General features: G+C 41.5%; 2 protein-coding genes and 1 non-coding gene across 3 annotated transcripts; 1 reads left to right on the plus strand and 2 right to left on the minus strand.

Moving 5' to 3' along the window:
* Positions 1-4,293: 4,293 nt before the first annotated feature.
* Positions 4,294-50,051, minus strand: LOC124550685. The gene is made up of 6 exons (XM_047125410.1): positions 49,959-50,051; positions 41,948-42,057; positions 31,837-31,924; positions 26,382-26,467; positions 25,909-26,053; positions 4,294-4,370 (listed from the first exon to the last, which is right to left on the minus strand). Exons 2-6 carry the CDS (start codon positions 42,020-42,022, stop codon positions 4,294-4,296), a joined length of 471 nt encoding a protein of 156 aa, XP_046981366.1. The 5' UTR covers positions 42,023-42,057; positions 49,959-50,051.
* Positions 50,052-94,321: 44,270 nt separating this feature from the next.
* Positions 94,322-94,461, plus strand: LOC124551533. The gene has a single exon (XR_006967895.1). It is a non-coding gene; the product is annotated as a U4 spliceosomal RNA (small nuclear RNA).
* Positions 94,462-103,224: 8,763 nt separating this feature from the next.
* LOC124550915 lies at positions 103,225-131,071 on the minus strand. Its single transcript, XM_047125709.1, has 6 exons — positions 130,934-131,071; positions 112,145-112,258; positions 110,223-110,451; positions 107,827-107,912; positions 107,408-107,564; positions 103,225-104,913 (listed from the first exon to the last, which is right to left on the minus strand). Exons 2-6 carry the CDS (start codon positions 112,217-112,219, stop codon positions 104,837-104,839), a joined length of 624 nt encoding a protein of 207 aa, XP_046981665.1. The 5' UTR covers positions 112,220-112,258; positions 130,934-131,071; the 3' UTR covers positions 103,225-104,836.
* Between the last annotated feature and the right edge of the window lie 13,108 nt (positions 131,072-144,179).

The raw sequence follows: 144,179 nt of genomic DNA on the forward strand, positions 1-144,179 counted from the left end.
GACTTACAAACAAATTACATGTGTCTCGTTTGATCTTTGTTCCAGGTGAGTTCCAAAGCTGCCACTCCGTTGCTATCCCCCGTGCTGTGTATGAGTTCTACAGATTGGTAAGCTACAATAGTTTTACTGTTATCTGAAATCTTTGAATTTACTCCCGTCTAAGATGTGGAATGTTGTTGTTGTTGTTGTTGTTGTGGTCTTCAGTCCTGAGACTGGTTGGATGCAGCTCTCCATGCCACTCTATCCTGTGCTAGATTCATCATCTCCCAGTACCTACTGCAACCTACATCCTTCTGAATCTGCTTAGTGTATTCATCTCTTGGTCTCTCTCTACGATTTTTACCCTCCACGCTGCCCTCCAATACTAAATTGGTGATCCCTTCATGCCTCAACGCATGTCCTACCAACCGATCCCTTCTTCTAGTCAATTTGTGCCACAAACTTCTCTTCTCCCCAATCCTATTCAATACTTCCTCATTAGTTATGTGATCTACCCATCTAATCTTCAGCATTCTTCTGTAGCACCACATTTCAAAAGCTTCTATTCTCTTCTTGTCCAAACTATCTATCGTCCATGTTTCACTTCCATACATAGCTACACTCCATACAAATACTTCCAGAAACGACTTCCTGACACTTAAATCTATACTCGATGTTAACAAATTTCTCTTCTTCAGAAACGCTTTCCTTCCCATTACCAGTCTACATTTTATATCCTCTCTACGTCGACCATCATCAGTTATTTTGCTCCCAAAATAGCAAAATTCCTTTATTACTTTAAGTGTCTCATTTCCTAATCGAATTCCTTCAGCATCACCCGACTTAATTCGACTACATTCCATTATCCTCGTTTTGCTTTTGTTGATGTTCATCTTATACCCTCCTTTCAAGACACTATCCATTCCATTCAACTGCTCTTCCAAGTCCTTTGCTGTCTCTGACAGTATTACAATGTCATCGGCGAACCTCAAAGTTTTTATTTCTTCTCCACGGATTTTAATACCTACTCCGAATTTTTTTTTTTTGTTTCCTTCACTGCTTGCTCAATATACAGATTGAATAACATCGGGGAGAGACTACAACCCTATCTCACTTCCTTTCCAACCACTGCTTCCCTTTCATGTCCATCGACTCATATAACTGCCATTTGGTTTCTGTACAAATCGTAAATAGCCTTTCACTCCCTGTATTTTATCCCTGACACCTTCAGAATTGGAAAGAGAGTATTCCAGTCAACATTGTCAAAAGCTTTCTCTAAGTCTACAAATGCTAGAAACGTTGGTTCGCCTTTCCTTAATCTAGCTTCTAAGATAAGTCGTAAGGTTAGTATTGCCTCACGTGTTCCAGCATTTCTACAGAATCCAAACTGATCTTCCCCGAGGTCGGCTTCTACTAGTTTTTCCATTCGTCTGTAAAGAATCCGCGTTAGTATTTTGCAGCCGTGACTTATTAAACTGATAGTTCGGTAATTTTCACATTTGTCAACGCCTGCTATCTTTTGGATTGGAATTATTATATTCTTCTTGAAGTCTGTGGGTATTTCTCCTGTTTCATACATCTTGCTCACCAGATGGTAGAGTTTCGTCAGGACTGGCTCTCCCAAGGCCATCAGTAGTTCTAATGGAATGTTGTCTACTCCCGGGGCCTTGTTTCGACTCAGGTCTTTCAGTGCTCTGTCAAACTCTTCACGCAGTATTATATCTCCCATTTCATCTTCATCTACATCCTCTTCCATTTCCATAATATTGTCCTCAAGTACATAGCCCCTGCATAGACCCTCTATATACTCCTTCCATCTTTCTGCTTTTCCTTCTTTGCTTAGAACTGGGTTTCCATCTGAGCTCTTGATATTCATGCAAGTGGTTCTCTTTTCTCCAAAGGTCTCTTTAATTTTCCTGTAGGCAGTATCTATCTTACCCCTCGTGAGATAAGCCTCTACATCCTTACATTTGTCCTGTAGCCATCCCTGCTTAGCCATTTTACACTTCCTGTCGATCTCATTTTTGAGACGTTTGTATTCCTTTTTGCCTGCTTCATTTACTGCATTTTTATATTTTCTCCTTTCATCAATTAAATTCAATATTTCTTCTGTTACCCAAGGATTTCTACTAGCCCTCGTCTTTTTACCTACTTGATCCTCTGCTGCCTTCAGTACTTAATCCCTCAAAGCTACCCATTCTTCTTCTACTGTATTTCTTTCCCCCATTCCTGTGGAATGTAATGTAAATAATTTAACAAATAGGGCAGAAGATAACATTGCCTCAAGGCTCACGGAAAATGTATTCATGCTTAATTTCAACGAAACCATTGTAGACGTGAACTGTTGGGTGTCGCAAAGCGATCGCATAACCAATGAGGTGAAATATTTTACATTCTTAGGATTGAAGATGGATAAATAGCTCTCGTACAAGTAGCATGCAGGATCTTCTGCAGACACTAAATGCTGCTATCTGTATTATAAGAATAATATCCACTGTCTCAACACTGAAACTTGGAATGTTGTTTATTTTTCAAACTTTAAATATAATGTACTCTTTGGTATCACTTTTTGGGAAAGTTTGCGCACTCGAAAACCACACCCTCCAGCGAAAACGTGTCGCAGTACAAAATTGAACTATATTAAATTTCCTAGAAAAAAGGTCCTATTCATTTTTTTCCTCTAGAACTAATGGGTTGTTCGAATAGAGCGCGAGAATGTTGAAAAACTCGCTCGACGCGCATGCACTGCAGCTTACGTAGTTTTTGTAGGCCAGTTTGAGGTAGTTCCTCGACTTGATAGACCACCAGTGTCCCGTATCAAACTGTTCGTCTCAACTTGCTACCTCAGTATGCTACCTCAAATTGGTGCACAAAAACTACGTAAGCTACAGCGCATGCGCTCTCTCCGCACAAACCATCCGTCCTAGGGAAAAAAATGAATAGGACCCTTTTTGTAGGAAACTTAATATAGTTTAATTTTGTACTGCGACGCGTTTACGCTGGAGGGCGCGGTTTTAGAGTTATTCAAGAAAAATGTACAAAAGTGATATTAAATGTGTTGTGTCTCGGGTAGCATTCGGAAAAGAGCGTACGTCCATATGAAGTTTTTGTTTAGAATGACTATCACCCCTGAAACCATATACCTTTGTTCCTGACCCACCCTGTATATCAGAAATAACCACCTGCGTCGTGGGTTGGATTCCACTTCAAACTTTGGATCCTCATATCGCTGTCTGGCTAAATCACTTAAAGGGCCAGAATTGGTTTTGGGCATGCTACCTCTGTATAGTGGTGGTCGGACCAACTTTTTGACTGAGGACAGCTTTACCTTTATTGTACAAAAATCGTCATGTTTCTGTTAACAGACGTTCGCAACTGCAACGCTCAGCGTTTCAGTTAATCATTTTTTGATGTTTGAGACGAAGCAATCGTTGCATATTTCTTGGCTTTTGTGCCACAGACCATTTTTTCTTAATCCTGTTTAACTCATTGCACTTCTCTCCCCAGAATAGGTTATCTGTATAAAAACGTATGTACATGTAACATAAAACTCACATGCATCTGAATGTTTAGCAATGAACACTAACAAGAAAATGGAAGCTATAGCAAAAAAGGAGCGAAAAATCATTAGAAGAGTACTTGGGCCGAGGTTTGAGAATGGGACTTGGAAGCTTAGAAGTAATAGAGAAGTGTATGACAAAATTGAGAAAGTGGGAGATACTATGAGGAAGAGAAGAGTAAGCTTTTACGCCCATTTGAAAAGAATGAATGATGAAAGGCTGACCAAGAAAATATTCATGTTTTTTGACGAGAACCCCAGAACCCAGATTACCTGGTTCAAAGAAGTCAAAGCAGACTTAGAGGAGATGGGTATAGGAGAAGATGATATAACCAACAGAGACTTAATGAGAGACAAAATTCAGCATTTTGAAGGATTTGAAGTGAAGAAGAGAAGAACTGGAGGAACAGTGTGGACAGAAGACCGAAGGGAGCAGCACAGAGAGAGGATGAAGACATATTGGCAGAAGAGAAAAGAGGAGGAGCGCAATAGGAGAAATGTACATTGAAAAATAGTTGTTTAACGCGGTCCCTAGACGGCCAAAATCGGAATAAAAACAAAAAAAACCTCACAAACATGTTTATGGGGCTCCATAAAATGTAACACTCAATTATTTAAGCTAACTTTGAATTATATGGTAGAGTTCGATCTTATTTCTTTGATTCTTAATGTATAAAAGAATTTGAGTGAAGTAATCCAAAAGAAATAAATAAAAGGTGACCATTCACGTATAATGTCTCGTTTACATAAATAACTTACGAAGATGTTGCTCCAGTAACCACATTTACATTGCTGAGGGCTCCAAGTACAATAACGTTGAGCTTGCTAGGCACTTTAAAAGTTTAGCACTGACAGTTAACTTTTCTGTAAATATTCTATGATAAGCCCAGAGTATAGCCGGCCGCGGTGGAGGAGCGGTTCTAGGCGCTTCAGTCCGGAACCGCGCGACTGCTACGGTCGCAGGTTCGAATCCTGCCTCGGGCATGGATGTGTGTGATGTGCTAGGGTTAGTTACGTTTAAGTAGTTCTAAGTTCTAGGGGACTGATGACCTCAGATGTTAAGTCCCACAGTGCTCAGAGCCATTTTTAAGCCCAGAGTATGTTTTTGTGAAGGCATGTTACAAACCTTCCAGTTTCATCTTGTGCTTCCACGTACACTGTTTTTGGGTGAAGCATTATACACTGTCTATTAATTACCATTGCCGAGACTCTTGTCACTTCACTCTTAGTACTATTAATTTTATTGTGTGAAAGGTGAGAGACTTCCCAAGCTGACCTTTCTTGATTTTTTTTATTGTATTCATGGCTGCAGTTTTCAGAAACTGTATTACTACTTTTTGGGGATGAAATTCAGTAATCAGTTGTAAATTTTTATAATGCTTTACTGGTTTTGACAAATTAATTTGTCATCTTCAGACGTTTACAAATATAGAGATATTATAATTCTTTTGATCTTTGTTGTACATTTATATGAAGTATAAAAAGTATATTACAAAAACTTACTTAGTATTGCTTTAGCAGATGTGAAAATCTTCTTCACAGAAGCTTAATGCCATGGTATGCCCTGAAATGTATATATTGTATATGATTATTTTAAACACTGATTGACAGTTTACAGTAACTGAATCACATCTATGTATCTGTTGTGCTAGCAGCAAAGAACATATATAATAGCGTGTGTATAAATAATATGACTTAGGTATATAAAGAAATTATATAGAATACATTTGAAAAAAACATGACATATAATTTTAAACGGCTGCATATCATCTCTTATAGCGTTTGCAAATTAGCCCATTCCTTTTATACAGAGTGAAGCGAAATTCGCGCACTCGGGCTTCGCAGCGGGACCACTCACATGCCAGCGATAAAAAAAATGTCTCTCGCAAAATTTCGTACGGCGAGTGCATCCGGCAGAATAAGGACGTTAAAGAGTGGCAATCTGGCAACACTGTAACCACATGTATGGTAACTAGCTTTGTTAGCACATGTCAGTTATGTTGCACAGTTGGTGCAGAGGATAGAGTTTTGATTAGCATTCAGGAGGTCGTGGGTTCGATCCTGGGTTGGGGAGCATTTTTTCTTTATTTGCTAATTTCATTCCGACATTTCATATTGTAATATAAGCCGTTTCTTACGTCACAAGTATCCTAAATTAACAACATTTTGTAACTCTGAATGTAACAAATACGTGATTAGACAAATAAGAAATAGACAGTTGAAGCAAATGAGCTGTCATAGGACAGAGTAACTACAAAAAGAATGTCAGTTTCGAAATGTTAAAGACGCCCCTGTTCCATGTAATGCGCTTTACCTCTGTGACAGATATTGTTGTGCACGATTCATACCGACATCGCTAATTGCGAAATGTTCTGTTTCGAATTACACTGTGTCCTTGACGGTAATAGACCTGATGTTTCCACAATCGCATCGATAGGGTAATAATAATAATAATAATAATAATAATAATAATAATAATAATAATAATGTTAAACAGCATGCGGTTACCAGATTGTGTTGAAAGGCATGGGACCATGGTGATAACACATTCAAATAGTACCTGAGTTTGTACATTATATGCAAAGCACATTGGTAGTCGTATTGGTAACGTAAAGCCCTAACGAAATGTATGGACCTGAACGAAGCAAGAATAATAGGTGCTACTAATCTCTGGGACCATCGGAGGAGGATAGAAGGAAGACAGGTTTCGCACCTAATGGATGAGGTAATTTTGAAATTCCATGACATGAAAAGGGCTTCTTTCAAGGCTGACCAGTCTTCCATTTCTAAGATTGTAGTAAGTGCAAATGTTTTCTAGAGGTCCCGCTGCAATCGCTGTTGATTAAGACGCCAGATACCATACCACCTGCACTGCGTTTATCAAATAAAAAACTTAGGCTTCAACCCAGGATCGAACTATCGACCTGCTGCATGCTAACCCAAAAATCTATCCACTGCACCAACTTTTTTTTGTTTTGCTTTTTGTACGTTATTGATCGTTCTTTGGTCGTTGCGGACGTCACATGACATCCGGCCAAGTTCGTTTGTTGTTCCTTCCACTCAGTTTTTTTTTTATTACAGAGCCAACCAACTCTCTGACCGAACACGCTGAGCTACAGTGCCGGCATAAAATAGATAAAGTATCACTAACTGAACAGTGCAATTACTGTGTGCTGACAGAGGTAGTTACCATGCATGTGGTTACAGTGTTGCCAGATTGCCACCCTTTAACATCCTTTTTCTGCCGGATGTACTCGCCGGACGAAATTTTGCGAGAGACTTTTTTTTTATCGCTGGCATGTGAAGAGTCGCACTGCGAAGTGTAACACATCGCTTCAATTTACCGTGATAAAAGCTATAGAAAGAATAATTTAAAATTAAGAATAGAATTTTTGGTGGGGAAAATAATGTAGAATCAGAGTTCGGTAATTACAGATCAAAATTATAGTATATCAGGAAGTACTCGTAGTTTAACGTTTAAGTACAGCAAAGCCACGGAATCTCCGTCATGGAGGAGGCATTAACGTAAAACTCTTGTGATGAAAAACCTATAAAAAGACCTGATCGTCATTATTACCGCCTTTTTCCTTGATTGTTTCGTTAAAGGGCGGGGAACCCGTGTCAGTCAGCGAGACAATAATTAGATTGGACTTTATCGTGTTAAGATTCACGATAAACTGTTAGAATATTATGGAGATTAAAAGCGATGTAGTGTACGATCTCTGACTGTTGGTAGTGTGGTGTCACCGCCAGACACCACACTTGCTAGGTGGTAGCCTTTAAATCGGCCGCGGTCCATTAGTATACGTCGGACCTGCGTGTCGCCACTGTCAGTGATTGCAGACCGAGCGCCACCACACGGCAGGTCTAGAGAGACTTCCTAGCACTCGCCCCAGTTGTACAGCCGACTTTGCTAGCGATGCTACACTGACAAATACGCTCTCATTTGCCGAGACGATAGTTAGCATAGCCTTCAGCTACGTCATTTGCTACGACCTAGCAAGGCGCCATTACCAGTTAATATTGAGATTGTAAAACATGTACCGTCAAGAGCGATGTACACCAATTATGGATTAAAGTTAAGTATTCCAGAAGCTATGTACTATTTTTGGCTACTATAATTCCTTGTCATTTTCTAGACCTCACGCCAGCCTGCGTGAGCTTAAACGCGTGCCTTTCGGCTTCCTCCAAACTCTGTGTATTGGCTCCTGCCAATTCACAACAGGTAGCATCGGAGTATTAAGGGGATTTTAAGACTTTGGTGCTAGCTCGGAACTTTACGGACATATAGACGACAGAAACTCAAATTATCTGCTGATACTAGTGAATTCAGAGGTACCGGTATTCAGATAGAACGTGTGGACTTTTGAAAGTGTCATGTGCCGTTAGTTGCGAATCTGGACGTAGAGCGCGTGCATATCGGCATTTGCGGACTATTTAGGTTCCTCCAGGTTAGGAACCTTTTAAATAGACCATCATCCATCACCATCTTAATCCTCGAATATAGAGTGAAAGTGAAATACAAGAGTGTTGTACTTATTTCATTTGCCTAGTACTAATCAGTGAAGGTTTTACGCAACCAAAGCTATTCAGCAGTACGTCAGCACCATCTAGCGGAAAGCGTAGGCATTAACTAACACGCTAACTGAAGCGAACGTTTACGTGTTTTACGGACTGCTTAGTATGAACTTTTGTGGCGCTTTGACGTCTCCACTCCCTCCGAAAGGTGGCGCAGGCTGTCTTAATCATAAAAGGGGAGAGTCTTAGCCGGGCAAATTACTAAATAAAAGCGATATTTGCAAGACTCGCAGTAATAGCAGAACACAAGGCTCGTATCCCAACGGAGAGTCGCCGCTGTCACGTCGGGAAGTAAAGCCGGAAAAACGTATCTACGAGCAGACGTCGACGTGGAGTACCTAAAAATGGAACCACAAGAGAGTTGGGGATGCTTCAGAAGCCTGAGTGCCCGAATTTCGCTTCACCCTGTATATTAGAACTGTGTATCATATTTTTTTCGAATGCATGTCTGGCGTTGTAACAGGCCAGATCAGTCAATCATCCAGACTCCTGCCACTTCAACAACTGGAAACGCTACTGCCCGTCTTAAGGAACCACGTTTGTCTGCCCTGCTAACAGATACTCCTCCATTGTGGTTGCACCTATGGTACAGCTGTCTGAGTCACTGAGGCACACAAGTCACCAAAGCAATGTAGGCCCATTGTGCATGGGGGAGGGGGCGGAAAGGATTCACTTGTAATACAAAATTAATTCTACAACATAAACTATATAAATCTCCATCCAAATATTTTCTGCTCTCTGTCAAATAAATGATCTCCAACAGTAGATTATTAAACAGTGTTTTCCATGTATCCTATACTTAGGGTGACCATATTTTCTTCGGACAAAAGTGGGACTTTCATACATTTTCTTGGCCAAAAAGTGGGACAATTTTTATTTCTCGTTCAATATCACTTTTAATGCTAACATTTCTTCTTCCTCTGCAAATATAGCCTTCACTGATATGTGTGTGTGTGTGTGTGTGTGTGTGTGTGTGTGTGTGTGTGTGTGTACAAAACCAAGCAAAGAATGGAAAGACTGGAAAGAAGTACATTTCAAGTTTTCAGAAATTTACTTATAAATAAATGTAACATTTCTAACACAGAATGTAGAAAGACATACAGTAACAATCACTACAAAAAAAGTTCTTAGTGAACACAAGGAATTTATGGTTCTGTGGATTCCAGACTGCAATAATATTTCTTCGAAGATGAAATTTCATTCAGCAACTCAGGTTTGCCTAATAGGTGTGAATAGAAGTCAGTGCAACTGTATTTAGTGAAGTTTAAACAGGTCAGTAAAATACACTTAACGCTCCTCACCATAAATCTATTCCTCTCATCTGTCCACTGTGACGATAGTAAGCTGACAACTCTTTCAACATTTGCATTGTGGGCAGGGAGAGAAAAGAAGTACTGCGCTATATTAAGCAATTCTCTGAACTGTTCATTACACTGGCAAGATCTGAAAAACGTACACCATTTTTCATGTGCCATCAACTGATTCCATTGATCACTGTCTGTTTCCACTTGTTGTTTTACAAATGACTGTATATGAACTATTTCATCAAATAAGAATTTCATCAAATAAGAATTTACTAGAATGCCCTTTTCATTTAGCCACATTAAAGTATTTTCAACTACTGACCATGCTGGTGGTTCTGTGAGCATCATCCATGAGAATACAGAAAACTCAGCAATTCCCTGTAACCATGAGGATAAATAGTCTACTGAAGCATCATAAAACTGCTATGTCAAATTTCGTAACAGACTGGTCATCACAATCGTTCAGCAGTTTTTTTACACTTATTGGTACAAAATGCTCATTTTTCCTTGAATTTAGACTTGTCAAAGCTTTATTTAAGACTGCTAATACTTCACATATGGATTTATTCTGTTTCTCAATGCTTAGAATGGATTGTTGGAAAACACCCATTTGTGAATGTACAAAAAGTAAATAACTTTCATTTATAGGATCACTGAAAAAACTCTTTAAGATTGCAGGGCACTTTGAGTTAGTCTATGACAAAAATTAAGATTTAAAGGTTCATACATTTTCAAGATCCTTTCTATGGCTGGCAACAATGAAAGCCACCTTATTTTGGAAAAGGTAGTAAATTTTTGAAAGTGACACCAACAAATTCATAGAATTCAGTGAGTTCTGCAACACGAATAGAAAAAATATGGAAATGGTTGTACAACTTCATGACAATGCAGTCAATGTCAACAGGTAAAACATCACAAGCGCTTTGAAGTGTGTTATGAACAACATGTGCTGGACAACCTATGCCAACAACGTTAGAGTTTTTAATTTTTGTTTCAGATGTGTGAAAACATTATTACCCTCTTTCTTCATTAACCCCCCAAAATTACAGTTAGTATTGTCTGCACCAAATGCAACACACTTTGAGATGATACTCAATGACTGTATAACATAAGAAATAAAATTGGAAATTGTTTCGGACTTTCCGTTCTGCAATTCATCAAGATCAAGCAATTTCGCCTGCAGTCCACCCTCACTTACAGAAAAATAGTGAACTATCACAGGAAGAATTTTATGATGCCCATGGTTGCTAGCATCAGTAGACAATTGAAAAGTATTTCGCACTGTTTACAGCAGCTAATACCTGTTTCTGGGAATGCGGAGCTATAACATTGTTGATAATTGCTTCACACTTTGTTCTTCCACACGAAACATTTTCTGCAATCTTAGAATCAGGAAAAAATTTTGTGTTTAGTTGAACACTGCAGTCATTAGAACGATAGCTTTGGTGATGTGTAACATCATGGAATGACAGGGTTCCTTCTGCTGCAGCTACGTTTTTATGTTCCTGTGTATTTGAAGTTACAAAATATCTCGTCATTTTTTGCGAGGAACCTGCCGATCGAAGATTTTTCCTGTGTTTCTCTGATTCTGTATGATGCTTGAGATGAGCAGCACCACCACGAGACACGGCTACAGCACAGTTACATACGTTACATTTTGCTGAACAGTCATTGTCTGTAGCAGTGAAGCAAGGACATTTCCTCTGACGCTCTTCCGAAAACTTTGATTTTCGTTTCGGCATTTCCACGACGTGCTAGCACTTCACGAAACTGGTACTCAGTGCTGACAACAATGGCAAGCAAAAGCAAAGAAAATAAGAGTACGCAATAATTATAGTGCTTAAGCTGTACATCATCAGGGGGTACCAACGTACGGAATGTCAGTTTCAATTGATAGTTTGTAAAATCGACACTCAGAAAATAGTTTAACCACTTTGTAAATGTCTGAAAATAATCCTTGAAAATCGGGACAAATTGCTTGTTTAAGTCGGGTCAAATTTTTGAGCCTCAAAAAGCGGGACAATCCCGATTAATCGGGACGTATGGTCACCCTACCTATACTCCTTTACGTGATGAAGTTAAAGATTGGCCTCAAGCAAGTGTGTTGGGGATCTTGCTACCCTCCCTGTTTACCTTTCCCTGTTGCTTCATAGCCTGGGTTGTGAGTAACTGAATCCACTTTCCCTTCTTCCCTTTTTTCCCCTCTCTCCTCCCTGATGAAGGAACAAAGTTCCGAAAGCTAGGAATGTAAATTTTCAGTTCTGTTTTGTGTGTATCTATCGGCTGTACTGAGCTGAGGTAAGTACTGGCCAGCCCATCTATCTCTTTGTTAGTATTTGTTTCACATCTTATATGAGATTTTCCATTAATCATTAAAATACATTGTACCATTCTACAGAGTGGTGAGTGAGTCAGGTCTCATCACAAGGGAGTAACTTCAGGAACATACTAACAAAAGAAAAATAAATTGTAGAAATTTATTTCGTATGCTGTATTAATAGGGTACTACATAACACTGTTCATGTTTATGCCAGAAAATTTTAATTGCATAAAGTATTAAGAAACTGTAGTAAATGACTACTTCTTGTCTCCTACTGCCAGATGACAATGTTAAGCATATATTCCAGTTTTCCATTTAATGTGTGTAGTGTTGGGGAGCGAAATAACTGATGATGGTCGAAGTAGAGAGGATATAAAATGTAGACTGGCAATGGCAAGGAAAGCGTTTCTGAAGAAGAGAAATTTGTTAACATCGAGTATAGATTTAAGTGTCAGGAAGTCGTTTCTGAAAGTATTTGTATGGAGTGCAGCCATGTATGCAAGTGAAACATGGACGATAAATAGTTTGGACAAGAAGAGAATAGAAGCTTTTGAAATGTGGTGCTGCAGAAGAATGCTGAACATTAGATGGGTAGATCACATAACTAATGAGGAAGTATTGAATAGGATTGGGGAGAAGAAAAGTTTGTGGCACAAATTGACAAGAAGAAGAGACCGGTTGGTAGGACATGTTCTGAGGCATCAGGGGATCACAATTTTTTGCATTGGAGGGCAGCGTGGAGGGTAAAAGTTGTAGAGGGAGACCAAGAGATGAATACACTATGCAGATTCAGAAGGATGTAGGTTAGAGTAATGAAACACGTATGTAACATAGCAGCGATGGCGAGGCATTGTAGCATCTGTGACCAGAGAGTATGCGCTTGACCGCGCGAGTGTTGCGAGCGGTTCTCAGTCAGTAGTCAGTCAGTTGTCGTTGCGAGTCCGTCAGTAGTAGTCGTTGCGAGTCTGTAGCTCGGTTTAGTCGTCATGCAGAGCGGTCGGTCAATAGTAGCAGCCCAGTGCGGTGGTGTGATGTAGGCGGTCGGCAACACTGGTCAAGATGGTGAATAAGGTATACCATTAATTAATATAATCATTAGATAATGTAAAAATTTATTTATTGTAATTATTCTCCAACAAGTTCCCCAATAATAATTTTTATTTCAAAAGCATTTTTTCAAAAATTTAATTTTTTATTGAACTAAAGATCTCGTTGCACTTCCCATTTCATTCCACTTCTTTTGAAGAAAAATTTCACTAGAATCAAAAAAAAAAACAGAATATTATTATTTGCAATGCAGTTCCTCCAAGCGGTGCGCAACAACAAGAGCAGATATGTGACATCCATTTATTCCGAGGTAAGACTTTAATTCTGATTGTTTTACACAGGGCCAAAGACCGATATTTCGGTTTAATTAAATTTTCTTATCACTGAATGGACTTTAATTTTTCATGAGGAATTTATATTTGAGTCAGATTGCGAATTTCACATTTTTGTTGCCATTTTCAATACCTCTCATTGTGGGCGAGGTTACAATTTGCGCAATGTCCATTAGCATTCATAATTAAATATTGTCATATCTCTTTCTTTCAAATTTTTGTGGGGAGGTTACACTCGGCTCCCATTTCTATTAAGTATTGTCCATTTTCTTTCTTTTAAAATTACGGTGGGGAGGTTACACTTGGCGACACCCAGTCCAGGATCGTATTTCGTTGAGAGTCTTTTGAACAACAGTCAGATATCTGCTCTTGTTTGCTTAGATATAATTAGGATTTGGCGCAACGCTTTTATTAACTTGTAATTTTTTTTTTCTACAGGTCAACGGCAATTCGTTGCTCTATTGTATTTGTATGTTGCTTTTGCATTTGTGCTTATTGTTTTGTGAATATTTGTGACTGTTGCAAAAATGCCGCGAAAGACTGTGAATAGTGTATCGCGAGGTATTTTGAATGAAATTACCGACTTAAACAGCGTGACCGATAGTAATTATGACACGCAGTGTGATGATGACAATCCTGCGTCCACTAACAATCAGTGCATTATAACCACTAGTGATGACTTTTATATTAATGATAAACAAGCGAACTCAATTGTCTCGTCTGTTAATTTGACGACAATTGATGACGCGGGACGCTCTACGGTAATGAGCGCTGCCGAGCTTAACACACCCGATTTGGAAAATTTAAGTGACGAACAGACGAATTTGTCTAATGAAAATGAACAGGATACACAAAGTAAGACGGATTTATTTAATTCCGAAATAGTGAGTGACAGTGTACATCGGACTGATAATCCTTTTTGTAAGTTGCAAAATGACCAAATGGTCACACAAAGTGCGACAACTGCAGGTACATCATTAAACAGTACAGAGAATGGAGTAGATAATGTTACATTGGGTCAAATTATGGCAATATTGCTGCAAAATAAGGAAGATAACAAACAAGTTAAGGAAAGTTTGAAACAACTTAATAAAATTAATGAAAAACTAGACAACAATGATGAAAACGTCAAGCAACTTAGTGAACAGGTCAGACAACAAAATGAAAAATTTGACGACAATTCGAGGCAGCTTAGTGAACAAATTAAAGCTGTTGCCCCGCAGTGTCATGACACTAAGGAACAGTTGCGCGCGGAAATTGAGGCGTGTTCACAAAAAAATAGCGAAGAAATTAAATCTGTTGCGCAAGAATTAAGAGAAATGCAAACAGTCGCAACAGAAACACTCAGAGACGAAATTAGCGGAGTCGCTAAACAATGCTCTGAAAAAGCTGCACAATTACGGGACGAGTTTAAAGCAATGACGGTAGAACTTTCGCGCACTATGGACGCAAAGATAGACGCGAAATTCGAACAGCAGAACACTCAGATTAACGAGCGCTTTAGTCAGCACATACAGAACAGTGATACGCGTTTCCGCAGATTTATTCAAGATCAAAACAAAGTAAAACGACAAGTCATGGAAACAATCACTGCACAAAGACAAGAGGACAAACGTAAAATATTCGCGAAAGCGAAGACGTATGTAGACAATAATATTACTACAGTGTCCGACAAAATTAATACCATAGAACAATTGAACGCGGAATTGCGGGATGAAATTTCTGACCTTAAATCAAAAACAGATACACACACAGTAAATATTCAAACAGTGACAGATAGATTCGAACAATTAGATCTAACACAGGATTGTGATGTTATCAAAGGTGATGTTAAAAAACTGAGCGAAACTACGCGCAAGTTGCAAAAACAGATTAATGCGTCTGATTCTAAAACCGATGATCAGGTTAAAATACTGACTGAAAAATGTGATGAATTGGCCAGTCGTATTGATGCTATCGAAAACACTAATGACAATAAATTAGACGATACTGCACCGGTTTCATTTATCCAAACGCCTGAATTTCAAAATTTACAGCAGACAATTAATGAGATCGATTCATCTAACAACACGTTACGTAGGAAGTTATCAAATTTACAACAAGAAGTAACAGAGTTGAAAACTATTTCAGTCACCAATACGTCACAGAATCCGCCACTTTGCGAACATTTGTCAGACTTACGCAGCGTGTATAATGTGAACAATTTACAGCAACTACGCGACTTAAAATCCGAAAAGCCACGCGACTTAAAATCTGAAAAGCTACGCAACTTGAAATCCGAAATGACACAGACGAACAGATACACACACAAACCTGAACGTGTTATCAAACTGAGTGACGAGAACGTAGATTTCGAGCAATTTGCATTTGTAAGAAAATCTAAAGAATTTAATAATGACAGAACACAGATACACGCTTTGCACTGTATACGACAATTTATCTTTGTACATTCACCGCTATTACCTGTAATGGAGAAACTAGCTTTGAACTTGGGACAATTTGCTATTGTATTTTCATCAGCATTACGTATTATGCAGAAACTAGAGTTAACATGGTTACAACAATTTGGTTTTGGAATTTTACCGCCATTGCCTGTAACACAAAAGCTAAAATTTATTTGCAGTGCGTAATAGACCTCAGGGGATTCATTACGCTTTAATGAATATGTGCCGTAGCGAGCATAGGGCCCCGAGCTGTAGTAGTGCTGTTTCATCTTTAGTTTTCTGCACTGCTGCCTTCTCTTCTACTATCCTTTATATCTATCCAAACTGCTCTTTAACTATTGCTCTACCTAGTATTAAGAAACATGTAATGAAAACCGGATATGACAAATATTTTACCGAATGTGACAATTTTCAGTAGGCACTCCCGTAATGACAACTACCGCCGTAATTTTAATTACAGATAAAATCGTAATCATCAGTATGTGTAAAATTATTAGTAACAGGAACCACATTTTTGGTAACAATACACGTTTTTCACCACAACAGCATGAAAGTCAACCGCTTAGCATACCTAACCAACAATGCAGTCTACAAGGTCAACCAAACTTTAATGTTTCGCCGCGTGCACGTATAGTCCCAGCTCCAACAAATGGTAACGCATGGCAGCAAAGAAATAACTACGTACAGACAACACTGTATTTCAATTCCCATCGCAATACACCGTATAGGAATGACTATTACGACAGACGTAAAAAAAATGATGAGCACAATTTTCAGCGTACATTTAATAACAGTCGATCTTATGAGCAGCAACAACATCAGCAACAACAAATAATCATGAATGGAACAGACAATAGGTGTCATCCATAGCGTAACACGTCAATAAGAAATAACAGAGCAGTTCATATAGTGGATATGCCACAGCATCCTCCCGTAAAATAAATAATAGCACGTACGACAGAATTTTACCAGACACAGTACAGATTGCATATTGCAGTAACGCAAACATTACTTTTGTCACGCAGAATTTTGTTCACGAGAATGTTATTTGAAACATGCTTTGTTGAATGCTCCACTGTTATCGTATCCAGATCTTACTAGAAATTTTTCCATTGCCACTGACAGTTCCAATACCGCTTTAGGCGTACACATTTTCCAGGAAATTGAAGAAGACGGTTCTACAGTAATTAAAAACATCGCATTTGCAAGTCGCATTCTGTCACCTGCTGAACGAAATTACTCTGTTACAGAATTGGAAACATTATGTGTTGTATGGGCTTTCACGAGATTTAGGCACTTTCTTTATGGCAGACATACCACCGTTTACACAGACCACAGAGCGATACAATTTTTACTCTCGGCTAAATTTACTCACGACAGGTTAAGTAGATGGAAACTATATTTACAAGAATTTAATTTTACGATTGTTCACATTCCCGGCACGCAAAATGTTATAGCAGACGCACTATCGCGTTCTCTCGGCAACAATCAGCAAGACGTAGCAACCAACTTCTGCAAAACAAATTTCAGTGTCATGTACATTCAGCAAGTTGCATTTGAAAACTTTATTTCATCGTCATTACAGGACATAGCGCAAGAGCAAAATAAGGACAATGTGTGGAAAGAAATTAAACACCTTTGGCAAGATAGGAATAATGTTACGATTAGAAACCACTACACTGTACGCAATAACATTCTGTTTCGCCGCTCTCATCCTGACAGCAACATTTGGTTATTATGCATTCCTGACGAACTGGTTAACAAACTAATTTGGTACACTCATTTAAGTTACGCACATTACGGAGCACGAAAATGTTTTCTTGTATTGAGACAGAACTGTTATTTTACTAACATGGAAAAACGTATACGACGAGTTTTAGCGTCTTGTAAAATTTGCCAGAAAGCTAAATCAGACACCACTTCACATATTCCTCCATTATATCCCATTATACCTGTTAAGTTAAGACACATGGCCGCAGTAGATATTTTTGGTCCAATTCCGAGAACTAACAGAGGTTTTTGCTACATTTTTGTCGCTGTTGAGCTCACTTCAACATTTGTTACTTTCACTCCGTTACGCAAAGCTACTGCTAAAACTGTTTCGAAAGCATTTGTGAAACATTTTCTATTTCATGTAGGGCATGTAATGAAAGTAATTTCTGACAATGGATCACAATTTCGTAGTAGTGTATGGACACGCATGTTACGAGCTAGAAACATTTCTCCGATTTATATATCCAAGTACCACGCTTCTTCGAACCCCTGTGAAAGATTAATGAAAGAAATTGGTAAACTGTGCCGAATATACTGCCACAAAAGACATATTGATTGGGATACACACATACTCTCATTCCAAGATGTAATTAATTCCATTCCAAATGAATCCACTATGCTATCTCCGACTGTTATACTGAAAAACGTTGAACCACCGAACAAAATTAAAGAATTAATAGAATTTCCCAAAAGTCGTCGCCTACGACACCACGAAATAATTGACATTGCACTGAAGAACATCAAACGTGCCGCAGAGCGCCGGAGAAGACAGCAAAAACAGGTTTGTACACGCCGCGACTTCCACGTTGGACAGAAGATATTGATACGTACACACTATTTATCCAGCAAATTAAAAGGTAAGTGCAGTAAATTTGAACTTCTATACGCAGGTCCATATCGGATTCGCAGCATCCCTCACCCCAATGTTGTACACGTCGAAACTTTGAGAACCAGAAAATCGAAAGGCAATCACCATATCTCAAACATTAAACCGTTTATTGAGTGAAACCACTGTATGATTCAACACACTATGATGCCATTTACTAATGCAATTATTTCACGTGACTAATTACTGATGATTATCGTATTTTTTCTTGGCAAGTGCCCGGCAAGGTAAGGTTAGCAGGTCGCTTTTCTTGTCGTTACACATCAGACCGTGCACATTTTCTACTTTTTTGTGTATATGATTGTACTCCAGTTTTGTTTGTATGCACTATGAAATAGTTAAGATATAACACACACCAGTCGACTTTGACATTTTTTTTTGCCTTATGACATCTCAACATCGTGACTGTTTCACATTTTTTTTGCTGCTGCATTGTATTATTCTGTGTACATTTTTGCATCTGAACACTGTCAACGTCTTTAACATATTACGTTTTCTGTCATGTTATGCTGTATGGTTAATTATGTCACCATAAACCAGTCATTATCTAGTGGGTATATGATTTAAATGCAGGACGTTAATCTTTGTTCATCAATTTCAGAAAGGAATGATGATTCTAAGAAATAAATTTAACATAAATGGGAATTTCACCCACGGAATAAACGAAAGGAGATGCAATAACTTTATGAGGAAGAGTAAATGGATCAGGATTAACAGGCATTAACAAGAATATACTATACTCATCGAAGAATAGCAGTCTTAACTAATTTTTTCTTTCAGAATACAAGGTGATTGATACAGGCTGTCAGAGAGAACTACACATCTTAGTTTTAGTGATGAAATATGCTAGAGATAAGGAATAGTTGAATAATGAGTAATGAAGTGATTTTTTGCAGATGATAATGAATACTGATGAATAATGATGAAGGATATGCTGTTATGAATAATGAAGTTTTTCTTTACAGGTGATGATAATAATGAAGTTATGATAATATGGATAATGAAGTGATGGATAATGAAGTTTTTTCTTTACAGATGAGGATAATGTTGAAGTAATGTATTTATGCTACGTAGTTATTTAAGTATTTGTTGCAGTTTGCTTTGACAGCAGGTGTTACATTGCATAGTAGGATGACTGAAAGTTTTGGAAAGGACAGCTATGGAACACATTTTTATACACACTTCACTGCCTGTTAATTCGAAGTTCACTACTTTTCAGCATAGTGTGCGTTTCTTCTTTCAGGTCAATAATCCGTTTTTGTATTTTTTTCCAGGAGAAGTTTTTCATGACACTTACTAAACCTGTTACTTATTATACCTGTTCTAGTACTTGCATTTTTATATTTTTTACCCATTTGTGTTTATCATTTATAAATGTGATCACATGTACTGCCTTGTTACATAATCTTGCTACAGCTGACTCATGACGAATGACGTTACCTATCCTCATTTGCAGCAATAGGTCAAAAGCAAAAAGTATTATGCCTCAGCAATTAATTATCGATCCCAACGCAATGCATTGCTACCAAAAAAATGTATTACCAGTCCCACATAATGTCACTAGTTTATGATAATTCTGAATAATACTGATCAACTCTGAATAGCATGTCACTTGAGTAATGACCTCTTAATGAGACTATATTCAAAATGATGCTTTGTCACTAGCTAATAACTGCCACTGTTTATTGTAATGATACCACTTATAATGCCTGTGATTATTAATGATTTGACTGTAATTAACTGATTTTAATAATGACTTTGTAATGGTCTGAATACTACTGAAGGAGGAACACTGTTTATTGTAATGTTACCACTTATAATGTCTGTGATTATTAATGCTATGACTATAATTAACTGATTTTTAATAATGACTTCGTAATAATCTGAATAATACTGAATGATGATTCTATTCAATACTTGCTGGCCGCTGAGTGCCAATAATTAATGTCACTCCACGAATTGTGATTAATTATGCCATTGATTAGCTCTTGTTTCCAATGTTGATACTTTGTAACCAGAAAAGAATGTGACTGTTTAATAATGCTTTGTACTTAGAAGAAGGCTGATGATTCTTAATAGATTGGAATGACAAATGATTAATTAACTGTCATTAGGATGTTTTGTAATTAGAAGGCTAATGAATCTTAATTACTGTTTAATAATGCTTTGTAATTAGGAGAAGGGTAATAATTCTTACTACATTGGAATGACACAATTAATTAGCTATGGTACTGTTTAGTAATGCTTTGTAATTAGGAGAATACTAATGATTCTTACTATATTAGAATGACAAATGATTAATTAACGACAAATGATTAATTAATTGTAATTATACAAATGATTAATTAACTGTAACTAGACAAATGATTAATATGATTAATTAACTGTAATTAGACAAATGATTAATATGATTAATTAACTGTAATTAGACAAATGATTAATTAACTGTAATTAGACAAATGATTAATTAACGACAAATGATTAATTAACTGTAATTAGGAGAAGGTTAATGATTCTTAATTATACTCTGTAACTGAAAAGAATGCGATTATTTCATAATGCTTTGTAACCAGGAAAAGAAGGCTACTGATTCTATGTACAACAATTAATGAACATTTTTCTGTAATACTACATACTTGGTACAGAAATGTTCAATAACTGGGCTATGAATGCCACAAACTACTAATTAATTCTGTAATTGTCAATATTATGTGACTTGATGTCCTTCACCTCATAAGCTGACTACCCTGAATTACTGCAATGTCCATTTGTCCTGTTTATCCTAGTGATCATGGAGCACTATTTTTGGTTTTGCACTAATTCTACGTTGGTGTGCCTTGTAAGAGTGTGGTGTTGACACGACATGCTGTCCACCACCATGAGCGATGAAGACATTATTATGGTCCCACTGTTTGGTGTACCTAATGTACTGCCAAAATGAAAACATGGAACATTACTACGACAGTTCAGTGTCTTGGCTACACTGATAAATTCTGATGGGAAAAGAACTTCAAGTTGTGTCACTTGGTGTTGTACTTCTGTGGAAAGATATGGACTTTCAGAGCAGCTGTGTGCAATCTAAAGTGCTACAACCATGATGCAATCCTTCCCTTTCCTATCCTGATTCTTGTCACATAAAAAAAAAAAAAAAAAAAAAAAAAAATTTTTTGGTAACATCATTTATGTTCATAGGTTATACATTTTTCGATTCGCTGAACTCCAATGCGAGTACACTTATGTCACTTGTCAACATAATATTTTTTGCCAGTCTGTTTATTTGTTCTGCATATGCTAAAGAATTTTTTCAGTGCCTGTGCACTTTATTATCTGTCAAATAATTTGTATATACATTTTTCTGATTTGCTACTATGTTTTGTATTCACATTTTGTCTTTGTCTGATATATTTTGTACTTAGTGCGTGTGCACAACATTTAAATATTCTGTAAGTTGTAGGATTTTGTTAATTAAAGAAAAATTTTGCCGCGCTTGGCAAGTCCAAATGACTCACCATCGCTGCCAAATTTTTGCCCCCCCAGTGGAGGGTTATGAAACACGTATGTAACATAGCAGCGATGGCGAGGCATTGTAGCATCTGTGACCAGAGAGTATGCGCTTGACCGCGCGAGTGTTGCGAGCGGTTCTCAGTCAGTAGTCAGTCAGTTGTCGTTGCGAGTCCGTCAGTAGTAGTCGTTGCGAGTCTGTAGCTCGGTTTAGTCGTCATGCAGAGCGGTCGGTCAGTAGTAGCAGCCCAGTGCGGTGGTGTGATGTAGGCGGTCGGCAACACTGGTCAAGATGGTGAATAAGGTATACCATTAATTAATATAATCATTAGATAATGTAAAAATTTATTTATTGTAATTATTCTCCAACAAGTTCCCCAATAATAATTTTTATTTCAAAAGCATTTTTTCAAAAATTTAATTTTTTATTGAACTAAAGATCTCGTTGCACTTCCCATTTCATTCCACTTCTTTTGAAGAAAAATTTCACTAGAATCAAAAAAAAAACAGAATATTATTATTTGCAATGCAGTTCCTCCAAGCGGTGCGCAACAACAAGAGCAGATATGTGACATCCATTTATTCCGAGGTAAGACTTTAATTCTGATTGTTTTACACAGGGCCAAAGACCGATATTTCGGTTTAATTAAATTTTCTTATCACTGAATGGACTTTAATTTTTCATGAGGAATTTATATTTGAGTCAGATTGCGAATTTCACATTTTGGTTGCCATTGTCAGTACATTTGATTGTGGGCAGGTTACGCATAGAGCCATGTCCATCAACATTTCTAATTAGTATCGTGCTTTTCTTTTAAAATTTTTGTGGGGAGGTTACACTTGGCCCCCATTTCTATTAAGTATTGTCCATTTTCTTTCTTTTAAAATTACGGTGGGGAGGTTACAGTAAGTACTGGGAGATGAAGAAGCTTGCACAGAATAGAGTAGCATGGAGAGCTGCATCCAACCAGTCTCAGGACTGAAGACAACAACAACAACAACAACAACAACAGTGTTACTGAGGTTTGTTTACAGTTCTCGCTGGTTAATTTAGTGTTTGCAGTGATTTAAAAAACCAGTATCAAAAATTCAGTTTATTTGTAGAAGACATGAGCAGTGCGACATGCTTCCACTTTATTTTTAAATTTCTGGAGATTCCAGATTTTGTACTATATCAGTTGTTTTTTTTTTTAAGTGTTCTTGAGTAATGCATGTGGTAGTACAATGGGGTTGGAAAGGGCATTTATCTGGGTGGATGCCTGCGCTGCAGTGCATTCTCCAATAAAGAGTGGAAGTATGTCGAATACTCTTAACTGAACTGGACCAAGCAGCGCTGGTGGGAAGACTCCACAGCAGTGGTTCCTATGAACGAATGCTCACCTGAATGGGCTGCATAGTTTTGGAACCAAACGCCCCGAACTTACACCAAAAGAGTGTCATCAGAAATAATAGGCAAAGGGACAATAAGCAGTCTTTGTTGGCTATGTTGAAAATGTTGATAGTTTTCGCTTATGGATGAAAGTAGATCGACAGGTCAAAGTAAGTAAAACTAAGGAAAAAGAACAGAAATGGATATCTTACTTAAATATTATTGTATTGCTTACTGTCTGTATCTGCACCCGTTAACGTGGACGGCTCCAGAGGCTATCAAAATTTCAGCAGATAAAGTAATAGTAAGAACTGTGGTCACATAGTCCTGGCACACAAATTATGTTGACCTCTGTGGCTATCGCTTGTGGACTCGTCCTCCGAAGGGAAATTTACTCTTTGAAATACAAGAAGAAATGTCCAACTTAGGGGATTCACTTCAAGATTCCCCACTCGTGAGTTTTGTTGTTGACGCTGCTCCACGCAATGTAGAAGTTATACAGTGAGTTAACATGACATTGTCTTGATTATTTTTATCAAAATAAATAATAAATGGATCAAATGGCTCTAAGCACTATGGGACTTAACATCTGAAGTCGTCAGTCCCCTAGACGTAGAAACTACTTAAACCTAACTAAGGACATTACACACTACCATGCCCGAGGCAGGATTCGAACCTGCAAACCGTAGCAGCAGCGCGGTTCCGCACTGAAGCGCCTAGAACCGGTCGGCCACAACGGCCGGGCAAAATAAATACAGATCTGAAGTGATGTGTGTGCAAATATATCGATATACTGAATCATTTTCCTCAGTAGATGTGTTAACATGCTCAATCAACAGATTCAGTTCCATCACCGTCGTACATTAGCAGTACTGCGTATCAGCCATTCTGCACTGCAATCACTCTTCACTCCATCGGCAGTACGGACTCAAATTAATCTCTTCTTCCTTAAGGTTCACACTGCAGCGCTGCTCTCAACACGGGAAGAACTGTCCAGGCGTCTCGGAGTGAACCAAAGCGATTTTGTTCGCACATGGAGGAGATAAAGAGAGACAGGAACTGTCGATGACATGCCTCGCTCAGGCCGCCCTAGGGCTACTACTGCAGTGGATGGCCGCTACCTACGGATTATGGCTCGGAGGAACCCTGACAGCAACGCCACCACGTTGAATAATGCTTTTCGTGCAGCCACAGGCCGTCGTGTTACGACTCGAACTGTGCGCAATAGGCTGCATGATGCGCAACTTCACTCCAGAGGTCCACCGCGCGGTCCATCTTTGCAACCACGACACCGTGCAGCACGGTACAGATGGGTCCAACAACATGCAGAAAGGACCGCTCAGGATTGGCATCTCGTTATCTTCACCGATGAGTGTCGCATATGCCTTCAACCAGACAATCGTTGGAGACGTGTTTGGTTGCAACCCTGTCAGGCTGAACGCCTTAGACACACTGTACAGCAAGTGCAGCAAGATGGAAGTTCCCCGCTGTTTTGGGATGGCATTATGTGGGGCTGACGTAGCCACTAGCGATTATGGAAGGCGCCGTAACGGCTGTATGATACATGAATGCCATCCTCCGACCGATATTACAACAATATCGGCAGCAAATTGGCGAGGCATTCGTGTTCATGGACGACAATTTGCGGCCCCATCGTACACATCTTTTGAATGACTTCCTTCAGGATAACGACATCGCTCGTCCGCAGGTCGTGGTCGTGCGGTAGCGTTCTCGCTTCCCGCTTCCCGCGCCCGGGTTCCCGGGTTCGATTCCCGGCGGGGTCAGGGATTGTTTCTGCCTCGTGACGACTGGGTGTTGTGTTCTGTCCTTAGGTTAGTTAGGTTTAAGTAGTTCTAAGTTCTAGGGGACTGATGACCATAGACGTTAAGTCCCATAGTGCTCAGAGCCATTTGAACCATTTGAACGACATCGCTCAACTAGTGGCCAGCTTGTTCTCCGGACATGAACCCTATCGAACATGCCTGGGATAGATTGAAAAGGGCTGTTTATGGATGACGTGACCCACCAACCACTCTGAGGGATCTACGCCGAATCGCTGTTGAGAAGTGGGACAATCTGGACAAACAGTGCCTTAATGAACTTGTGGATAGTGTGCTACGGCGAATACAGGCAAGCATCAGTGCAAGAGGACGTGCTAGTGGGTATTAGAGCTCTGAAGGTGGTACAACATGCAATGTGTGGTTTTCATGAGCAATAAAATGTGCAGAAATGATGTTTATGTTGAGCTCTGTTCCAGTTTCCTGTACAGGTTCCGGAACTCTCGGAACCGAGGTAACGCGAAACTCTTTTTGATGTGTGTAGAAAGAAGTTTCAAGAAGCGCTGAGAACATTATCTTCAGAACATATGATAAAAATTTCTAATAAATAAAAAATTATACAAGTGGCCATCCCTAAAATTGGTAGCTTTTCTACCTAAAAATCGTGGCTTTTGGGAGATTTCTCAGGAACCGCCCATGAACAAATGGTGCTTTTATAAGCTGCCTAAGATCCATCCAAGATCATACCCAATGGAAAATAACCAACAGATTTGCTCAATTTTTCTGGTATGGGTGAAGTGTGTAGCTTTTAAATTTTACGTTATACTATAGGATAGCTAGATTATGGCTATTTTTCTGATAGGTATACAAATGGTCGCTGGGCCAAGGACTGTCCAAAACAGTTGGCCCTTGTCTCTGTGGTCAATTTAATCCGAGATATGACCCCTGAAAAATCACATTTTCGCGCGTGGCTTTTTGGATTTTACTGGAACCGATTATTATCATTATGTATAGTCTGTATAATAATCGTATACTTACAAAGAAAAAAGATGACAAAAACAATTATAACACTGCCGATACGAAGCTCGATAAGAAAAATGCCTATGATAATGCCTATTACAGTTGCTACTAAGAGCCCCAGGGTTTCCACAACCATCCATGAAAGAAGCATGCTAGCTTTTTCCTGAAATGTAAAAGAAAAAGTTGACATTAATAGTACAGATTTGCTTCTTTAATTTAATACACGTCATTGTTGGCACACTGTATTTCTTATTCTAAAAAGACTCCCCTGACATCGACTGGTAAAAAAATCAAAATAAAAAAATCATATCAACAAGTCTAATGAAATGTGATTGTTACCAAAATTAAATACTGTGAAGTGAGAAGTAACAACAATAATACAGAGAAATAAAGTTTCAGTATTACAAATACAAGGATAGAAGAAAAATTTTCAAACAAAATTTGTTCAGTTTCTGACGAATACAGTGAATTTCTGAAGTAAGACTTTTCACCTTAACGGCTCCAGTGATGAGAAGTACGCTACAAATAGCCTGGATAATGCCAAATACGAGGACTGTCACCAGCTCTCGCTTAGTATCTACAATGCAAACATGAAATTTATCAGTGTCTTTCTCCTACGTAGGAGCTAGATTTTTACGTAATATCAATATGCAAAATATAGAAGTATATATGTAATGAAAATGGTTAAAAAACATAAGAAAAAATACAATATCACAAATATATTATATTAAATATTTGAAATAAAACCATTTCAGCTGAAAGCAGCATCTGAATTACATCGTAGCTTTCTGTATTATCTAAATATGCACATAGACGGATCAGTAACACAAAAATTGTACTAAGAAGATATAATTTAAATTAGTTAACTGTACATTCTCAAAGTCTACCTGACGGTAGTGGAAGAACGTTATTTTCGGTTACATCTCTTCCCTACAAAGTCCATCATCACTGAAGTTACTAAGATACCCTTCACGAACTACAACATTCGTACCGAAATTTTCTAGAGCTATAAAATGTTACTGATTAGAAATGTTCTTGAAAGAGCCAAATGATCTTTCCTCATCACAAGAAGTTGATGGTGCAAATTTTAGGAAGCGAAATATTAATGGAGAAATGCCGTCTGGGGCGTCTTCTTCTCCCCCATTGAGGACGTGGCAGATAGCAACAAAAGTCCAGCAGCTTGAATTTCTTGCCAAAACGGAACATAGTGTGCCCAATATCAGGTCTAATATGTCATCTTTCATTTGACATTCTCAACAACTGCCGAGATGCAGAGCGTTGAGGAAAAATTGTTTGGCACTTATATGAAATCGTTTTACTTGCTTCGGGATAGCTGGTACATGCTCCTTCTGCAGTACGTTGCACTTAGAGTTGTAAGACTAGCGCACGTTACCTGCGTTGCCTGCACGTTAGGTGTGTTGCATACCTATTGGGCGTTGCCTCATAATGAATGCTTTCTTAATATATGCGATCAGTCTCTCACTACATTCGCATAAAAACCGTGGTGGTGAACCATCTAGAAACTGAGAGGAGATATACAGGGTGTCTCAAAATAATGTATACACCCTTTGAAATTGAATATCTCTTTAACTAAAGGAGACGGAAATACAATTTTTGCGGGTAACGATTCAGAAGACGGTGAAAAACATAACAACGCTTTCTTTTGTTTCGGGATTGTAAACAAACATGGCGTATTCGTTGGATCAAGTAAATGGGTGCTAAAATGTTACTGGAAAACGGAGAAAGAGTGGGGTACGACGCCATTGGAGGCTTTAAGTTGGAACACCACCCCAACAAGGGTAACAATTACAAGAATCCGAGATAAGTTTGATGTCGAAGGAACGGTGCAGAATATGAAGAACGCAAATTGCGTAGGAACGATTCGAAGCTATAATTATTTGGTCGGATAAAGCGACCTTTAAACTTAACAGAACAATTAACCGCCATAACTGCGTGTACTAGGCCAGTGGGAATTCGTACTTAACCGAGGAAAGGCATATTAATCTACCAGGAGTATCAGTCTGGCGTGGTCTGTCTTCAAGAAGTTTAATCGGGCCATTTGAAAATACTGTCACAGGCGACTCTTACTTAGAAATGCTGTATATGATAACACCTGGTCTTAGCGACTTTTTTTGAAAATGAAAATTATTCCAACAGGATGGGGCGCCGCCTCATTTTCACACTTATGTGAGGGCTTCTCTCAATCGTACAGTTCCTGGCAGATGGATAGGACGAAGAGGGAGTGTGGAGTTTCCAGCTCGATCTCCTGATTTAGGTGCTCTGGGTACTCTAAGAACACAGCTTACACTGCAAGACCATAAACATGTGACAGTCTTTAAGAGCGAAGTGAGGAAGCCTGTAATGCTGTTTCTTTAGGAACATTATATGCGGCATGTCGGTCTGTTTGTTGTAAGTCATTGCCGACGGTGTATTGAAGTGAAAGGAGGCCATTTTAACGTATACCCCATTTAGTTGTGCCTTAAGGTACGCCACAAGGATTGTACTATATTTCTATCTCCCTTAGTTAAAGAGATATTCAATTTCAAAGAGTGTATACATTATTTTGAGACACACTGTATAAAGGACCAGGTACTCAAGATAACATTTTTGTCTTACATAGTTATCCTCCTACCTTTTACTTAAAAGTAAAAAGTACTTATAGAAAAACTGAACTGTCAATGTTTCATTTGGGCTTTATTCCGAAACTTTTGGTTTTTAACGTGCATCAGAGGGATGTTGTTGCGAAAATAAATAAAGCAATACAGGTTTATCACATATAGCAAGAAAACGGAAATTTTCTCAATAAAAAGTGAAAGCAAAAAACGAAAAACAAAAATATATCAAACATCGTTTCAATACTACACATAACTTGTATAAAACATGCTTTTGTTATTCACAAACAACAACAAATTTTGTTTATGCAACTACTTCAGCACACTAACGTGGCGAGTCACGTATTAAATTTTTGAGTAGGTTAAATGCCGATAAAATGTTACTTCCACACTTCCCATTTAAAAATGTCATGTTAATTTCGTTGTATCCAATGGGGAAACACACTTCATAAGGCAAAATTTCTTAATCATTTACTAACAGTTAAGTCATTTTACCGGAATAAACTTACAGTGACATCCAAAACTTGTTCAACTAATTGCACGAAGAAAGATTGGAGGCACTTGGAAAAGTGTAGCAAAAGTAAGGCATATCTTGGTCCGAAAATACCATGTAACTTACGGACAGTCCTCACTTACATTATGATTCTATTTGCGAACAGTCGCACAAAGCTCTGAGTGGGAACTCATACCGATAAAGAGGCTGCTGCCTATCGGTATACAGATCCTGATACAGATGTAGTGCGGGTTGCAAAAAAGGATATCAGTAGGGGCACCAGAATCTGTCTGTATAGTGCCGCACACTTCTCAGAAGCACTTGGTAACAAAAATCTAAAAAATCTTTTCTTAATGTTGATTCACCAGGAATCTATTGCCCACAGACATTTGTACACTACAGGCCATCAAAATTACTACACCGCGAAGATGACGTGCTACAGACGCGAAATTTAGCCGACAGGAAGAAGACGTTGTGATATGCAAATGATTAACTTTTCAGAGCATTCACACAAGGTTGGCGCCGCTGGCGACACGTACAACGTGCTGACATAAGGAAAGTTTCCAACCGATTTGTCATACACAAACAGCAGTTGACAGGCGTTGCCTGGTGAAATGTTGTTGCGATGCCTCGTGTAAGGAGGAGAAATGCGTACCATCACGTTTCCGACTTTGATAAAGGTCGGATTGTAGCCTATCGCGATTGCGGTGTAGCACATCGCGACATTGCTGCTCGCGTTGGTCGAGATCCAATGACTGTTAGCAGAATACGGAATCGGTGGGTTCAGGAGGGTAATGCGGAACGCTGTGCTGGATCCGGTCGGCCTCGTATCGCTATTAGTCGAGATGACAGGCATCTTATCCGCATGGCTGTAACGGATCGTGCAGCCACGTCTCGATCCCTGAGTCAACAGATGGAACGTTTACAAGACAACAACCATCTGCGTTTGCAGCAGCATGGACTATCAGCTCGGAGACCATGGCTGCGGTTACCCTTGACGCTGCATCTCAGACAGGAGCGCCTGCGATCGTGTACTCAACGACGAATCTGGGTGCACGAGTGGCAAAACGTCATTTTTTCGGATGAATACAGTTTCTGTTTACAGCATCATGATGGTCACATCCGTGTTTGGCGACATCGCGGTGAACGCACATTGGAAGCGTGTATTCGTTATCGACATACTGGCGTATCACCCGGCGTGATGGTATGGGGTGCCCTTAGTTACACGTCTCAGTCACCTCTTGTTCGCATTGACGGCACTTTGAACAGTGGACGTTACATTTCAGATGTGTTACGACCCGTGGCTCTACCCTTCTTTCGATCCCTGCGAAATCCTACATTTCAGCAGGATAATGCACGACCGCATGTTGCAGGTCCTGTACGGGCCTTTCTGGATACAGAAAATGTTCGACTGCTGCCCTGGCCAGCACATTCTCCAGATCTCTCACCATTTGAAAACGTCTGGTCAACGGTGGCCGAACAACTGGCTCGTCACAATACGCCAGCCACTACTCTTGATGAACTGTGGTATCGTGTTGAAGCTGCATGGGCAGCTGTACCTGTACACGCCATCGAAGCTCTGTTTGACTCAATACTCAGGCGTATCAAGGCCGTTATTATGGCCAGAAGTGGTTGTTCTTGGTACTGATTTCTCAGGATCTATGCACCCAAACTTCGTGAAAATGTAATCACATGTCAGTTCTAGTATAATACATTTGTCCAATGAATACCCGTTTATCATCTGCATTTCTTCTTGGTGTAGCAATTTAATTAGCGAGTGGTGTATATTCTCCTTTACTATTTGCAACAGTGTGTCAACGTTGGGGTAACATTTAGATTCTGTGACAGTAGAAATCACCCGGTTTTGAGGCGAAGAATTCATCGAGCCACGTTCGGAGCGCATTTTCGTCCGGAAAGGAAGTTCCTTGAAGGTTGTTCGACAGAGCGCGGAAAAGGTGAAAATCTGACTGAGCAAGATTCATGCGAATAAGATGTATGCGGAATGGCTTTCCAACCCAACTCCTGTCTGCAGAATGCGGGCGGACATGCGTGCATAACCGATGGAACATTACGCCGTAATTCGGATTAACGTGGGCAATGCAATTTCGTATATATCCGCCAACACCACGCAAGCGACTTTCAAGTAAAATGTCCACCCTGTGCGGGAATATGCATAATGGACGTAAGAGTACGGGTTGTAGGCATATGGTTGACGCATATTGAAGCTCTGGTATGGCCGTGAAGCGTGTTTGGTTAGCCAAATGGCAGGACAATCGCTAGCGATAAGCGGGATATCCGGGTTCGAGTCCCGGTGCAGCACACATTTTCATCGTCGTCATTCCTTTGCACAGCTGATAGTTGGCCATATTCGCAACTGCGAATGTATTTGTTGTATGTGAAGAGTAGAAGCACCCAAAATATATGAAATCATGATAGTACACCAACAGCGACAAGAAGAAACGATGAAAATAGATTAACCTTTTATGTTGGTTGCAGCGGGAGCTTTGAAGATTATTGGGTTCAATGTGGAAAGTGTCAGCTGTGGTGGCACGAAGCCTGTTCTCATTATGCAGGCTCAGGACCTTACACATTTAATCATTTATAAAGGCTAAATATTGCACAGTGTTAATGCCCACCCTGGGCACCCTTACACAAACAAGGTGACTAATACCCACAAATGTAAACTTTTAAGAAATTATTAAAACACGTAATTTTAATTAGAGTTAAGTTTTCATAAACTCGACACTATTAAATCAAGTACACGTTAACCGGTATTTCATTTGTTTTAGAATAAAGTTGGTTTTTTCGCAGCAAAGAAATGTGTTAAGTGCGGCTTCTTACCTGAGTTGTCCCCGCTTATATCATCATTGGCGTACTGGTACAAGTCCCAATTGTACGCTACTACTGCTATCTGCAAAATGCTCCCAATCTGCAATACAAAAAATAATGCATTTGCACTCAGCTGGTTCCATGTTACACCTCCTTTAGTGTAAAGAGATATGTTATTCAAAAATATGCACGATAATGTTGTGATTCTTGTTTTCCTAGCATAACGAGTATTCCCTGAGGTTTCAGACTAGCAGACGAATGACGAAGACATCTTGCCACGATTATTACTCAGCGATCTTCAGATGAGGCCAAGGGGCTTGTCGTAATGGTAACACTGGTTCCGGTCAGATCACCAAAGTTAAGCGCTGTCGGGCTTGGCTAGCACTTGGATGGGTGACCGTCCAGGTCTGCCAAGCAAGCAGGTTGCAACCATTGAGAAGCCAGTTGAGGAGCTACTTGATTGAGAAGTAGCGACTACGGCCACGAAAGCTGATAACGAGCGGGAGAGCGGTGTGCTGACCGCATGACCCTCCAATCCGCTTCCAGTGACGCCTATTGGCTGAGAATGGCACGGCCGGCCGCGGTGGCCGTGCGGTTCTAGGCGCTTCAGTCCGGAACCGCGAGACTGCTACGGTCGCAGGTTCGAATCCTGCCTCGGGCATGGATGTGTGTGATGTCCCTAGGTTAGTTAGGTTTAAGTAGCTCTAAGTTCTAGGGGACTGATGACCTCAGATGTTAAGTCCAATAGTGCTCAGACTCATTTGAACCATTTTTTGAGGATGGCGCGGTGGTCGGTCGGTACCTTTGGGCCTTCCGCTGCTTAGTTTAGAGCTAGATTGTAGATGAGTCTTACACTTGACCTTGCTGGAGCAAGTCGTTGCATTTGTACCAAAAATTTGCGCGGTGGCGAATGTACATAGGTTTTCGTTGCATGAGCCCCATATGCCGAGTTTAATGCACCCCATACACGCTCAATTAGTTTTTCAAACTTTGCTAAGTTTGTCAAATGTCTGACCGTGAACGGCGGTTCAAGTGTTATCAAACACGTTTTTACGAGAAATTTAGACTGACGCCAGATTTGACAAGATAGCGAACGTTTCTTGTATTGGTGTTTCACCGCTCATGTTTAGCGAAAAAAAAGTTTTACTACAATTTCTCTCTCTATACCGTGAGTTTTCACACTACGGACACTGTGATGTAGGGCAAAAACAAAGTAGTACAGGTGTTGCTTCTTTCTCAGACATATACACTATTGGCCATTAAAATTGCTACACCACGAAGATGACGCGAAATACAACGGATAGGAAGAAGATGCTGTGATATGCAAATGATTAGCTTTTCAGAGCATACACACAAGGTTGGCAACGGTGGCGACACCTACAACGTTCTGACATGAGGAAAGTTTCCAACCGATTCCTCATACATAAACAGCAGTTGACCAGCGTTGCCTGGTGAAATGTTGTTGTGATGCCTCGTGTAAGGAGGAGAATTGCGTACCATCACGTTTCCGACTTTGATAAAGGTCGGATTGTAGCCTATCGATACTGCGGTTCATCGTATCGCGACATTGCTGCTCGCGTTGGAAGAGATCCAATGACTGTTAGCAGAATATGGAATCAGTGAGTTCAGGAGGGTAATACGGAACGCTGTGCTGGATCCCAACGGCCTCGTATCACTAGCAGTCGAGATGACAGGAATCTTTTCCGCATGGCTGTAACGGATCGTGCAGCCACGTCTCGATCCCTCAGTCAACAGATGGGGACGTGTGCAAGACAACAACCATCTGCACGAACACTTAGATGACGTTTGCAGCAGCATGGACTATCAGCTCGGAGACGGTGGCTGCGGTTACCCTTGACGCTGCATCACAGACAGGAGGGCCTGCGATGGTGTACTCAACGACGCACCTGGGTGCAAGAATGGAAAATCGTCATATTTTCGGACGAATCCAGGTTCTGTTTACAGCATCATGATAGTCGCACCCATGTCTGGCAACATCGCGGTGAACGCACATTGGAAGCGTGTATTCGTCATCGCCATACTGGCGTATCACCCGGCGTGATGGTATGGGGTGCCATTGGTTACACGTCTCGGTCACCTCTTGTTCGCATTGACGGCACTTTGAACAGTGGACGTTACATTTCAGATGCGTTAAGACCCGTGGCGCAACCTCTCTCTCAATCCCTGTGAAACCCTACATTTCAGCAGGATAATGCACGACCGCATGTTGCAGGTCCTGTACGGGCCTTTCTCGATACAGAAAATGTTCGACTGCTGCCCTGGCCAGCACATTCTCCAGATCTCTCACCAATTGAAAACGTCAGGTCAACGGTGGCCGAGCAACTGGCTCGTCACAATATGCCAGTCACTACTCTTGATGAACTGTGGTATCGTGTTGAAGCTGCATGGGCAGCTGTACCTGTACACGCCATCCAAGTTCTGTTAGACTCAATGCCCAGGCGTATCAAGGCCGTTATTATGGCTAGAGGTGGTTGTTCTGGGTACTGATTTCTCAGGATCTATGCACCCAAATTGCGTGAAAATGTAATCTCATGTCAGTTCTAGTATAATATATTTGTTCAATGAATAGCCGTTTATCATCTGCATTTCTTCTTGGTGTAGCATTTTTAATGTCCAGTAGTGTATTATGCAGGAAGAGGTTAAGAACGAAATCAATATTCCACACACAACAACAACAAGCGTGCATGCCAAAAAAAAGAAAAAAAAAGTAATTGAAGCTCTTCGGTTCTTTAATGGGTGATGTACAGTATATGTTCCCTCAGAGTCGTATTTTAATGGACTGTCATTAGAGGAGCAATTACAAGAGAATAAATTTTTGCACGCTTGTGTCTTCGTTCGAACAAACTCATTCGGAGAAAGTTGATGTAATTATCGGGATCTGGTTATAATATGTCCTTCAGCAGACATTCATTGATATATTTGTCTCTGTCTCATTCATTCCCTGAACCAGCGTCTTGTTTCCTCTTTCTTCTTTACACATAGTGCTAAACTCAGTACTAGAAACGCTTTGTCTGCATTGGTAGTCGTGTTCCCACTAGTGCACTAGTGTCAAAATACTTCACGACATGAACTGCGTCTGTTTCAAAAGTAACATAAAATTGACAAACTTTGCTGGTACGTGCGCGGGAATGTTTGACAAACACGTGGGTAGAAAACTGGTTTGATCGTGTAAGGGCTGCTTGACGCACTCTGCGAATATTGGTTCATCGCCAGACGCACGCGCAGTGGTGTTACTGCATGCGTTTCTTCTGTTGTACTGCAGGCCAAGAGGAGTTATAATTCAGCAGTCAAGATAGTAAAATTGTGTCTGGACGTGTCATTAGGCGTAGTGGAGGAGAGCAGGAGTCTACAGAATGCCATGTCTGTGTGGCCAAGTCTGCATTGGTCAGATCACGTGCATAGCTGCATAGAACATGATTGCACATTCTCCTTTTGCAGCATAGTAAGTCAGCCATCGCCAAACACTGTATTTACGGAGGGCATTCCATGGATTATTCCGCCACGAAACACTTGGCCACCTTCTGGGATTCAATTATTAACAAATCTGTGGAAATACATTTCGCAGAAGGTCTTATTAAACGCGATGGTGGCTTTCAACTTGAGAAAGCTTAGGACGAGAAACACAAAATTTTACGCCTTACGACACATACAGTGACATGTAATTTTATTAATTTGACAACTAAATTCTAACCGCCAGACATGCAACATGACAGAAGGTATGCATGCTTTCCACACGCCCGCGCGACCGCTACGGTCGCAGGTTCGAATCCTGCTTCGGGCATGGATGTGTGTGATGTCTTTAGGTTAGTTAGGTTTAAGTAGTTCTAAGTTCTAGGGGACTGATGACCTCAGTAGTTAAGTCCCATAGTGCTCAGAGCCATTTGAACCATTTTTTTCCACACGCCTGCAGATGGAGCAATATTCGGAGAGCACATTAAAGTAAACATAGGGCGATCATTTAGCGAAACCCTCTGCACGAAGGCCAACGGTATAAATACAGCAACTTGCACCAGCAGCCTCACGGGTAAAACATTCCTTAAAAAAACTTAATGGTTGTCATTCAAAATATCTTGGCAAGATGTCGTCGTCATCTGGTTGAAAAGGTGAATTGTCGTTGAACACGATCTTCTTATTTAGTATCTTCAGTGTTTTATAGGTCACATGCAGAAAAAGTGGGGTCTTTTCCGAAAGTATAAATGGACATGCACTCACTTCGCGGATACAGCACTTTGCCTGTAGGAATGTGTCGCAAAACACTGGCCAATAATTTGGTTCCCAGTCTTCTTGGACTATTAGACAAACTGTATTACTCAGCAACTAGAGGAAACTGTAGCAGGTAGTTCTTCATATAGTTTACAAGGCCAGTTTAAAAAAAGCGACACAAGTCACCAAGCTGGGATAGGTACAAGAGACGCCACAACGGTAAGATTTCTATACAGTACTTTGCACAATTAGTAGCGGCTGCTTGGAGGATCAAGCTGAGATGGGTGCCCAAGTGCAAGATTCAAATGGTTCAAATGGCTCTGAGCACTATGGGACTTAACTTCTGATGTCATCAGTCCCCTAGAACTTAGAACTACTTAAACCTAACTAACCTAAGGACATCACACACATCCATGTCCGAGGCAGGATTCGAACCTGTGACCGTAGCGGTCGCGCGGTTCCAGACTGAAGCGCCGAGAACCGCACAGCCATTAACGGCCGCCCAAGTGCAAGACTCGGGAGGGTTGCCCAGAAAGTAATGCTCTGCATTTTTTTCTGAAACAATTGTTTATTGATCATAATGAGTATTACACACACGAAAGAATGGTGTTTTATCTGCACACCCTGTTTTTCGACGTAATCTCCATCCCGTTCTGTGGCCTTCCTCCAGTGCGAAACAAGGGCGTGTATTCCCTGTTGGTATCAATCCCTGTCCTGGTGGCAGAGCCACTGCTTCACTGATTCAATCACCTCCTCATCGTCTTCAAAATGTCTTCCACTAATGGCATGCCTTAATGGACCAAACAAGTGGAAGTCCGAGGGTGCTAGGTCAGGTGTGACAGCCGTGGATGGTCTCCCCGACCGCTGCAAATCGTGCAGCTCCACTGAACCGCCTTTTGATGACCTCACCCTCCGTGCCCAGCTACTAAATGTACTTCTGTCGACAGCAGACGCTCCATAGACTTTGCACAAGCGTATGTGAATATTTCCGAAGTTTCTTTCTGTGCAGTGAGAAATTCAATGAGGGCACGTTGTTTGTAACGTGCATCACCTACAGACGCTGTCTGTCGGAAGTGACGGAAACTTGGCGCACTCACTCAGAAGACTTCCAACAATACATACGTAACGTTTCGCATTCGTAGCATTGTTTTCGGCTGCGAAAAAAAATGCGGTGCATTACTTTCTGGGCAACCGTCGTATATACACTGTGTATCACAATTAGCGGCTAAAAGTGACAAGGGTGAAAGTTCTATGAGGCAAGAGGGGGGGGGGGGGGGGTTTGGCGGAAGATGATAATTCAGTTGAGTGGAAAAATGTTCTCCAGTTGGACCTGATAGTTTCCCAACAATAAGCAACATCAGTCCAAACTAGAAATACTCTCAGACTGGTCTCAGAAGAGCTGAATTGCAAGGTTCCCATCTCAGTAATGTTGGAGCAGTACAAGAACCGAGCTCGAGATGCTTAAGATGCCATCCACTGTGCTGTGGAATGTATTAATGGACGGAGATAAAAATTAATCCGTAACCTAGTAACTGAAACTCATATGCAGTCCACTATTTGCAGATTGGCAGCTTTTTATGATGTTGACTATAATGACGCAGCCTACAGATTTAAAATGGTTAACTGAACACGGCGACCTCAAAATCAAATGCGGAATGTAACCGACATGTCCAGAAATAATAACCGTAACACGACATCCAGCCTGTTGAGGCTTCATACGTAAACTATCGACTGATGGGGCTATTGGCAGCTACTACAGATCTGAAGATGATCATCACAGACCGAAACGGGAATCAATTGATGCACAATGGGCTTAAAGAGAATTAAGATCAACATTCTCGAGATCACTGTTTCCCATTACTGCAACGATGTCGTAATTCGTATTTCTGGTCCACAGCTCGTGGTTTAGTGGCTAGCATTGTTGCCACTTGATCACGGGGTCCCGGGTTCGGTTCCCGGCCGGGTCGGGGATTTTCTCCCCTGGGGACTAGGTGTTTGTGTTGTCCTCATCATTCCATCATCATTTGTGAATTTGGCGAGACTGGACTGTGTACAGATTAGGAATTTGCACAGGCGTTGATAATCGCGCAGTTGAGCACCTCACAAACTAGATATTGTCATCATCGTATTTATATGGTGTAGCTGATCGCATAAAATTTGTAACTGTGATTAGTTATACGAGAGGGTACTTACAGCAGGTGCGGCGAGACAAATTACCTGATACTTACAGCGGTTTTGGCACAGGTATGTTGAGCGAGTTCCCTAACTCTGTTTAGTTTATTTTTCTATGACAATGTCTAAGTGTTGCCGCTGTTGTCGGCAACTAATACAGTACCGGCGGTAGCCTTCTGCAGCTTGTACTTGACAACTGGCAACAATGCTTCCAGTTATCAGGAATACCGGTGGGCTCAAAAAGCGTTTACCCCTACTCCAAACATACCACGAAAGGTTAAACAGCACTTGCGTCATAAAATGGAAGACTTTGACATCCTTCAAGTGTGCACTTCTTGTACAATTGTAAGCTTTTAGTATCGAACAGACTTGGAACAGTTACAAATGTGCAAGGGCAACAAATACCAATCCTGCAGTTAGGGGGCGACATGGCCTTTCTGCCTAGAAGTGAGGACTTAGGACACCATATTCAGCACTTAATATAGCTTACGAGTAAACAAAGCAAAGAATAATTTGATCAGGAGAAGTAGAACTGTGACGTTCTTAACACCATATCGGGGGTGACAAACTGGTAGAAATGAGACGCTTCCCTCATCAGGAATGGAAGATTAAATACAGTGGTCGAAACAAGGAAGACATCTGTTTGAAACTGAGAAATTAGAAATTAGATTCCATCTGGAATGCAGCATCATGCAGATGTTAAGTTTGGACCCTTACAAATCCGAAAAAGAAAATGATGATGAAGTAGTGCGGTTGTTTATCTAATAATTATACAAACGTAACCTTTGACTATGAAAACGGCAAATAACTTACAGGAACGGTTATTACAGCACGGAATGCAATATAACGTCAAGTTTTATTCCCGTGTAACACTCTTAGTTCCTGACATTCTCGCTAGGTGGCATGCATTAATGAGGGCGACAGTCATCATCGAGTCGTATAACGGTGAAGTGTTATCTATCGTTTCATGAATCCAAATCTGCTGCTACAATTCACAGACAGTTCCAGACCAAATATCACAAGATATCACTTCAAAGACAAAGTGGCGCGATCTTCTCACCGAAACTGTCTGTGTATCACATAGCGTCCGGGTAGGCCAGGAGTCTGTTATGCAGCAACTGAATAAGATCGGCGGTCTTACATCCGTAGTCCAGGTGAATCAGCGAGACCTGTCACCTTAGAACTGAATATGCCTGGGGTTGCCGTGTGGAAGGTATTACGGAAACGCCTGTCATTCAAACCTTGCAAATTGGAACTGTCGCAAGCTTTAAGACAAAGTTACTAGGAAATACGAGCTGTGTTTAGTGTAGAAAGGTTTCACAGAATGCAGACTGAAGATGATTTTCTTGAATGGCGAAGCCACCTTCCCTACTTCCGGCAAGGTGAATCAGCATAATGTTCGGATCTGGGGTGACCAGAAACAACGTCACGTAATCGAACATGTACGGAACTCGCATAAGGTGAATATTTTTTGCGCTGTAAGCTCTATCAAGATTTAAGGTTTTGTTGAGGCAACTGTAACCGGACATGCTTGAACCTTATCTAATGCTTCAATTACAACAGGGTATGGGCACAGAATTTATTTTTCAGCAAGATGGCGCGCCGTCACATTATCATAGTGAAGTCGTCGCTTATGTCCGTAGGAATGTGCCGACTTGGACTGGACGTCGTGCAACAGTTTCTTGGCCACCACGATCTCCTGATGTAACCTCAATGGACTCCTGTGTATGGGTTTACATTAAAGGCAGTGTTTGTTGCTCCGCTTCTAGAAAACGTCGACGAGTTGCGACAACGGATAACACGAGCAGCTGCCGCCATACATCAAGACTTATTTCATAGGATTTGGCAGGAAATACACTCCTGGAAATGGAAAAAAGAACACATTGACACCGGTGTGTCAGACCCACCATACTTGCTCCGGACACTGCGAGAGGGCTGTACCAGCAATGATCACACGCACGGCACAGCGGACACACCAGGAACCGCGGTGTTGGCCGTCGAATGGCGCTAGCTGCGCAGCATTTGTGCACCGCCGCCGTCAGTGTCAGCCTGTTTGCCGTGGCATACGGAGCTCCATCGCAGTCTTTAACACTGGTAGCATGCCGCGACAGCGTGGACGTGAACCGTATGTGCAGTTGACGGACTTTGAGCGAGGGCGTATAGTGGGCATGCGGGAGGCCGGGTGGACGTACCGCCGAATTGCTCAACACGTGGGGCGTGAGGTCTCCACAGTACATCGATGTTGTCGCCAGTGGACGCTGTTGCTCCTGGGGTATCGGCGAGGACCATTCGCAACCGTCTCCATGAAGCTGGGCTACGGTCCCGCACACCGTTAGGCCGTCTTCCGCTCACGCCCCAACATCGTGCAGCCCGCCTCCAGTGGTGTCGCGACAGGCGTGAATGGAGGGACGAATGGAGACGTGTCGTCTTCAGCGATGAGAGTCGCTTCTGCCTTGGTGCCAGTGATGTTCGTATGCGTGTTTGGCGCCGTGCAGGTGAGCGCCACAATCAGGACTGCATACGACCGAGGCACACAGGGCCAACACCCGGCATCATGGTGTGGGGAGCGATCTCCTACACTGGCCGTACACCACTGGTGATCGTCGAGGGGACACTGAATAGTGCACGGTACATCCAAACCGTCATCGAACCCATCGTTCTACCATTCCTAGACCGGCAAGGGAACTTGCTGTTCCAACAGGACAATGCACGTCCGCATGTATCCCGTGCCACCCAACGTGCTCTAGAAGGTGTAAGTCAACTACCCTGGCCAGCAAGATCTCCGGATCTGTCCCCCATTGAGCATGTTTGGGACTGGATGAAGCGTCGTCTCGCGCGGTCTGCACGTCCAGCACGAACGCTGGTCCAACTGAGGCGCCAGGTGGAAATGGCATGGCAAGCCGTTCCACAGGACTACATCCAGCATCTCTACGATCGTCTCCATGGGAGAATAGCAGCCTGCATTGCTGCGAAAGGTGGATATACACTGTACTAGTGCCGGCATTGTGCATGCTCTGTTGCCTGTGTCTATGTGCCTGTGGTTCTGTCAGTGTGATCATGTGATGTATCTGACCCCAGGAATGTGTCAATAAAGTTTCCCCTTCCTGGGACAATGAATTCACGGTGTTCTTATTTCAATTTCCAGGTGTGTAGATTAACAATGGGAGGTTTGTCGTGTTGCAGAAGGTAATCACATTGAAGATTAGCGAACAAAGTCTGAAGATATATTGCATTCAGTGCTGTATCTAAAATTTCTGTAAGTTATTTAACTTTTTCACAATTAAAGGTTACTTTCGTGTATCTAAAAATTAAGTGAGCAGATAAAGTTCAAAATTAACTAGTGTATATTAATAAAAAAGTTAGGGAAAGAAGTCTGGGGAAGGAATTGATTAGAAGGGACAGATTAGTGAGACATATGCTATGGCATCCAAGGCATCTTGGGCTGCAAGGAGCAATAGAGGGAAAAAATATTGGTGTACGAGGACTGGAATAAGCCAAAAAAGGTTATAGAGAATGCAGGGTGTAGTAACCACGTACAGATGAAGAGGATAGCACAAGACAGGAAGGGATGGAAGGGCATTAACCCGGTGGAGAGGCTGATGGCTTGAGAAAACAGAAAACAAGAGTATCAAGTGAAATTGGAAGAAATCACAAGTGAAGTACAGCACACAGGTGAAGCTGTCAATCCAGATAGTAACATACCGTTTTTTTTTTCTTGTGTACTCACCACATTCAAGACGCCAATGATGATGGTGCCTGTCCCAAGGGACCATGCAGAGCAACAGTGGGTGGCAACATCCATCTCTGTGCCACTGGTTTCCTGATTGGAAAGTTGCCCTGTAACAAATGGATGAGACATTTCACACAGAAACTGGAAGCACAATCAGAAATTAATGGCCAAACTGTAGTGAGCGGTTATACTGCATATGCTCCGTACCTCCTGCTGGTTTGCTGAGCATGTAACTTGTTTAATTTCATCGAGGCTTGTTTAATTTCATTGAGGCTTGTTTGATTTCATCGAGGCTTGTTTGATTTCATCGAGGCTTGTTTGATTTCATCGAGGCTTGTTTGATTTCATCGAGGCTTGTTTGATTTCATCGAGGCTTGTTTGATTTCATCGAGGCTTGTTTACTTTCATCGAGGCTTGTCATCGAGGCTTGTTTACTTTCATTGAGGATTAAGCTATTATAGATACTTGATTGCTTTTATCGGTACTTGATTGCTTTTATCGGTACCTGATTGCTTTTATCGGTACGTGATTGCTTTCGTCAGTGCTTGATTGCTTTCGTTGGTACTTGATTGCTTTCGTCGATGCTTGACTGCTTTCGTCGATGCTTGACTGCTTTCGTCGATGCTTGACTGCTTTCGTCGATGCTTGACTGCTTTCGTCGATGCTTGACTGCTTTCGTCGATGCTTGACTGCTTTCGTCGATACTTGACTGCTTCCGTCGATGCTTGACTGCTTCCGTCGATGCTTGACTGCTTCCGTCGATGCTTGACTGCTTTCGTCGATGCTTGACTGCTTTTCTCTGGATAAGACGTCTGTCGTCTGTTAACGTAAGTACTCTGCCTCCCCTGTATAGGACAACAATACTATGGAAAAATGATCTGCAATTCCCTCTGGTGAATATAACTTCTGCACAAAAAAGGAATGCAGTACTGAGCTACAAAACTATTTTTTTTAATATACCTTTTTTTAGGAATAGGCATATTGTCACATGGAAGCATGCAATCTGATAAGTGTTCATATAACAATACACTGAGGTGACAAAAGTTATGTGATAGCGATATACACAGACACAGATGGCGGTACTATCGCATACACAAGGTACAAAAAGGCAGTGCATTGGCGGAACTAAGGTGATTCATTTGAAAATGTTTCCCATGCGATTATGGTCGCATGACGAGAATTAACAGCGGATTTTTAGCTAGACACATTGTTTCGAAAACCGTTAGGGAATTCAATATTCTGAGATTCATAGTGTCAAGAGTTTGCTGAGAACACAGATTTTGGGCATTACTTCTCACCATAGATAATGCAGTGGCCTACGGCCTTCAGTTAACAACCGAGAGCAGCGGAGTTTGTGTGGTTGTCAGTGCCAATAGACAAGCAACACTTCATGAAAAAAAATGTAAATGATCGTGTGGCATTGTTGGCCTGGAGGCCTCATGCGGGGGAGTTCGGCCGCCATATTGCAAGTCCCTTTTAGGTGACGCCACATCAGGGACTTGCGAGTTAATGGCGATGAAAATGATGATGGACACACAACACCCAGTCCCCTGCCGGGAATCGAACCCGGGCCCCCTGCGTGGTAGGCGGTAACGCTACCGCTACGATATGGAGGCGCACTGCGTGAAATAACCACAGAAATCAATGTAGGACGTACGACGATCGTATCCGTTTGGACAGTGCGGCGAAATTTAGCGTTAATGGGCTGCGGTAGCAGACAATTAACAGCACGGCATCGCCTGCAGCACCTCCTATGTCTAATGACTACTGAGGGCGCTAATGTGGAATACCTAACAGTAGGTGGCAGCACAATGCTCGTGATATGAAAATCGTATGTTTTTGGGGGTGTCCAGACACTTTTGATCACTTAATATATGTATATATGTACGTACGTACGTACGTACGTACGTACGTACGTACGTACGTACGTACGTACGTACTCTCATGCTCATAAATTAAGGATAATGCTGATACATGGTGAAACAGCGCTCTGGTGGGCGTTTGCGGGCTTAAAGCACCTTGGGGTATGACCATGCGGTGCATTTGACCTGCGGTCGTCTCACGGTGACGCTGGCAACAGTCCGCATACGCAGGGGTGTGTTGGTGCATGTCAGATTACGATGTGGGGAGTAAGTTTGCGGACGTTTTCAGACGTGCTAATGGTGACTGTGTGTAGAAAATGGCTCAAAGAACACATATTGATGACGTTATGAGTGGTAGAACATTAGGGAGACTGGATGCTGGTCAAACGTGTCCAGGGGCTACAGTACGGGACGTCCACAGTGTACAACACCACAAGGAGACCAATATCTCACCATCAGTGCCTGCAGACGGCCTTGTTTGGGACCTTACCACAGCCTCTGGAACAGTTGTCACCAGACACACAGTCTAGAGACGACTGAACAGACATGGTGTATTCGCCCAGAGTCCTGCAAGGTGCATTCCCGGGACGTCATTTTGCACCAGTATGTCCGCCGTTTCAGGGGTGCAGTGGAGGAGTACCTTGAAACAGAAGATGTCAGGCGAATGGAGTGGCCTGCCTGTTCTCCAGATCTAAACCCCATCGAGCACGTCTGGGATGGTCTGGGCCGACGTATTGCTGCACATTTTCACACCCCTGGGACACTTCAGGAGCTCCGACAGGCACTGGTGCAAGAAAGGGAGGCTGTACCCCAGCAGCTGCTCGACCATCTGATCCACAATATGCCAACCCGTTGTGCGGCCTATGTGCATGGTGATCATATCCAATATTGATGTTGGGGTACATGCACAGGAAACAGTGGCGTTTTGTAGCACACGTGTTTCGGGACGGTTTTCTCAGCTTATCACCCATACCATGGACTTACAGATCTGTGTCACGTGTGTTCTCTATGTGCCTATGCTATTAGCACCAGTTTTGTGTAGTGCCACGTTGTGTGTCACCACATTCTGCAGTTATCCTTAATTTATGAGCATGAGTGTACGTATTTATTAAACTGGGGAAATATAAACAAGGGAGAGGCCTCGTCCTGCCGTAGTCCTCAGTGGTTCACAACTCCACAACAGTCCACCCACCCCACTGCCGTTCCACACCGAACTCTGGGTTGTTGTGTGGTTCAGCGCCCCCCCCCCCCCATTGGAACCACCCCCTCCCCCCCTCTGGGAACGTCTCATACCAGACGAGTGTAACCCCAAAGGTTTGCGTGGTAGAATAATTATGATGATGACGTAGGGGGGAAACGGTGTTTGTCCAGAGCAATCGCCGACACAGTGTAACTGAGGCGGAATATGGGGAACCAGCGAGCATTCGCCGAGGTAGATCGAAAACTGTCTTAAAAACCATCCACAGGCTGGCCGGGATGCCGCACCGCGACACAAATCCGCCGGGAGGATTCGTGCCGCCGGCCGGAGTGGCCGAGCGGTTCTAAGCGCTACAGTTTGGAACCGCGCGACCACTACGGTCGCGGGTTCGAATCCTGCCTCGGGCATGGGTGTGTGCGATGTCCTTAGGTTAGTTAGGTTTATGTAGTTCTAAGTTCTAGGGGACTGATGACCACAGCAGTTAAGTACCATAGTGCTCAGAGCCATTTGAACCATTTGGATTCGTGCCGGGGACCGGCTCGTCTTCCCGCTCGGGAAGCAGTGCGTCAGTCTGCGCGGCTAGCCGGGCGGGCCCGCTAACCTAACACCATATCCTCCGCACTTCACTTTTGGCACTACACATGGTGGTCGGTAACGTTCCCCAGGCATTCACCGAACTGAAACGCTTCCATCAGACTGTCATAGGGTGTAGGATGGTGCATCACTCCACATCACTTGTTTGTAGTCGTACACTGTCCACTGGCCTCTCTCTTCTTATCACTTCAAGCTTCACTTATCAACCGTCACAGAAAATGGGTGACTTACTGGGATCTGCTTGACCATTGCACACCGTTATTTTTAACTCCTTATGCACAGTCATTGGACTAGGTTTACTGTGGGTAACGCTTTGAAGATGTTGAGTGACTCCTTACGCTGATGCCGTGCGTGTTTTAAGGGGGTGGGACGTCAAACGGTCCGACTTGCAGCAGGAGAGGCATCACAGGACATTTTAATTTCTAGTGTCTATACTTTTACAAATAAATTCATAAAACTTTGTCAGCATCACCGGGAAGGATTCAGGATTCACACTCATTGCAGTGGAAGTTCGAAAACATAACGAAGTAATTTTTTTACATGTGAAATTTCATCATTTTTTTCACTTACTAAAGGCAGCATTTGTTGCTATAGGTACACTTTTCTTCATAAGTAAGAGATATTCTTCGATGAATTTTGCACAGCATACAAACCATACTTAAAGGTGTAAGAAACTCTAGAATTTCCCAAATCTATTAAAAACTGTGGTAAAAATTAAGATAATTAACTATAAAATATGTGTTTTTTCTAAACATGAAGTTCATTCGTTTTTCATAAATTAAATAAATTCTAGAGTTTCATACACCTGTCAGTATGGTATGTATGCTGCGCAAAATTCATTGAAGAATCTCTCTAACTTATGAAGAAAAGCGTACCTATAGCAATAAATGCAGCCATTAGTAAGTGAAAAAATGATGAAATTTCACACGTAAAAAAATTTATTTTGTTATGTTTTCGAACTTCCACTGCAATGAGTGTGAATCCTGAATCCTTCCTGGTGATGCTGGCAAAGTTTTATGAATTTATTTGTAAAATTATAGACACTGGGAATTAAAATGTCCTCTGATGCCTCTCCTGCTCCAAGTCGGCGCGTTTGGCGTCCTACCCCCCTTAACAACTACCTTCCGTAATGCTTGACGGTTCTTATTCATTAGCACACGAGGTCTGCTTGGTTTTGGTTTAACCGTGGTTGTTATTTCACATTTTCGCTTCACAGTACTGTTGACAACAGTCGATTTGTGCAGCTTTAGAAGGGTTGACATGTCTCTTATGAATCTGTTCCTTAGGTAACAGCGAATGACTAGTCTACGAAGACACTCAGTTCTCCCGGACTACTTTTTATTAGAAAATGTACTGTCACACAGTAACGAAACTGAAGGTAAAAACTTCTGTCTTCTCATGATACATGCAATGCCCCGTGTTCAGGCAGTGCTCTTGTACTGCTGATTTGCCAGTGTGGCTGAGGCGTGTAGTCGATGATGTTCAACACAATGTCCTATTACGGTTCAGTATGTCTGACCAGTCCAAAATTTCCTACATTATACTGGGATTTTAAATACACCGTGTTTATTAAGGCCAGGGTCCCAAGATCATCTTTGATAGACCCCAACAAATTCCTCAATTTTGATGGTTTCTTCAGGATTCTTTCTATATTGAAGGTGTGCGTGCAAAATACGGCAACAAGACCATTCCCGTAACTGCCTCCACATCTTCATTTGCTTGCCACACTGAAATCGATTTCATCAGAATGCAAATTGTACTTGTTTACCAAAATAACCTTTCTGTAGTAACATCCTACTACGGTCTTCCAGCGGAACTGGCATGCTGTTGATATCGAAGACCGCATATGTTCTTTATAAACCAGGGAGAATAAGACACAACCACATTATGCATGGTGAAAACACGTTTTTGAATGAAAACGTAATTCTCTGTGGGCCCCTTTGCAGTAGAGACTGCATCCCAGAATTCTATCTGTTTTTTTTTTTCCAAACATGAGATATAGAAATTGTAAGTTGCCATCATTTTTCACTTGCAAGATGAACTGAATATTCGAGTGGACCGAGTTCAAATACGGGTGAAACAGAGGTTGCCTTTTTATTACATAGGGGCCACAGTTCAATATGTCCTCAACAAACCGCCAGAAGCAGGTAGGTTAGAAAGTTGATGACCACAGTGCTTTCTCCACAATGTTTTTCGGATTTTCACACTGTTGCCCAGCACCAAACCCAGGAAGTAAACGTGTCAACTATAGTGGTTCTTTGACATGAGATTTTTTCTCAAATTGCAGGTTCAGTGGTCATTCTTATAAAATGCAGTTAATCTAGAAAAAATTAAATTACAACTCGTTTTCATCACTATGGTGTCAAGGAGCTCATCCATTTTATCTTTGGACTGCACAGCAGGTGCAGCAGTGGAAAATCTGTCAGTGGATGAACCCCAGTCAGCTATGGTGCTTGCTCGCTTAGAGAGACAGACAGAGAGAGACAAACAGTATGTATGTATGTATGTCCAGGATGTCCTCCCAAGCCCCTGGATCAATATTAACCAACTTTACCACACAGACAGAAAACCTTACAAGTATGAGCACTGTGGGGTTTATAATCTCTACACTCCAATAGAAGCGGACATACAGGCAACAATGTGTTTCTTTCAGCCCCTGCTGTGTAGGCTGCCCTGCACAACAGCTGTGTTGACTTGTAGTAGTATTGGCCTGCGTTATCGATGAGTTTTGCAGAGGTTAGAAGTGTGGCTGGGCGTGGCTGGGGCGAATGTTGAGATGGATAGAGGAAGGAATGACACAGATAGGGAGACACGAGGGGGTGGCTAGGGAGAGAGGGAGCAGGAGAGAGCAGAAATTGAGACAGAGAGGAGATGTACACAGAGATGGGGAGAAAGAGAGGATATGCGAGAGGGGGGAGGGGGAGGATGAGATGGATATAAAGAGGGGTGAAGAAGGAGAGATGCAGGAGCAGGTAGAAGGTGTAGAGGAGTAGTGGACAGATAAAAAGTAACAGGGTGGAGGGGAGAGGGAGGGGAGGATGGGTACAGAGACTGGAAGGAGAGTATAGACAGAGGGTGAGGGTAGAAAGATACGGTCTCTGAAGAGGAACGGAGGAGATGGATAGGTAGATGTGGGAGGGGGGGGGGGGGGGGGAAGAGGTGGACAGAGATGAAGAGGAAGAGGAGTTGTGTGCAGTCTCGAATGTGTACTCGAGCAAAACCACACGGAAAGGCTAGTTAATAAATAAAATAAGAAACATTACGTGTGACTGCACCTGAGGAGGAGTATGAACGCTAGAGCCAACAGTTTCGTGATATTACAAAAGCCTAAAAATTCATAGCTAGTTCACATGCCTTGGTTAGTGCAGAGGACGAAACGCACGTGTTACAGGTGAGGTGCGGATAAATCTTTTGCTGTCACTATAGGTATTGACGGATTCTCTGCTACCGAAGGGTGGATCCCTAAGTCAATTGTTTTTAAGAATATTTATGGCGAAAATGAGAGCGCAGATAACGGTATGCGCAGCATGGAAAAATGAATGAAAATAAAGTTTTCTATGTTTCCTTAAAAATTTGTACATGTCTTACGCTTGAAATTTTAAAATAAATAAAAATGCATTAAGTTAAAAAATCAACTTTCTTGTACTTTGAGTCATAGTTATGTCTTTGTAAATAAAAAATGCGCTATTGAACTACACTTAAATTTTTAATCTCAGACTCTTTATTTCGACTGTTTCCTGATTGTCTCATGATCTGCCAGACAACTGTACTCCCGATCGAACTTCTTGAACGGTTCCTTTGACTTGGTTCTTTCGTGAGTCAACCGTATTTTGTTATTATTGTAACACGATCGATACACTGACGAATCCTTCTAATCACTGTGCATGTCCTGTAATTAATATCGCTTTTTTATACTTGTTGATAGTAGGTTGTTTGACAAAAACTGGTAGCATTAATGAAGCTATTGTAAGAAATCACTATTTAAAAAAAATTAATTTCGGCTCAGAAAATGTTGCGGAAGTTCGAAATGCTGCGACATGAATGTATGGTTACATCTCGTTTTCGGTTCCGTATGGACAGCCACACATAGGTAATTTTTGGTCTGGTACCCAAATACGAGACGAATTCGTAAACATGTCTCTGACACGAGAATCACATTTTAACACATCTGCGCATATGTCGTAGCCGTAACCATGGAAACATCCCTGCGTATCCTGACAACGTTTCATGCGTCAAACAAAGCTTCAAAATAGTGAAAGTCGAGCATGTCACAGAAGGCTCTTTACTGAATCAGTGACAGTCACATCACAAACAATGGTCTGCGAAGAAGACTGCAACAGTACAGGGAACTCACCTTGAGAGCACAGACTCCTTCTGCATCCCAGCTTCGCCTCACGGGGTTTCTCTCCTGTCACACGGTGCTCTGCTTGCGCGTAGCCAGCGTATGAAAACGGCTTGGCTGAAGGAAGAGAAAGGAAACTGTGGCTTCCTCAGAGCGTTATCAGCTGGGTAAACGATATGATACGAAAGCGGCACTCGTGCGCGAGACGACCCGAGACGAAATACTGAAGACAGCGAAATGAACAAGGCCTAGCGGAAATACCCAGATAACACAGGAAATGGTGTATGTAAATGACGAAAGTAGAGAATAGAAAAACTTAGTAAATGAAGCAGGTGAGAAGGAGCACAGTCATCTAAAAAACGAGATTGCCAGAAACTGCAAAATGGCTAAGCTGGAATGGCACGAGGAAAAATGCAAGGCTGTTACAAGGACAAGCAGAAGACTACTAATCACATACAACAATCAGTATCTAAATCGAGTGGGTTTAATCGTAGGAGCCGGACTTTGTGTCCGAGCGGTTCTAGGCGCTTAAGTCTGGAACCGCGCGACCGCTACGGTCGCAGGTTCCAATCCTGCCTCACGTCATGGATGTGTGTGTTGTCCTTAGGTTAGTTAGGTTTAAGTAGTTCTAAGTTCTAGGGGACTGATGACCTCAAAAGTTAAGTCCCATAGTGCTCAGAGCCATTTGAACCATTTTAATCGTAGGAAGAAATTAGCGAGGCAATCAGAATAGAAATTTGTCGTTCAAGCAACATCTTGAGTCAGTAACTTCAAATAGTCAAGACAACTTGCATTTAGCCCACAAACTAATTGTAACGCAAGATGAAGACGTTAATCATTGGCTTACAAAACTGCAAAAGCTGTTGCACAGATGCCCACAATGAATGTTAAAGGGTAAATGAAATTTTTTACTGGCTAGAGAACGTAGAGGCATATATCACTAGGGGTAAAATAGATGCCGCCTACAGGAAAAATCAGAGAGACCTTTGGAGAGAACAGAACCACCTGTATGAATATCAAGAGCTCAGATGGAAAACAAGTTCTAAACAAAGAAGGGAAAGTAGAAAGGTGGAAGGAGTACATAGAGGGTCTATACAAGGGCAATGTACATGAAGGCAACATTATGGAAATGGAAGACGACGTAGATGAACATGAAATGGGAAATATGATACTGCGTGAAGAGTTTGACATAGCATCGAAAGACCTAAGTCCAAACGAGGCCCCGAGAGTAGACAAAATTTCATTACAGCTACTGATAGCCTTGGGAGAGCCAGCTATGACAAAACTCTTCCATCTGGTGAGCAAGATGTATGAGACAGGCGAAATACCCTCAAACTTCGAGAAGAATATAATAATTCCAATGACAAAGAAAGCATGTGTTGACAGGTGTGAACATGACCGAACTATCATTTTAGTAACTCAGGCCTAGAATACCAACAGGAACTCTTCACAGACGAAGGGAAAAACTGGTGGAAGCAGACCTCTGGGAAGATCAGTCTGGATTTCGTAGAAATGTTGGAACACGTGAGGCTATACTGACCCTACGACTTACCTTACAAGATAGATCAAGGAAAGGCAAGCATACGATTCTAGCATTTGTAGACTTACAGAAAGCTTTTCACAATGTTGACTGGAAGACTCTCTTTCAAATTCTGAAGGTGGCACGGATAAAATACAGGGAGTGAAAGACTATTTACAATTTGTACAGAAACCAGATGGCAGATATATGAGTCGAGGGGCATGAAAGGGAAGCAGTGGTTGGGAACGGAGTGAGACAGGGTTGTAGCCTATCCCCGATGTTATTCAATCTGTATATTGAGCAAACAGTAAAGGAAACAAAAGAAAAATTCGGAGTAGGAATTAAAATCCATGGAGAAGAAATAAAAACTTTGAGTTTCGTCGATGACATTGTAATTCTGTCAGAGACAGCAAAGGACCTGGAAGAGCAGTTGAACGGAATGGACAGTGTCTCAAAAGGAGGATATAAGATGAACATCAACAAAAGCAAAACGATGATAATGGAATGTAGTCGAATTAACTCAGGTGAAGCTGAGGGAATTAGATTAAGAAAGGACACAAACTAGTAGATGAGTTTTGCTGTTTGGGGAGCAAAATAGCTGCTGATGGTCGAACTAGAGAGGATATAAAATGTAGACTGGCAGTGGCAAGGAAAGCGTTTCTGAAGAAGGGAAATTTGTTGAGATCGACTATAAATACATCGGAAAGTCTATTCTGGAAGTGTTTGTATGGAGTGTGTAGCCACGTCTGGAACTGAAACATGGAAGATAAATAGTTTAGACAAGAAGAAAATAGAAGCTTTCGAAATGTGGTGCTACACAAGAATGCTGAATATTAGGTGGGTAGATCACATAACTAATGAGGTATTGAAGAGAATTGGAGAGAAGAGAAATTTATGGCACTAGAACAAGGGATCAGTTAGTAGGACATGTTCTGAGGCATCATGGGATCACCAATTTCGTATTGGAGGGAAGCGCGGATGGTAAAAATCGTAGAGAGAGACCAAGGCATGAATACACTAAACAGATTCGGAAGGACGTAGGTTGCTACTCTATCCCAGTAGGGAGATGAAGAAGCTTGCACAGGATAGAGTAGCATAGAGAGCTGCATCAAACCCGTCTCTTGTCTGAGGACCACAACAACAACATACTGCGCAGAAGAGAAATGTGCACCAGCAAACTATAAATTCAAGACACCCGGAAGAATGGGATCACTCCTAGTCTCCAGTCATAAAGCGACAAAAAAAAGTGAACATAACAATAGACATTTTCGGTGAATATAGAACCAACTGCATTTCAAAAAAAGTGATATTACCGCCTTAAGCTGCTGCTAAAATACTTTATTTATACATCCAGTTTCAGTCGTCTGACCGTCATCAGGATCCCATATACCAAAGAAAATAATGCATAAGTAATAACAGCACACACGTAATGGAAAGTCACGTACTCACATAAAGTATTCACACCATAATGTTACGCGAAATACAAAATCATTATCGTCAGTTGACAAAACCATGAGTAAAACTCTGAAAATAAAAGTGTACCATAACGCAGTGATATGACTCACTACGAAAATCACATATCATTAAAATGTAAATGGTTCACATTTGTATAGAGTTGTGTAGTATACTACATGTATATAATTGTCCTCTGAAATATGAATGATGAAAATTTGAATGCTTGCTCAAAGCTAAGAATTTTTTTCAGTATTGTAATAGAGGTCAACCGACAGTTCTCTTAAGACTAATAAGTAACTATTTCGTCTCATACAGTTTCCAAGCTACAAGTAATATCCGTCTGTGTACAAAGTTAGTGGGAAAGGTTGAAAGTCATCTGAATTCCGTGTAAACAAGAAAGCACGTGGAATGTGATGGTGTGATGCTGTCACGAAAATTGCATCTTTCTCTCTGAAATCAAGACATGTTAATAAATGGTTCAAATGGCTCTGAGCACTATGGGAATTAACTTCTGAGGTCATCAGTCCCCTAGAACTTATAACTACTTAAACCTAACCAACCTAAGGACATCACACACATCCATCGACGAGGTAGGATTCGAACCTGCGACCGTAGCGGTCGCGCGGTTCCAGACTGAAGTGCCTAGAACCGCTCGGCCACTCCGGCCGGCACATGTTAATAAAACCATTTGTTACGAGAATGCAGGTTTGTGCTTTGCTTCTTTTCAGTATAGGAAATTTTCCTATACTATGTATAATAAAAATGCCTACTCACCTCATGTAGTGTTATTTGCTGTTACAAAATTTCCCTTCCCTCTTTCTCTCAATTTAATATGAAAAAGTGGAGTGTACCTGAGACATTTATATTTATAGTCTACTCATGGTAAGAACAATGCTGATGAAAACATTACGCTGCAGATTCTTCCACGGGGCTTCATCTGTGTATAGTCGGTTACAATAAAAACCTTATGCCTTATGCAGCAACGTAGTTCGCATGCACTACCCAGCAAAGAAACCCAACGCATAACGCTTTGCCAATGTTTTGAAACAGGGAAACCGGTTCATCAAGCCTCCAGTGATGCGAACAACAGCAGATAATCGTGTACAAAGTTATTTGATCGACATTTCACGAATGAATGTTAACAACTTTTCGTTTAATCTGTTTCCAATTGCTTTATTTTAATGCTTTTCACAGCTGGTCTCATATTGCGATTTTCTGGGTGTGTGTGTGTGCATCGATGAGAATTTGATTTGGAAGAAACACACTGATGATCTGCTGAAAGGCTTGGATTCAGCTGCTTATGCTATTAGGGTTATTGCAAATTTTGCTGAAAAACGTATCAGTAAATTAGTCTACTATCCCTATTTTCATCCACTGCTTTCATTTAGCGCCATATTTTGGGGTAATTCACCATTAAGAGAAAAGGTATTCGTTGCAGAAAAACGTGTAATCAGGGTAATGGCTGGAGCCCACTCAAGAACGCCTTGCAGAGATTTATTTAAGGAACTCGAGATATTCACAGTACCTTCACAATACATACCATATATTCACTTATGAAATTCGTTATTAATAATCCATACCAGCTCAAAAATAACAGCAAAGTGCATAGCTATAACACTAGAGGAAAGGATAATCTTCGCTATTCTGGATAAAATGTGACTTTGGCATAGAAAGGGGTGAATTATGATTCCAAAAAAAATCTTTGGTCATATACCCGATAGCATTAAAAGTCTGACAAATAGCCGACTAGCGTTTAATAACGAATTAAAAGAATTTCTGAATATCTCCTTCTAATCAATACATGAATATTGAGAAATGAAGCGGTAACTGTAAAGAAAACTTACATTAAACTGACGCGTTCCACGTCATTACCAAATGTCGTATTCATGATCTATGGTGATGGAACACTGACATTATTCATGTCAAAAGTGTAAAAATAAAACATTTGGCATCATATGAGACCAAACACTACCCCTGCTGATAATTAATAAAATTGACAAACATCAGCAAATAAGAAAACTGGAAATGTCATTTAAATTTTACAACGAATAAATTAATATAGAATAGTACTCCAGTAATACGCTTCTTAAGGAACCAAGAGGAAATGATATTTTAGCTTAGGAAAACTGCGTGAAAAAATAACTGCGTAAATAGAATATAGTGTATCTGTAAGAGCATTGTGTATTTTAAGAGCCTATTGCAGAGATTTTGCTGTATATTGAAATACAGAATCCATTTAAGATATTACTTACCTCAGTTGCGTAGTACCTTTGAACTCCTTCCATCTCTGAATATGACTCTGAAGAACACACTTCACAAGTGAAACAGCCATCTTCAACATTTATGGCTAGCCAATCAAAAACACAAACTATGGAACCATCCAAGTGCCACATTTTGTCTTCTTCTTATATTGTGGTGTTCTGCATCCCACCACCGCTTGGCAGTAGCGTACGACAAAGCTTCGTGCATTATATTGGAATAAATAAGCCCTCGGTCACAAATATTAAGTCAAAATTGACCAGGTTTCGACGCTACTATGAGCGTCGTCTTCAGAATTTGTTGCAACCCGTGTTCACTCAGGTACGAGCAGCCCTTAGCGGCTCACCATCTTATCTTATTTACAACTTTTCATGACGTCGTCTCTCCGGCCTAGATTTTTTTTAGAATGTGATTTGTAAGTACTGCATCTCATTCCAGTCAGCCGGCCGAAGTGGCCGTGCGGTTAAAGGCGCTGCAGTCTGGAACCGCAAGACTGCTACGGTCGCAGGTTCGAATCCTGCCTCGGGCATGGATGTTTGTGATGTCCTTAGGTTAGTTAGGTTTAACTAGTTCTAAGTTCTAGGGGACTAATGACCTCAGCAGTTGAGTCCCATAGTGCTCAGAGCCATTTGAACCATTTTTTCCAGTCAGTACACACTTTAGTTTATTAATGTCTTATACGCCTATTATGTTTTAGAACAGTTAGTTTAATTCTGAAGACGACGCTCATAGTAGCGTCAAAACCTGGTCAATTTTGACTTAATATTTGTGACCGAGGGCTTATTTGTTCTAATACAATTCTGACACGGTCACTGAACCTTACCAGCTATGTTCAAAGTTCTTCGTGCATTATTTTAAGCACGGCTGGTAGCTTTAATGTCGTATTATTTCTCGCAACATATTTTTTAACTTGGCTCCAAGTTAGTTCTGTGGAGTTCAGATTGCAGTGGTATTATGCCCGCAGACTCCGCCGTTTTATCAGTAATGTACTGATCTAGAAAATAAGCTTCAACCTGTTTTAGTAACTGAAGTTTAATCGCAGTGGGATCGACATTCGCTCCCTTTCCCATGAGAAAATGTACAATCTCATCCTTCCTCCACAGTTTCATGGCCTACGCTCCAACTTAACACTATGATACGCAGCATTGTTCATAATTAAAACACTGGTGGTACCTAATTTCCTCCGAACACTCCATTTACTCTCAGATTTACAACACAGGATGTCTTTCGATAATCATTTTAAAAAAATTAACGTGGAATGGAATCGAACACACAACCTTAATACAACTCAGTTGCTGTATCCACTACGCTACCACGACTGTATGGATTTAATGATCTTTTTATGATGCTACACTACTGGCCATTAAATTTGCTACACCAAGAAGAAATGCAGATGATAAACGGGTACTAATTGGACAAATATACTAGAACTGACATGTGATTACATTTTCACGCTATTTGGGTGCATAGATCCTGAGAAATCAGTACCCAGAACAACCACCTTTGGCTGTAATAACGGCCTTGATACGCCTGGGCATTCAGCTAAATAGAGCTTGGATGGCGTGTACAGGTACAGCTGCCCATGCAGCTTCAACACGACACCACATTTCATCAAGAGTAGTGACTGGCGTATTGTGACGTCCCAGTTGCTCGGCCACCATTAACCAGACGTTTTCATTTGGTGAGAGATCTAGAGAATGTGCTGGCCAGGGTAGCAGTCGAACATTTTATGTATCCAGAAAGGCCGGTACCGCACCAGCAACATGCGGTCGTGCATTATCCTGCTGAAATGTAGGGTTTCGCAGGTATCGAATGAAGGGTAGAGCAACGGGTCGTGACACATCTGGAATGTAACGTCCACTGTTCAAAGTGCCGTCAATGCGAACAAGAGGTGATCGAGACGTGTAACCAATGGCACCCCATAGCATCACGCCGGGTGATACGCCAGTATGGCGATGACGGATACACGCTTCCAATGTGCGTTCACCGCGATGTCGCCAAACACGGATGCGACCATGATGATGCTGTAAACAGAACCTGGATTCTTCCAAAAAAATGACGTTTTGCCATTCGTCCACCCAGGTTTGTCGTTGAGTACACGATCGCAGGCGCTCCTGTCTGTGATGCAGCGTCAAGTTAACCGCAGCCATGGTCTCCGAGCTGATAGTCCGTGCTGCTGCAAACGTCGTCGAACTGTTCGTGCAGATGGTTGTTGTCTTGCAAACGTCCCCATCTGTTGACTAAGGGATCGGGACGTGGCTGCACGATCCGTTACAGCCATGCGGATAAGATGCCTGTCATCTCGACTGCTAGTGATACGAGGCCGTTGGGATCCAGCACGGCGTTCCGTAATACCCTCCTGAACCCACCGATTCCATATTCTGCTAACAGTCATTGCATCTCGACCCACGCGAGCAGCAATGTCGTGATACGATAAACCGCAATCGCGATAGGCTACAATCCGACCATTATCAAAGTCGGAAACGTGATGGTACGCATTTCTCCTCCTTACACGAGGCATCACAACGACGTTTCACCAGGCAACCCTGGTCAACTGCTGTTTGTGTATGAGAAATCGGTTGGAAACTTTCCTCATGACAGCACGTTGTAGGTATCGCCACCGGCGCCAACCTTGTGTGAATGCTCTGAGAAGCTAATCATTTGCATATCACAGAATCTTCTTCCTGTCGGTTAAATTTCGCGTCTGTAGCACGTCATCGTCGTAGAGAAGTATTTTAATGGCCGGTAGTGTACTATACCATATGTTTCAAATTTATTAAAAACAAGATGAAGGTGTTTCGATATTTCATGTTCAATGGAGAAATTGACAGAGTATATAGAAACCAAGCTGCCGTGTAGCGATCAGAACTAACCATAACGTCGTGCACAAGATTGTTCAGAGAAAGCGACTGTACACTGAGATTTGAAATAAGAAATACTTGGCGTAAGCATTTAGCATGGTGATCAGGTAGATATTGGTAGATGTTTGTCCACGTGAACACGAAGATTTTCAGGAGCCCGATATACGCAGTTGTGGTGGTCTGGAGTACCGTTCAGGTAGAATTGCGCCTCGTCAGACCAGACAACCATCCTTGCAAACCGTTCATCCTTGAGAAGCATGCCTTCAAACCACTCGCAGTACTCTATCCTTCGATCTGGGTCGCCACGTTCATAGCGGGTAGCGATCTTCGAATGTATACTTTTCACTTTGCACCCTTCAGAATTCGTCATACGCTTGACCGGTTCACAGATCTTTGAGGTTACCTAGTAAAATGTTGCAACACTGCAGCGCTGGAAGCTGGACTTGTTAATGTTTTGTTCAGCCAGGCCTTTCCTTATGCACGTCCTGAACAAGACCATCGGTTTCAAATTTAGCCCGAATATGATAAATCGTTGTACGTAATGGTGGCTGAGTTCTATACACATTACGCCACTACTGTTGCAACTTCATCTTTTCGCTCTTCCAGTACCACTTCAATACAGCCTTGCGTTGCTCAAACGACAATCTTACTTCATTCATTCCTGCACTGTCATCTGCTGCAAAACAGGCGCCAACACCAGTTCGGGAAAAAATGGACTACGCTACCGCGCAAAGTTGCAGTGATATGTCATCTTGTTCCGAAAATACTAACTGTTCAAAGAGTGTCTACATTTCACATCAGACTTTGGACTCCATACCACTGGCTGGTTCAAATGGCTCTGAGCACCATGGGAGGTCATCAGTCCCCTAGAACTTTGAACTACTTAAACCTAACTAACCTAAGGACATCACACACATCCATGTACGAGGCAGGATTCGAACCTGCGACCGTAGCGGTCGCGCGGCTCCAGACTGTAGCACCTAGAACTGCTCGGCCACTCCGGCCGCCACCACTGGATGGGTAAACCAGTTGAAACGTCGGAAGTACGTGGGGACATGACATTTGCAGTAGGTCCATTCCTGTGAAAGCATTGTAGCGTTGAAACCGAAATTTTTGGTTGAGGGCAGTATTACCTTTATTGTACAAACTGACCTCTCACTTATAGTGGGATTCAAGTTCAGCATTTATAATTTCAGTTGTTTTCTTATTACATATTTTTTCTGTGTCACAGAAACAGTAGTTTCACACAGCACGTATTGAGTACCACAGAGCACTTATTTTTATCCTTTTCCACTTACTGATTTTTCTCTACCACGATTAGAATTACAGTGAAAATTTCCAGTATACCCGTATCAGAATGTGTGTGTATATCACTTCTCTTAAAACCCATAAACAACTAAGCAAGGTGGTGTGTGGCACCAGAACATGTAACCCACAAGTACACACATCAAAAAGAGTTTTCCATCACCTCGGCTCCGAGAGTTCCGGAACCTGTACAGGAAATTGGAATACAGATCAACATAAACATTATTTACGCCCTTTTTATTGCTGTACACACCGGTACATCTAATACCCAGTAGCACGTCCTCTTGCACTCATTCATGCCTGTATTCGTCATGGCATACTATCCACAAGTTGATCAAGGCACTGTTGGTCCAGATTGTCCCACTCCACAACGGCGATTTAGCGTAGATCCCTCACAGTGGTTGGTGGGTCACGGCAGCCCTCTTCAATCTATCCCAAGCATGTTCGATAGGGTTCATGTCTGGAGAACATGCTGACCCCTCTAGTCAAGCGATGTCGTTATCCTGAAGGAAGTCATTCACAACAAGTGCACGATGGGGACGCGAATTGTAGTCCATGAAGGCGAATGCCTCGCCAATATGCTGCCGATATTGTTGCACTATCGGTCGAAGGATGGCATTCACGTGTCGTTCAGCCGTTACGGCGCCTTCCATGACCATCAGCGGTGTACGTCGGCCCCACATTATGCCACCACAAAACAGCAGGGAACCTCTACCTTGCTGCACTCGCTGGACAGTGTGTCTAAGGCGCTCATCGTGACCGGCTTGCCTCCAAACGCGTCGCCGACGATTGTCTGGTTGAAGGCATATGCGACACTCATCGGTGAAGAGAACGTGATGCCAATCCTGAGCGGTCCATTCGGCATGTTGTAGGGCCATCTGTGTCGTGGTTGCAAAGATGGACCTCGTCATAGTGTCGGGAGTGATTTTGCGCATCATGCAGCCTATTGCGCACAGTTTGAGTAGTAACACTACGTCCTGTGGCTGCACGAAAAGCATTATTCAACGTGGTGGCGCTGCTGTCAGGGTTCCTCTGAGCCATAATCAGTAGGTAGCGGTCATCCACTGCGGTAGTAGCCCTTGGGCGGCCTGAGCGAGGCATGTCGTTGATAGTTCGTGTCTCTCTGTATCTCCTCCACGTTCGAACAACATCGCATTTCCTCACTCCGGGATGCCTGGACGATTCCCTTGTTGAGAGCCCACCTTGACACAAAGTAACAATGCGGACGCGATCGAACAGCGGTATTGACCGTCTAGGCATGGTTGAACTACAGACAACACGAGCCGTGTACCTCCTTCCTGGTGGAATGACTGGAACTGATCTGCTGTTTGGACCCTCTCCGTCTAATAGGCGATGCACATGCATGGTTGTTTACACGTCTGGGCCGGTTTAGTGAAATGTCTGAAGAGTCAAAGGGACTGTGTCTGTGATACAATATCCATAGTCAACGTCTATCTTCAGGAGCTCTTGGAACTTTTTCTGATGTGTGCATTTAAGACTAGCTGAGTACCCCGAAGTGCCCAGTTATGTGTTTATTCCAGTCTCCTCCTGCCCCATCCCTCTTCCTATCTCCTCTGCCACCCCCCCCCCCCCAGTCTCCTCTGCCCCCCCCCTGTCTGTTCATCTCCTCCTCTTCTTTCTCTGTCCACCTGCCACTTCCCTTCCTCTATCCGTCTCCTCCTCTCCTCTTCTCTGTCAGTCTCCTCCTCTCCCTCCCTCGCTCTGTGCCGAACAATGATACAATTTTGTAGACACATTCAGCGGCATATGTGGATACTGTCTGCGTAATGTATAGCGAGCAGAGCCAGCAGCAAAGAAGTAATAAACCTAAACGCCATGCACGACGCGGCAGTTTTTCACGCACATCATTATTTATGACGTCATATCCTCTGAAATATGTGCTACAATTATGTAACTTTATACATACATTCAGTGCTACATGTGAACACCGTCTGCAAAACATATCGCGAATACATTCAGTAATAAAGAAGTAGTAAATTAAAGATTGGATTGGACTGTTTGGAGGAAGAGACCAAACAGCGAGGTCGACGGTCTCATCTGATCAGGGAAGGACGGGGAAGGAAGTCGGCCGTGCCCTTTGAAAGGAACCATCCGGCATTTGCCTGGAGCGATTTAGGGAAAACACGGAAAACCTAAATCAGGATGGCCGGACGCGGGATTGAACCGTCGTCCTCCCGAATGCGAGTCCACTGTGGTAAATTAAAGAATGGATCATCCAGTAAAATTATAAATGTAAATATAAGATAAAAATTTTTGAGCAATTGGAAGATTTATAATACATTTTGACACAGATGTACTTGAAGCTCATCAGAGATTGTTCCCAAGCTATGTTCAAATTGGAGCTAAACTCTTAAAGTGCTCAGAAAACTCTAAATTTATTCTACATTGAGACCCCATTATCACAAATATCGCTATTGAGGCTACTTATCCGTACGTTGTTCATCAAAAGAAGGCAGAACAAGTGGGGTAACCACCTTTGTCTCAGTTCTTTGGGATTAATTCTTTTACATATTTTGAATAAAAAAAGACCTAAATTTACCATTAAATTCGAATTTGTCTTTACTAATAATGAATTGTAAAACCGTCGTGTCTCTCCGTCTTTGAACACGCTAATCTCCAAACCTACTAGGCGAATTACCATGCGATTTGCGCAGGATACTTGACCATAGTTTGAGACACCGTATAGGCTATATTTCATCAAAATCAGATCACAAAAAAATGTATTGACACATATTATAAAAATGTATGTATGTATGTATGCTCCACATCTCTAACTGTCGGAGAAGACAGCTATAGGGATAAGAACCACATGTCTATCAAGGGGAGTGAAGTGCAAAAGGAGTGTAAGCTACTACATGTGAATACCCAGATTTTATTCATCCAGTATTTGAGAACGAGCGCACTTAGTGACTTGCAACAAGATTTACACATAATTTCAAAAATTTACGAAAATTTTTCTCGCTTACAACCTGTGCAAAAATTTGTTGTCAGTTACTTCCTGCTGCCGAGATTCTTCCCGCTTTATACTCAGTACTATTAATTTTATTATATGCAATATTACAGACTTCCTTAAATTGTGTTTCACTCATGATTAATTACTTTACAACATACATGACCAGTTTCTGAATACGTATTCTACCTTTAGAAGTACACTATGTGATCAGAACTATCCCGACACCTGGTTGAAAATGACTTACGAATTCGTGACGCCCTCCATTAATGATTCTGGAATTCAGTAAGGTGTTGGCTCACCCTTAGTCTTGATGACAGCTTCCACTCTCGCAGGCATACGTTCACAATCAGGTGCTGGAAGGTTTCTTGGGGATTGGCAGCCCATTCTTCACGGAGTGCTGCACTGAGGAGAGGTATCGATGTCGGTCCGTGAGGCCTCGTATGAAGTCGGCGTTCCAGAACATACCAAAGGTGTTCTATAGGATTCAGGTCAGGACTCTGTGCAGGCCAGTCTATTACAGGATTACAGGGACGTTATTATCGTGTAACTACTCCGCCACAGTCCATTATGAACAGGTGCTCGATCGTGTTGAAAGATGCAATCGCCATCTCCGAATTGCTCTTCAACAGTTGGAAGCAAGGCGGTGGTTTGAACATCAATGTAAGCCCACGCTGTGATAGTGTCACGTAAAAAAAAAAAAAAAAAACAAGGGGAGCAAGCCCCCTCCATGAAAACCACGACCACACCATAACACCACCGCCTTCGAATTTTACTGTTGGACTACACATGCTGGCAGATGACGTTCACAGGGCATTCGCCATACGCACAACCTGCCATCGGATCGCCACATTGTATACCGTGATTCATCATTCCACACAACATTTTCCCACTGTTCAATCGTCCATTGTTTACGCTCCTTACACCAAGCGAGGCGTCGTTTGGCTTTTACCGGCGTGATGAGTGGCTTATGAGCAACTGCTCGACAATGAACTCAAAGTTTTCTCACCTCACGCCTAACTGCCATAGTACCTGCAATGGATCCTGATGCAGTTTGGATTTCCTGTGTGGTGGTCTGTATATATGTCTGCCTATTACACATTACGACCCTCTTCAACTGTCGACGGTCTCTGTCATTCAACAGACGAGGTCGGCCTGTACGCTTTTGTACTGTACGTGTCCCTTCACGTTCCCACTTCACTATCACTTCGGAAACAGTGGACATAGGGATGTTTAGGTGTGTGGAATTCTCGCGTACAGACGAAAGACGCAAGTGACACCCAATCACCTGACCACGTTCGAAGTCTGTGAGTTCCGCGGAGTGCCACATTCTGCTCTCTCACGTTGTCTAATGACTACTGAGGTTGCTGATATGGAGTACCTGGCAGTAGGTAGCAGCACAATGCAACTAAAATGAAAAATGTATGTTTTTGAGAGTGTCCGGATACTTTCGATCACATAATGTGTGTGTTCCTTTTCCGTATCTACGAAAGTTAACTACCTTTAGACATATCACATGTCAGTACGGATAAAGAGCAACCTGTCTAGTGCACATCTTGCCAAATATATTATGTAATATCTTAAAAACTAGTTTTTTTACACGAGTAAGCATGATAAAATATGAACAGTGAAACGTGATGAGCAACAAACAGACAATTTGTGGTAAGTGGAAGTTGTAGAATTAGCATCAGGGCCTCAGCGAAGTGTGTTAGTACCTTTGCTATTCATGTCGCTTATCATTGTCTTGCAGCCAATATAAATAGTAACCTCAAAATTGTTGCATATGATGGCGTCATTTATAATGTATTGTCTGACAAAAACTGCACCGGTACACATCCAGATGTTGATAAGATTCCAAAGTAGTGCAAAGATTGGAAACTTGTTTTACAATTTCAGAAATGTGTTTGCGAACTTCACAAACGAAAAAAACATAATACCCTGTGAGTATCACTTAACACAAAAAATGGTTCAAATGGCTCTAAGTACTATGGGACTTAACGTCTGAGGTCATCAGTCCCCTAGACTTAGAACTACTTAAAGCTATCTAAGGACATCACACACATGCAAGCCCAAGGCAGGACTCGAACCTGCGACCGTAGCAGCAGCGCGGATCCGGACTGAAGCGCCTAGAACCTCTCGGCCGCAGCGGCCGGCACTTAACACAAAATACAGACTATGTGATGATAAGAAATACACACAATGATGTGTAGAAAACTCTTTGAAAAGAATTCTTGTACTCTTCATTGGTCTCTGAAACTATTCATGAAATGCTCTGTTTGTGAAAATTCGAACAGCAAGTTCAGTCTGAGACACATAGCTACCAAAGTGTAGAGACTGTCTGGTACAGACGTTGCACCCGACTCCAGATCCGCTTCAACAACAGTAATAATACTGGGTAAGTCTCGCGCATACAGTCATAAAAATGAGGCTGAAGCATTTTCCGGAGCGACGTTTCGTAGAAGTAATGGCGTCAGGCATTGCTGGCTATTTCCTCCTCGGTCCCCATCTGTGTACACTCTCTAGGTCTTCTGTCGGGTCACTAGAATGGTAGAACTTTAGACGTTTTGGCGGGGGGTGGGCCGCAGAGTTTGGTAGTAGCTGTACACGACCAGCATGAAGTACACGTTTAACACTGTAAGAGAAAAGGATGTGGATGTAGGCAGATATTAAGAAAATGGCTCTGAGCACTATGGGACTTAACTTCTGAAGTCATCAGTCCCCTAGAACTTAGAACTACTTAAACATAACTAACCTAAGGACATCACACTCATCCATGCCCGAGGCAGGATTCGAACCTGCAGATATTAAGAAAATCGAATGTAATGTTGTATTAACGAGACACAAATCGGTCTAGATATGAAACAATGAAGGGTTTTCTTGAAACTGAGCTAAGATATAACATTATACGGAATGACAAATAATTCATTAATTTATTCATTCATTTCTGCATTCCTTCATTCACTGACCAGTGACCATGGTCGAGAGATCTCTGTGATGCGAAAGGAGTGAAGGTACACTGAGGAGCCAAAACATGATGACCGTCTGCTTAATAGCTTGTTTGTCCGTCTTTGGAACGAAATACATCACTGATTCTTCGTGTCAGGGGTCCCACTTCGTTGGTAGGTTTGTGGAGGTATGCAGCTTAAGATCCCCACGCACAGGTCATGCAATTCGCGTAACGAACGGGCCCCCATAGAGAACCAGATGGATTCTATAGGAATTACATCAGACGGATATGATCGCCTGACATCAACATGAGGACACTGTAATGCTCCTTAAGACATTGTAGCACGATTCTGGCTGCGAGACAGAGACAATTATACTGCTGAAAGATGACATCGCCGTTGGGGAAGACATGAAGCGTGAAGGGCCGCAAGTGATCCGCAGCTGTGTTAGCTTGTCTTCGATTACCATCACAGGTCCCATGCAAGCGCAGGACAATGTCTCCCACAGCATAATACAGCTCCTACCACCCTGCCTCAGTGGGGTGCTGCGCGTTTCGAGCCACCGTTGACCTCGATGACGGCGTTTGTGGAGACGACCATCGACCTAGTGAAGCAAAAATGTAATTCACCCGAAGAGTCGACACGTTTCGATTCATCGACGGTCGAATCCCGATCATCCTGTCCCTACTGCAGTCGTCGTCGGGTCAACATGTGAACACGTAGGGGTGGTCTGCTGCGGACCTCCATGTTCAGCAATGAACGATAAACTGTGTGCTCCGAAACACTTGTGCGTGCTCCAGCATTGTGCTCTTTCGCCATAAATTCCACAGATTACCATCTATACCACTTTACAGAACAGACAAGCCTCCGAACCCCACCTTCTGTGAAGAGTCGTGGACATTTAACCATCTAGAACCTAGCGGTATTTTCACTGTCCTCCTACCTCTCTCCATAGGTGCTCACGACAGTAGCACGTGCACATTCGACCAGTTTCGTCGTTTTTGAGCTACTCGATCACAGGTTCTGAGTAGTAATAATCTGCCCTTTGTCAAAGTCGCTTATCTCAGTGGATTTTCCCATTTGCAGCCCATATCTTGGCAAGGGTTATCCATGTCCATGTCTGCTGCTCTTACATAATTTTGTCACCACGTCACGTGCCCGCAACACGACCAGGCGGGATCCAACGTATCGGTGGGCACTGGTCATGACGTTCTGGCTAATCAGTGTATACATAACAATACAGAAGGAAATTGTAAAAACCTAATCAGTATTAACTCTACATTCCCAATATACTGCTTAGTGTTATTTATGCTTATGCCAGCTAAATTTAATCAAGTAAATTAGAAAGAACTAAACAAAATCAGTTATCCTAGATAAATACGGCCTCATTTCGCATACGGCAGCTGACCATACGTCACCCACATATTCCAGTTTTTCAGTTACTGCATGTAGTGTGAACGGAGGTATAGTTAGACTACTCTTTTGTTAATTCAGTGTTGATGGGGATCTACAAATCAAGAATAAAAAATTGATCTCGTTTGTGGACGGTTTAAGTAATACAACAGAATTTAAATTTATTTTTTAATTTGTTTAGAGTCCAAATTTTGTACTATACTGTATTGTTAAGAAGTACAGTTGGTAGGGCAGTATGCTTCAAAGGACAGTGATGTGGCTGAAAAGCTGTTATGCTACAAAGTTTTAATGGTCACAAATATTCAGTGATGAGTATACTCCAATAGAGAGTAGAAATACCTCATTTATTCTTCATTGGATTAGACTAAGTAGTATTGGTGGAAAAATTCCACACCAGTGGTTCTTAGGGAAGAGTACTCATCTAAATAGGGTGCATTCTTTTGAAGCCAGATACTTATTCGAAAAACATGCCATAAGAAGTGGAATGCAAAGGTATAACAAGCAGTCTTCGTTGACTATGCTGGAAATGTTGTTTGTTTATGTCTGCGTATGGAAGTTGATTGACAGGTCGAAGTAAATAAAACTAAGGAAGCAGGACAGCAATGGATATCTTAGTTAAGTCAAATATTAAAATTTTTCCGCTGTTTTTGGAGTGTCAGAAAGTGTGTTGTTCTAGTATTAAGCATTGTTACACTGTGTATGTCTGTTGTGTTTACGTACACATTGGTGTGAGCTCCACAGGCTATCAAAGTCTGAACAGAGAAGTTAATAGCAAGAGTAGGTGACATCATCAAAAATTATGCTTATCTCTATTGCTGTCACTTGCAAAGTCATCCTCTGTAGAAAAATTTATTCTTTGAAATATAAGAAATTTTTCAGCATGCTGATTCACTTCAAGATCGTTGTTTCATTAAATTTTATTACTGATGCTGATCCATGAAGTGAAGAAGTGATACTGTGGATAACATGAGATAGTCTCGATTATTTTTTGTTATCTAAACAAACAAAAAATTGAAGTGTTGTTTGTAAAAATATATCAATATAAAACTCATTCTCCTGAGCAGATTTGTTTACATGCTAATCAGCAACCGAGTCAGTTTTATCATCATCATCATCATCATCATCCATTGGCAGTACTGGATATCTCCCATTCTGCTGCTACACAATCTCTTCCATACATCGACAGTGTGGACTTCCTGACCCTCATTTTCCTTGCGTTTAATACTCGAGCACCCTCAATAACACGTTTGTGCAATTTAGATATGTTTGTTCCCGGATCGTCTCTCACTTTTTCTGCGTGGAATTGGTTTTACTTCTCCTTTTGTCGATCCACTACTTAGTCTAGTTCAACCGTTTTGGCAAAGAACCCTGCATCACAGCCACATAAAAGAGCCAATTTTAATAACACATTATCGAATCAGATTTTTGTTCCTTTTCTCACTTGTTTAACACATTGACATTATATAGTATCATTTTATTTATTACAATTGCTTACATTTTTCTCTGTCTGTCTGCTTTGCAACTGTCGGAATGTGGCTACGCAAATATTCTTTTACCTGTTCTGTTATTTCATTTACTTACGGAAATTTTTATTCTTGGAACGTATTTCCTTGTTACAGCCATTGTTTTTACTATAGTTTCTGGGATTTCTGTACTGAGCACTCTACTGTACTGAGCACTTTTAGAAGAATTTATGTGGATCTTTGTAAATTATTTTTATTTTAATTTTCTCCACCAAATGGTTTTGTTTTTTTCCTATTCTGGATTATTTGGTCCATAAGGAAAAAATAACAGCTGTTACAGACTGCAGCCTAATCTGAGTCCATTATTAATATACGTATATTTTCCAGTTATCTTTTTGTGGAACATTTCTTAAAATTGTAGCACAGAATGTAGTGATAGTCTATCAACTTCTGCACCAGTCTATACAATAATCGTATACTTACATATATTAACGACGAAATAAACAATTGTAAAATGGCCGACGATAACCTCTTTGGCAACCACGAAGAGAAAACAGCATAAGAAAATGGCTACTATAGTCAGTGCTGTGAGCATCAAGATTTGCAATATCAACCATGGAAGGAGCATGCCGGCACTTCCCTGAAATGCAAGAGAAAAACTGACGTAACTCGTACAGATTTGCTTCTTTAATTAAATATGTGTTATATTTCGAGCACTATGTGTTTGTCATCATGAAAACAAACTCCCCCGGTATTCCCGGGTAAAAACGAATAATTTCAACTGAAATTATGAAATGTGTTTCTTACAAAAATCAGATACTGTGCAGCAGGGTTTCCAAAACTGTGTTCCGCAAAACATTGGTGTTCAGCAAAAGACCATTAATAACTGGGCGTTTTTTTACATTTTGAAGATACTGATTACCTTATTAAAATTTCATTATGGTTTTTGTGTTATTAGTTACTTAAAATTTGAGTAATCACTGAATAAAACAAGTTTTTCTCATTTTTTAAAACTATTATGTACCTTCAAAGTAAAGTATTTGTTTCACCAAAGTACCAGGACTCCAGGAAAAGTTAGAGAACCCCTGCTGTACACTGAGCAGTAATAACTATAATGTAGAGAATTTCAGTGCCAGTATTTTATTACAAACAATAGTAATGGATGAACAAGCTTTAAAAAGGTGAATTTCGTTCAGTTTCACATGACTTGGGTATTTCTGAAGTAAGACACTTTACCTGAGCGGCTCCAATGATAAGTAATATTCCACAGAAGGCCTGGACTATCGAAATGGCAAGCTCTGCCCTAACAACTGAAACTGAAACATGAATAATATTAGTTGTATTTCTCATAACTAAGATATTAATACAAAAGACTATGAAGAAATCGCAATAAAAATCAATAACTTTACCGTTCTCGTATTCTAGTGACAGAGTCTTGATGTTCGGTATATAATGTGTACTGACCGACGGGCTTGGTAATTCAATAGACGGCACTGAATAAGCTCTTTCATACACCTGAGCTCATAATTGTTTCCGCATATAACTTACTTGCTACGTTAACTCCACGATTATAAATAATTTTCTCATTGTCAGCTATTGTTTATCGTTAACGTTTACATTTATATGTTTCACAGTGAAGAAAATGGGAGGATAGGCGGGAAAGAGGGAGAGGAAAACAAATACCGGTTATTTAGGAAAGTTTAATGCTGAAACATAATACTCCGAAAGCCACCTGACGGTGTGTGGCGGAGGGTACCTTGAGTACCTCTATCGGTTCTCCCTTCTATTCCAGTCTCGTATTGTTCGTGGAAAGAAGGATTGTCGGTATGCCTCTGTGTGGGCTCTAATCTCTCTGATTTTATCCTCATGGTCTCTTCGCGAGATATATGTAGGAGGGAGCAATATACTGCTTGACTCCTCGGTGAAGGTATGTTCTCGAAACTTCAACAAAAGCCCGTACAGAGCTACTGAGCGTCTCTCCTGCAGAGACTTCCACTGGTGTTTATCATCTCCGTAACGGTTTCACGATTACTAAATGATCCTGTAACGAAGCGCGCTGTTCTCCGTTGGATCTTCTCTCTCTCTTCTATCAACCCTATCTGGTACAGATCCCACACTGCTGAGCAGTATTCAAGCAGTGGGCGAACAAGCTTACTGTAACTACTTCCTTTGTTTTCGGATTGCATTTCCTTAGGATTCTTCCAATGAATCTCAGTTTGGCATCTGTTTTACCGACGATTAATTTTATATGGTCATTCCATTTTAAATCACTCTTAATGCCTACTCCCAGATAATTTATGGAATTAACTGCTTCCAGTTGCTGACCTGCTATATTGTACCTAAATGATAAAGGATCTTTCTATGTATTCGCAGCGAATTACACTTGTCTACATTGAGATTCAGTTGCCATTCCCTGCACCATGCGTCTATTCGTTACAGATCCTCCTGCATTTCAGTACAATTTTCCATTGTTACAACCTCTCGATATACTACAGCATCATCCGTAAAAAGCCTCAGTGAAATTCCGATGTTATCCACAAGGTCATTTATATATATTTTGAATAGCAACGGTCCTACGACACTCCCCTGCGGCACACCTGAAATCACTCTTACTTCGGAAGACTTCTCTCTATTGAAAATGACATGCTGCGTTCTGTTATCTAGGAACTCTTCAATCCAATCACACAATTGGTCTGACAGTCCATATGCTCTTACTTTGTTCATTAAACGACTGTGGGGAACTGTATCGAACGCCTTGCGGAAGTCAAGAAACACGGCATCTACCTGTAAACCCGTGTCTATGTCCTTCTGAGTCTCGTGGGCGAATAGCGCGAGCTGAGTTTCACACCATCGTCTTTTTAGAAACCCATGTTGATTCCTACAGAGTAGATTTCTAGTTTCCAGAAAAGTCATTATACTCGAACATAATACGTGTTCCAAAATTCTACAACTGATCGACGTTAGATGTATAGGTCTACAGTTCTGCACATCTGTTCGACGTCCCTTCTTGAAAACAGGGATGACCTGTGCCCTTTTCGATTCCTTTGGAACGCTACGCTCTTCTAGAGACCTACGGTACACCGCTGCAAGAAGGGGGGCAAGTTCCTTCGCGTACTCTATGTAAAATCGAACTGGTATCCCATCAGGTCCAGCGGCTTTTCCTCTTTTGAGCGATTTTAATTGTTTCTCCATCCCTCTGTCGTCTATTTCGATATCTACCACTTTTTCATCTGTGCGACAATCTAGGGAAGGAACTACAGTGCAGTCTTCCTCTGTGAAACAGAGGTGTTATGTAGGTCTCCATACTATTTTATCCTATGCAAATATCTTTACCTCTGCATAACTAGCGCAAATCTATTCATTTGTACTTGCGTTCGGTATTCAAACTCGTTCTGACGCTTTAGTGGTGCGTCTGAAGGCGCCCGCCGTCCCATAGTTGGGGACGGCAACGCAAATTTTCGTCAGACGCGGCAGACCCACTACAGCACGCCCACTAAGTCCTGTCTCCAGGAATGCCGGACATTTGCCACACTTGCCTCTCAGCCAGGTAGCGATCTTTCAGGTTAAGGGACGCCCTTCCTCGTACTACGAGGGCAGTTCAATAAGTAATGCAACACATTTTTTTCTGAAACAGGGGTTGTTTTATTCAGCATTGAAATACACCAGGTTATTCCCCAATCTTTTAGGTACACAACACCATTTTTCAACGTAATCTCCATTCAATGCTACGGCCTTACGCCACCTTGAAATGAGGGCCTGTATGCCTGCACGGTACCATTCCACTGGTCGACGTCGGAACCAACGTCGTACTGCATCAATAACTTCTTCATCATCCGCGTAGTGCCTCCCACGGATTGCGTCCTTCATTGGGCCAAACATATGGAAATCTGACGGTGCGAGATCGAGGCTGTAGGGTGCATGAGGAAGAACAGTCCACTGAAGTTTTGTGAGCTCCTCTCTGGTGCGAAGACTTGTGTGAGGTCTTGCGTTGTCATGAAGAAGGAGAAGTTCGTTCAGATTTTTGTGCCTACGAACACGATGAAGTCGTTTCTTCAGTTTCTGAAGAGTAGCACAATACACTTCAGAGTTGATCGTTTGACCATGGGGAAGGACATCGAACAGAATAACCCCTTCAGCGTCCCAGAAGACTGTAACCATGACTTTACCGGCTGAGGGTATGGCTTTAAACTTTTTCTTGGTAGGGGAGTGGGTGTGGCGCCACTCCATTGATTGCCGTTTTGTTTCAGGTTCGAAGTGATGAACCCATGTTTCATCGCCTGTAACAATCTTTGACAAGAAATTGTCACCCTCAGCCACATGACGAGCAAGCAATTCCGCACAGATGGTTCTCCTTTGCTCTTTATGGTGTTCGGTTAGACAACGAGAGACCCAGCGGGAACAAACCTTTGAATATCCCAACTGGTGAACAATTGTGACAGCACTACCAACAGAGATGTCAAGTTGAGCACTGAGTTGTTTGATGGTGATCCGTCGATCATCTCGAACGAGTGTGTTCGCACGCTCCGCTATTGCAGGAGTCACAGCTGTGCACGGCCGGCCCGCACGCGGGAGATCAGACAGTCTTGCTTGACCTTGCGGCGATGATGACACACGCTTTGCCCAACGACTCACAGTGCTTTTGTCCACTGCCAGATCGCCGTAGACATTCTGCAAGCGCCTATGAATATCTGAGATGCCCTGGTTTTCCGCCAAAAGAAACTCGATCACTGCCCGTTGTTTGCAACGCACATCCGTTACAGACGCCACTTTAACAGCTCCGTACAGCGCTGCCACCTGTCGGAAGTCAATGAAACTATACGAGACGAGGCGGGAATATTTGAAAATATTCCACAAGAAATTTCCGGTTTTTTCAACCAAAATTGGCCGAGAAAAAAAATGTGTTGCATTACTTATTGAACTGCCCTCGTACTTCTGTCCGCTTTCAAACCGCCGTCTCCACATCTTACTCCAGTACGTCTTTGAGTGCACCATCGCAGGCGCTCCTGTCTGTGATGCAGTGTCAAGGGTAACCGCAGCCGTGGTCTCCGAGCTGATAGCCCATGCTGCTGCAAACGTCGTCGAACTGTTCGTGCAGATTGTTGTTGCCTTGCAAACGTCTCCATCTGTTGACTCAGGGATCTAGACGTGGCTGCACGATGCGTTACAGCCATGCGGATAAGATGCCTGTCATCTCGACTTCCAGTGATACGAGGCCTTTGGGATCCAGCACGGCGTTCCGTATTACCCTCCTGAACCCACCGATTCCATATTCTGCTAACAGTCATTGGATCTCGACCAACGCGAGCAGCACTGTCGCGATACGATAAACCGCAATCGCGATAGGCTACAATTCGACCTTTATCAATGTCGGAAACGTGATGGTACACATTTCTCCTCCTTACACGAGGCATCCCAACAACGTTTCACCTGGCAACGCCGGTCAACTGCTGTTTGTGTATAAGAAAGCGTCTGGAAACTTTCCTCATGTCAGCACGTTGTAGGTGTCGCCACCGGCGCCAACCTTGCGTGAATGCTGTGAAAAGCCAATCATTTGTATATCACAGCATCTTCTTCCTGTCGGTTAAATTTCGCGTCTGTAGAACGTCATCTTCATTTAATGGCCAGTAGTGTAAAATCTTTAATTGTGATGACTCAGGGGCCTAATAAAACACCGTAAGCACTTTCACCAGTAAGTAAAAAAGGGGTCTTAACGATGCTTTCCGCAGGGAAAGGTCATAGTTTTAGTACCTTCCCTTTTCTAGAATTGGCGCTCGTTTTAGTGCTTCGGTCATTTATGTAACACAACAAAGAGGATGACATACTCAGTACCGCAGCACCTGTTGGAATATTGCCCCTGTTTGTTACAGTGACTATATTACTGCCGACCGACCGAGGTGGCGCAGTGTTTAACACACTGGATTCACATTCGGGAGTACAACGGTTCAAACCCGCGTCCGGCCATCCTGATTTAGATTTTCCATGATTTCCCTAAATCGCTTCAGGAAAATGCCGGGATGGTTCCTTCGAAAGGGCACGACCGACTTCCTTCGCCATCCTTCCGTAATCCGATGGAACCGATGACCTCGCTGTTTGCTCCCCTCCCCCAACTCAACCAACCAATATTACTGCTGACATCTTTGTTGACTGGCTGAAGCACTTTGACCATCATACAAAAAAACAGTGATACAGATACAGATTTGTCACTTACAGATAATAACATTACTCATCTAAGTGTTTTTGGTCTCAAATTTTGCCGGTAAAATTTCATAGCAATGGTCTCTCTGCTATCCCACACCAACCATAAAATACAACCTCCGGAGAAGAGGTTTTTTTTTTTTTTGCCTCTGTCTCTCTTTGAAGACTGCATGCTCGGGGTGACCAATCCAAGACTCGCTGTGGCATAGCCGGACATCCGCTCTCTATTTAGAGAAGTATACAGCATGGTTTGAGCTACTAAGAAAACTGTTAAAGTGTTTCAGACAACTGGAATATATCTGTTCATTTCAGATGTGTTTACTGAGGGAGATTTTACTCCTTCTTCAGTGGCTGGGAAACGTCCTCGTTCCTGAAAGTATGCCAAATTACTCTGAAGAAGAAGAAGAAGAAGAAGAAGAAGAAGAAGAAAATTTTGCTGTCCTTACTGATGATGCATTGTGCGGTGTCGCTGTAGGTATTCACGAAAATATGCCTGAGAATTATCGTTGCAGCAGGCACATTGAAAGCTGACGACTTCGGAGAAAACATGACGAAAGAGAGGAAACTCTTTCCATTCGAAGATCTAATGAGCCTATCTCTCAACGAGGTCCATCATCAAGATTAATTAGTGTTGGATCTGCTACTAAGATGAACGTTAAACTTAGAGAGAAACAAGCTACATTCGTAAATAATAGCAGCAAAACAATCAAACTAATCCAAAATCAGAAAACTAAATCCGTTTATTGAGGTGTTCCTACCAAGACTAGCGACAACGCAACCTCTCAGCTTCTTAATATTCACCTCTTGCCGAAGTGGAAAGTTGGAAGAAGGCAAGTCCATGCACAAAAGTAAGAAATAGTATGAAGTTCACCAATTCAAATCATTCTGGGAGAGGAAAAAGCAAAAAGGCGACAAGAAATACGAGTAAAGGAAGAAAGGGGAAAATTAGAGAGACAAGAAGATGAAGAGAAAATTGAGAAAAACTTGCAAAAGAAGAAGACAAGAAGGGGCCAAAACCTATTAAATGAAAACAATGAATCATTTGCGACGTTATGAAACAAAGAAAAGAAGAAACATTTGGGCCAGTTGCTGGGAGAGCTTTGAAGATGGTTGGGTTGAAGATTGTTGGATATAGTGTGGAAGGTGTCAGCAGCAATGGCAGATGCCTTCTGATTATGCAGGATCAGAGCGTTATATTTGTGATCACTTGTAAAGCTTAAGGTTTGCACAATCTTAACCATTTCAACTGCGGAGCCTTACCCAACAAGACAGGTAACACTGTGCAGATGATAAATTTTTAGAAAATGTGAAGATAATTTTCAGTTAGATTTAAGTTAGATTTAGGTTTCCATGAAGCTAAACCACTATATATAATACACACTGACCAGTTACCATTTGATTTGAAATAAAACCGATGTTTTCGCAGGGAACAAATGGGTTATATCCACATTCTTACCCCCATCTTGGTCAGCATAGATGTACTCCTGGCTGTACAAACTCGTTACTGGCTGAATAGTGCTCCCAAGCTGCAATAGAAAAAAAAAGGTTTGCATTCGATTGGTTCCACGTTATGGGTTTTTTTTTTTTTTGTATGATTATATTTCATTTAAAGACAAAGTTGGGCTACCTGGTACTCATGGTCCTGTTGTTCAGTGTCTTGTACATCTCATTCAGAAAAATTAAAATATAGGATGTTTGGAAAAAAAAATCCCTAGTTTTAATATGTCCTAGAATCTGTACATAGTAGCATACACTGTTCTAGTTTGTGGTGTTTGATTCATCAGCTCTCCAAGTTTCGCTCCCCTGCAGTTTGCAGGTGTGCTTGACCTTGAGACGGCACCAGTGCTGTTTTTTCCTTTCATTTTTGTAGAAAACGGGTACGTTTGCTGTGACATGTTTACAGAGTACGATTTTTCCCCAAATGAACGATACTGAGGCGGAATAATGGCTTGTGTTTTTGCTACAAGATGGCGCCCCACCTCATTACTGTAACCATGTGCGTGCAGCTCTTGACACTCGCTTTCCAGGAAGGTGGATAGGCAGGGATGGCCCAATACCTTGTCCATACTTAACCCCACTGGACTTTTTCTTTTGCGGTCACACAAAAAATGTTGTTTACAGTGAAAAAATCATACACACAATCATTTACGGGAAAGAATCGTTGCGGCGGTTGGGACAGTTAAACCTGAAATGTTGGTGAATTCGTGGCGAGAAGTGGAATATTGTCTCTGCGTGTGCAGAGCAGCAAGTGGATCCCACGTTGACGTCTACTACCATTAAACAAAACTTGAAGGAGTCTTCTTTCGTGATACGACTCACTGATGTAAGTTTTCATTAATTTCCCCATTAAATTTATACTTAAAGCTAGGGAGTTCTTTTTCAAACACCCCGTATCTCTTTACTGCAAGTACACATGGGCTCACCTCATAGATTGAGCGCTTTGTCAGTGGGCATGTGTTGCAAAACAAATGAAGGGAAAGATAAGCACCTGACAGACAATATAATTTCCAGTCTTCTTGGATTATTTGACAAATCATGGTAATCATCAGTAAATCCTTTTACAGCTACTAAGCAACAATGTTGGACCAAACCACAAATATTTTCAAATTTGTCGCAAGAATGCTGAATTCCAAATCTCCCATCTCAGAAATTATGCGGACACACAAGAATTTAACCGACACGCTGTGGAATATTTTAATAGATAATGCCAATATTGTGACATCAAAATTAACTAAGGAATACATCCAGTTTGTTGAGACTTCTTACATAAACTACTGATGAATGATCTGAAAGGAATCACAGACGAAAATGTACAGTCAACTGATGGACCCGCTTTGATATGAAAGCTGCCCGCCAGTGAGTCTGAATCGTTCACTTACATCTACATCTACATCTACATCTATACTCCGCGAGCCACCTTACGGTGTGTGGCGGAGGGTACTTATTGTACCACTATCTGATCCCCCCTTCCCTGTTCCATTCACGAATTGTGCGTGGGAAGAACGACTGCTTGTAAGTCTCCGTATTTGCTTTAATTTCTCGGATCTTTTCGTTGTGATCATTACGCGAGATATATGTGGGCGGTAGTAATATGTTGCCCATCTCTTCCCGGAATGTGCTCTCTCGTAATTTCGATAACAAACCTCTCCGTATTGCGTAACGCCTTTCTTGAAGTGTCCGCCACTGGAGCTTGTTCAGCATCTCCGTAACGCTCTCGCGCTGACTAAATGTCCCCATGACGAATCGCGCTGCTTTTCGCTGGATCATGTCTATCTCTTCTATTAATCCAACCTGGTAAGGGTCCCATACTGATGAGCAATACTCAAGAATCGGACGAACAAGCGTTTTGTAAGCTACTTCTTTCGTCGATGAGTCACATTTTCTTAGAATTCTTCCTATGAATCTCAACCTGGCGCCTGCTTTTCCCACTATTTGTTTTATGTGATCATTCCACTTCAGATCGCTCCGGATAGTAACTCCTAAGTATTTTACGGTCGTTACCGCTTCCAATGATTTACCACCTATGGCATAATCGTACTGGAATGGATTTCTGCCCCTATGTATGCGCATTATATTACATTTATCTACGTTTAGGGAAAGCTGCCAGCTGTCGCACCATGCATTAATCCTCTGCAGGTCCTCCTGGAGTACGTACGAGTCTTCTGATGTTGCTACTTTCTTGTAGACAACCGTGTCATCTGCAAATAGCCTCACGGAGCTACCGATGTTGTCAACTAAGTCATTTATGTATATTGTAAACAATAAAGGTCCTATCACGCTTCCCTGCGGTACTCCCGAAATTACCTCTACATCTGCAGATTTTGAACCGTTAAGAATGACATGTTGTGTTCTTTCTTCTAGGAAATCCTGAATCCAATCACAAACCTGGTCCGATATTCCGTAAGCTCGTATTTTTTTCACTAAACGTAAGTGCGGAACCGTATCAAATGCCTTCCTGAAGTCCAGGAATACGGCATCAATCTGCTCGCCAGTGTCTACGGCACTGTGAATTTCTTGTGCAAATAGGGCGACCTGAGTTTCACATGATCTCTGTTTGCGGAATCCATGTTGGTTATGATGAAGGAGATTTGTATTATCTAAGAACGTCATAATACGAGAACACAAAACATGTTCCATCATTCTACAACAGATTGACGTAAGCGAAATAGGCCTATAATTATTCGCATCTGATTTATGACCCTTCTTGAAAATGGGAACGACCTGCGCTTTCTTCCAGTCGCTAGGTACTTTACGTTCTTCCAGCGATCTACGATAAATTGCTGATAGAAAGGGGGCAAGTTCTTTAGCATAATCACTGTAGAATCTTAAGGGTATCTCGTCTGGTCCGGATGCTTTTCCGCTACTAAGTGATAGCAGTTGTTTTTCAATTCCGATATCGTTTATTTCAATATTTTCCATTTTGGCGTCCGTGCGACGGCTGAAGTCAGGGACCGTGTTACGATTTTCCGCAGTGAAACAGTTTCGGAACACTGAATTCAGTATTTCTGCCTTTCTTCGGTCGTCCTCTGTTTCGGTGCCATCGTGGTCAACGAGTGACTGAATAGGGGATTTAGATCCGCTTACCGATTTTACATATGACCAAAACTTTTTAGGGTTCTTGTTTAGATTGTTTGCCAATGTTTTATGTTCGAATTCGTTGAATGCTTCTCTCATTGCTCTCTTTACGCTCTTTTTCGCTTCGTTCAGCTTTTCCTTATCAGCTATGATTCGACTACTCTTAAACCTATGATGAAGCTTTCTTTGTTTCCGTAGTACCTTTCGTACATGATTGTTATACCACGGTGGATCTTTCCCCTCGTGGACAGTAACACTGGCCGTCCCTCAGAATTCTACGAGTGCAGCAATCTACCCGATCTGGCAACACTGCAGTACGCAGAAGTGTCAGGAGAAAGTGTTGTCTTCTGCTCGAGCTGTTGAGGTGCTGTATATGCTCATAGTCTAGGTGACACAGTACCTCAGTGTGTTCGATCAGGGGACATGCTGCTCTTCTTAATTTAAAAAGAAAAGAAAAAAGTGAGTGAACTTTTCATCGACTGAATGTGACATATCATGCGGTTCCACACAGGACCACTAACCAAAAGACGACGAAGAAACAGAAGGAAAGAAACAAAAATGAATAATGTGGCAAAAATCGTGCCTCGTGATGCAAAGTCATGAGTTGCAGTCCACACATTCCCGTTTTTCAAGTCCTTTTGTCTATCTGCTAAAAGTATCAGCTTGACTGATCCTGAAACATAACTTGGTTCACTTTCTAAATCACCAGTAATAGCAAAGTATCCCGTGAAAGATACCATGGCAGTATCAAGATCAGACCAATTGATGTTCAAAAGTGTCGTCACCTTACAGCTGTCACCCGCCACTGGCCACCTAACCCCAACCAGGTGAAAGCAGCACAGTCCACCTTCCACGTTATTCTGCTCTTTCACCGGGAAACTTAGAACTTTTTCTTATTGTAGTTTTGGTTAGCACACTGGACTCGCATTCGGGAGGACGACGGTTCAATCCCGCGTCCGGCCATCCTGATTTAGGTTTTCCGTGATTTCCCTAAATCGCTCCAGGCAAATGCCGGGATGGTTCCCCTGAAAGGGCACGGCCGACTTCCTTCCCTAATCCGATGAGACCGATGACCTCGCTGTTTGGTCTCTTCCCCCAAAAACCAACCAATCTTATTGTAGTTTGACTTTCCACTTGAGTTAATTTTGACAGACCCAGTGAACACCGTGCAGTTACACAAAGTGCATGCTGTCTGTGGAACTCCCTAGTTCTGGTTTGGCAGAAATTGGTCGTGTTTTATGTCCAGCCGCAGCCAACCTCAGCGATCTAATACACGATGATTCAAAAAGAAAAAACAGATTGCAGTTGTTTATTACGGACGTACATTATGTGATCCGAAGTATCCGGCCACCTGGCTGAAAATGACTTACAAGTTCGTGGCGCACCCCATCGGTAATGCTGCAATTCAATATGGTGTTGGCCCATCCATAGCCTTGACGACAACCTTCCACTCTCGCAGGCATACGTTCAGTCACGTGCTGGATGGTTTCTTGGGGAATGGCAGCCCATTCTTCACGGAGTGCTGCACCGAGGAGAGGTATCGACGTCGGTCGGTGAGGCCTGGCACGAAGTCGGCGTTCCAAATCATCCTGAAGGTGTTCTATAGGATTCAGGTCAGAACTCTGTGCAGGCCAGTCCATTACAGGGATGTTATTGTCGTGTAACCACTCCGCTACAGGCCGTCCATTATGAACAGGTGTTGAAAGGTGCAATCGCCATCTCCGGATTGCTCTTCAACAGTGGGAAGCAAGAAGCTTGAAACATCAATTTAGGCCTGTGCTGTGATCGTACCACGCAATAAAACAAGGGTGCAAGCCCTTTCCATGAAAAACACGACTACACCATAACACCACCGCCTCCGAATTTTACTGTTGGCACTACACAACCCTGGCAGATGACGTTCACGAGGTATTCGCCATACCCTCACCCTGCCATCGGATCGCCACATTGTATCGTGATTCATCACTCCACACAACGTTTTCCCACTGTTCAATCGTCCAAAGTTTACGCTCCTTACACTAAACGAGGCGTCGTTTGGCATTTATCGGTATGATGTGTAGCTTATGAGCAGCCGCTCGACTATGAAACCCCAGTTTTCTCAGCTCCCGCTAATTCCGTGAGTTTCACGTGAGCTCCCGAGGCCCACCTCAGGGCGTGTTCATGGAGACGAGGTGTACGCAGGAGCTTAAGTCTTGGTGCTGCCTTAGTACTTATGTACCGCATTTTTAAAATGTGACTACGCCTATTCAGGCTGTTTTAGTTTTATTTCTAGACCATGCCCTCTTAGACAAATTATAGACTCAGGTATATCTTCTGAAGAAGGCTCAATTATTTTGGCTGAACCTAGGTAAAGGTTGGTTTCATTACCGCAATCGAGGCTGATAGTTTCTTACATATTAGATTATCACGATTGCTGACTGGGCTGCAATGTTGGAAGTATTAAAAAATAAAGGCAAGAGTGGATTCAAACTCACGACTTTGCACCTACATTGTGCGGCATCTACCACTTTATTTAATTTTTTTTTTTCTTTTGCTCTTTTTCTTTATCGTTTCTTCTTGCCAGTGGTTCTGTGTGGATGTTGCATGAGATCTGTGAAATTCAGTCAGTGAGAAGTTCACGCAGCTTCTTTATTACAGAAGATGGCCAGTCCATTGACTAAACATGCTGAGCTACCATGCCAGCTAGACCACGAACAGATATAACCCTGTGTAACCTCGAGGTGAAAACACCACTTCCTCCAGACTCCTCCGCATCCTGCAGCATTGCCAGATCGTGCAGACAGTTGCACTTAGAATTCTGAGGGGTGACCAGTTTTACTGACCACCTGCGTGTGCGACTCGGACTTAGTCTCTGCACCGGCCGGCTGGTGGCCAGGTTTTATGTCAACAGGTGTACATTTGCAATCAACCAACGGATGTAAAGAGAACTAAAATCAACATCCCAGGATCAATGAGTCCATTCATTGTGAGAGTATTGCAGATCATGCTTCTATGTTCTATTTGATCACATTAAGTTTCTAGTTGTCATTTGAAGGGTTTATTTCAGTAGTGGTACAAGTCCATTTTTGTTCATTCTCAGATTCTGAGATACTCCGTATCTCAGAATGAACAAAAATGGTTCAAAAATGGCTCTGAGCACTATGAGACTCAACTGCTGAGGTCATTAGTCCCCTAGAACTTAGAACTAGTTAAACCTAACTAACCTAAGGACATCACAAACATCCATGCCTGAGGCAGGATTCGAACCTGCGACCGTAGCGGTCTTGCGGTTCCAGAGTGCAGCGCCTTTAACCACACGGCCACTTCGGCCGGCCGAACAAAAATGGACTTGTACCACTATTGACATAAGCCCTTCATTTGTTACATGAAGGCAAAGTTACAGTATGTACTGTGAGAGAAAATAGCTGATAGTTAATGTGGGATTGGTATGGTTACTTCCATGCTTTCCATGACCAGTCACGAGTCGGGACCTTTTTTTGGTAGTGGTGCTGGTGCTGGTGGCAGACTTCTGCATCTTGCACTTGAAAACTGGCAACAATACGAGGTGCATTCAAGTTCTAAGGCCTCCGATTTTTTTTCTCCGGACTGGAAAGAGATAGAAACGTGCACATTGTTTTAAAATGAGGCCGCGTTCATTGTCAATACGTCCCAGAGATGGCAGCACCGTACGGCAGATGGAGTTTTACTGCCAGCGGCGAGAATGAGAACTGTTTTAAATACTTAAAATGGCGACGTTTTCCTTACTTGAACAGCGTGCAATCATTCGTTTTCTGAATTTGCGTGGTGTGAAACCAAATGAAATCTGATGACATGATCGAGAAAGTGGAGAGAATTGTTTTGGGGGATCGCCGAATGACTGTTGAACAGATCGCCTCCAGAGTTGGCATTTCTGTGGGTTCTGTGTACACAATCCTGCATAACGACCTGAAAATGCGAAAAGTGTCATCCAGTTGGGTGCCACGAATACTGACGGACGACCACACGGCTGCCCGTGTGGCATGTTGCCAAGCAATGTTGATGCACAACAGCATGAATGGGACTTTCTTTTCGTTGGTTGTGACAATGGATGAGACGTGGATGCCATTTTTCAATCCAGAAACAAAGCACCAGTCAGCTCAATGGAAGCACACAGATTCACCGCCACCAAAAAAATTTCGGGTAACCGCCAGTGCTGAAAAAATGATGGTGTCCATGTTCTGGGACAGCGAGGGCGTAATCCTTACCCATTGCGTTCCAAAGGGCACTACGGTAACAGGTGCATCCTACTAAAATGTTTTGAAGAACAAATTCCTTCCTGCACTGCAACAAAAACGTCCGGGAAGGGCTGCGCGTGTGCTGTTTCACCAAGACAACGCACCCGTACATCGAGCTAACGTCATGCAACAGTTTCTTCGTGATAACAACTTTGAAGTGATTCCTCATGCTCCCTACTCACCTGACCTGGCTCCTAGTGACTTTTGGCTTTTTCCAACAATGAAAGACACTCTCCATGGCCGCACATTCACCAGCCATGCTGCTATTGCCTCAGCGATTTTCCAGTGGTCAAAACAGACTCCTAAAGAAGCCTTCGCCGCTGCCATGGAATCATGGCGTCAGCGTTGTGAAAAATGTGTACGTCTGCAGGGCGATTACATCGAGAAGTAACGCCAGTTTCATCGATTTCAGGTGAGTAGTTAATTAGAAAAAAAATCGGAGGCCTTAGAACTTGAATGCACCTCGTACATCCATCTGCAAGGGACCTTCTTTCACCACATGGAGTATAGACAGAGGCAATTTGTCCTACAGCATGTCAGATCAACGAACCCCTTTGAAATATTCACATCTGAGAAAATTTTACAGTGCATAAAAATTCTGAACTTAAATTAATACATTCCCCAGCCTCTGTGACAGATAATTATTTAATAACAAATATGAAACCTCCCAGCCAACGTCTACTGTCGTGTTCGAAACTGGCGGTCAGCTCTTATGTTCTCGGCGCAATCCGTGTGCAAGATCCATTTCTACACCCCCAAAGACCATATTCCAGCCGCTGAGTTCATTGGAGAAGGGTGGAGAAGGGAGCAGGGAGACGAAGTGTCTCCCATCCTGAGCAGTGGAGCAACACTCGCATGTATTCGCCAGAGCTTCCACGTCCGTTCATGGTTTTAAACCTCGCCATTGTGTGGTTCCTCTTCCTCCATAGTCATTCCGCCAACATGACACATAAACAGCAGATTTTGAATTTAATTCATTTGTATGCTATACTGTACCTTACAATACATGTTGTGTCATTCAGGCCTGCAATCTATTATATCTCTGAAATTGCTATAACGTCCAGACTATAGTCATTAATGATAGCCAGACTTTTTCTCTCATTTGTTACAGTTAAGTTAGCAATACCGTGAATAGCTTCCACTGTTTGTCACACAGGAAGATTCGATACGCTGTTGTGAGTCTGAGGACGCCAATTCTCAGCTGTGCAGTGTCTATAATTAGAAGCACTGTGTGTGATATTCAGCGCAGTCTTATGGAAACTTTTCTTTTCCCTATCGCCTGAAGATAAGCTCTGTAGCAGAGACGTAGTTCGACCAACGCCGGAAATCAAGTTAGTCAAGAAAACCAAAAATAAAAGTTAAGAAATTGAAATCTTTTTCAGACCGGACATTTATGGGAACGTATTCGGAATACATGATTCTGATATCACAGACAAATTGTACTGTTTCCCATGTTTGTTTCTTGCAAAAGAAAATACTGCATGCGAAACAACTTGAACACTAAGAGGCGTTAACGATCTCGAACGTTTATCAAAGAAGATAAAGGAACTTGAGCGGACTAGATCACTTACGACTGCATAGCTAGAGCACAATGTTTTGGCGAAATAGAATACACAACAACTGCACAGTGCGTATAGGCTGTCTGTTGAAAGACGCGATGAACAGATTCACAAAAATAATTACATACTCATTAAAATTATGGACTCTCTTAAATTTTGTTGTGCCTTCGAGTTCGAGCTTCGTGGACGTGACAAACGTAGTGACTCATCAAACCCAGGAATTTTCCACAATCTTACAAATTTCACTGCTGAACTTGTTCCATTTAGCGATCATCTTCCTAGGTCTACTGTTTTCAAACACACTTCTAAACATTTTCGTAGTGATTTAATTCCTTGTATGCTGGAGGTTTATCATGACGGGTAATAAAGGAAATTGCTGTCGCTGATTTTACATCAATTACCATAGGTGAGACAATTAATATTTCAACAATTTCACAGTTGGTTATGGTTATATATGTATGTCTATGTGTGTGTTTTATTGTAAAAAAGGTCATGAGTACCATTTTTAATAAAAAAAAATTAAACAGAACTCTTGCATAATTGCTTTCCATAATCCAAAAATATTGACTTTTCCATCCTTGTACATATACAAAACAATAATTTCACTAATCAAAGGCAATAAATTACTAGAAAAAATTCAGTGTTCATTCACACAACACAAGAAATAGACTGAGAGCTGCTGAAAAAGGTCCTCAATACTCAGATGTTTAGATTAGAGATTAGATTCAGTTTTCGTTCCATAGACCCAAAAAATTAGATGATTCTCGTGGGTGTGGAACATGCCAGAAAGCATAACATAAAAACATAAAATGTTTGAATATAATGCTTACTATCTTGATCACTTCTCAGGAAATTGTAAAAATAGGTGAATACAAGACTGTAAACTGGAACAGCTGGTATTTACAGAATTAATAAACTGTCAGAATGAAACATTGTTATGCACTATTAATAAATTTATCATACACAAAATACCTAATATTGACTGCTGTGACAAAGTGCTGTCAAAACAGACATTTTTACTTAAGGTGGCCTAAGAGTCTCTGTTAAGATATTCATCTATACTGTGGAAGGAGTTGCCTATTAAAAAGTCTTTTGAACTTTGTTTAAACTGTGCTTCATTAGAAACCAAGTTTTTAATGGTTGCTGGCAATTTATTGAAAATGTGTGTTCCTGAATATTGGACCCCTTTTTGGACCAAGGCAAGTGATTTTAGGCCTTTATGTAGATTGTTCTAATTCCTAGTATTGATGCTATGTGGAATATGAAAAATGAGTTAGTGTGTGTGCTGGGTGTGACAACTAAGTGGGGCTGAAAAGATGAGCACATGGTTCGGAGAGATGGAACAGCATCAAACTAGTGGGAAGGCTGATGACACAAAAAATATAAAATAAAATAGAAATAAAATCTGATGTTGCACAAGAGATCAGTGGTGAAGTGGCTTCCAGCACCCAGACGAAATTATCACTCACCAGGTACAAGATGCCAATGGTGATGGTCCCCACCCTGAGGGAGCAGCACCCACAGCAACACCTTTTGCAAATTGGCATTTCTGCAGGTCTGGTTTTCCGACTGGGAAGTTGCTCTGTAACAAAGGAGTGATGGTCAAATTTCATACAGAAGTTTGAGGGACATTCGGAAACAAATGGCCAAATAGTTTATGAGAGGTGATTGGCAATACTCATGGCACTGCACATGTCCAGTACTGGTCTGCTGATCGTGAAACCTCCCTATTGTTATCAATCTATTGCTAATATTCCTCTGGTTAAGATATACGACGTGAGTGAATTTGATTACTATCTAACCTCCGCATAGGCGCAATACTAGAAGGAAACATAATCTGCACTTCTCTAGTGAATCCAACCTCGCCAAGAAAGGAGTGCAATACTCGGCTTAAGGTGCCCAGCAGCTTTCATAAAGTTAATGAACGGCATTATTTGATTAACCATACTAGAAGAAATAGAAATTATACTCACATGGAAAAGGCCCGAGTAATATTCCAAACGCAGAATCCGATTAACGAAACAAATACTTTGTCCAAAATTTCACAAATATCATCCATAGATAAAGTAACCTTCTAAACAAAACACAGTATAATTTATATTAATTACGTTTTATAAAGTTTACTTTTATAGTAAACATGTTTCGTGTATTTATTGTCAATAAACGAAACAACACCGAGAAATCAAATAAAACGATTATATACGTCACCCGAAACACAGATAATAACACGCTTGAACCGACATCTTTGACGACAAAACATATCACTGGTAAAGTACAACACGCTGCTTCACCCATAACGCCATCAGGACGTCCTGGGAACCAGCTAAAATTAAAAGTGACATCCGTAAAAATATCAACAAAACATTCTGTGAGGGCACAAATATAAATTAAAAGTACTGGATATTAATGCAAATTGGAAATGTCCCATAGCATTCTAATAGCGTCCTGTACACGACGACGAGTTGTTACCGATGTGAACAAAATTATTTTCAAAGCTGAATTTTATGTGCGCCTTCGATACATCGATTCCAGATAAGTATAGTGCGAGATTAATTTCATCGATATTTATTGACAGGGACAGTAAAACACGATAAATAAGCACTTTTCCAGCAGCGATAGTATACTGCCCTATCCCACGCTAACTGCTACCTCCGTGCAACAAACGTACTCAGTCGTAGTTCGCAGGGGAGATCTGTGTTGTCACAACAGGACGACACATTTATTTCCCAGTGGCTTCATCTGGTTAACGACTCAACAACATTGCGAGAGTTTCGTGATGTGAAGGCGAACACTGATTCTTTAACGGCGACATTACATTATCTAGCAAAGAAGAGTACTTTGTACCAGAAAGAAGAATTCGTCTTGCAAAAACAATCAAATGAAGCACAATCAGTTGATGTTTTCCTGTGGCAAGGAATACTAATAGTGCAATATTTCAGTGCTTTTGTTCTTGAGGAATACAATGTGAAGCGTTCATATCCGACGGAACAGGCACTGCGGCGACTGCAGCCGTTATGAAAGACACTAAATGTATTCACAGTTGCGAATATGAACAACCATCAGCTGAATAATGGAACGGCGACAATGAAAATTTGTGCCGGACCGGGACTCCAGTCCAGATTTCCGCTTATCACGGTTACTGTCCCGATCCAGAACGAATTTCCATTGTCATTCAAAATGGTTCAAATGGCTCTGAGCACTATGGGACTTAACATCTTAGGTCATCAGTCCCCTAGAACTTAGAACTACTTAAACCTAACTAACCTAAGGACATCACACAACACCCAGCCATCACGAGGCAGAGAAATTTGTCATTCAGCTGACGCTTGTCCATATTTGATAGTGGGTGAAATAACAGAAGATGAAGAAATGCGAGAATGTCGTTGTTAATCATAAGGAATTATGGCTTATTTTATACATTTTCGAAAATATTGTAAAATTCAATCCTGTGACCAATATTACTTTTGATTTTCCATTTGTGTTTTCGTCACTGTCATGTTGACATATGACATTTTTAATTGCGTACTAGCACTATTGAAATATCTCTTGTCACTAAATTACATGTTTAAGTTATCGTGGCTGCTCAGTAGGGTAAAATATGTTATAAAACAGCTACAGTCAATAAGGGTAAGTTTTTATCAGTCAGTGTATCTTTGTACCTCATACCACTTTTGTTTCAAATAGCAGCTGCTACACATATTTGCATTACTTTAGGTAACAATTTTATTACCTCTGTGAAGTCTAGTTTGTATTTCAGTTGTCTTTCCAACTTCCTACATGCTATTAGGTTTGTGACTTCGACCATAGATACTAGTAGACTGGCCTTGCTGTGCAGAAGCTATAGAGCTGGTGTGGCTCCAACATAAACCACATGACTGGTGGCAAAACGTGGCGGGATTTCAAATGAGCGGTCTGCCATCCTGTGTTTGTATCGTATTTTACCCACATTTCTCAATTGACTGCCAAACGCTTCCAACAAAAATTACTTTTTTATTTGCGAAAAATTATGTCAGAACTACATTTCACCTGGATTTGTTCACAGTACCATTTATAAAATCTAAAAAATATATCGAAGGCCCCTCTGGTGGGCATCGGGACTAAATTACTATAAACTATCAATTAAAGTAAAACGTCGTTAAAATTATTTTAAACAATAAGAGTGGGCTCGTGTCAAAACTTTAAATATTGGATTCGCCGCGTTTTGAGCTCTGGTCACTTATAAAAGAAAATGGGATATGGGAATTGTAGGTCCCAAAATTGTCGACTTTAGGAGCAGGTCCATTTTAGAGTATCAATTTTAGGTGCACTTCAAAGGTTCAGTTCCTACTATTTTTACAAAAGTTTAAACTATCAGTTTAAAAAAATGATATTTTAGATGAAAGGTGAGGCTCTGAAGTTTCAGAAAATAATTTTGGAACCTCCATTTCTTTAATAGTATTAGAAGGTAGGAAAAAATGCTCTTCATGTGTCGACTGTAGGTGCTCTTACCTTATTATAATCTCACTTGTATATACAAAAAGGCGCCTATGTGCAGATGCCTTAAAGTTTTTCCGTTTCAGGGCCTGTCTTCGGTTTTCATCCTTAGGGAACCTATGAGTAGGAACGAGAAACACTTATACTTACTTCTGTAACCGAATTATCACAGATACTTTCCAAAATGTAATATGAGTCTGACTTTACAGGCATCACTTTCAACACTTTAATTTACGTGATACTCTATTTCAAGTGTAAAAAACATATAAAAGTCACTTCAGCAGATTTCAATAAACGCATCTGCATTATCATAGAAACACACGTGAAATGTAATGCCATTTCCCCCCACAAAACGCTGAGTACAGCCATAAGCGCAACACGAAACAACCATGTTTTGCCAACATTCACGTGACTTTAGCCCAGAGATGCTGGAGCCACGAAAATGACGTCAGGGCCAGTCTATGATATTTATGGTCGAAGGTTTGTGATTAACCTCTAAATGCGTTGGCTGTGAAGAGTTTCTAGTGACAGTGATTTAGGTTGAACAATGCCAGGTCGATACAAATATCTCGATATTTCGAAGTAAACCTGCAATACTAAGTTGACACTATTTGTTTTCAGTTTTTCTGATTTCCTTCTGGTACGATCTAAATTTACCCAGAATATTAGATATAGCAAAAATTCTTTGAGACTAGTCTACAGTTACTCTGAATGCCACTGTAAATTTGTCCCAGCATTAATATTGAAATTTTATTGTAATAGGGTATAGTTAGCATACCTACATCTTTACATTTCCAAGTATTCCGGAAAGATAGCTGCAGAATGTGTTTCTTTGATATTTAGTTTATTTTGATTCCCTTATTTTCAAAAAGTTGTACAAAGTTACCAGATTGACCGTAATATTCATACGAAGTTGACACTGGGCGCGGTGGATGATGGGAGCGATGGTAAATGGGTAACCATCCTTGCGGTTTTTCCCATCAGCCACCGCGCTAAGTGTACCTATGACTTTTAAACTTTCACTAACCTTTTAATAAGATTACGCAGTACGTCGTTATACTGCGGTACATGAATGGCACGAATTACTGACCATACTGACTGTGATACCGGCACCTACACCCCCCCCCCCCCCCCTCCTACGTCTCTCGGGCGCTCTCTATTACTGGTACCTCTTTCTCGAAGCAGACCCCCAAAATATTTTTAGCTAAGCTATTGAATGTGACACCATTTACTAGTAGAAACCAGCAATATTTCACATTAAAAGAAATCTGTGTGAATCCATTACTTCTTCAACTGTCGGTTGCTTTCCCAGCGAAGACGGTGACAGTTACCGTCGAGAACTCGGAATTTTGGTACAGAATTAACCAGCAAGTACATCGAACGCGGAGGACTTCCCGGTTACGAAACAAAAAATTGATATTGTTAAAGTTTATACAATGAAAGAACGAGCTATAACAGTACTTAGTGCCATATGAGTACATAGACATACAGAAAAGGTCTGAGACGAGATCATTGTATGACCCAGTGGTTTTCAAATGCGTAAACAGATGACCAGGAATTAGTTTCTTAAATGTAAAAAAGCTGTCTGATGAAAGTTAGATTCCAGACTGGTAAAGCCAAGAAAGAAATTTCGTCACTTACCTTAACTAACTGGTGGCACTTTCACAATTTGTCTTACACCATAGAAATTCATCACGCCTTTTGCCCCTCTTTGAAGAGACTGTTCCTTAACAGAATGTGAAATATAGTAGTATACCAATCTGATGAATGAGATAAGAAAGCCTACCAAGTAAAAGGAAGAAAGCAAAAAAGGAATGAATTAAGATGCATACTAGAGGGGAAATGGATTTATATAAATTGAAGGTAAAGGGGGATGAAAGTTAAGAGAAGCAAAGGAGTTCATGATGTTAGTTGCTTCGGGGTTTTATGCACAGTCAGCAGTGCTAAGGGAAAATGTGAGCCTGACCGAGATTCGAACCCAGGACCTCCTGTATACTATGCAGTTGTGTTAACCGATGGCATATAACAGTTGTCTCGATGGACCGTGAATCCACCACCTTCAGTGCTGATGCACATTTACATTCGACCTCATAAAGTAGCGAGCATGGAGGACATCAACAGAAACAGTGACTACGTGGTGCTAGGTGGGAATGTGGGTCGACCGAGGCACGTATCTAGATAGCCCTCGCAATTGCGGTAAAAACTGTGTCGAGGTGGCACTTCAGTTAATGCAACTGCCTAGTAAGCAGAAGGTCCCAAGTTCGAATCCTGGTCTTGCACCCATACTCACTCAGCACTGCTAACCCCCATAAAGTCATGAAGCAGCTGACATCACGAGTTCCTTTCCTTTACTTTCTCCCCCTTCACCATCAGTTTACATAATACGAGGGTCAGAACTTTAATGGTGGCAACTATTTATTTACAGCTCATACAAAATAGATGGATGTTTCAAAGTTTTACTGACCTTGAAAGGAGTTGCCAGCAATGTGGAAGTCATAGGATACTCTTAGGAGTGTCAGTTGTGTTGGCAGTTTGAGCGGTGTAGTCTATGGTCTGAAGAATTTGTAGCAGTTCTGAAGTGAATGCCGTGAAGTGTTTCCTTCAGTTTATAAATCACTCTCTATGCTGTTCATTTTTGGAACACAACCTACGACCAGCTTAGAGACAGAAGTGATGACACTTTCTGAAGAACCTGACCATCATTTTGCAGGACAATGCTCAAGCATGTACAATGCAAGCTGTTGCTGATTTGTGTGACTGGTGGGGCTGGTGAGTGCTATACCACCTACTGTGCTCCCCTGACTTAAACCCTCCAAAGTTCAACTTGATTTCTGAACTGAAGGAAACACGTCACGGCATTCGCTTCAGAACTGCTACAAATTCATCGGGCAATAGACCGTGCCGCTCGAACTGTCAACACAACTGGCACTGCTAAGAGTATCCTACCACTTCCAAATCGCTGGCAACAGGCTATACACAATGCTGGTGGCTACTTTGAAGGTCAGTAAAACTTTGAAACACGTACCTATTTTGTACGAGCTGTAAATATATAGTTGCCATTGTTAAAGTTCCAACCCTCGTACATACTGTTGCAGCAGATTCCATGTGGTGTCTGTTCTTTAGGTCATGTCCGATACAACAGACACCACTTACTCATAGAAAGAAATTTAGATACGCAAATATTCTTAGCAGCTATGAATGCACTAAAGGATAGGATGGCCTTGGCCTTCAAAGAGAGGAAAAAAGATAAAAGAAAACCCAGTGGAAACAAGATAAATAAAGGCCCAACAAGCAGAATTCCTTATTAAATGGAATGAATTAATTAAAAAATATGAAGAATGAGCAACAAAGCCATACTTTGTCAGTCATGCACCATCTTATACCTTTACATGGAAGGAAATCTTCTGTGACACCATAAAACATGTCACATGTGTTAATGAAATGAGTCTCTTTAACATGCTAATTATGTGCTCTGTCTTAAAATGGAAACTTGTGTTAGTTGCCAATAGCTTAAGTTTGAAAAGTTTTAGGTTGTAACCCTACTACTTAATTTGATTTTACTCACTGATTGGTGATGTGTAGTAAAGTACTAAAGCAACACATGCAGTATCAAATACAGTACTGACAAGATCTTCTCAACTGCAACACTTTGAACAGGATATTTGTTCCAATGACATGACCATATTGTACCTAGGGACAATACTCATAATGAATTTTCACTATGTGGCTTATTGTACACTGATAGTAAACTTCCTGGTTAAATTAAAACTGGTTGGCAGATCAGGACTGGAAGCTTGGACATTTGCCTTTCATGGGCAAGTGCTCTAACAACTGAGCTCTCCGAGCATTACTCGTATCAGGACATCACAGCTTTACTATCACCAGGTACAGTTTTCCACATTTGGAAAAACCATACATTCACGAAGTAATTTTTGTCATTTCAGAAAAAGACTGTAGCACACATGAGTTGAATGCTATCATTTCAAAATTGAATAAGAAAGTATATCAAACTTATATTACGGTGCGCTGGCTAGAAGCAAAACTTTGGAAAGTGCTCCAAGGCCCAATACTCTCCCCTACTGTCACACAACCACCCTGGCTATACTTTTGGTTAATGTGGGCTCATTGCTTCAGGATCTTTATTTTTTATTTTCCAATAGTGTATTTCTCAACTGGTAACATATTCTTTATTTGAACAGTGATTTCAGCTAATAACTAATAAACTAATAGCTGCTGCAATGGAAAATCTTCCAGTCAGTTGCTTTTACTTATCTTTCTTGTGACATTTTGGTGTTACACAACAAACTACATGTTTCTTGTTTGATATTTGTTACAGGTGAGTTCCAAAGCTGCCACCATGTTTCTCTCATCCATGCTATGTATAACTTCTACAGAATGGTAAGCTACAATGGTTTTATGTCCATTTGCATGGCCATCTTCTGCAGCAGCTGTTAAAATCAGTTGGTTTCTCTATCTTAAGCTTACTGCAATTAATTAAAGAGATTGTACACTAGATAGATTTTGCTTTTATTTACAAAACATCATCAGTGGTCATTGGTGGTTTTGCCTCTTGTTCACATATTCTGCAACCCACTGCATTTTTCCTAGTTGTTAAATAGTAGAGGTTGAGGTCAAGAGAAGCTTCATTGTACAAATGCTAAAAAATAATGCCTCCAGTTTCTTTACATGGAAGAAAACTTAAAACTTTTTAAATGAACAACCATTACTGACAATAAGTATATTTGTTCTTCACGTCTACAGGTTCATATCTCAACAGAGTCACTCTGGCAACAATGAGTGACCAGTTTGTTGATGCTGTCATTGTATAACGTTTGACATTGTTGACAGACTCACAACCAACTTCACATCTGCTTACACTGATCACTATCAGAGTGAAGTCCTTGAAAGTGTTCTTTAGATTTTGGAAACAAATGAATATTGGATGGGTCAGATTAGGACAGTAATGAAAGACCAGTAATGACAGTGAACGCAAGGCATCAATTTGTTTCAGATGCAGCAAAATGCATGTGTGGCATGCCCTCATTACCATACACAGGTTTCATTCCTCTTCACTTTTCAATTGAAGTCATGTTGTCTGTGGTTAGAAATTTGTATTACAGCTCACTGTTACATTTGCACAGTGGCATTGTCGTGACCAGTGAGGTAAGACTGAGGTGTGGTTATTGCTTGTTGAGGGCTTTTACCAATACCCCACCAAAGAGACGTGAAATACTGTCTCTTGGGCAATTTTTGGCAGCTCCTGCATGGCTGTTAAAATAAAAAAAAATTACCACAGCTTGCTGTTTCTCATGCGCCAACATAGTTACATTAGACACTGCCAATTCAGAGCCCTCTTATGGGAGAGGGCTGCAGCGAGCATCAGTGAATTAGGAAAGTCAACTGAGTAATGTGCATGACACGTAATGCCTCAAACAATATTGTGAACAAAACAAAAAATTAGGAGGCATTACTTTTCAGCATGCCTCATACATATACACATGGCCATCTTTTGCATTTTTTGAAAGCACTTTCTCTAGCTCTGTATTTGTGTTATTCCAATTCTTCCAATGCAGTGTAAGATAAAGTGCCTTCAAAAACTGTGAAGAACGTATGTACGATGAATTCTCTTTCAAACTCGAGCTCCATTAACAGTGAAGGAAAAAGCAGTGGTTTGCAGAAAATGTGAACAAGAGGCAGAAACACCAATGAACACAGAAGATGCTTTGTAAATAAAAGTGAAACACATACCATGAAAAACTCTCTTAAATTAAATACAGTAACCTTACAAAGGAAAAACCAATGAAAATTGATATAGTTTTATCTTTAATGTTATAGATGTGGAAAGTAACATACATAATTTAGCAAATAGGGCAGAAGATAAAATTACCTCAAGGTCCACAGAAAATCAGTTAATGCTTAACTGCAACAAAACACTTGTCGAAGCTACATTTTTAAGTGACACAGTGTGGTCAAATAATCATTGATGCCAAACATTTTAAATTCTTAGGACTGAAGGTGGACAGAGAGCTCTCTTAGAAGTAGCACTCAGGATGTTGTAAAGATAGTAAGTGCTGGTGTATGCAATTTAAAATTGTGCACTTAACAAAAAAGTGATATCTTATAACCATAATATCAATGAGTCACAGATGGAATTGGTCAACTCATAAAATACCTGGGATGTGACATGTTTAATGATCACATAGGCTCAGTTGTGGGTAAAGTAGGTGGTAGACTTCAGTTTATTGGTGGAATACTGGAGAAATGCAAGGAGATAGCTTTCACTGACATTGAAACATGGAATCCTGTTTATTTTTCAAACTTTAAATTTACTGTATTCTTTGGTGTCGCTTCTTGGTCAACTTTGCTTATTCACAAAGGACTTCCTTAGAAAGTGAAAAGGCAGCTACAGCACACTCTGGAATCTGTCCGTGAATTTTTTGATAGCCAAATGACACACTTAAAGCTGTTAAATGTGTGAATACAGATAAACTGAGAGAACGTGATGGCATTTCATTATAAATGATTAAAGACAGGGGAAAACTTGGAAAAATGGTTGGTGTAAGTTTGCAAAATAAGACTATTCCTCGAAAGTGGCTCAATGTTGTAATTATTCCCCTTCATAAGAAAGAAGACAGTAGAAGACTTAAACTGTAGAGTGATAAGGCTCATCTCTAGTGTGCAAGATATCCGCTAAAATTGTCACCAATCAAGAAAGGAAAGGTTTGCATGGGCAGAACATGTCTTTCAGAACTGCATGTAGAAGTTGTAATCATGATAATGTAAACTACTTCAGCAACTTCTTACAGAAAGGAAAATGGTCAGAAGTGTACAAAATGAATTATATAAATGAAAAATTGAACACTTTTACTGATACATTAACCCATTTCTTTGAAACTGCATTCCCTCTGAAAACATTAACCATATGGGGGAACTCTAGAACAAAGAGCTGGATCACAACGGGAATAAGGGTTTCATGCCAGAAGAAAAGACTACTTCATGAAATATATAACTCAAAAAAATTCCTCACCTGAAGTATGTGCATACTATAAAAAAATACTCCAAAATATTAAGAAAAGTAATGAAAGCAGCAAAAATAATGCATAATGATGAATACATTTATAATTTAGCTAATAAATCAAAGGCTATGTAGAGTGTTATAAAAAAAGAATGTGGAGAATGCAGACAATCTTGAAAAAATATAACACTATCACATAAAAATAAAAAAGAAGTAGCCAACACATTTAACAACTTTTTCATAGGGGTTGCTGGTAATATGCTACAGTCAAACTTTAATAGCACCCGGACGAATGAACATAAAATAAGTGCATGTAGAGGATCAATGTACATCACAAGGTGAAGTAGCTAAAGCAATAAAAGGACTAAAAAAGTCCAACTCTGCAGGCATTGATAGTATACCTGCAACAATATTAAAGAAGAGTGCATTGAACCTAACTGAAATACTCACACACTTATCTGCCTGCTCACTTCAGGCGGGCACTTTCCCTGATGTACTGAAAAAAAAGTTATTCCTGTACATAAAAAGTGATAAAGATAATGTAAATAACTACACACACATCACAATTTGCTCTTGCCTCTCTAAAGTATTATAAAAAGATGTGTATGACAAACCTATGAAATTTATTAATAAAAACAGCATCCTATGCAATGAACAACATGGATTCAGAAATAAGAGGTCAACGACAACTGCTACTTACGAGTGCATCAGTTCCATCCTAAACCTGATGGACAAAAAACAGGTATCAATAGGAGTATTTATTGACTTTTCAAAAGCTTTTGATGTGGTAGATCATAAAATTCTGCTATAAAAGCTTGAAAGATATGGTATTCGAGGTATGTCCAACAAATTGATCAGTTTCTTCCTGACTAATCATAAGCAGACAGTGTGCATCAAGTACACAAATATTGAACTAAAAACTGTATCCTCACATTTATCCGACTATAAACAAATTAAATGTGGTGTACCCCAATGATCAGTAATGGGACCCCTTCTTCTCCTTCGGTACATAAATGATCTGAACGTAAATGTTGACGTACATAAAACAATTACATTTGCAGATGACACCACAATTCTACTAAAAGGAGACAGTAATGAACAGTTACAGCAGACAGTAAACACAGCTGGGCACAGAATAATCAGCTTGTAATAAACAGTAAAAAAGTCATGGCACTAAAATTCCACAACATTCGTAACAAGGCCGTGTTAATCCCATCAGTCTCTATCAATGACGAACCAGTTGGTAACAGTACTGAAACCAAATTCTTAGGACTTTGGCTGCAGAAGAACATCAGATGGAATAAGTATATTGAATATGTCAATGTGAAACTGAGCTAAGCATGTTACCTGCTTTCATTAAAATCATGTTGTACTGAGAAAAAAAACAGTAATGATTGCATATCATGCCTCCTTTCATTCTCATCTTAGATATGCAGTCACCTTCTGGGGAAACTCTAAAACAGCTAATAGGGCTTTTAAACTAAAAAAATGGCCATTGGAGTCTTGTTTGGGTGCAAGCCTAGAGACTCTCGTAAACCTCTGTTTAAGAAATCTAGTATTCCTCCATTACCATGTGTACACATTATGGAAACACTTTTATTCTTTAAAATATGAGTAAATGTAATAGCAGACAAAAAAGAAATACTTTTGGGTTAAAGGAAAACAGAAGCATTGATTTGTCAATAGACATACACACTAATGAAAAAAAAAAGTTGCTAGCTTTTGGAGTTATCCTTCAATGAGCTAGAGTAAAATGCACACAGAAAACAGACATTCACACTGTAGACCGTATGACTTTCTAATGGAGCCATGCAAGTTGTTATATGATCCCAGATGGTGAATACATTGGTAAAAATAAGTAAATTTATATAGACTGCGTTACATTCAGGAAGCCTCATATAATTAAAATAATACGTTAAAATAATTATTTGGTCTTTAAATTTTAAAGCACTTACAAATAATGGGTAAATGTACTGGAAAAAAACATTAACAACCCAAGGGTTGCTCAGAGAGCATGTTTCATTTTGGAAATTTCTACCAGAGACAAAAAAATAATGGATCAGGGAACTAATTGGAGTGGAGGACTGAGCTATGATTCTAATGGGAATGCAGTGGCAGTGAGTGGGACACAGAGGTTAAAGTACAGCAGATGAACTGTGGATGTACAGTATTGGATTACAACAACTAAGGAAATATTAAAACAGGATCCACTGGTATGAGGGTGGATCTACGTCCACATCTACGTCTATACTCGGCAAAGCACGTTGAAGTGCGTGGCAGACAGCACATCTCAATGTACCAGTTAGTAGGGTTTCTTGCCATTCCATTAATGTATGGAGTGTGGGAAGAATAACTGTTTAAATGCCTTTGTGCATGCTGTAATTAAGCTAATCTTGTACTCAAGATCCCTATGGGACTGATAGATAGGGGGTTGTAGTATATTCCTAGAGTCATCATTTAAAGCCAGGTCTTGAATCCTTGAAAGTAGACTTTCTCAAGATAGTTTATTTCTGTCTTAAAGAGTCCACCAGTTCAGTTTCCAGCATTTCTGTTACACTATCCCACAGGTCAAACAAACCTATGACCATTCGTGCTGCCCTTCTCTGCATGCTCTTCATTTCTCCTGTTAGTCCTACTTGGTACCGGTCTCACACATTTGAGCAGTACTCAAAAATGAGTCATACGAGTGACTTGTAAGCAATCTCCTTGGTAGACTGATAGCATTTCTCCAGTTCTCTACCAGTAAACTGAAGTCTGCCACCTACTTTACCCACAACTGAGCGTATGTGACGATTGCATTTCACATCTCAGGTATTTTATGAGTTGACCGATTCCAGCTGTGACGTATTGGTATTATGGTCGTAGGATACCACATTTTTTGTTAAGTGCACGATTTTACTTTGCTGAACATTCAATACAACATGAACAGGAAGGGTTCCAACACACTTCCCCGGGGGCACTCCATAAGTCACTTACAGACCCAATGATGACTCGCAATCCAAGATAACATGCCACATCCTCCCTAAATAAAAATTCTCTATCTAGTGAAAAATTTCACTTGATACCGCATATGATTGTACTATTTACAATAAGGGGAAATGTGGTACTGAGTGATATGCATTTCAAAAATCAATAAATACTGCATCTGCATGATGTTAGAAAACATGCACGATGATGATTGTGGACTGTCATGTCTAGAGGCGGCTTTTACTCAACAATGACTGCCAAATGCCTAATATGATGCTACATATGATGATGATGATGATGATGATGATGATGATGATTATGATCAGAAAAGTTTGCAACGAGAACTGAAATGTATAATGGGGAACTGTAATTATCTATAAAATCAAACAATTGAAAATCTGGAATGGAATGAGAATTCAATGAGGATAAACTGCTACCCACCACATAGAGGTGGCACTGAGCAACATGCAGAGATATTTAATCCTTTCGCAGGCCGTGAGGGATACATTTCCCACTAAACATATTTCTTTACAGCAATTAAGGGAATGTGTGTTACCACTTCTGTACACTCCTGGCATCTAGTGGATGTCTGCTGCACCAGGTGTACTTTCTGCTTCTTGTGAAATATAGCCTCCATGACTGCAGTAAGTATATATCCAACCAAACAACAGCGTTTTAATGATTATTGGTCAGTATGGTCACCACCAATTGAGTTTCTGGAAGGGGCTCAGGAAGTATACTTACACAAAATTAATTTGTTATTTGTGGTCTTTGGGAAGGATACATGCCACAACTTAGGGGTATCCCAAAGCTTTTGGGAACATGTTTTACCACCTCTGTCTATGCCTGACATCTTGTGGTAGTACACTGCATCAGGTGTCTGAAAAGTGCTACAACAATCAGTTCCTGTTTGTTGTGGGATCACTACTGTTGTTGGAACACATTGCTTCTGCAATGTACATTATTGCAACCTGTATCAACTTGTATCTTTATTGTGTGATAAAGTTTCAAGGATTGTTTTCACATTTTGGTAAGTAAACTTCAATATCAGTAATAAATATTTTCTAAATAAAATAAAAGAAAACATAAAATAAAAATAGAAAACAGTATTATGAGAAGGAAGTTGCTACTCACCATATAGTGGAGATGCTCAGTTGCAGTGAGTCGCAGATAGGCACAACAAAAAGACTCTCACGATTAAAGCTTTTGGCCATTGGCCTTCATCATAAAACACACACACACACACACACACACACACACACACACACACACACACACAGAGAGAGAGAGAGAGAGAGAGAGAGAGAGAGAGAGAGAGAGAGGGGGGGGGAGGGAGAGAGAGAGAGGGGTATGATTGCAGTCTCAGACTACTGAAACTGAAGTTGTGTGTGTGTGTGTGTGTGTGTGTGTGTGTGTGTGTGTGTGGTTTTGCTGACGAAGGCCGATGGCCAAAATCTGTAATTGTGAGAGTCTTTTTGGTGTGCCTGTGTGCAACTCAGCATCTCCGCTATATGGTGAGTAGCAACTCCCCTTCTCATAATATTGTTACATTCGATCCTGGATTTTCCATAGTTTGATTTTTGCCAAACAGAAAACACTATTCATTATTTTTTTTTTTTACGTGAAGTGGAAACACATAATATCACACGAAATGGAAGTGGGAAATCCATTTACCACCAGTTATAATACCTTACAAATATGCCATGGTAATACGTGTACCACCATAGGTTTTGGTCCTAAGAACTTTGTCCAAAAGCTGATATTTTCCAACAGTCAGCTTCCAGATGTGGCAGTCTGCCACTCAACACCTATGTGGTGAATAGTTACCCATCCTAATTCATATTGCTTCTCTAGGAATTTATGTACAGTTAACTTGATAAGGCTGCTACAAAGGCATTGGATGAAAGACAATGCTTACGGAAACTGCATACAGTCTGTGAAGCTCAAATGCAGTGATGGGAGACAATTACCATGAGGGAAGGGATTGACACACACACACACACACACACACACACTACAAATGACTACCTGGTACTGTCATACAATGATGAGAAGAGTATGGCATATGTCTTAGCCGCATTATTTAGAAATAGTTATGCAGTAGTTTGCAGTATTTGTATTAGAAATGTCCTCTGAAATATGAATGATGGAAAAATTGGGTGCAAGCTCAAAGCCAAGAGATACTTCAGTATCCTAATAAAGTTCGGCTCATAGTTCTGTTAATACTAATAAGTAATTATTTAATCTCACATAGTTTCCAAGTTGAAGGGAGTACCTGGCCATGTACAAAGTTAGTTAGGAAGGTAGAAAGCCATCTGAACTCTGTCTAAAGAAGAAAGCACAGAGATGGTAACAACATGATGCTGTGAAGAAATTTGCACCTTTGTCTCTGGAGTTGACATGTTAATAAAACCACTCTTTGTAATAATTTGGGCTTGTTCTTTACTTCTTGTTCAGTGTAGCATATTTTCATATAGTATATCTAACAAAAATGCCTACTCCTCCAATCTAGTGGTGTTATTTTCTGTTACAAAATTGCCCTTGTCCCTTTATTTCAATTTTATTTTGGAAAAGTGCAGTGGACCTGAGTTATTGTGTACATGTAGTGAACAGTAGTCTGCAGAAAGAACAGTCCTTTGAAGCAGTACATAATCTGTTCTTGAATTAGTTTATGCCCTAATCTCTTAATATGAGTGCTCCAGCTAATACAGTTTACAGCTATTATTTTGGGGACATTCTGTGTGCTTGTTCTACACATCACACATTGGAGCCCATATCACTGGCTGGACAAATCAGTTGAAATGTCAGAGGAGCATTTGGGCCTGCACCTCAAATTTCTGGGAAAGCACTGTAGTACTCAAGCCAACTTCTTGATTGAGGACAGAATTACTTTTATTGTACCAACTGTAGTGTTAGTTTTACTGAGATTCAATGTAGTGCAACTTTTATCATTTCATTAATCAAACAATAGTTTCATACAGCTTATCTTGTGTACCACAGCAAACATCTCATTTATCCTTCTTCACTCATTGAATTCCTCTATAACCAGTTACAATACAAATTGCCAGTATACCCATATTAGAATGAGTCCCTGAGTGTATATATCATTTCCATTAAAAACCACGAACAACTAAGCTAAGTGTTGTGGCACCATGACATGTAATCCACAAGTGTTTATGATAAATTTTGGCTAAATTCTGTATTTACATCTCTTTCTTTTATGTGAAATGTATACAAGAACTTGAGTGAAATAATCTCAAAGAATTGGAAACAAGTTGGGTAACCCATTTAATCTGTCTTGTTTACAATAAATAACATAAGGAACTGGAGCTCCAATAAGTTAATAGGGGTTTCCAGGTCCAATAAATTTTGAGTTTAGCTCCAACTGGAAACTCATTTGTAAACATCCCATGAAGAAGTGTTTTAATCTTCCAGTTTTCCAAGTGTAATTCATCTTTCATTTGCATTGACAATGTTTCTGGGTGAGCCATTTTATGTTGTCTGTTACTTCCTATTTCTGCATTCCTGCCTCTTTATATGAAGTACCATTAATTTTATTGCATAAAAGGGTATGGACTTTGAGCTACATTTCAATGACAGTTAACAATTTTGTGATGTACATGATCTTATGAAAGCAGGTTCCATAATCAGGTGTATCTGTGTTCTTTAGTAATGACCTTTATCTTTTTTGCCAGCTGCCGAAAACTGTGCAGCTGCCCCCATCCCTCCTCCCTCCCCACCCCCCTCCTCCTACATACATACATCCTGAAGAATTATAATATGGGACAACCTATCCGTATCACAGGTACTGCAAAGAAATTTGGGCCTTAAAAAAGGTCCATTTTTAGAAAATATGAATTTATGATGTGGATTTTGTTGCATAAAGATTGTAATTTAATTTTACAAGCGTTATTAATTGCAATTTCTCCATGTAATATTCAGACCTGTATGTATTTGTCATTTGCGAAAGCCATCATATTAATGTCTCCATGCAAAAAAGTAAATAAATAAAGGAGGCAGGTTTAATGATAAAATTAAATTTGGCAAGGCTATGAGTACAGAAATTTGTCATTTATTAATTTCAATAAAAATACATTCAAGTATTATTCTTCAGTCAGTAACATCAAATAGTGAAAACATAATACATTTGTTCTACAAACTATACACAATATAAGATGAAGACAATCATCATTCACTTACAAAAATGGAAATGCAATAACAGAAATGCACATAATGGAAGTAAATAGGATTTTTCCTGGTACAATGAACAGCACATATCAAGTAGATGCTTCACTACAAGAGTAGTGACATGAACCTGGAGCTGGAGCTGTGCTAATGCAAAAAGAGTGAAATAAGAGTGTATTTCACTGACACAGATTGGCTGGTGTGCTTAAGCTGAATCTCATGTGCCTATGAAAGATATTTTTGCAAGACAGGTGCAGGCTGGTAAGAGTGTAGAGGAGGATCAAAAGAGCCATTTATTAGGGTGGTTGTGAGTCTTTACTGTTGGGTCACCTGCAACACCAGAGAAGCAGGATACACCACCAGTAAAACCAGCTACCCCCAACCCTAAGTGTTACAAGTGCAAAATTAAACAAAACATACCGTGCAGAAGAGAGATGAGTTGCCTAAACTTGTATTAAAAAAAATTTAATTTGAGGGACCCTAGGGAACTGAAACACAAGGTGTTAAGATAAAACATTTTCAGTGAATATGGAAAAAATTGTAGTTGCTTGTGCAGTGCTGATGTCCGTAAACCAATAACAACAAAAATCCATGTTCCTGTTTGCTACATGACATATGAGTTGCATATTACACCGCCTAGTAATACAGAGTAAATCACAAACAGAATCAGTTTAAGTGCCTGAGGAGGAAAACAGTTTGAAGTGCTGAGGAGAACACCAGAATTTCTGCACAGCAGTCTTACTACTGAAAAACCAAAGGAGATAAAATCAGAATTGAATACATCATGTCTTACAATGACACCACATTTGTAAATCTTGTTTTTAAGATGTGGCTGTTACAGTGCAGTTCTGCTTTATGAATGATTTAAATCTCCTAAAATTGATTGCAGCCTTTGCTACACAAAACTCAGTCAATTAAGTTACAGAACGTATTTTTAAAACATATTAACAAAGATACTATTTTGATTCTGAAATTTGTTTTAAATCTACTTCTTACTATCACATTAAAATTAGCTGAAGAATTGAGTACATTCTTGTGTACAGATTTTAAGAGATATTTGACGACTGCAATTTAATATCATGTATCATAAAAATACAGACTGTGTGCTGATAAAACAGGTGAGACATATATACAAAAATCTATGGAAAACAGTGTGAAATGAATTCTTGTACTTCTCAATGGTCTCTGGAATTTTTTAAGAAATTTTCTTTTTGTGTAAATGGAAACAGCAAGTTGAGGCTGAGGTGTAAAGCTGATGAAATGTAAGCACTGTGTGTAATGAGTGTTGCATCTGGATTCCAGATGCACTGTCAAAACCAATGATGGTGCACACAAGAATAAACCTGAGAGTTTGAAGCAATTTCACCAGCAACACATTTTGCAGAAGTGACAGTGACTTAAACTCCCCCAACTGCATCCACTTCCGTTACAAAGGTGCACACACCATCCTCTGTCTGCCTGCCAGAGTAGCAGATCTTCAAACGTATCGCCGTGGGTTCTCACGGAGGGTCTGGTAGTAGCTGTACACGACCAGCAGGAAGTACACACTGAGCACTGAAACAGGAAAGTGTGAGAATGTAAGATTACAAGCAAATCAAATCATGTTGTACTACTGCAAACAAGTCAGAGTGTCTAGATATGAGAAAATTAAGCATTTTGTTTAAATTGAAGTAAAGTGAAACTTTCTTCAAGAAACTGTAGAAGCCTAACAACCTCTATGCTGTATTAACAATACACTGACACTACATTGCTTAACACTTATGAAAGATAAATTTAACACTTTGACAACCAAGCCTGAACATAACTCGGGCCATAATATTGTGTACCTTACTATAGTTTGAGCTACAACTTTCTTGATTCATGCGTTACCTTTCACTCATAAAGTGGACTCATTTCATATGAGAACAATGTACAGCCATCTCGCTACCTGCCCATCACACGTGCTGCCTACTGGTATCAGTTTCCAGAACATTGGCAAATGTAACACCTTATAACATGAATGGCTGATCAATATGTGATCACGGTGATGTAATTTCAAGCATGTACTTATTAGATTTCACAGTTTGACGTAATACTGCTACAAATGTGTCATGTTTGTTCAGCGAGCAAGAAATTTTGGAAGCCCAAGAGGAAGAAATTACTCATTAACTCATCTAACCTTTTTTTGTTTGAAGGATAATTATTTTCTTCAATCTTTATTTTACAGATTTAATCCCTGTCAAAGAACTGAAGTAAACATGAAAATAATTCTTTAAGCTTACGGTTTTTAGTATGTACTAGTCTTGATGATATATCAGTTACATATGTGCCAGTGACACTGTAAATGATGTCATAGATGGCCAGTTTTCTAGGTCAAACATTCTTCTACATCAAGGGCATCCATAGCCAGTGGCAAGGGGGGAGGGGAGGGGGGGAGGGTGTGCTCACATGAACTGCAAGGAAAAGAAAAATTTTAGTCTAATCAGGCATTTTTCTTTCAAAAAAATGATTCAAAAGTCAGTATTGTACCACTGCCACTCATCTTCTAAAGTGTTGGTGAATACTCCATACCTCAGGTCTAGTGGCTGACCTCCCTTCAAAAACATTCAATGTTGTGATTCAGTTCAAGATTGCCCATTCAAATTTTATTGTTGATGCTGAACTATGTAGTGAAGGGGTAATGCGCAGAGTTAACATGACTGATCCCAGATATTTTATGTTATATGTGCATAAATAAGTACCCAACTGAAGTGCTATTTGTGGAAATATGTAGATATAAAAAGTCATTCCATCATCATCATCATCATCATCATCATCATCATCATCCATGGCAGCAGTGGGCATCTTCCACTCTACCTATATTCCTCCATTCATTGACAAATATGGAGTTTTTTTTAATCATCTCTCTTGAAATTGATATTGCAGCATTTTATGCAGCTATCTCTGTCCTCTCACACCTAAATAACATGCCACTGCAAATTAGATTGGTTTGTATCAAGCACTATTTTTCTACATGCCATCGTTTTCACTTCTTGCTCTCTGTGCTGTTTCTTTTTGTTTTATCAGTTTAGCAACGATACTTGCATTCCATGTCACTAAAGCCATTTTTGCTATCACACTGTGGAATCAACTTGATTTCTTTCTTAATTTGTTTACCAAGTTTCCTTTATAATATACCATTTTATTTATAACACATGGTTAGATTCTTTTTTGTGTCTATTCAATTTGTAACTTGTGGAATGTCATTGAAATTTCTACACTTGAAATTTTTTTCTGCAGATACAGCCATTGCCTCTGTTTATTTCTGAGTGGTTCCTTGTATATAACCTTCACTGTATGCCATTCATATCTGTTTTCTGCTACAGGGTTATTTACAGCAATGTGTGTAATTTTTTGCACCAAGTTGCTTTTTTCTTTAAATATCTGGATTATTTGGGTCATAATAACAGCTACGATAGATCTCATCCTTACATAATGGAACAGAATTTTAAAAAATTGAGCACAGAAATCAGAGTGGCAACTACCTTTTGAGGCAGCTCTTGATACCACGACAATCCACTGTTGCCAAATTGTAGATCTGTTTGTTGCTGTTAAATTCTAGTAGGTGAACTGAACAAAATTAGAAACATTTCAAAAGGCTCCACGTATCACCCGGTCTCAAAAATGAAGTAATGCTTTTTGACAGTACATTGGATCAATCACAGAACATCATACAGGAAAGGGCCAACAAAACCAGGCACAAGTAATGAAAACTAAATACGGAGAGAGAGAGAGAGAGATAGATGAGGAAGGGAGGGGTTACTTCTTTGGTGGTCAGCTCTCACCCTACAATAATAGTAATAACAATAATAATAACAATACGGAGAATTATGCAGTGTCACTGTGCGAAGAAGAAGCAGAGTTACTGTGCCACCAGTCACTTTACAGTTTAGAATTAGGAAGTAAAATGTATTTGTATTAAACTGATTGAATTAGTCTAACATACATTGTGAAAATTGCTTCCTGTGATGTTTCTAGCACCACAGACAAGCAACTATAGCACCAGTCTCTCTAATAATGGTATACTTACACACATAGAGGACGACAAAAACAACTGCAATAATGCCAGCAGTAGCTGTTTCAGCCACTGCGATGAGAGCAATGCATGTGATAATGCCTACGACAGTTGATGCTATGACCACCAGGGTTTCCACAACCACCCATGGAAGTAGCATGCCAGCCTTTTCCTGAAATATAAAAGAAAAAGCTGACATTACTGGCAAAAAACGTGCTTCCTTAATATGTGTGATTTTGGGAGAACTATGTATCTGTCATGTTGAAAACAAATTTCCTCAGACATGATAATTAAAACAGAATTATTTCAAAGGACTGAGAAAACGTGCTTTTTTACCAAAATCAGATTACAAGCAGCAGGAATGGAGCAAAAAGTTTCAAAAAGAAATTTTGTTCTGTTTCTGATGAATAGTGTGTGTGCAGTAAGAGACTTACCTGAATGGCTCCGAAGAGGAGAAGTATGCCACAGATAGCCTGGATAATAGCAAACACGAGTGTTACTATTAGCTGCGTCTTAGTAACTGAAACAGCATGAAAATTATTAGTTGTGTTTCTCATAAGTGGAATATTAATACAAAAGGCAATGAAGGAATCGCTACAAAAATCAGTAATTGTAGTATATCTGAATTCTGCCAACACTGTCATGACATGTAGTAACAAGGTGGTTTGGTAACTCAGTTGGCACTACCTAAGCTTGTTCACACATATGAGCCCATAACTGTTTCTGGTTATAATTTACTTATTGTATTAGCTCTATGATTATAATTATATTTCCACTGGGGTGCCTGTTTGTAATTCACCCTTAGAATAATGGTTTGTTTTTATGTGAAAGAGAAGGAAGTGTGAAGCAATTCTCATATTACCCTACCTGTGTAATTCTCTTCATGTCTGCATAGCTACTTAAACCTACATCTGTTTTACTATTCAGCATTGGCCTCCCTCTGCAATTTTCATCCCGCCAATACCTTCCACTTCCAAATTAACTATCTCTTTGCATCATGATCCATCCTATCAACCTACCCCCTGGTTAGATTCAGTACTACTTCATTAGTTCCAATCATCTAATCTTCAGCATTCTTCTTTAACACCCCGTTTCAAAAGCTTTTGCTGTCTTCTTTCCTGTGTTGTGTAGTCTCATTTCTATGTAAGGCCACATTCCAAAGAAATACTTCCACTGTCACAATAATTGCCAGCTTGAACTCTTTCCTGCATCTTACTCCCTAATCTAATTCCTGCAGTATCACGTGATTTAGTTCAACTACATTCCATCATCTTTTTTTTACTTATATTATTGTCCATATTACAACCTGCTACCAGACACTATCCATCCCATTCAACTTAGTTTGCAAGTTTTTTTGTACCTTTGACAGAATGTCATCAGCGAATCTAAATGATTTTGTTTATTCTTCTTGAACTTTAACTGCTTTTTTCAAATTTATTCTTTGTTTCCTTAACTTGCCTGTCATTGTACATATTGAATAAATTATGAGATAGACTACAATCATTCTGTCTTTCTGCAATTACTGTCTTCATTTCATGTCCTTCAATACTTCTAACTGGAGTGCGTGCAAGTTGTATATCACCTTTTGCTTCTTGCATTTTGTCAGTGGTAACTTCAGAATTCTGAAGACTGGTTTTACATGAAGCAGGCAATTCAGTTATGCCAACATCCCCATGTGTCTGAATAAAATTTAATGCACTGCATTTCAAAACACCGTTGATATGTCACCATGTGTTGTTTGTGCCTGTTACTCAGAGATAAGTTTGATTATTCTTCTAAAGTGACTTCATGGAGTACTGCAGTCCATTAAAAAAAGGAGTGCAGTAAGGTAGCTAGCAATGATTTTTGTCTACAAACATAATACAAATCATATTTTTAGCCCATCTGGTATGAAAAAACTTGTCATGCATTGAATCAGACATTGAATAAGGTATTATGAATGAGCCCCTTAACGTAAAACCCCAAATTATCTCCATTTTATTATTTTGATAGAAACTTAAAATCCTGATTACTCTGGTAGCTTAGGAATGGACGTAAAAATAAAATAAAAAAAGAAATCTGCGTACATCTGTTTCAACACTGATACTAAGTGTCTGGCCAGTAGAGGACATCTGGTCCTACATTTATAGTCTGGCTGCCACGTTTTGGTTGAGGTAGTTGCCACTACATATCGTCTTCACTGTGTGCAGTTTCTGATACTCGACGACAAAATGCGCACTTTCAGCCCCTTTCCTTGAGTGAGACAGTGCTTTCAAAAAAGGATGGCTGTAGTGATCCTGAGTTTGATATTGAATTTATCAGTACAGAAAATGAAGAACGATGTGACGTTACTTCATTAGAGATATAGTGATGACAGTTCCTCACACGAGTGACAAGTGCGGAGCAGTGGTACAAGATTAATACATCCACAGTGCTCTGTTCTGCTTCTTCAAGGATTATGTACACAGGAAATCATCGTGAAAAGCATGGTTAGACTGCATAGCTACACAGAAACTAAAAAATGACTTCTAGTTTAAGGATATTTTACTCAAAGTCCATAACGGGAGTATACTCAGGATTTTATTACTGGTGATCTTCAATATTTTGTAAGTCAGTATTTTGAGCTTTAAAATCTCTCTTTGTATGTGTATCTGTAATTATATTCATTGCAGGACTTTTTTGTGATAATAATTTTAAAAAAGAAAATCATTATTGTAAGGAATTACTGAATGAAAGTTGTGTGAGAGATATCTGAAACCGCAGTTATGTTAAATGCTAACAGCTTTCACTCTGGAAGCCAGGAGAACCACAGATATTCAGTTATGTGGTATGCTAACTCCACATTCCTCACCTTTAGTCTTGTAGGGTAGCGCTTTATTCACTGTCCTGGTCAAACTGCCATCACTGCCCTTCAGTCCAAAATCGTTGTCTAATTTCTCAGCTGTATCTCTAAGTTGCTTCTCAACATCTGTATGTATAAGGCTGTTAAAGTTATCTATGGAATAATGTAGATCTTCATCAACATACTGATGGGTGTGCAAACTGTTCGCTGTTGTTGCAATCTGCACGAGGCTCGCAATCTGCAATGGAAAAAGAAATACATTTGCACTCAGTTGGTTCCAGGTTAAGGTTGGTGCCCTTATAATTAACAATTTTATACAGAGTCGTAGTCTAGCTCCTTAGTGATCAGCCTTTTTGTTCAGAATTAAATAGGTGCCATACAGAATAGTTTGTATCTTTGCTGAAAGTAGAAATCGAGACACAGTCACCCCTTGGGTTCAGAAAGTTGCCTATGGGCGTGTGTAGCAAAACGAATGAAGGGAAAGACAAGCACCTGGTCAACAATATGGTTTCCAATTTTCTTTGAGTATTCAACAAATGACAGTATTCAACTCTTCATATAGGTTACTAATCAGGAAGTATTTTCAAGGTGGTATAAAGAACTGAATACCAGTATTCTCATCTCAAAAATTATGGGAAAAGATGAGAATCATGCTTTAAGTGCCTAAGATGTGAGCCATTATGCTGTGGGATATTTCATGGTGATGTTATTGTACATAAGGCAAGAAAAGATTTAGTTTATATTTCTAAAACAGTGCTCCACAGCTGAAGCAGTCTTAGGTTTTTATGGCTGTAATGTCATGGAATTTGAACTTGAAAACTGCGAATAGTGCTAACTGTGAATAGTGCTAACTGCGAATGGTGCTCCCAGCTATAATATACCTTCTTTTGCCATGTGGAGAAGCATATACCCATACTCCACACATTCCCAATAAAGTCCAAATACTGTGACGCCTTTTAGGTGAATGTGCATCTCCCATACAGTTGTAAGTTACCAGTATTGGACAGACTTTGAACATGTGTAAATCCCCAAGGAGAACATTTGCCGGTGTTATAGTTCACAGACAATGTAACCTTTCTGTGTGGATGTAAGAACAACTTAGGGTTGCTGTGGAAAGGCACAGACAGTAAACTTTTGCAGAACACAATGTGGGGGTTAACAAAGGAAAGTCAAAGGTGAATAGTTACTTTCTGAACACCAAATAGGGGGTGATAAAGTGTAGCAGAAGTGATATACTTCCATCTAGCACAGAAGGTCACACAGAATGGCTGAAACAAGGAAGGCAACAGTGGAATGCTGGCATAGGCTAATAAGTTTCTTTAAAAAGCTCTTGACAAGATTTGATGATATGGAAGTGGGAAATCAGTTCCTTGAAGTGTACATCTAGGATGCTGCATTATGGAGAAATGAAACATGGACCACTGTAATTCCGAAGAATTAGGAGAAAATGATGAAGGAGAAGAAATTGCAGTCATCTGAAATGGAGTGCTATTGAAGAATGTCAGAAACTCTGTGGGCAAACAGTTCCAATGAATAAGCATGTTCTAAGTAGAATGTGTAGTAAAAGAAGTGTATGAAAGGACCTAAACAGAAGAAGGGACTGGTTGATGGAATATCTGCTACGGCATCCAGGAATAGTTTAACTGGAAGTGGAAGGAGCTGTGGAGGGGAAAATAGGCTTGTAGAAAGAGGACTTGAATATGTAAAAATGCTATGGAGTATATTGCATGTGGTAAGAACTAGGTAGGGGTGTGAAGGTTAGGCAAAGGTGCATCAAACCAGTGGAAAAGCAGACAGCTTAAAAGAAAATCGTTTGGCACTGGAAAAGAGGGCAGTAGTGAAGTACAGCAGTCAGGTGCAGTAGTCAATGCAAGGAAGCCACATTACTTTAATTACTATGCTGATGTCTTTTTTTCCCCCTGTGTACTCACCACATACAAGACAGCAATGATGATGGTGCCCGTCTTCAGGGAACATCCACAGCAACACTGGTTGAGAACTGCCATGACTGCAACTCTTTCTGGTTTTGTGATGGGGACGTAGCTCTGTAACAAAGGGATGATGGTCAGATTCCATGCAGAAGCTTGAAGCATATCCAGAAATTAAATGTCGAAATACATAGTTGTCATTGGCAACACTGTTTATACTACACACGTTTTTTGCTTTCTGCTTATCCTTACTGTTATTAATCTATTATTTGCATTTCTCTGGTTGAGATTCGTGATGTGTGTGAGCATAAGTAACTGCCTCCTTTGTGTACCCAACACCAGAAAGAAAAATTATCTGCACACTCCTCTAGTGTATCTAACTACACTATGTGCAGTTGGGAACCACCCCATCATTTGTCCAAATGAGTGTGACGGTCACTTAAAAACCCACCTCAGGCTGGATGTAGTAAATCAGCTGTCACTGGTTGCCGCACAAATTCTATATGGGACCAGCTTGCCTCCCTGTCTTGCAAAAACATAGCATTCAGAACTGGTGTTTCTCATTTATTGGTAGCCACAGCAGAATCTGCTCGTAACTATAATTCAGCATCTGAATATTGGAATCACAAGCAATCTTTTTGCAGGCTAACAGGACAAAAATTTCAATTAGGGTGATATAGCAACTAGCGTTATATGTTGTCCTTTCTACTTAATGACAGAATGAGTGAAGTTCTGTTTTTGTTGACATGCTTAAAGCATTTTGTCAAGTAAAAAAATTAGCCTTCATGATTGTTAGTGTCTTTGATTACCATTTACTTTTTGTGTCTTCTCTGGTTTTGGACTCGGCATTTACATTTTCTGTTACATCTTCAGAAACAGCAAGGGACTGTGTTGTAGTTAAGCATAATGCTTAAAGATGAATTTCAACAAAAGTTGAGCAATGATAATGGAATAAATAAAGCAGGTGGTTATAATTGAAGTGCAGCTATTCAGAGAGGTTCAATGTGGGCTATAATTATTGCTTGGCAGTGGAACGTAGTAGTTATTCTAATATGTTAATGCAGAATGGATTTACACTGGAAAAGAATTAGTTCCAATTTAGGCCATCAGATGCAAATCTGGCACTGTGAATGAATGAATGAAAGACATACAGAAATGTTTCCATATGTAATGCATCAGGAATGGGACATGGGCTGAAAAGCTGAAACAATTGAGAAAGGTGTACAGTTGATTTTATTATTAAGCACCACTTACACAACCAAAGATTTTGAAGAGATGCTGCACAACCCCTGATTGTTCCTTGTAGCCATTGCCGGAATTAATTCTTTTTCCAGCGTGAATCTGTTCCACATTAATGCACTGAAACACCTACCAAGTTTCTCTGCCATATAGTAATTACAGCCTACATTGTACCTCCGTGAGTGACTGCACTTTAATTATAAGCACCTGGTATTAGTTTGAAGTGTAGCACTGTACAGAAGTGAAATGTAGACATAAATACTGCTGACAGAATAGGGGCCTTTAATAAGTGGTATTCCCTAAGAAAGTGGAAGATGATATGGATTGGCCTGATAACTAATTAAGTACTTAATCGAATTGAGGATAAGGATGTATACAACAACTCAGTGGCGACTGTTGTGCAAGAGCACAAGCACACCTGAACACCCTAACTTTTTGACTCCTTGCGGATTTATTGGTTATTTTTCTTTGAATGCTGTTCAGATGTTCACCGTATCTGTTCCGCTGTGCTACGTGGCTCCTCTCGAATCGGGTCAGGTTCGCGAGCACACCTGCACTTGTGCCCCATAAAGGAGCTTTTGCGCAGGCGCGACTGGCGTGACGTAATTGCATTACCGGCCGAATACAGGCGGATTTGATGGACAATGTGCATGATTCACAGCGTGCACGGCTAGCTCTTACCACGCAACTACAAGTTTACGTCAGTGCTTCTCGGTGGTAGCACGCTGTAGCAGACTTTTATCCCAGTGGATTGGCATAAATCCCGCTAGACATTAGCGTATTCCTCAGATATAGTGGTGTAGTTTTAATGATAGATTTTTCTATTTTGTGGGATTCTGAATGGGATAATATACGAAGTTCTGGATTTTATCATACAGTAATCCGTTTGAGTCACTGAGAACCATGGAGCGCATCATTGTCGATTCTGAGACTGTGGCATTTATTGATACTTCTGAAGTCTGTTTATTGATCATATGGTGTGTCAGGTTTATCTGTGCTTAGGCCCTCATCGTATACATGAAAATTCACGAAATCCTGTCTCACTGGTTTTTCTGATATTCACTTAAATGTCGGGTCGAGGACGATGTGCTTTTGGCCTTTATGGCTCTGAGATCCTCATCTGTATTCTCGTCAAATGACCTTTGTTGGTTGTTCACTGTGCAGGAATCGGCTTTCCTGTGCAGCGTCGACCAGAACTGTTGAATCTGTTTTAACTGCTTGCAGAAAAGGAAATTACCAGGAAAAGTTGGGCGCAAAGGAATTAGGCTCACCCACACCAGATCCGTAGTCGGAGAAAGTACGAAATAAAATAAGCGTGACTACAACCGAACATTTAACAAAGAAGTGTATAACAAGCCAAGTTCTTGTGGGGGTGCTACTTTAGAATGTGATTTTCAGCCTGGAAGTTAATTTGGTAACTAATACACATATTATGGATCTTGTATATTTGTCCGACAAATAAAAGCACGAAGACTCCCAGTTACACAGAAATGCGAAACCGAGAAGAGTGAAAGCTTAAACATCATTTCGTTCTTGCCATGAAGTGTACTTAATTATGTACAAAACAGCAAAATTCCACAAAAACTATTCTTCCTTTTTCAGACAAGTTACGCGTGTTGTAATTATTATTTTATTATTATTACTATTGACAGTGGCTGCAGTGATAAGAGCAACTGCATATTTATTTCGCACTATCATATCTGAATTTAAAAATGTGTGAACAGCCAGAACGTACACTTACCTGCCATTGCCACAACTTGACTAAAAAGACGGATCGGTTGATGTGGTATATTCTGCAACACGAAGGTTCAAAAAAAATGGCTCTGAGCACTATGGGACTTAACAGCTGAGGTCATCAGACCCCTAGAACGTAGAACTACTTAAACCTAACTAACCTAAGGACATCACACATATCCATGCCCGAGGCAGGATTCGAACCTGCGACCGTAGCGGTCGCGCGGTTCCAGACTGAAGCGCCGAGAACCGCTCGGCCATTCTGACCAGCGCCAACACGAAGGAATCGACATTTAATGATGGACGGAAGTGTGAAGGATAAAAATTGCAGGGGGAAGCCAAGGGATGAGCGCATTAAGTAGTTCAAATGTATGCGGGTTTGCAGTGGTTAATCGAAACTGAAAATGCTTACATAGGACTGAGTAGCGTGGAGAGCTGCATTAAACCAGTCTTCGGACAGAAGACCAAAACAAGAACAAAAACATATCTTTTTAGGCTCTTGTCGCAGTTTTACTGCTGTAATTTCTACCGTGACAATTTTCACCTCCCACGTGAATTCAATTGACGGCATATTGTAAACATTGCCAATAGAATGTTTGCGGTATGTGGAAATGGCAGCTCACGGCACCATTGGCGAATGGGTCATCGTACGATATGTTGTGGCGTCAATTTGGTTGTACGTAAAATTCCGGCTTCATCGGACGGTATGTTGTGGGAATGAGAATTCTTATAGGGTCGTATAGGGTCTATATCGTATGCTAATGACGGACGCAGTGCCTAGCTTCAACGGCAGTTTCGTAGTGATGTTGTGATGGCCTTGGTTCTACAGCCGTCTCCTCTAGAGAGCCACAGGACTGTTCGGTTTCAGGGCACATGCGCAGTACGGCTTGTGCCACGCCCAGTTGGCGCGGGCTGGTTCGCTTTCTTCCGGCGTGACGTCATTACGACGTGACGTCAGAGCTGATGTGGGTCGAGCTGTCAGGCGGCCAAGTATACGCGCCAGGCGTTCTTCTGGGCCGCTTCGCTCGGGCTGTAGCATTCGGAAAGAAAGCAGGCTTCTGGGGACTATTGCACCAGAACATTCAAGTATGTTTTGCGTTTGATTAACGGCGCAGTTACATGATACAGGTTGCGGGCATGTTCACTACAACATAAATTTATTTTTATCGATTCAGCTTCAAACACACGTATCCTCCAGCACGCATTTGCGTTGCTAAGAGTACATATACTAAATTATGACGCTGGCCTTCCACCGGTTAGTAAGTATCACTGACAGTGATAATTCTATAACTTTTAGAACTACTGGAAAACGGACCTGTAGAAATTATGTGATTCATAACACACTACTAGCCATTAAAATTGCTACACCACAAAGATGACGTGCTACAGACGCGAAATATAACCGACAGGAAGAAGATGCTCTGATATGCAGAGCATTCGCACAAGGTTGGCGCCGGTGGCGACACCTACAACGTGCTCACATGAGGAAAGTTTCCAACCAATTTCTCATACTCTAACAGCAATCGACCGTCGTTGCCTGGTGAAACGTCGTTCTGAAGCCTCGTGTAAGGAGGAGAAATGCGTACCATCACGTTTTCGACTTGGATAAAGGTCGGATTGTAGCCTATCGCGATTGCGGATTATCGTAACGCAACATTACTGCTCGCGTTGGTCGAGATCCAATGACTGGTAGCAGAATATGGAATCGGTGGGTTCAGGAGGGTAATACTGAACGCCGTGCTGGATCCCAACGACCTCGTATCACTAGCAGTCGAAATGACAGGCATCTTACCCACATAGCTTTAACGGATCGTGCAACCAAGTCTCGATCCCTGAGTCAACAGAAGGGGACATTCGCAAGACAATAACCATCTGCACTAACAGTTCGACGACGTTTGCAGCAGCATGGACTATCAGCCCGGAGACCGTGGCTGCGGTTACCCTTGACGCTGCATCACAGACAGGAGCGCCTGCGATGGTGTACTCAACGACGAACGTGGGTGCACGAATGGCAAAACGTTATATTTTCGGATGAATCCAGGTTCTGTTTACAGCATCATGGTGGTCGCATCCGTGTTTGGCGACTTCGCGGTGAACGCACATTGGAAGCGTGTATTCGTCATCGCCATACTGGCGTATCACCCGGCGTGATGGTATGGGGTGCCATTTGTTACACGTCTCTGTCACCTCTTGTTCGCACTGACGGCACTTTGAACAGTGGAAGTTACATTTCAGATGTGTTACGACCCGTGGCTCTACCCTTCATTCGATCCCTGCGAAACCTTACATTTCAGCAGGATAATGCTCGACCGCATGTTGCAGGTCCTGTACGGGCCTTTCTGGATGCAGAAAATGTTCGACTGCTGCGCTGGCCAGCACATTCTCCAGATCTCTCCCAATTGAAAACGTCTGGTCAATGGTGCCCGAGCAACTGGCTCGTCACAATACGCCAGTCACTATTCTTGATGAACTGTGGTATCGTGTTGAAGCTGCATGGGCAGCTGTACCTGTACACGCCATCCAAGCTCTGTTTGACTCAATGCCCAGGCGTATCAAGGCCGTTATTACGGCCAGAGGTGGTTGTTCTGGGTACTAATTTCTCAGGATCTATGCACCCAAACTGCGTGAAAATGTAATCACGTGTCAGTTCTAGTATAATATATTTGTTCAATGAATACTCTGCATAAATCTGCATTTCTTCTTGGTGTAGCAATTTTAGTGGCCAGTAGTGTATAAAGGGTGATCAGAAAGTTTCCGTTCGAATGTCGTACAGTCCAAAATAGGTGTACCAATCGGGCAAAATCGCCGCGAGGTTTGAGGCAGTCGTCCTATCGACGGACCAGGCTTAAGATACACGTTTGGTAAAACACCGTATACTGCTGCCTGAAAAGTCCGTAGCTGTCTGCTGCACGTCTCCGTCCGACAGAAATCGTCGACCTTTGAAGGCCTTTTTTTAAGGGGCTGAAGGCATGATACTTAGTTGGGGACAGATCAGGAATATAGGACGGGTGCTCGAGTATCTCCCACTTCAGTTGGCTTAACTTTTGTGCTACGACATTTGCGATATGGGGACGTGCAATATCATGCCACCCTTGGCGCACCTTTCCACATTCTCCAACTTACGTCTGACGCTGTTTTTCCTTAAGCAGCCGAGAAAAGAAATTACAGCACGCTGGTCCTTTTTGGACGCATTTGGTAATAACGCATTTATCGCGAGCGCGTTGGAAAGATATGAATGCCCTACTAATCCTCTGTCTCCATTTCGGTGCTTATGTACCTGCATCGGGGTCGCGCTACGTTCCTTTATATGCTGCTGCAATGCCCTCCAATGGAAACCTTTCGATCCCCCCCCCCCCTTAAGTTTGATAGTATGATACTGTGGCTAGATACATACTGTATTACCTACCTACAGACTTCATATTTAACTCCGACCATTCTCAGGGGTTTTTTTTTCTGTCATTAGGTGCTTCTTTCACCTATAACAGTTACGTGTCTGCAGGTGCCTCGTGGACTGGTGAAGTCAGTCGGGTCTGAGAAAGGCAAGAGGACACACCAGCTCCTAACCAAGATTCTGGTTCAGGGCGGCTGACGAAAATGTGAATATCTACATCTGTACTCCGGGAGACAACTTATGGTGTGCGGCGGAGGGTACTTTGTGTATCTGTGTCGTTTCCTCCTCCTCCAGTCGCGAAGTGTCCACACGGAGAACGATTGTTGTAATGCCTCCATGTTTACTCTAACCGCCTTTATTTTACGTTCACAGTCTTTACGTGAACTGTACGTAGGGGGAAGAAATATACTGGCTGACTCTACTAGGAAAGTACACTCACGGAATTTTGACAGTATACAGCAGTGTGACATAACACCTCCGTTCCAACGTATGCCACTGGAATTGGATGAGCAGGTCGACGACGCTCCCTTGCTCTTTATGATGATTTACCCCAAATTATGATGGTATATGAAAGCAATGAATGAAAATAGCCAAAGTAGGCTAATTTACTGGTAAGTTTATCACCAAAATTTGCAATAACCCTAACAGCAGAAGTAGGTAAACCTAAACTTTTCAGCACATCAGTGTGTTTCTTCCAATTCATTTCCTCACCAATGCACACACTTCCAGAAATTCTGAATATTCTGCCTTAGCAACAGCCTTCTCTTCGAAGTCCATATCTATCAGCGTTGTTCTCCCATTTACTGTCCGGAACTGTATATACTTTGTTTTCTGAAAATGTCGTGGGAGTCCAATAGCAGAAAACCAGTTAATTTTCTGAAAGGCTATTCACATTACATTGCTGGTGAATGTCTAGAGTCTAACCATTATGTATAAAATAAAAACTACTGATTAGCATTAGCACTGTAACACAGTAATGTAAATTCACTGTATTAAAATTCGTGCAAATATTTCACTTCTTCCCATATCCCAGAGACAACTCTCCGTGTGGTCCGTGATGAAAAAAAAAAAGCTGTGCTGGCGTGTGGATCGTCGCTTCTTTCGACGTGGGTCCCGCGCTCTTGAGCACTTACGTCATAGAGAGGGGGGCGGGTCAATTGGGATCTCAGTTCGCGCTCTGGCCAGACTAACAAAGGAAGTGCGTGACCTCGAACGTTCGCAGAGGTACGAAAATGTGCTTAGAATGTAAATCACTTATCCTAAAAACAGTGATTGTTCCCATTCGCGTGCAAAATGCTCCTGTCATCAGCTAGTGCCATCGGTGGCATCTTTTACTTTCACAAACAAGTACTTAACCTAGGTGTGTGAATAGCGCAATTGCAGTAGCACACCGTCTTTGACAATGTTTGTAGTGTATTATAATGTAAAGAGTGTACAATTGTATCAGAAGGTGAATTAGTCCCATGAATATTGTCAAAAGTTTAGGCCTTGAAAAACTGAACACAGATCAATCGAGAAAACAGGAAGAAGTTGTATGGAACTATGAAAAAATAAACAAAATATACAAACTGAGTAGTCCATGCGCAAGATAGGCAAGATCAAGGATTGTGTAAAGCCGAGGAGCGCCGTGGTCCCGTGGTTAGAGTGAGCAGCTGCGGAACGAGAGATCCGTGGTTCGAGTCTTCCCTCGAGTGAAAGTTTACTTTCTTTATTTTCAGAAAGTTATGATCTGTCCGTTCGTTCATTGACGTCTCTGTGCACTGTAATAAGTTTAGTGTCTGTGTTTTGCGACCGCACCGCAAAACCGTGCGATTACTAGGCGAAAGGACGTGCCTCTCCAATGGGAACCGAAAACATTTGATCGCGAGGTCATAGGTCAACCGATTCCTCCACAGGAAAATACGTCTGATATATTCTATACGACACTGATGACGGCATGTGCGTCACATGACAGGAATATGTTTTCGACCCACCTAACTTGTACATTTAGCGAATGGGTAAAAAGATTCTTCTACCTTGCCCGATTTAGGTTTTCTTGTGGATGTGAAATCACTCCCAAAAAAGTGATGAAAACATAAGAGTTTGTCAAATGAACTGAAAATAAAAAATTGAACTTTACACTCGAGGGAAGACTTGAACCAAGGACCTCTCGTTCCGTAGCTGGTCACGCTAACCACGGGACCACGGCGCTCCTAACCTCACGTTATCCTTGCTGTTGCCTATGTTGCGCATGGACTACTCAGTTTATATATTTTGCATATTTTTTCGCAGTTCCACACAACTTCTTCCTGTTGCAAGTGTAATTAGTAAGGCGTTTAACATTGGCCTGCTTGAATGCAAAAGTGATGTTGAATGGGAAAAAGTGTTTTAGTCGGATGAGCGTATCGTTCAGTTCCGCTTTTCTCTGACCATTCCGTTGAAGCCCCACACTCGCAGTTTGAAGACCGAAGAGCTGTGCAACACTATCAGATCACTCGGAAAGTTTTTTTGTTGGGATAGAGTAATTATTTCAAGCAGAGAGAAGTATAGCAGTAACTCATAAAGTGACATACGGTTTTTCTGGTCCTATTATACAGATATTTTGTTTCTTCGCGTTACTAAAGTTGCTCTCTTAGACCTTCCACAGGGTATTTCTCAAATGTGGTGAGACGGGCATGTTTTCAGACGATTAGCTCATACCGCTGTTTTTTTGGGTGAGATTTATAATCCAAGCACGTTCAAGGTCACACTTCCCACGTAGGTATTAGCTGTAGCTGCGTACGGGAGTGAAGCAGAGGTCCGGTTATTATATGCACGTGAAGAATTTTCTGAAGGCGATTTCAATCAGATATTCTTTCCTGCGAGCTACATCGCTTTGTACGATAGACTGGGGAAACTGGAACACCAATTTTCCACTGTCATCGCATCGGATGCTGTAAAATAAAATCGCCATGGGCTGTTCAAGTAACGTTAATTCAAATCTAATAACGTCGTCGATAAAAAAAAAGCACTCCGTCTTCAGGCCACAAATGGCATACAGGGACCATCCGACCACCGTGTCATCCTTAGTGGATGCGGATAGGAGGGGCGTGGGGTCGGCACACCGCTCTCCCGGCCGTTATGATGGTATTCTTGACGGAAGCTGCTACTATTCGGTCGAGTAGCTCCTCAATTGGCATCACGAGGCTGAGTGCACCCCGAAAAATGGCAACAGCGCGTGGCGGCCTGGATGGTCACCCATCCAAGCGCCGTCCACGCTCGACAGCGCTTAACTTCGGTGATCTCACGGGAACCGGTGTATCCACTGCGGCAAGGCCGTTGCTAACGTCGTCGATAACCGGCGATATTTCTACAGGTGAACAACACGCTAGTTTTAAGGTACATTTAAAATGATTGCCGTGTATGGTGGGTGACAGCACGCAAACCGGGAATCGAACCGTTACACACAGTCCACGCGAAAGTGTCAGCGAGGTGCTGAAGGAACCTCAGTTGGGATACTTTGAAGACAAGGGAAATTATTCTCGCAGAACCATGTTGTGAAAAGTTAGAAAAATTCTTGACAATTTTGTTGACCCCGTCGTCTGTTGCTTAGGGATCATGAAAATACGATGTGGATATTACGGCCCCTACGTAGAATGAATGACAAAACCCACAGTCGATGAATGACATTGTATGGACATACACAAGCCAACTTGTTTCTTCCCTCGGGCGTGGGTATGTATTGTCCTTAGCGTAAGTTGGTTTAAGTTAGATTAAGTAGTGCATAAGCCTATGGACCGATGACCTCAGCAATTTGGTCCCACAGTACTTACCACAAATTTCCAACTTGCTTTGTTTATTTCTTCAGCGGCCCTCCAAATGGCTCTGAGCACTATGGGACTTAACTACTGAGGTCATCAGTCCCCTAGAACTTAGAACTACTTAAACCTAACTAACCTAAGGACATCACACACATCCATGCCCGAGGCAGGATTCGAACCTGCGACCGTAGCGGTCACGCGTTTCCCAACTGAAGCGCTTAGAACCGCACGGCCACACCGGCCGGCTAGCGGCCCTGCAGATGATACGTATAACATAACGCGGTATGCTACAGGAACGCGTTCACAATATTGCGTTGGTTGCCCAGGACATATTGCGCCTTACCAAAATTCCGTGGATTTTCCAGAAATTTTTAATTGGTTTTTGCCACATTTTACTTCTTAGACATGATACAGCGTGCTTTAATTACAGACGATGTATTGTGTGATCAAACTTACGCTTATTATTTGTATTTTGCATACTGTGGACCTTGTTTTTTTTTTTTGGACGTGTGTGTGTGTGTGTGTGTGTGTGTGTGTGTGTGTGTGTGTGTGTGTGTGTGTGTTCGTTTTTCTTAGTACACACATCAAATCGGCCAAGTCACAGGAAACGACATGCACACACATAATGCAAGATATACATATGAATTTACAATCACAGTAAGGTCAGTGCGTTTTTTCGTAGAAAAAATTGTAACAGCAATGAACAAAAAATAATTGTAGAGTTTATGATATGTTAGCAGTAATTATTCTGTTAGTACCGTAGAACTCGAATGTACACATACTGAATTTTTGTGACCTGTTCACCACCTTCACTGATCTAGCAGTGTATATTTTACTTAAATCTGCACATATATGATGGATGTGTGGCGAAAAGGCCGAATAGTAAAGAACCAATAGTAAAAACACCAATGTCTGACAAAATATATCGCTCCTATCGTAAAATACGCTAAATCTAATGTAACAAGGCGGATGTGCTAGAAAGCAATTAAAAATTAAAGTAAAAGTTCCAAAAAAAAAAAAAAAATGGACGGGAATTCTATGCGGGCACAATAATAAATTATACCAAACTCAATCATGAACGTGTCGCATACGTACAGAATGTATTTTGTATCTTAACCTGTATCTACTGCAGTATCGCTGTTGTTGAGCGTACCGGGTGATTCAAAAATATAGAATAGATTTCAGTTATTATGGACAAACTACAGAAGATAGAAATACATTGCGCGTGCCATTGGATACAGGAACGTTCGAAGTTTTTAGACTGCTGCGCTGTTTGTTCGTAGCAAAATGGCGAGTACACCACATGAGAAATCATTTTGGGTGTTGGAATTTGCGCGAAGTCAATCCACTGTTCAGGTGCCGGCCGCGGTGGCCGAGCAGTTCTAGGCGCGAAGTCCGCAACCGCGCGACTGCTACGGTCGCAGGTTCGAATCCTGCCTCGGGAATGGATGTGTGTGATGTCCTTAGGTTACTTAGGTTTAATTAGGTCTAAGTTCTAGGGGACTAATGACCTCAGACGTTAAGTCCAATAGTGCTGAGAGCCATTTGAACCACTGTTCAGCTGCAACTTGCATTCGGCCTCCGATTCACTCAGAGGCCGCCTCTGAACAAGCAGATTTATGACGTATCCAAAATTGTTGGAAGCTGGTTCCATGAACGGAGGTAAGAGCGCTGGTCGTCCACGCATGTCTGATGGCAATGTCGAGCGTATCCTAGACGCGTTCACACGAAGCCCTGTGAAATCCACAAGACGGAAATGTCAGGCATTTCTGCTTCCTTGTGCAACGGTGTGGCTTAGTCTGCAACGACGCCTGCGTATGAAGCCTTAGAAGTTGCAGTTGGTGCAGCAGCTGCGTCCCGGCGACCGTAACAGAGAAGGTACGAATCGAAATTTCATGTTCTAGCGGATAAAGTAAACGCCGTAATGTAAGAATCTGGGGGTCATAAAATTCTGGCGGCGTTGTCAAACATGAATGACTCACCGAAAATGACTTTTGTGCCGTTTCTGCTCTCAGAGCTTATGGACGTTTCTTTTTTGGGCAAGATTCGAATGATTTCATTTTCATGCATGATGGCGCCCCGCTCACTTTGGCCTTTAGGTGCGGCGTTATCTCAACACCACCCCACGACGTAGGATTGCAGGAGGTGGCCAACAAAATCCTGTTTATTGCTTTCCTCCCAGGTTAACAGACCTCACTGCCTGCGATTTTTTTTTCTGTCCAAGTACATAAGACAGATGCTTTGTCCCACATGTGGCAGTACTTTCAAGAGCAGAAATCAAATTGTTTAAGGTATCGATTCAGTAAACTGCGACCTGTTGGTTCTTGTGCGGAATAAAATGTACTACCGATGTTTCTCGAGCAACACATGGTGATGGTGCTCCTGCTCAGTGCATGGAATAGTGTCTGTGCGGACATAAAACTCTGAACCTTCCTCTATGCAGTGACATGCGCAGTGTTTCTGTGTTTGACAGTTCGTGACAAAGAACTGATATCTTGTACGCCTGGTTGTTAGGAAGGAGTTGAAGTTCGTGGTATGTAACTCATATGGCCAGATCTCATTTTCTGTAACGTTCAGACGTGTTGAGTGTGCTGTTCACTTATGTTTTACAAAAAAGTACAACAGATGTCTGAAGATGGGTGTAATCCCGAAACGCGTAACATGTTCTAGTAAAAAAGTCAATTGAACATCTCATGACTTTATCGCGATTGTACAGCATTGGTTGCCAATTATTAACTGATATCTTTGTCTTTGACTCATCTTTTGTGGCCCGATACTGGCCGCACCAGAAATAAGAATACTGAAACAAGCTGCATTGTCTACGTGTATACAAACAACGTCATTCACGAACTTCATGCAGGCCGCTGAACACCGTAAAGACAAAATAGTCATTTTCCCCTCGCGCAGCGTGCGAACACAATAGAACTAAAATACACCAATATTTGTACAATGGACCCTCCTCCACGCGCTACAGTGGCTTTTGGAGTTACTTATGTCGACGCATATTTGAATAATTTGCATACCACGTGGTCGTCCGACCGAGGTAACGGATAGGATTGGAAACTTCGCCTTGACATTCCCACGGGGAAAGTGAAGCTTACTCGTTGCGAAACCTGTCTAAGGTCACAGGTGCACAGTCTGTAGCTAAAACAATACTTCAGGATTCCGTGTGCCTGTAACTGACGTTAAGAAGTGCCAGTCCCGAGCTTATGATGTTTGATCACCTCGAACCCTTATTTTTCCTTCTCTCCACGTACCGAAGTGCTGAAACCGGTCCTCAGAAATTGTTCCATCTTTCAGTCACCGCACGAATGCCGAATTGCAATGGTTCAAATTGCTCTGAGCACTATGGGACTTCAGATCTAAAGTCATCAGTCCCCTGGAACTACTTAAACCTAACTAACCTATGGACATCATACACATCCATGCCCGAGGCAGGATTCGAACCTCGCGGATCACACTCGCGCAGTGATACCTGAACGCGCGAGGTATTATAACGAGTGTACAGACCTCCGATTAGTCAGTCTGCATTTGTCTGCACCAGTCTGTATTAGTCTGTACCAGTCTATAGTCTGCGCCTAATAAGATTACCATATTCCTGTAAATAGCCATGAAGATATATGAATAGACATTTTGTCAAGTATCAGAGATATGTGAGAATAAGATTAACGTACCAAGGCCAAAGGAACTTCAGATTGTCAATTGTAAATAGCATCCAGAATCCAGTTACGTAATGTTTATGCTTATCATTTTAATAAATGTGTGTGAAAATTAATCAAGTTCTGTGTAAAGTTGGTCACCGTCAATCTGCTGCTCTAAGCATGCAAGTGGCATTTCTATCGTCTGACCTAACGGCAGAAGATAAACACGCCACGACAAGACCACGAGACATATTGCTGACACTCGCCTACTTCGTTAGAGCGACAAGTCAAATAATCTGATGGTGTGTGTACCGAAGGTCTTACAGTACGCACTCCACAGAAGGGCAGCACGTTTTGTATTATCGCGAAAGAGGGGAGAGAGAGTCACCGAAATGATACAGGATTTGGGGTGGACATCATTAAAACAAAGGCGTTTTTCGTTGCGACGGAATCTTCTCACGAAACTGCAATCGCAAACCTTTTCCTCTGAATGCGAAAATATTTGTTGACGCCGGCCTATGCAGGGAGGAACGATCACCACAAAAAACTGAGAATTCAGAGCTTGCACGGAAAAATATAGGTCTTCGTTTTCTCCACGCGCTATACGAGAGTGGAATAGTAGAGAATTGTGAAACTAGTTCGATGAACCCTCTGCCAGGCACTTAAATGTGATTTGCAGAATATCTATGTAGATGTACACGGTCAGTGGGCCTGAAGATGGCATAGTAAATCGCTGAAACTGGTAGCCAAATAAGCTAACTGTTCGGAAACTAGACGGCTGAAAGGTGATTTGACACCCTGTAGAAAATTAGATGTCACATGGAGTTTTATCGACTCCTTTTTCTCCACGCGCCACTCGTGGCAGGGGCAAGGAAGTGTGACAGCAAAAGTACCCTTCGTCACGTACCTTATCGGGCAGTAAAGCCTTCTGCTCTTATGTCGGCAGCTTGCTAGCCTGAACTGAGACACAGACCGATGTGGCAACACTGGTATCAAACGCCAAACAACGAGAATTTGCTAAATTCTTGAGTGGAGTGATCTTTTTCACCAGTAGCGTGCGACAGCTTTCTGCTCTTAGTGACCCTGGAGCGTGCTTGACTGGAACATCTCCGACTAGGCTCTCTCTCTCTTTCTTGGACGTAAACACGAGAGATTACCTTGTCACCTAACGACATGCCGTCGGTGGAAAGGCTAACGAGAAGAAAGTAGCGCCCGGTAGGCACGTTCGACTATCCACACATACCGCCGTAACGTTCTTGAAAAGCACATCATTAACACACGCCCTCGCCGCAGCTGGGAACTATTCGCCAGCGAGTCCTGTGGCGGCAGCAGCGAAAGCTTGCGTTCAGAAATAGTCACCTGGAGCTATACTGCCATCAACGCACGTTCAGCGGAGGTACAAACAAACACACTTTCAGCGATTGGTCGCCACTAACTGTGCACATTCAATAAGGAGTTGGAACGTCATTGGAGATAGGACCTACTTCTGGATCACGTATTTTTTGTTATTGTAACACGAATGATAGGTCGACGAAGGCTGAAAACAAGCATTTAAAGTCTTAAGCGTTTTTTTCCACTCACTGTCCTGAAAGTTTTAAGCCGTGTAGTTCTTGCTTTAAGCCTCTCTCCCTCACTGGACACTCGCTTTCTGTCTCACGCTAGTAGTACCCACGGGGGTTTTTCGGTTCGTGTGCGTCGCCGAAATGTGTGGTGACCATGATCGACATTGAAGCATTTGCGCGGAAACCTTAAAAAGCACAGATTTATCTGAATGTTTTAGGGACGTCTACAAACATACCACTGATGTGGAAGGTGGCAAAAACCTATACTACTGAACAGTCAGATGCGGGTTGCCTACCTAATGACTTCCAGCGGTAACAAAAATTTATTTTCAGTATTTCATATACTTATTTGGCGAATTTAAAAATTTAAAATTATGTCATTACCTGCTCATTTACACAAACTAGTATTGAACTTATACTGTGGAAGCGTAGATCACGACGCCCAAATACCCGGATTATATTCACCCAGGTTTTGGAAGTGAGAGCACTTAGCGACCTGAACGAACTTTACACATAATTTCAAACCTTTTCGAAACTTTCTCGCTAGCACTCCCCATAAAATAACGAAAAAATTACCAATAACTAGATTTTCACTGTTCGGGCACGGTCCGCAGCTCGTGGTGGTGCGGTAGCGTTCTCGCTTCCCACGCCCGGGTTCCCGGGTTCGATTCCCGGCGGGGTCAGAGCTTTTCTCTGCCTCGTTATGACTGGGTGTTGTGTGCTGTCCTTAGGTTAGTTAGGTTTAAGTAGTTCTAAGTTCTAGGGGACTGATGACCATAGATGTTAAGTCCCATAGTGCTCAGAGCCATTTGGACCATTTGTTCGGGCACGACGTTACAATTTATTACTTCTGTTCCTGTTTACAAATGGCATACCTGGAATTTGACGTCTGATTGTCTGGTCGTAAACATACGTTCATTTCGTATTTCTCGATTTCGAGAAGGCTTCTAACACTCGCTTTCTGTCTCACGCTAGTAGTACCCACGGGGTATCTGATAAAATTGCGCGCCTACGAAATATCGTCTCACTTGTGTGAATGGATTCGTCATTTCTGTTAAAGGTCACATTTCGTAGTGGTGACGGGAGGCCATCTATGGAAAACGTTGGGTGGCGGTGGGGAGTCAGATATGGTAAGACAGTTGCGGAATCAATGTTTCCTCCTGATGTTGACTGCCAGCTACATGCGAGAACTGAACAGCTCAAAGCGCGGGAAATCAGAGTTCGCACAGAAAACTTTGAATGTACTTTTTTGCGCTTGCTATTTGAGTGTAGAACGGTCAAGAAAGTCTCAAAAGTGGTTCTGCGAATCCTATGGCAGACACGTAAGTGTGAATTACAGAGCACTCGTGTAGATGTTGACCTGTAGCCGCAGCGTAATCCTCCACTGGCGCATTACACTTGCCTGTTAAGTACGCCAGAAAGTCTCTGCGTCGGCCACTTGGCTGCAGTATGAAGTAATCCTATCGTACGCGACTGTAGTCGATATGGCTTGGTGTACCTACCGCGGGAAGGGGAATTGTCAGACCTGACAAATGACGTACACGATTTCACGGCGCAATGTTGACTTCCGTATGTGTATCTAACCCCCGGCGCTACGTCTCACGCAGAATGCGTCCGGGAAAGATAAGCTTACGACGTTATACGTAGTGACTATAATTTTAATTTTATATATCGCCCACGTTTCACTTCCATACATGGCTACACTCCGTAATAATTTTAAACACCATATCGGAAGTAGGGTTCATACTCTTTGAAAGCGAACTGTGTCCAGATTCATCCACATATTCTGTACAAGAAGTAGCGAAAGGTACTTTGAAACATTTCCACATTTTAAATTATTTCTTTTACTGTTCCACTAGCAAATGGAACAAAGGAGAAACGAATGCCTTATAGGCTTAATTTGTCCTTAAGCCAGATGAAAGCTGAGGCATTAGATTCGTTTTGCAGTCTGTTGCAAATTGAGGTTGTCTAAACTTGCTCAGAATTGTTTGGGTAAAACATTCTCTTCTTCCGAAGCTCACGGAGCAATTCTGTAACACTCGTACTTGGTCGAACCGACCGAGCAGCCAATTACAAGACAAATTCCTACGCATTTCTCAAGAGACCAGAGCAAGAGTGCGTTATTGAAATCTTGAGTGTGGTGACACGCTAATCTGTAGCTTATTCCTAAATCTTGGATATGTTGGGAAAGTGATAATTTGGTAGTTTCCGAAGTCAGCAAATGCGAATGCCTATTAATGTGATAACAAATTGACCTTAGCGTAGTCTGTTTACGTTGGTGTCGTGTTTAAACGCACTTTGCCGTATCTGCCGCAATTTTCATCATCGAAACTAAAACTGCGAGGTAAATTCGGAAAACATTTATTATGCACTGGAGAATTCTCTGACGAGTAATACATATATCGAATGATGTTATTCAATCTGTATATTGAGCAAGCAGTAAAGGAAACAAAAGAAAAATTCGGAGTAGGTATTAAAATCCATGGAGAAGACATTGTAATTCTGTCAGAGACAACAAAGGACTTGGAAGAACAGTTGAACGGAATGGACAGTGTCTTGAAAGGAGGATATAAGATGAACATCAACAAAAGCAAAACGAGGGTAATGGAATGTAGTCGAGTTAAGTCGGGTGACGCGGAGGGAATTACGTTAACAAATGAGACACTTAAAGTAGTAAAGGAGTTTTGCTATTTGGGGAGCAGTATAGATTTAAGTGTCAGGAAGTCATTTCTGAAAGTATTTGTATAGAGTGTAGCCATGTATGGAAGTGAAACGTGGACGATAAATAGTTTAGACAAGAAGAGAATAGAAGCTTTCGAAATGTGGTGCTACAGAAGAATGCTGAAGATTAGATGGGTAGATCACATAACTAATGATGAAGTATTGAATAGAATTGGGGTGGAGTTTGTGGCACAACTTGACAAAAAGAAGAGACCGGTTGGTAGGACATGTTCTGAGGCATCAAGGGATCACAAATTTAGCATTGGAGGGCAAAAATCGTATAGGGAGACCAAGAGATGAGTACACTAAGCAGATTCAGAAGGATATAGGCTGCAATAAGTACTGGGAGATGAAGAAGCTTGCACAGGATAGGGTAGCATGGAGAGCTGCATCAAAGCAGTCTCAGGACTAAAGACCACAACAACAACAACATATCGAATGAACTAGGAAACGAATGTAAGAGCGTCCACTGACTTACTGAGATAAGAACAGCACAACCCATCTGCGAATGTGTGATAACCGTAAACTCTCCATCTATACTCTGCAAACCACCGTGAGGTGCATGGCAGAGGGTGGAACTTCGCTGCGTATGATGTCAACACCTTACACGCCAAACAAACCTTCCAAATAGTTGTAGTCTAACACATCGCGAAAGACTATTGAAAGACCGACATTCACGTTAGAGAGTTGTGAATAAGACGCCAACAGTCCTCAGAGGAACACACCTTGACAGCAGACTCCTTGTAGATTCCAGCAGGGCCTCACGAATTCCTCTTCTACTCACACTGACTGCTCCACTTGTGAAACGGCCCGCGCGGGGCCGGAGTATAAAAACAGCCGCGACAAGCGCGCACGGCGGGGTGGGGTGGATTGCCGTGGCTGTGGCAAGGAGGCGGGGTGGGGAGGCAGAAGGGGCTACCCGGAAGGTGACGTCACCGACGCGAACAACCACTGGCTCAGCGCTGATCACAACCTCGCAGCCATTCGTCTCTGCGTCCTCCGTACCGAGCGAAGCGTGTGAGGGATGGAACGTCATTCAATCGTCGTGGACTGGTTAAAAAAACTCCATATAGGGGTCATCCTGCATATTAGTAACAACTTCAGCTTTTTTCTGCTAATAGGCCATTTGAGAACCACGTTCCAATATGAATTGATTGTTCTTTTCTTCCACTACGCCTTCATCTGTTCAATATGTTTCTTCTTTCTGTTTTCGATTCTGAACCAGTCTTTTTAGCTATCGTGCCTTGGAATCCTTCATTTTCAATACTTTTTTTCCGGAAAGGCTTCTCTGTTGTTTATATCTTCTATTTTATGTTGTTTCTTTCTGAATCCTTTTTTAATTCGTTGACGCAGCTTGTTGCGGACTTCTTACACCACAAATATTTGAAAATTTTATTAGTTAATCCACTGCTTTTCATTCGAAACAGACGTCAAAAAAGGTCTGTCTTTCTCGTTGTTGTTGTGGTCTTCAGTCCTGAGACTGGTTTGATGCAACTCTCCATGCTATTCTATCCTGTGCAACCTGCTTCATCTCCCAGTACGTACTGCAGCCTAGATCCTTCTGAATCTGCTTAGTGAATTCATCTCTTGGTCTCCCTCTACGATTTTTACCCTCCACGGTGCCCTCCAGTACTAAACTGGTGATCCCTTGATGCCTCAGAACATGTCCTGCCAACCGATCCCTTCTTCTAGTCAAGTTGTGCCACTAACTTCTCTTCTCCCCAATTCTATTCAATACCTCATTAGTTATGTCATCTACCCATCCAATCTTCAGCATTCTTCTGTAGCACCACATTTCAAAAGTTTCTATTCTCTTCTTGCCCAAACTATTTATCGTCCACGTTTCACTTTCATACATGGCTACACTCCATACAAATACTTTCAGAAACGACTTCCTGACACTTAAATCTATACTCGATGCTAACAAATTTCTCTTCTTCAGAAACGCTTTCCTTGCCATTGCCAGTCTACATTTTATATCCTCTCTACTTCAACCATCATCAGTTATTTTGCTCCCCAAATAGCAAAACTCCTTTACTACTGCGAGCGTCTCATTTCCTAATCTAAATCCCGCATTATCACCCGATTTAACTCTACTACATTCCATTATCATCGTTTTGCTTTTGTTGATGTTCATTTTATACCCTCCTTTCAGGACACTGTCCATTCCTTTCAACTACTCTTCCAAGTCCTTTGGTGTCTCTGACGGAATTACAACGTCATCGCCGAACCTCAAAGTTTTTATTTTTCTCCATTACGTTTCAAATATTATCTGTATTTTGGTATATTTCAGAATTAATTCGTAGTTTCCACCCTTCTGCTGTGTTTTTGTGGATCTAATGTATTCCGTATAATTCCCTTTTCTAGTACCTCTAATTTATGTAAATTATAGTTTAATGCCAGGCATTCGCTTGCTTTTCGGCATTCTGCCTTCTCTCCTGTGTTATAGTGCCTTGTTTTTGCATTTTTGGATTGGCACGAGGGTTGGAACTTTAATAGCGGCAAATATTTATTTACAGCTCGTAAAAAATAGATACGTGTTTCAGAGTTTTACTGAGCTTCAAAGTAGTCACCAGTATTGTGTATAATCCGTTGCCAGCGATGTGGAAGTAGCAGGATACTCTTAGTAGTGGCAGTTGTGTTGACAGTTCGAGCGGCGCGGTCTGCTGCCCGATGAATTTTTAGCAGCTCTGAAGCGAATGCCGTGCAGTGTTTCCTTCAGTTTAGAAATAGAGCTGAACTCAAGAGGGCGTATGTCAGGGGTGTGTAATAGGTGATATAGCACTTAGCAGCCCCGTCAGTCAAATCAGTAGCAGCTTGCACTGTACGGGCTTGAGCATTGTCCTGCAAAATGAATGTCAGGTCCTGCAGAAAGTGTCATCACTTCTGTCTCTAAGCTGGTCGTAGGTTGTGTTCCAAAAATGAACAGCATAGAGAGTGATTTCTAAACTGAAGGAAACACTTCACGGCATTCGCTTCAGAACTGCTACAAATTCGTCGGGCAATAGACCGCGCCGCTCGAACTGTCCACACAACTGGCACTGCTAAGAGTATCCTACGACTTCCACATCGCTGGTAACGGGTTATACAGAAGGCCAGTGACTACTTTGAAGGTCAGTAAAACTTTGAAACATGTATCTATTTTGTACGCGCTGTAAATAAATAGTTACCATTATTAAAGTTCCAACCCTTCTAGTAGACGTCTTGGGTGGTACCATATTCTCTCCCCATTTTCTGCAACCTTGCCTTTATTGCAGACTTTTTCGAAGCGTTTTCTTGGATTATCTCCCCTAGATATTTGAAATTGCTTACCGTCTCTTTTGGCCAGAGTGTTTTTAGAAATTCTGGAGCATCCTTAACGTTTGTTACAAATTACGCATTATTATATATACCAAGTATCATAGCCATGCGATAACTACACTCAACACTGGACCAACGTGAGTAGCTGTAATGTAATTATAATGACCCATTAACAAGCTTTGGTTCAAATGGCTCTGAGCACTACGGGACTTAACATCTGAGGTCATCAGTCCCCTAGAACCTAGAACTACTTAAACCTAACTAATCTAAGGACATCACACACATCCATGCCCGAGGATGCGCGGTTCCAGACTGAAGCGCCTAGAACCGCTCGGCCACATCGGCCGGCAATAGGATCTCAAATTTAGTGCCGTTATATCGCCACAATTATTATGTAAACGTTATTAATTTATTCAGGAATGTAACATGAAAGATGACTTAAGTTTAAGAAACGCATTTTAGATTCGAAAAGTAGTGGCTACACAAAGGTGTCTCACATGAGTAATAAATTCAATACATAAGAAATGAAGCATTATGTGCCACATGAAACCATTAATTTTTCGAAATAGAATGAAGAAAGTGCCTAATTTCTTGCGTCTATATAGCTGTACTCTTCGTACGACGTGTCCCACAAACATCTGCAGTCTTTAAATTTCTCCAGAAACTCTTTCATTAAGCCATTTTCAATTAAAACTTCGGTTGGGACTGACGGATGACATCGAAAAAGTACAAAGGAGGGCAGCTCGTTTCGTATTATCGCGAAATAGGGGAGATAGTGTCGTGAACGTGATACGTGAATTGGAGTGGCAATCATTAACACAAAGGCGTTTTTCGTTGCGACGGTATCTTCTCATGAAATTTCAATCACCAGTTTTCTCCTCCGATTGCGAAAACATTGTGTTGGCACTCACCTACATAGAAATGATCATCACGATAAAATAAGAGAAATCAGGGCTCGCACGGAAAAATTTAAGTGCTCGTTTTTCCCGCGTGCCGTTCGGGAGTGGAACGGTAGAGAGACAGCTTGAAGGTGGCTCGTTGAACCCTCTGCCAGGCACTTTATTGTGAATAGCAGAGTAATCACGTACATGTAGAGATGTAGATGTGCGCTAAGAAGTCGTCGGCAGTGTATAAAACTGCTTCCTAACGTTTCGTCGCCAACTGCGGGAGACATCTTCCCCGGAAAAAACGGCTGCTGCCACTGAGTGGGAACGCACCATGGCCTCTTAGCCCGGAAGTTTTAACTGAAGAAGACGCCGGCTGCGAAAGCCTACATTGTGTGATATGTCAAAGTTCCGTCAGCCGCGCACCCTATCATGTCTATTAGAACATTGGCACGGCGGCGCTGCGTGTGGGACAATTTGTTGGACGGAGTGGCGGTGGTGGAGGGGGGGGGGGGGGGGGGGGGGGGAACGGGAACGGGCGTCTGACATCCCCAGAAGAAAAGGTCGCTGGTTGGTCGGTCGAAACACCTACACACGTCCAGTTTGTCGATGCGTGTGTAGCAACCGTTTCCTTGTTAGTACCTACAGCTTTTATGTTACCCCAGTATTCCGTCCACATCCTACTGAACTATAGCCCGCGTTCCTTGGACCATTTCCTGCAGTAAGGGATGTTGGGCAGGTTTTGGTTTCAATAGCTAAGTGGTAACCACCCCTGTCTTGCCGAATATGGACTTCTACAACGTCTTTCATTTGCTCCATCCACACGTATCCAGTGGCTTTACCCTTGACTGACAGGACAGCATGGATGGATGCATTCTATACAGGTTGCTGTAGGAAGCTACACTACTGGCCATTAAAATTGCTACACCACGAAGATGACGTCCTACAGACGCGAAATTTAACCGACAGGGAGAAGATGCTGTGATATGCAAATGATTAGCTTTTCAGAGCATTTACACAAGGTAGGCACCGGTGGCGACACCAGCAACGTGCTGACATTAGGAAAGTTTCCGACCGATTTCTCATACACAAACAGCAGTTGACCGGCGTTGCCTTGTGAAACGTTGTTGTGATGCTTCGTGTAAGGAAGAGAAATGCATACCATCACGTTTCCGACTTTGATAAAGGTCGGATTGTAGCCTATCGCGATTGCGGTTTATCGTATCGCGACATTGCTGCCCGCGTTGGTCGAGATCCAATGACTGTTAGAGGAGTATGGAATCAGTGGGTTGAGGAGGGTAATACGGAACGCCGTGCTAGATCCCAACGGCTTCCTATCACTAGCAGTCGAGATGACAGGCATCTTATCCGCATGGCTGTAACGGATCGTGCAGCCACCTCTCGATCCCTGAGTCAACAGATGGGGACGTTTGAAGACAACCATTTGCACGAACAGTTGGACGACGTTTGCAGCAGCATGGACTATCTGCTCTGAGACCGTGGCTGCGGTTACCCTGACGCTGCATCACAGACAGGAGTGCCTGCGATGGTGTACTCAACGACGAACATGGGTGCACGAATGACAAAACATTTTTTCGGATGAATCCAGGTTCTGTTTGCAGCATCATAATGGTCGCATCTGTGTTTGGCGACATCGCGGTGAACGCACATTGGAAACGTTATTCGTCATCGCCATTCTGGCGTATTACCCGGTGTGATGGTATGGGGTGCCATTGGTTACACTTGTCGGTCAGCTCTTGTCCGCATTGACGGCACTTTGAACAGTGGACGTCACATTTCAGATGTGTTACGACCCGTGGCTCTACCCTACATTTCAGCAGGATAATGCACGACCGCATCTTGCAGGTCCTGTACGGGCCTCTCTGGATACAGAAAATGTTCGACTGCTGCCCTGGCCAGCACATTTTCCAGATCTCTCACCAATTGAAAACGTCTGGTCAATGGTGGCCGAGCAACTGGCTCGTCACAATACGCCAGTCACTACTTTTGATGAACTGTGGTATCGTGTTGAAGCTGCGTGGGCAGCTGAACCTGTACACACCATCCAAGCTCTGTTTGACTCAATGCCCAGACGTATCGAGGCCGTTATTAAGGCCAGAAGTAATTGTTCTGGGTACTGATTTCTCAGGATCTATGCACCCAAATTGCGTGATAATGTAATCAAATGGCTCTGAACACTATGAGACTTAACATCTGAGGTCATCAGTCCCTTAGAACTTAGAACTACTTAAACCTAACTAATCTAAGGATATCACACACATCCATGCCCGAGGCAGGATTCGAACCTGCGACCGTAGCGGTCGCGCGGTTCGAGACTGTAGCGCCTAGAACCGCTCGGCCATCCCGGCCGGCGAAAATGTAATCACATGTCAGTTCTAGTATAATGTATTTGTCGAATGAATACCCGTTTGTCGTCTGCATTTCTTCTTCGTGGAGCAATTTTAATGGCCAGTAGTGTAGCTATTTTATACTTCGTTTATCCAGTATGTCACAGAGCACTTAGCTACAGCCACCAAACTTTAGACATAATTTCGTACCTTTCACAAGTTTTTTTCTCGTTTACACGCGCAAAGTTAAGTGTTTACCACATAACTCATTTGTAAAGTAAACATACGTTTAAAGCCGTCTTAATCACGTGAACTGGGTTCGTTAAAGTTTACTAGTATGTTACATAAGCCACGAAAAAATACAAAGAGAGTCTTCTACTTTTGCCAGAGTTGTTTCACGTGAGAGATACCCTATCAATAATTAACCAGACCGAGTGGCCGATGGTTTCTTCGTGCGGCCATCGGCGAAGGCGAGCAGCGAAGTGATGCGGCTTATTACGATCCTGCGAGGTCAACTCATTACTACAACTTGAAAAGAGAAGTAGACGAAATAATTCATTTGTGAATTATCCAATTACATTTGTTTTGATACACTGAAACGTAGGACTGGCATTTGACCAGAAAGGCGTGGGAAAACACGCAATCCACTGTGAAACTGATCTCTACACCCAACTCAACAGCCTATGACTGGAACAAAGATCTTTGTTTCCCGTTTTCGTACAGATACGTCAACTAGCACACAGAATTCGCATATCTTTGACTGCTTCTTGTGCTGTACTGCAGATCCAATTTCTGGACAGAACAACTTTGTAGACCTCGTTATGCGCTTGAGTCAGTAGATGAATCCACCAACGCATAGCACGTCGACGTTCTTCAGCCTACGGCAACGGTAGTGTGGCAGCACGTAGATTCAGCGAGCCATCACGTGTCTTCTGTCCACTGAGAAACGCTGAACTACTGTTGTGATTGCGTTGTGCAAGAAGGGCAGGAGACGTTCGTGTGGAAATCAGAGGCGGATGAGGGACTGCTATACTACACCTACGTTTATGATGTCCGGAAACTGGCGAATCAACGAGCCAGGGTGTCAGACGGGTCCTGTTCTGCGTCTCGATAAGCGCTGTATGAGGGAAGGACAGATACGATTGGAGGCTCTACTTCGGCTCTTCTGCGAACGCTCACCTCTGCTTTAAATCAGGTCAGCGCCGAAACTGCCACCGCGCCACAGAAACGGAATAATTTCCCGTTAACCGCGTGACAAGCAAGCAAACCAACCCAAATTATACAGGAGTTGCCAGGGCCCACTGCCCTCGATCGTTCAAAAGATGCAGTGTAATCACTACGCAGATAATCGCTGTTAGAAAGGCGTGTAGCGCCAGATGTTCACCTGGTGGCCAAAACTGGAACTAATTTTATTTTTCGGCGTAAATCCGTTACGCATTATTATATGTACCAAGTATCATAGCCATATCATAACTACACTCAACACTGGACCAACGTGAGGTGTACTTTAATTATAATGACCCATTAACAAGCACCGAGCGAGGTGGCGCATTGGTTAGCACACTGGACTCGTATTCGGGAGGACGATGGTTCAATCCCGTGTCCGGCCATTCTGATGTAGGTTTTCCGTGATTTCCCTAAGTCGTTCCAGGCAAATGCCGGGATGGTTCCTTTGAAAGGGCACGGCCGACTTCCCTAATCCAATGAGACCGATGACCTCACTGGTCTTTTCCCCCAAAGAACCCAACCCATCAACAAGCTTTCAACCTTCTTCACACACTCAACATGTAAATTGATGGGGAAGAAGCCCTAATAACTGGTGTCCGCTACCACGCCCTTTCACACCGCTTTGTACGGCATCCACAAACTATTGTTGCGAATTATTTTCGCTCAATAAAATTGCAGTGAAAAGAGAGAGACATGATAGCTCTTCAAATGCCTTTCAATAATATTATTGCAGATGACAGGGTACTGGCCCAGTTAATGAAGGTCTTACAGTAAATGTAGTATAGGGCTACTATGAATGATTCGTTCGTTTTCAAAGCTCTGAATTTTCTAAAGCATTACTGGCACATTCATGTTCATGCATAGTCTAACTGCCGGCCGAGCGGTTCTAGGCGCTTCAGTCTGGAACCGCGCGACCGCTACGGTCGCAGGTTCGAATCCTACCTCGGGCATGGATGTGTGTGATGTCCTTAGCTTAGTTAGGTTTAAGTAGTTCTAAGTTCTAGGGGACTGATGACCTCAGATGTTAAGTCCCATAGTGCTCAGAACCATTTGAACCATAGTCTCACAGTAAACATAGCAAGTTTGTATTTTATCCCATATAAATGTTCTGTGAGTGCCTCTCTGGTCACAAGACACACGTCCAAGTGTTACTCAAGTCATGTAGCAACATGCTGTCCATGGTCATCACAGCGGAACTGTTGTATTCTCTGAGCTGTTCCAGTGTTTTTGGCAGTGGGCGTACATAAACACGGTTCTTAATGTACATCCAAAGCAGAAAGTCAAAAGGCGTTATGTCAGACAAACTTGGGGGGGGGGGGGGGGGGGGGGAAGACAGCAAGGGAAATGAGCCACATCTTCACTTCTATGCCCAAACCAGTGAAGCTGAAGTTCGTCATTTAGGTAGCGACGAACATCGATATTTCAGTTATGAAATTAAATGAAATCCACGGAATCAGTTATTTGTTGAAAAAAATCACCACTGCAACATAACACGGTATGAGGAACCTGTCACAGTCTTCTCGTCAAAGAAAGCACTAATCTTCGGCGTATCTCGTTCATGTGCCACGATTTCATGAGAATGTTCAGTGGTCCACACTCTCACATTGTGGCGTTTAATGTTTCCCGTGGCTGAGTATCAGCTTGGAGGCAAAATGTTCGTCAAGTGCTCACTGCATTGTGATGGAAAACTGAAGCCACTGGCCCTAACCTTCCTGTATTAACTTTTGGACGACAGCTGGTGATGGTACTGTCTGCGCAAACTAAGTTGACACTTGGCGCGGTGGCTGACGGGAACGACCGTACATGGGAAATGAAATGCGTTTAGGGTCTCTGCACGGACAATCTTTCACACAATTTGCTGCGGTATTCAACGTTTGTGACTTGGGCGGACCGTTGATTTGTTGGGACAGTAAACGAAAGTTTTTCTCGCTCTCTCCACCATTGCGTCTGGCACTCTTTATCTAGCAGTACTTTTCTGTTTACAGTGACAACCAGTGCCTGTAAATTGTCGATAACAATACACAGTGCTCTGTTTACATGGCGGTTGTTTTTTACAATTCCTTCCAACTGCATGCTGAACTGTTTCTATAGAGAAACATTAATATTCCAACACACAAAACCTCTTCCCTTGCTTTGTTGCCATTTTGTCAAAACACTGCACTCTTAACGCCAACTGGTGAGTTTCTGGTAGGGATGGCGGTAATCTATGAAACAACCGGTTTTCGGTTATATCGGTTTGTTTAACGCCAGCTTATCCGGGCTGTTAAAACCGCTCAAAATAACTGGGTTCTCAAATAACCGGTTTTCGACTCTTTTATTCCTATTATTTCCTGTAATAAACATAGAAATCTAACAAAGACTGAAAAATTTTGGCTCCCTCACTTTCAAGATAAGTTTATCAAAATATTAAATATGCAAATGAAAGAAAAAGTGTCCGTCTGCTGTTTTTCTCGAAAAGTGGTTAGTAGTTTATTACTACAAAAAATCACTAGTATTGTATTGATTAAAGTTTTTGAAATTCTGCTCAAAAATCATTATATAGTCGGACATCATACTGCGATTTGGACACAACGAATATTAAGAGCTGAAGGCTGGGAACAGAGGTTGAATAACTCTGGTGTTAATTTCTCAGTTTCCAAGGGGTACAAACAGAGGCATGATATGTAGACACTGGCACCAGATCAGCTGCCTTCTGTTTTCATTTGTCTATGAACTGTTCAGTTTCAAGTTTTCCTCTCGTATGTCAAAAGTTTGTTGTGGCTCTTCCCGTTTCCAATCTCTTACAGCAAATGGAGCTATTATTGATACCCTCTTCGTGGAATACTTCCAAACCAAGAATGGTGCCATTCTGTAATACGGGGTGTTCAAAAAGTCTCTCTGCATTGCCGTACGATTGTTAGCCGCGTGTTCCGTTTGCCGCAGTGAATATACCGAAATGAAACTCAGTGAAATACAAGTTATTAATTTATTGAATATTCATTTTTACTTACCAATTTTCACATTAAATGTTGAAAGTGTCCCCCCTATTATTCAATACAAAATTCAATTAGTCTAATCATGTTTCCAAACACAAGCTGTAACATTTCTTCTGTAACAGAAGCAGCGAAAGTGAATATTGCACTTTTCAATTCATCGATGGATTTTGGATGGTTTTTATAGACAGTCGCTTTCGCTGCGCCCAGAAGAAAAGGTCAGGTGATGTTAGGTCAGACGATCGTGGACCTGTGAAATTATGCGATCACCAAAAACATCAGCAAGCAGTGACATTGAAACGCGAGCTGTATTCGCGGTTGCACCTTCTTGTTGAAAATAACCGTTCAATATTTCCACTTACCACAAGTTCTATGAATGGGTACAGAATATCGGTGCAGTATCGTTGTGCGTTTGTTTCGTTGAAAAATACGGGACCCACAATCCGACGTCTATAAATTGTAATCCAAACTCCTATTTTCACAGAATGAAGTGTTTCCTCATGAATACACAATGGATTCGCAGTACTCCACATACGAGAATTTTGCGAGTTCATGTACCCGGATAAATGAAACCACGCCTCATCAGTGAAAATAGTTTCATTAAGAATATCTCTTCCACTTTGTTGAAAGAAATTTTTGAACCATTGACATTAATGCAGGGTCTTGCCATCATCCGTATTTTTCAGTTCTTGCACGACAGTCACTTTGTATGGGAAAGATCTAATTTTTTCCTTACAGCTGTGTGGGCCGTTCCGACACTAACATAGATTTCCTGGGCGAGTTTTCTTACTGACTTGTTCGGACTCATGGACATTTTATCGGAAATATCGAGTAGTTTAGCCTCAGACAAAACGCTAGGACGACCACTTCTCCTTGCATCTGTCACTGAATCTGTACTTCGAAATTTGTTAGTCAAATCTCGCACAGTATCGCGATGTGGGAGTGTTGTCTCCGGGAAAACTGAATTAAATTTTTGACGAACTGAAACAGTGTATTTACCTCCAGCTTTGAACACTTCTTCGACTAAAAACACGTGCTTCAATGGTTAACATTTTAACAGTGACAAAAACAAAGGAACTAAACTTAAACGTTCACGTCAACGCGTAACGACACACCAACGATACTACTGACGCTGGGTGAGATAAACGAAACAGTGGAATGTTGGGAGAGTCCACTTGAAGGGAAGTAAGTCAGGCAGGGGAACAATCACACGGCATACGCGTCTATTAATCATACGGCATTGCGGAGAGACTTTTTGAACACCCCGTATAAAGCCGAAATTTTGACCGTTAATTTTGACCGTCTTTGCAGCGGTTCTCTTCTGAGCGACGAAACTGCTGAGAATAGTGTGAAAGCATCAGCTCCTATGTTACCGTTTCAGTTCCCCGAGTATCTCTGTTACGATGACGTGCACCTCTAAATGTGGAAAAATGTAAGTTAATCCGGGTGAGTACGATGAACAAGCGCGTAATCTTCTGATACACCATTAGTAGTGTCCTGCATGACAGGTTTTTAACTACCTGGGCGTAGCATTGCAAAGCGATATGAAACTGAACGAGCGCGTGACGATTATCATAGGGCAGGCGACTGGACGACTTCGGTTTATTAGGAGAATTTTGGACAGTCGTGGTTCACCCCTAAAGGAGACGGCTTTTAGCATCCTAGTGTGACCTATTCTCAAGTACTGATCGAGTGTTCGGGATCCGTACCAGGACGGGTTAAAGTAAGGCATCGAAGCACTTGAGACGGACTGCTAGTTTTGTTACCGGTAGATTAGAGCAACACGCAAGTGTTACAGAGATGCTTCGTGAGCTCTGAATCCCTGGAGGGAAGACGATCTTCTTTTCGAGGAAAAATTAGAGAACGGCTTTTGAAGCTGATTGCGGGACGATTCCGCTGCCGCCAACATTCATTTCGCGCAAGGACTACAAGGATAAAATACGAGAAATTGGGGCTGATTCCGAGATATATAGAGTGTCGTTTTGTTTCGATTTATCTGCAAGTGGAACAAGTAAAGAAACTACTAGTAGTGGTACAGAGTACCCTACGCCACGCAACATACAATGGCTTCTGATGCATGTAGATGCAGGTGTAGATGTAACTATGGCAGAAGTAATTAGCATATAAAACGTATGTTAGTAACACGAAGAAAAGCTTCCATGAAAAGGGGAAATGCGACACTAATTAAGCATTATGATATATTTTCTGAAAGTGTTTGTGTGGAGCATAGTATTATACGTGGGTGATCGTGGTCGATAAATAGTACGGACAGCGCGAGATAGAAGCTTTTGTAATGTGGTTGGCCGAATAACTAATGACGTACTGTACTGAACTGGCGAGAAGAATCTTAAAGAGCACATAGGGTGTTGGGTCACATCGTGACGCATGAAGGAATAGTTAATTCGGCATTGGATCGACGTGTAGTACGTGAAAATTGTAGCAGGTTCATGTTGATGCGGGTTACACCGAGATGCAAAGACAAAGAGACCTGAAGAGTTTAGGTTGTGTGGAAAGCTGCGTCAAAGCAATACTTGGACTGCGAACAACAAAAAACAACAATAACAACAACAACAACAACAACAGCTACAGCAAGAATGTATTTAATGATCTCCGCCCCTACGGAACTGACTAATTTGTGTAAGAAAATTAAGTGACGCTAGTATGGGGCCCTGAGGAACACCAAACGTCTCAGTCCGGCACACAGTTTTAAAGAGTCATATTATTAGAATGAAACTTTCACTCTACAGCGGAGTGTGCCCTGATATGAAACTTCCTGGCAGATTAAAACTGAGTGCCGGACAGACTCTTGAACTCGGGATCTTTACCTTTCGCGGGCAAGTGCACTACCATCTGAGCTACCCAAGCACGACTCACGCCCCGTACTCACAGCTTTACTTCAACCAGTACCTCGTCTCCTACCTTCCAAACTTTACAGAAGCTCTCCTGCGAACTTCCCCGCGAAAGGCAAAGGTCCCGAGTTCGAATCACAGTCCAGAACACAGTTTTAATCTAACAGTCACATATTGTCAGCACAACTTCCCGGTTGCTAGTGCGGCTCCGTCGGCAGCTGCGGCGTGGTAAGGATCTCGCGTCCCGCCACTGCGCAGGCGCCGGCTTCGGCTTCCATCAAGCTGACAGCCGGCACACCACGTGTGGCTTTTATCACGCGTAATCCTAAACTATCGTGTCTGAAGCGAGGGGGGCGGGAACATCACCCCGAGCTCACATCGGTGTAACAGT

Source organism: Schistocerca americana, chromosome 9, assembly GCF_021461395.2.
Source record: "Schistocerca americana isolate TAMUIC-IGC-003095 chromosome 9, iqSchAmer2.1, whole genome shotgun sequence".
Lineage (NCBI taxonomy): Eukaryota > Metazoa > Arthropoda > Insecta > Orthoptera > Acrididae > Schistocerca > Schistocerca americana.

What these genes read in the sequence shown, in the direction of transcription:
- LOC124550915 (XM_047125709.1), bottom strand. Translation starts at nt 112,219, where the DNA reads ATGGCAGTTCTCAACCAGTGTTGCTGTGGATGTTCCCTGAAGACGGGC. An exon ending in TCATTGCTGTCTTGTATGTG is followed by an intron (nt 110,452 to 112,144) that starts GTGAGTACACAG and finishes TTTCCATTGCAG; the next exon opens with ATTGCGAGCCTCGTGCAGAT. An exon ending in GCTACCCTACAAGACTAAAG is followed by an intron (nt 107,913 to 110,222) that starts GTGAGGAATGTG and finishes ATGCTGTTTCAG; the next exon opens with TTACTAAGACGCAGCTAATA.
- LOC124550685 (XM_047125410.1), bottom strand. Translation starts at nt 42,022, where the DNA reads ATGGATGTTGCCACCCACTGTTGCTCTGCATGGTCCCTTGGGACAGGC. An exon ending in TATAAGCGGGGACAACTCAG is followed by an intron (nt 26,468 to 31,836) that starts GTAAGAAGCCGC and finishes TTTGCATTGTAG; the next exon opens with ATACTAAGCGAGAGCTGGTG. An exon ending in TTTTGTCATCTTTTTTCTTT is followed by an intron (nt 4,371 to 25,908) that starts GTAAGTATACGA and finishes AAACTTTTAAAG; the next exon opens with TGCCTAGCAAGCTCAACGTT.